This window comes from Vulpes vulpes, chromosome 10, assembly GCF_048418805.1.
Source record: "Vulpes vulpes isolate BD-2025 chromosome 10, VulVul3, whole genome shotgun sequence".
Taxonomy (NCBI): Eukaryota; Metazoa; Chordata; class Mammalia; order Carnivora; family Canidae; genus Vulpes; species Vulpes vulpes.
In genome coordinates, this window is record NC_132789.1 from 57,375,258 (window position 1) to 57,519,436 (window position 144,179).

The 144,179-nt window shown below is 40.4% G+C and overlaps 3 protein-coding genes and 1 pseudogene across 3 annotated transcripts; 2 read left to right on the top strand and 2 right to left on the bottom strand.

Moving 5' to 3' along the window:
• The first annotated feature begins 6,122 nt into the window (after positions 1-6,122).
• Positions 6,123-94,301, top strand: ZDHHC17 (zDHHC palmitoyltransferase 17). The gene is made up of 17 exons (XM_025992153.2): positions 6,123-6,301; positions 31,965-32,068; positions 41,530-41,652; positions 49,799-49,876; positions 50,495-50,639; positions 55,739-55,803; positions 56,436-56,598; positions 63,567-63,692; positions 71,798-71,940; positions 73,654-73,754; positions 80,913-81,037; positions 82,109-82,171; positions 84,788-84,881; positions 85,779-85,862; positions 87,564-87,721; positions 88,432-88,526; positions 91,413-94,301. The coding sequence occupies exons 1-17, from the start codon at positions 6,209-6,211 to the stop codon at positions 91,549-91,551; spliced, it is 1,899 nt and encodes a 632-aa protein (XP_025847938.1). The 5' UTR covers positions 6,123-6,208; the 3' UTR covers positions 91,552-94,301.
• Positions 31,155-31,231, bottom strand: LOC112915075 (U4 spliceosomal RNA; annotated as a pseudogene).
• Positions 94,302-99,346: 5,045 nt separating the features above from the next.
• CSRP2 (cysteine and glycine rich protein 2) lies at positions 99,347-113,632 on the bottom strand. The gene is made up of 6 exons (XM_072724433.1): positions 113,498-113,632; positions 104,581-104,693; positions 103,926-104,094; positions 100,780-100,909; positions 100,233-100,326; positions 99,347-99,654 (listed from the first exon to the last, which is right to left on the bottom strand). Exons 2-6 carry the CDS (start codon positions 104,690-104,692, stop codon positions 99,578-99,580), a joined length of 582 nt encoding a protein of 193 aa, XP_072580534.1. The 5' UTR covers position 104,693; positions 113,498-113,632; the 3' UTR covers positions 99,347-99,577.
• A 6,379-nt stretch (positions 113,633-120,011) lies between these two features.
• LOC112915062 (cohesin subunit SA-3-like) lies at positions 120,012-126,017 on the top strand. The gene is given in 7 exon segments (XM_025992352.2): positions 120,012-120,144; positions 120,461-120,565; positions 120,746-120,849; positions 123,728-123,839; positions 124,810-125,417; positions 125,420-125,481; positions 125,483-126,017. Coding segments are annotated over 7 exon segments (1,533 nt in total). The 3' UTR covers positions 125,892-126,017.
• Positions 126,018-144,179: the final 18,162 nt, after the last annotated feature.

Sequence of the window (144,179 nt, forward strand, 5' to 3'; positions counted from 1 at the left end):
GGAAGAAATACTCTAACCTATTTCTTAATGCCACTGCCTCCCATCAGCCAAACCCAAGCGGCAGCCAGTTTGGCCAGATAGCACAGGACATGCAGTCCTCAGTGATCAATTTGCTAGAGCATATTTTCTGCTCATTTGCAGAAAAGAGCAAATCATGGATTTGCAGGTGGGGGGGGGGGGCTGCTAGGGAGAAGGGTAAGGCAGATTAACCAGCATGCTCTAGTTCATGTTCTATTTTAAACCAAAAAAAAAAACAAAAAAAAAAACCCTATCAGAATCCTAACAAAGTTGGTATAAATGCATCTTTTCCCTACTATGAGAAATTATGTAGAATTTTATTCATATAAAGGCTCATATATGCTTTCTTTTTTCATTTATTATTCATTCATGTAACATAATTAGGAAATAACTGCTTTGAGAAAGCAATATGTCAAGCATTATGTATAGGGTTGGTATTCTTGTCCTTATGGAGATTGTCATTTACAAATCACTCATAGGGATTAATTTAATATCATGTAAATAATATAATAATATAATAAAAATGCCCAAATTTTCATTTATGTAAAAGGGAGCACTACTTCTAAAAAAATGGAGATTTTACATTTTAAATGCTCCTAGATTTGAGCAGCCTTTTTTGGATCTTATACCCATTTGAAAATCTGTTGAAAGCTATAGATTCTCTCTCCAGGAAAAAAAAAAAAAACATGCATATGCATAAAGGCTTTCATTGATCACTGTCCTAGTCTCAAGCTTATTCACTTGAGCCTTCCTTAGATACTCTTCCTATCTCCCCACTGGCAGGTGCTCATAGTATCTTTTTGGACTAGAGGAACTCAGAAACACTGCAGAGCGTAGAGGGTCAAAAGACAAAAGAGTAAAACTTAGTGGCCCTGCCTGGCATGGCCATACCTTGTTATTCCCCAGTTGTAGTAAAATGATGGAGTCCTGGTGCTTAACAAGAAAAATTTGCTTCCATCTACAGAATAGGTGTTGCCAGGGCTCTGATCCGTGAGGCTCCTGGGCACTCAACATGCCTTCACAGGGGAATCTTTTCTTCTAGGAGTACACTCCCTCCCTCCAACTCCCCATTTCCTGTCCGCAGGATACTTTCTTAGACAAGTTCAGATCCAGCACTCCATCCTCTTGCTACCTGCGCAATCCTTTCTCCTTGTTCCCCCTTCAATATATACATTGTTATTTCAAATCCTCATTATTTTTCAACACAAAGTTCCATTGTCTTTCACACTGATGGTCCTTAAAGGCTGATCCTAGGTTATCAGTACTGATTCCATTCTCTTTAGAGATGTGACCACCTGCTCTTAAACATTCCCTAGAAAGGCAGAATTTGCATACCACACTTCCCCCTCCTCCACCAAAAATAACGACAGGGTCACCTGCGTGGGTTCCTAGGTTAAGAGTCTGACTTTTGATCTCAGCTCAGGTCTTGACCTCAGGGTTGTGAGTTCAAGCCCCATGTTTGGCTCCATGGTGGACATGGGGCCTACTTAACAAAAACAAACAAACAGAACCCCCAAATTCGGTTATACATTCCTTTTAAGTTAGTAAAACTTAAGAAACAAAACTTTAAATCAAGTTGGATGTTTAATCAAGTTGGGATGTTTTGATCTTTCTGCATTTTTTTTTTAAGATTTTATTTATTTATTCATGAGAGACACTGAAAGAGAGAGGCAGAGACTTAGGCAGAGGGAGAAGCAGGCTCCATACAGGGAGCCCAATGTGGGACTCGATCCCAGGACTCCAGGATCATGCCTCGAGAGAAGGCAGATAGATGCTCAACCGTTGAGCCACCCAGGTGTCCTGATCTTCCTGTATTTTTGTAAGCATAGAACTCTGCAAATGATTTCAGGGGTTTTGGGCTTTACATACTGTATTATCTATCGTATAATATATATCTTTTTAAAAAAGATTTTATTGATTAATTCATGAGAGACAGAGAGAGAGAGAGGCAGAGACACAGGCAGAGGGAGAAGCAGGCTCCATGCAGGGAGCCCAACATGGGACTCGATCCCAGGTCTCCAGGATCACACCCTGGACTGAAGGCAGGTGTTAAACCGCTAAGCCACCCGGGCTACCCCATAATATAATATCTTATCCCAAAATCAGCAGCTCAGAAAAATACACACTTAATATTTTACACAATTTTAGTGGTTGAGGAATCCAGGTGCAGTTTAGGGGGGTGGTTCTGGGCCAGGGTCTCCCATGAGCTTGCAGTCAAGATGTCAGCTGGGGCGGCAATCATCTGAAGGCTTGATCTGGGCTAGACTGTCTGCTACTGAGGTGGCTCAGTCATGTGCCTGCCATGTCCAGGAGGCTGCTGGCTGTTGGCAGGAAGTTAGACTTCCTTGCCTTGTGGACCTCTCTCCATGGGGGCTGCATGAGTGTTTTCATGACACAGCAGCTGGATCCTCCAGAGTCGGTAATTCAAGAGAGAATATGAATCCACAATGCTTTTTATGAGCCAGCTTCTAAAGTCACACACAATTTTTCGGCAACATCTTATTGGTTATGCATATTAGCCATATTCAGTGTGGGAGGGCACTACCCAAAAGTGTAAATACTGGGAGAATTGTTGGCTTATCAGTTGACTATCACACATGTCAAATTCCATATATTTCCTTTAATTCTCCAGCTTAATTTTATTTATATCAGTGATTCCTACAGAGTGCAAAAATATGGTTCTCATTTCACTTAAAATAAGATTATAGAGTACTACTATGTGTGCTTGCTTTTCTGTGTTAAAATGGCAATACCTTGGGCAGCCTGGGTGGCTCAGTGATTTAGTGTCCACCTTCGGCCCAGGGCGTGATCCTGGAGTCCTGGGATCGAGTCCCACGTCGGGCTCCCTGAATGGAGCCTGCTTCTCCCTCTGCCTGTGTCTCTGCCTCTGTGTGTCTCTCATGAATAAACTAATAAAATCCTGAAAAAAAAAGGGCAATATCTTGCCCTATCCCAGTTTTGAGTAGGTGACATCTAATTTGGTTCTAGAGTCCACAATTCTAATGAGATACAGAAATTTATGAAATGACTTCTAGGAAAATCTTGGATTTTCAATGGATCTCATTAGAATCCAAAGGGCTATAACTACTGAACAGCATTTAGCTAAATCAAATAATCTGTATGGTATCTTAAAAATGATCTCTTTGTTGTGGTCACTAAATCTAGCATTTCACAGAAGAAGTGTTTAATAAAGTATTAAATGGACCAAGTAATAATTCACCTAAGATAATTACAACAGAACCAAGAACAGTAGATGGGGAAGAGTTAGGAGGCTTTTAGACATGGTTCTGCTACGACCTAGTTTGGTGACTTTAAGCAGGTTTCTTAAGTCCTCCAATTACCATTTTCCTATCTGTGAAATGTTGGAGTTTGACTAGAATTGGATGACCTCTAATAGTATCTTTAGCTCCAGTAGTCTCTGAAGTTACATATGAAGCCACTTCTATACAATAATTGCCCATTCCTCTCTGCTTTTAGATCCATTTCACAATTCTCCTCTGACAAGGTCCATGTTCTCTATTTTATTCTCTTTCAGCAACTATTCTGCATTCCTCCATAATTCTGTGCCATTCTTTTGCCAGTTTATCCATTGACATGTCTACTTTCTTGGCTGTCCTTCACAGTACCCTGAGTATATCGTCTCAAATCTGCATGTAGATAAGGACTTTGTAATTACCAAGATGGACTTATTATATCTACAGGGTTCATTTGGGTCCATATTGAACCTCACCCAAACCTCAACTTCAACATATTTTCCCTAAGAATGTCTGTTCTTACTCCTTCTTTCTTTCTTTCTTTCTTTCTTTCTTTCTTTCTTAATTTAATAAGTATTGTTTTCAGTCATACAGCAGTGAGCAAGGCAGATATGGAGTCCAGTTGAGTTGTTTTAACTTTTCACTCACTTTTAGTGTTTTGTCCATGTTGTAGAATTCCCGGAAGTCACAAATAAAAGTGTCTCTGGCAGCCAGGCAATGATGATGAGTGATGTAGGCCTATGAGCCCAGTAGAGACCAAGCAAGGAAGCCCAGATCTCTTGTGTTTTCCAGCTAAACTAGGAGTCTAGATTTTATATATATATTTATTTTTTTAAAAAGACTTTTATTTATTTATTCATGAGAGACAGAGAGAGAGAGAGAGAGAGAGAGGCAGAGACACAGGCAAAGGGAGAAGCAGGCTCCATGCAGGGATCCTGACCTGGGACTTGATCCCAGGTCTCCACAATCACGCCCTGGGCTGAAGGCAGCTCTAAACCACTGAGCCACCTGGACTACCCTAGAAATCTAGATTTTAAAGTGAAATCTCCTGATTTATTGAATTTTGGTATCTACTTCAAAAATATTTGGAAAACTACCATGTAGGCCAAATGAAACATTTTGGTGGCTGAATTTGACCACTGAGCCTTCCATTTAGGGACCCCTGTGAGCCTAGGCTACCTGGTAAGGCTAACATCCTCATTTTTTGTAAGCTCATACGCCCCAATGTTCCTAACACATGGGCACCTGCAAAACATTTTTGCCTGCTATTTATGCCTTGTGTCTCCGTCACCCCCCAACAACTCAGTATCTTCTTTACCCCATCTCCCAACTGTTGCTTTTCTTTACTCCCATTGTCTCTTTCCAGTAAATGTATGACATAAGGGTAAGGAGGAGCAAGATGAAAATTGAATTGTTGAAGTGAAAATTCTACTTTAGGGCAGCCCAGGTGGCTCAGCTGTTTCACTCAGCCTCCAGCCCAGGGCGTGACCCCGGGGGGTCCTGGGATGGAGTGCTGCCTCTGGCTCCCTGCATGGAGACTGCTTTTCCCTCTGCCTCTCTGTATGTCTCTCATGGATAAATAAATAAAATCCTTTTTTTTTTTTTTTAAAGAAAATTCTATGTTAAAATGCATCTAAAAGCAGTTTGGAGCTCCAAAGGGAGAGAACCCTAATTCTGTGTAGTTCTGCAGGCTGGGTGAAAGAGTCAAACCCAAATCCTTGGTTTGGGGTGGGACCAAAATGATGCAAATGAGCTCAGACTGAGAGGAGACCCGAGAACAGCGCTGCCGGGAGGACGAAGGCTGGTAAGCCAGCTGCAAAGTCAGCAGAGGACCTTGCTCTTCCCACCGGCCCGTGCAGCAGCTGTGAAGAGCTGTGCCCGCCTCTCCCTCTTATTAATGATGCCTCGACCGTAGCTATGCAGCATTTCCAGGAGCTAATGTCAGCTATTTAGCTATTTTCATGCATTTCTAGGATCACCCCGTGAATGAACAGCCGACTCCTCTTGAGTGCCTCCAATGCCCGGTCGCTCCCCGCTTTTCCGGGCCCCGCTTCCCAGGGAGCGTCGGATGCAGCGCTGCGCCCCGCCGTCTGCAGACCCTGCAGCTCCCCTTGGCGGAAGCCTCAGCCTGAGGGCAGGCCCCTGACCCTCGCGTCCCCTGGGCCCTCCCTCCCGACCTTACCCCGCGGCTGCTCCTGGCTGATGCGCTTGCTCGGGAGGCAGGCTGCTGTCGGGATCTCTAACGCATCGTCCTGGCGGTCTCTGCTGCATCCTCCTCTGAGCAGCTTAGGGCTACAATTTTTAATAATAGAAAAAAAAAAAAAAGCAGAGGCATGTGTTGTAGGGCTGTTGTTTCAGCACATTTGTAGGAGCCACTCCCCCCTCCCCATCCTACAGCCCTAATATGCACTTAAAGACGCCCTAGGTCCTTTTATCCGGTTCGAATTTCAGCGAATTCCGTTTTAACGACGTAGGTTCTCAGCCCCCGGGTTACATTAACATGCAGCAGGTGGGGGGGGGGGGAGGCGTGGGCCTCGAGGGTGTACGTTTTTGATGTAATTACTGCTAATTGAAGACCAACGAGGTCCGGCCGGGCCGTCTCCGGGGCCCCAGGCCTCACCCGTTGCTCCGGGCGCCCCCGAGGGTGCATCGCGGAGGCCGTCCCGGCGGGGGAGGCAGGGCCGCACCGGCGACGACCCGCAGGCCTCCCAGCCCCCAGCCGCGCCGCTGCAGCCGCGGGGTCTCGGGGCCGCGCCGCGCACGCGCACAGCCTCCTCCCCTGCTCCCCCCCGCCCCGCCCCGCGCGCACGCGCACAGGGACCCCCGCCCCCGAGGGAGGCGGGGGGGCGCAGGGGGGTGCGCGGGGGCCGCGGCTCGCCCTCGCGCGTGCCCTCGCCGCGCCCGAGCCCCGCCGGGGGGAACCGCTTTCTCCCGGCATGCAGCGGGCGCAGGGATTTAACACCAAGATGGCGGACGGCCCGGACGAGTACGACGCCGAGGCGGGCTGCGTGCCCCTGCTGCACCCGGAGGTGAGGGGCCGCCCGGCGCCGCCCCAGCCCCGGGCCGCGGGCGCCGGTCCCCCCGGGACGCGCGGAGGGCTGCGGCGGGGCCCGGGGCCGTGCGGGGGCTGCGGGGCGCGGGCAGGCGGGCAGGCCCGAGCGCGGCCGCCGCTGCGAGCGGATAACGGGGCGGCGGCGGCGGCGGCGGGGCGGCCCGGGGCGCGGGGGGCAGCGCTGCTCGGCGCCGTGCGGGCCGCGGGGCGCTTCCGGGGCGGGCGTCCGTGCTGGACGCGGCTGCGGGCACAGGTCGCAACTTTCGGGGGGAAGGCGGGCGCTCGCGGCGGGCGGGGCTGGGGGGGCTCCCGCTGCGGGCTCGGGCCCCCGGGGTCTGGCGGCGGGGGGGGGGGGCACGGCCCGGGGCCCGCCGGCCTGGCTGCAGCTGCGGGCTCCGGGCCTCCGGGGCAGCTCGGCCGCCGGGTCGGGGTCTGGGGGCAGGGGGTGCACGGTCCCGGGCCCGCCGGCGTGGCTCTCGCTGCAGGCTCGGGGCCTCCGGTGCTGCTCGGCCGCCCGGGTCGGGGTCGGGGCGGGTCCGTGCGCTGGAGGGGGTTGGTGCACGGCCCCGGCCCTGCTGGCCTGCAGCCGCTGCAGGCTCGAGGCCTCCGGTGCAGCTCGGCCGCCCGGGTCGGGGTCGGGGCCGTGCACGGCTTGGCCTGGCCCCCGCTGCGGGCTCGGGGCCCTCGGGGCAGCTCGGAGGGAGCTCCGGGCTCCGGCGGTCTCTGCGGGGTGAAGGCGGGACCACGGCCCCCAGGGTGCGGTGGCGGTGACAGACGTGCACGACTGCCTGGCTCCCCCGGAGCGGGATGGTTCTGCTGACCTCGGGGTTGGGGCTTCCAGCCTGCGTCGCCCAGTGAAGCGTGGACACACACACACACACACACACACACACACACTCTCAGAGTGCCGCGTATTAACACCCGATCACCGTCTTATTCATCACTTTGATTTACTAGAAGCAGATGGGACAGTTCTTTAGGAAGATGCTTGAGCCGCTCTCAACCAGAAAAGGCTCCTCCGGATTTCTGAGAAACAGAGCTGTACAGTAAGCCTAAATGTCTTTGCGATCAAGGTAGTGACATTTTTATTTATTTTTTGTTAAGGATTTTATTTATTTATTCATGAGAGACACACACACAGAGGCAGAGACACAGGCAGAGAGAGAAGTAGGCTCCTGCAGGGAGCCCGACGTGAGACTCGATCCCAGGTCTCCAGGATCACGCCCTGGGCCAAAGGCAGATGCCAAACTGCCAAGCTGCCACCCAGGGATCCCCAGTAGTAACATCTTTAGAGCTGCCATAGGACAAGCCCTTTCTTTTAGTTCACACTTAGGCCTTAAAAATACACCACGGCAGAAAGTTCTCAGATGATGACTCGAAAATGTTGTCAAGGAATAGGTCTGTTCATGTTTTTCCGGTGAAAGTCTTAAATACTGAGATGTTGGTTTTATGTATTCTGACATAGTGTTCTTTCAGTGAACCGTTGGTGTGTGGCGTGGTACATTGTTTGGCACTTTAGGAGTAATTGTAACTGATAACAGATCCCTAGAGCTGTTGCTTGTAGTAATGAAGTGGCCTGTAGGCTTGGAATGGAGAGCCCAGTCTTCAGGTTGCCACTTAAAAGAACGTTATGAGAACATCGGCTTCTCCTTCAGCACACTGCAAGTAGAAGTTGATATAAGATGAGATCTGCCATTCTTTTTCATCTGGCAAACACAAGGCCTAACTACTTTAGATGTTTTGAGTCTTAGCGCTGTGGTTTCCAGTGTTGCATGCACACCTGGTGCAGACCTGGTAAAGTTCTGCTTCCTTGCAGTATGTTCTTGGGCAGACTCCTCTGAGTTCTAGCTTCATCATTTGTAATTATGGTATGAAGTGATAATAACTAATAGGCTATTGTGAGGATTGTGATAATGTATTCTTTTGTTGTTGTTGTTGTTAAAAAAAAGCAGCTTTTGGGCTCAGAAAGAAACCCGTTCTCTGCCTTGGTGGGCAAATAAAATAAGAGTTTTAACTCCTTTAGGAGACTTGGGTTCCAGTTCTGTTATTTGTAGTAATTAATTAGCCAAAGGACTTGAGACAAGTACTTAATCTCTCTCTCTCTCTCTCTCTCTCTCTCTTTTAAAGATTTGTTATTTGTTCATGAGAGACACAGGCAGAGGGAGAAGCAGGCTACCTGCAGGGAGCCCAGTATGGGACTCCATCCCAGAAGCTCCATCCCAGGACCCTGGGGTCACACCCTGGGCTCAAGGCAGATGCTTAATCACTGAGCCCCCCAGGCGTCCAGTACTTAATCTCTTAAAGCCTGAATTTGTTAATCAGAAATGCAGATGTGGCCTAGTTCACTTGGTTATAAGGGATCAGGCGAGACTTTATGTTGAGGATTAAGAACTGACACATTGTAGGTGTTCACTTAGTGTTATTTCTTTTTCCTCTACCAGGAGGGAGATGTTACACATGTGTTTGGGTTTTGGCAAATGGTTTAGAGACTTGTGTGGGTTTTAATTTATGGAATGGAATATTGTAGGAGCAAATTTTATTTTACTTCAGATTTAACACTGTGTTAAAATAGTTAAAACAAAAATAGTTTTTCACTTAATATTTGTTGAACGGATGAATTATTTGTAGGATAAAGAAATTAGCCATTCCTTAAATCTTAGTATGCATACTGCTCACTATTAAAACCTTTCTCGGGATTATGTAATTAGCTGAACAGGGAAACCTTTTTTTAATTTTTTATTTTATTTTAGAGGTATTTACTGTGAGAAAACCTTACTTTTTAATTAACCAAACGATCCATTAATTTAGTGAGTCTTTTAAACATTTGTTTATTTTGTTTGGGTCAGGTACTGTGCTGGGCTCTTGGCACTTTGGGATTTTCGTGTTTAATTCAACGAGAAGCAGAATAGGATGTGGTTGAAAGCCACTGGTAACAAAATCTGGGTTCTGCACTTGCTGCTATTATGGTAAATTTACATTTGTAAAACTGGGTTGATACTTCTTATAGTGCTTATTGTGAATATTAAGTAAAAAAATAATGTTTATAAATGTTTATCAGTGTTTGTAGAGCAGCCATCCCAGACCACAGCAGGTGGGCTACCAACAACTGACCTTCTGAAAGCCCTAGCATGTAGTGAATACTGGTGCTATTACTTTGCTTTCTGATGAAATAGGTGATTATTCATTTTATTATAATGGAAGAAATTAGGGCTATTTGGAGAAAGTTGAACTGATTATCCTGGGATTAGGGTGCTAATCCTAGCTCTGTGACTTTAAGCTCTTGGACATTTAACTACTCTTAGTTTCTTTGCTTTTAAGATAGAGGCTAGGGGTGCTTGAGTGGCTGAGGTCATTAAGCGTCGGACTCTTGATCTCAGCTCAGGTCGTGATCTCAGAGTCGTGAGTCTGAGAACTGCGTTGGGCTCCGTACTGGGTGTGGAGCCTACTTAAAAAAACAAAACAATACAAAAAAAACAAAAACAGAACATAAAGAGGCTAGACTAGATCTCTTAAGATTTCTTTAAACTCTACTGTTGTAATTATATGTTGTGATTTTTCAGAATCAGTAGGTTTGAGCATCTATCTTCTACATGCATAGCACTGTCCTAAGTTATATGGATGAAAATAAAATAAGTAGGATATTTTCTGCTTTCCAGAAGTTAATGATCTATTTGGGAATGTATACACATGTGAAACACTTAACAGAAACCAAATAAATGCTGAATTGATTAGTGTAGCCTATAAGCAGTGTCAGATTTCTGTCACCTAGAATGGTTAGAAGAATGACTTCAACAGAGAAAGACCATATGTTGGTCTACAATCCCGTTGACTTGGTATCACTGCTCTTACGTTTCATCCGCTGGTGTATCCTCAGTAAGCCGTCCTAGCTCTTTCATAGAATGAGGCCACAATACCTCCTTTTGCCAGAGTATTATAGGGGCTCTGTGTTTCAGCAAGACCTGACTCAGCTTTGAACTGGATTGCCTAGATTATCTAGGGCTTTCATCTCTTGTTTGCTTCCTTTTTTTCTCAATTTCAAAACTTCTGTTACTGCCTTTTCTTTAGTTTCTCTGTTTTTTTAAAATGACAACATTTTTTTGCTTCAAATTAATATCTATCTGGGATGCCTGGGTGGCTCAGTGGTTAAGCATCTGCCTTTGGCTCAGGACTTGTTCCTGGAGTTCCGGGATCGAGTTCCGCCTCGGGCTCCTGAATGGAGCCTGCTTATGTCCCTGCCTCTCTCTGTGTCTCTCATGAATAAATGAATAAAATCTTTTTTAAAAATTAATATATATCTCATTTTTCCCTTTGTTTAAAATGTTAAGCCAAAGTATTACTACATTTCTCTTGCCTTCCGATTTTCTAAAATTCCTTTTTTGAAGTTTTTCTTTAGTGAAAATGATTTTGCCTTTTTCCATTGGTATTTTTTTGACCTATTACATAGAGATAGACATATGTACACATAACTAAAACATTTGCTTTCAGAAAGTAGATAGAAAATTCCTTTGAAAATTGTTTTTCTTCTTTTGATAGGTTATGGACATATTCTTTCCCTTTAAAGCGTATCTTTCTGGCAGGCTTTAGAATCTGATACCTTTTTTTTATTTAGGGAGAAAGCTATATGTCATGTTGTTGTAATTTAGATTTAAAAATACTGTAACCACTGAATCAATAGATACAAAATGAAAATGCAACTAATTGTTGACCTCATGGATTGTGGCAAAGCCAAAGTTGAAAACTACTGACCTATACCCCCCCAAATTGTATTTGGTTGTGAGATACCATTTTACAGTTTTGACTTCTTTGTTTTATTTTGCTTGTTTTTATTTAGTTTGAGAGTCATCCCAAAAGTATTTATTAAGAATGGATAGTGGAGTGGATAGATACAAGAAGATACAGATTAAAAGTATGAGTAGTGGTGTTTGGCTGCTTGAGCTTAAATCCTTAATGTTGCCACTTACTAGGTATGTGACCCTAGGCAAGTTATTGAACTGTGTCCTATTTTTCCAGACTAAAATGGGAATACAATAACACCCCTGTCTCATGAAGTTGTTGTCAAGGTTAAGACAACATACATATATAAAATTCTGAGTCTGGTGCTTAGTAACACAATACATGTTAGTATTAATGTTGCGGTATGAAGTTAGTAACTCTCAAGCAGTAGTAGTAAACATATATTAGATATGGAGGCAACTAAGCAGCTAAGATAAATGAAACTGGGGATTGAGGAGAGGATGGGCAGAGGAGTCTGTCATAAGCTTTTTAAATACTATTACATTTTCTTAAAAATGTGTGCCTTGATATGAGGAGCATTTATTGAACATCTAAGTTATGATGCTGATGCTTTGATAGGCCACAAAGTAATGGGGAATATAAAATAAGGCATTGCAGAATAACAAAAGATTAACTGTAGGCCTTCAGATCCCTCACAATAGACAAAAGTGAGTGTGTTAAAATTTTGTTAAAAATTAAAAACCCATGGCAAAACCCATCTTCCAGAGGGTATCCTAAGGTTATGTTAGTGTAGTTAGGATTAGTAAAGGCATCTTGATACAGTGTGCTTTTTAATAGAACCTCTTAAAACCACATAATCCCAATACCATTTCAATATCAGGATTATGTGAAATGCTCTTTCTCAGCATCATCTAACTGTAGCATGATTTTGTAATTAGATTCTATTACAGATAGATATTTTAAAAATAAAATATCAAATACTTTAAACTTTGGAGTTTGAAAAATTGATTCAAGGCAATATTTAAAAAATATGCAAATAAAATTCTCATTCAGTAATAATTTTCCAGTGGTAGGATAATATTTTTCTATTAAAAAAATCTTTAAAATAGAGCTATATAGGCAGCTAATTTAAAAGTATTGTGAAACTTCAGTTTTCTGTAAAGGAGATATCACAAAGAACTTAATTTCATGAGTTATAAAGGTATAATATTATTTGCTTTTGTTTTAATTGTTGATGAAAATTTGTCATATGATTATTGCATTTTCTAGGGTTAGTAGATAAAATATGAATCTTTCTTTGATAAACCACAATATTACAATGCCCTGAGCTAGTCTTTCTGATTGTCAGTGATTATTATTGAAGAGATGGAGATGAAGGGGCTAAGTGTACCTGGAGTATGGTGGGTTTAGTCTCTCTCTCTCTCTCTTTTTTTTTTTTTTTTTTTTTTTGCAGATATGTTAAATAGCTTATATTTTGAAAAATCAGTTCTTTAATACTAGGAAAAGTCAAGTAAAAAATAGTAACTACTGATTGAGATGTTACTGAACTATGCCCTTGTCAATTTTTTTTTTTAAAGATTTTATTTATTAGGGAGTACATGCATGAGATGGGAGAGGGGCAGACTCACAGCTTGACAAGGAGTCCAATGGGGGTGGGGAGGCAGCTCTTATCTCAGGACCCTAAGGTCATGACCTGAGCCAAAGGCAGACTCTTAACCAACTGAGCCACCCAGGTGCCCCTACCCTTGTCAATTTTTAAAAATAACTTTCTGTATTATTAGCATTTGTTAATTTATGAAGGATTTAATGAAGATGAGCAAAACTATCGCTATTTTCATGAAAAATTAAGAAAAAAAACTCTTCTGTGAGCTGAAGAGAGAAGTTGCTTGTTGTTTTAGAATCCTTGAGTTGCAAACCCTTTTAAAACTTACTTGGGGGCAGCCCAGGTGGTTCAGCAGTTTAGCATTGCCTTTGGCCCAGGGTGTGATCCTGGAGACCCTGGATCGAGTCCCACGTTGGGCTCCCTGCATGGAGCATGCTCCTCTCTCTCTCTCTCTCTCTCTCTCTCATTAATAAATAAATCTTTAAAAAAAAAAAAAACTTGGGCAAAAAAGGGAAGTTACTAATTACATAACCCTAATTTAGGATGGCAGGGATGCATTTAAACTCAAGGATACCTGACTTGAGCTGAGAATGTCACCAAGATTGTTTTCTGTCTATCCTCATCTCTGTGTGTCAGCTCTATTTCCTTCTAATGGGGAGCTGCTGCTTTCTTCTCTGTAGTGGGGACATGGATGCTGACTCCCCTCCCCCGTCCCCCCCTATATCTCAACTTTCACTAACCATTTTTTTTTAAAACGATAATTGGTAGTATTGATGAAACATGTGCACACAAGAGATAAAATCAGAAAGGCAACTGAAAATCCACATAAAGAGTATTTAGAGCCACAAATCCCCTCCTTAGCTCAGCTCAGGAGAAGCCTGCCATGTCTTTTCTGACCCCAGCAGAAGCCTGGATTTTGATGCTCTCACTAACCATTAGAGAGGGACTGCATGTCTTCCTTTATTCCACACTGGAAAGTGGCATTGCATTTTCCTGTTTTAGGTTATATTTCCACATGACCATGAAATAGGGCCTGTAATTTGCTAAGATCTCTTGGTTGGATTTGGGGAAGAACAGTTTGCTTAAAGAAGGAATGCTGGCAGGCAAAATTATTTGTCTTCTGTATTCTTAATGGAAAGAACTGTTTATTTGCTTTGTTTCCAATCTAGTTTTTTATATGCTTTAAGAGATGTTGTAATTACATTGAACTCATTCTTAATGCCAAATATTCTAATTGACTTACTGAATAGCATTCTGTATTAATGATCTAGACCAGGAATTGGGAAGCTTTCCGTAAGGGCCAGGTAGTAAATATTTTCAAGTTTGCGGGCCATATAATCTCTTTAGCAACTGCTCAACTCTCTGGTGGTCATAGGAGAGCAGCCAAAGGCAATATGGAAATGATTGGATGTGCTGTGTTCCAATAAGGCTTCGTATATAAAATCAGGTGGTGTGCCAGATTTGACCTATAGGCTATACTTGCCGGCCCCTTATTGGGACAATACATTGAAACTCCAGGAAATTTATATTAAAATATATGTTTCAGTGCCTTGAATTCATTAATCACTTGTGTTCAGTAACTATCAGAACTGGATTCATGTGGGAGATGGGTTGGGTGAACTGAGAGAGAGAGAGAGAGAGAGAGAGAGAGAGAGAGAGAGAGTGTGTGTGTGTGTGTGTGTGTGTATCAGAATCTTATGGAGACTTTTGATAGAATACACCTATTTCCATCCACACCTCTCAAAGCCTCTAATTTAGTATGTGGATTTGTGCTATGTATATTTTGAAAAAGTCCCAGGGATGATTCTTATACCTCTCTAATACTGGTACATACTTGATAGATGGGAAAAATTTTACTACAGGAGGAAGAGGGAACCTAATTTGACATTTAATGTATGAGGCATTGTACCATATGCTTTTCATGTTTTCTCTTCAGTTTGATAGCAGTGGTAATTGCTAACATTGATCAAATTATAACTATGAGCTAGTCACTGTCCTGAACAGTTTTGCATATATATTCATTCATTTAATTCTCACACTTTTTTTTAATACCTATATTACAAGTGAGGAAATGGAGACATAGAATAAGTAACTTGCTGGTAGTGCCCTAATTGAATTTGAATCCAGTTACTCCTTTTTATAGTGCAGCACAGTGTGAAAGTGATACAGTCATAGATTTCATTGGATATTATTTACCAGGCACTGGTTAGCTGTGATTGCAAATGCCCTCATTTGCTTTTAGAAAAAAAAACTTTTAATAGGCTTTGTTTTTTAAGACCAGTTTTGAGTTCACAGCAAAACTGAGCAGAAAGTGTAGAGCTTTCCCATATACTCTCTGCCCCCATACCAGCACCAGCCTCCCCTGCATCAGAGTCACATTTGTCATGAATGTACCCTGACACTTCATTATCACCCAAAGTCCATATGTTACACTAGGCTTCACTTTTGGTATGTATTCGTCAGGTTTTGACAAACATATAATGATACATATCTATTGTTACAGTAATATACAGAATGGTTTCACTGCCCGAAAAAATCCTCTGTGCTCTACCTATATTCATCCCTCCCTCTCTCCCTCCTAATTCTGGCAACCACTGAATTTTTTTTTTATGCTGTTTCCATAGTTTTGCCTTTACCATAATGTCATGTCACGTAATTTGAATCATACAGTCTGTAGCCTTTTCAGGTTAGCTTCTTTAGTAATACGCATTTAAGCTTTCTCTGTATTTTTTCATGACTGGACAGCTCATTTCTTTTTTTAATGCTAAATAGTGTTCCATTGTGTGGCTGTACCATAGTTGAGATACTCTTTCACCTACTGAAGGACATTTTGGTGATTTCAGTGTTGCACTCATTTTACATTTTTACGGTTTTGCAAAGGAGGTGTTACTGAGCTGTTTGCAGATTAGGAAGCAGAGTCAAAGGGTGAAGTACTTTATTCAGGTTCACGTCATTAGCAGTTGGCAGAGTGTGTATTCGAACCTAAACTCTTGACTCCAAACCCATAATCCTCATATATATTCTGCTATATAGTTTAATAGATCAAAACACAAATTATTTTTGATTATGTAATTGAAAAACTGTCAGAATTACCAGCAGCTTTTGTTAAAGGTGTTAGAGGAAGACTCAATTTTGGTAGTTGCTCTAAGTCCACTTCTTTGAGTAGCTATTTGACTTGAAATCCAAAACCTAGATTTTCTTAAAAATACTTTTCTTCAGAATGTTTCTTCAATTTATTCTGTTTTGTCTTTCTCCTGCTTAGTCTGAACCTGTAAGAAAATATGTTTTCATTCATAAAATCCCTTGAGAGGAAATGAAACAACCCTAGGTGTGGATTAGGGTGGAGGGGCTCGGTGGGGGGTCGGAGAGAAATACTCTTAGTATTAAATCTGTGGCAATAGCTGATAAGACAAATGTTACTGGCTTGAGTCTAGACACTTGGGGTTTAAGCCTTTTTGAAGAGTCCCTCTTTCATTTGTATTACCATGCTTCACTGTAATCCTAAGTATTCACTGCTCTGCATTCGTAATTCTGCAGCTACGATCATGAATGAACTGTAGATCTTTCTAATGGATTTTTGCTTTCTGGTTGAACACCCATTATGAGTATCCAAGATATTCCAGCTGTTTAAGAAGTTAATTGAGTTGATTTCATAAGTTTCCATTGTTTAAACTTGTTTTTTCCTTATATGTCTTCTTTCCTGTGGATAATTGAATGTACTCAAATCCTAAGAAAGGCCACACCTGGGGGGAAAAACTGACAAACTGGAATCTAGAACTGTAGCATAGCAGAACAAGTAAGAACTTAAACTTTCTGAACTATGATCCCAACATCCGATTTGTTCTATATTGTTGAATAGTGTATATGAATTTTCAAGGTATCAGAAATTTAAATTCCAGTATGGGTTTTATGACTTTTAAAAATAGTGACACATGATTATTGTCAAAAATTTAAGAAGTACAGAAGGTATATAGTAGAAGGTAAAAGTACGTAACCAATGCATTTTTTATGAATACACTTTGGATGAAGTCCCATTGTAGCATATAATTATCTTTCCCATTCTTTGTAATGTCTAGACCTGCCTTGTTTAACGTGATAACCACCACCAATGACATGTGGCAATTTAAATGTAAATTAATTTAAATGAATATAATATTCAGCTTTTCAGTCACACTAGTCAGGTTTCAAGTGTTGATTAGCAATGTGTGCCTAGTGACTGTTTGAGACAGCAGAGAAATGTAGAATATATCTGTAATTGCAGAAAGTTCTATTGGACAACACTGGTCTGGATGGTTTTTAGAAAAATGTATATGCCTTTTAAAAATATTTTCTATTGCATAATTCTTTAAGGCATATTTTATTTATGATAAATTGTGTGAATTTAAAATGTTTAAGCTGATAATTTTTCTTTAAGTTAAACTTTTTGAGATAGTTTAGATTCACATGCAGTTGTAAGAAAAAGTGCAGAGAGATCTTGTGTACCCTTTACCCAGGTTCCCCCAGTGGTAACACCTTGCAAGATTATAGTGTAGTATCACAACCAGGAGATTGATATTGACTCAGTGAAGATACAGAACATTTCATCACCACAAAGATCCTTCATAGTGCCCTTGTGTGCCATGGTAATCTGTTAATTCATTTTGGGGCACCTGCGTGCCTCAGTCAGTTAACCATCTGCCTTTGGCTCCGGTTATCATCCTAGGGTCCTGGGATTGCCCCCCATGTCGGGCTCTCTCCTCAGCTGGGAGCCTGTTTCTCCATCTCCCTCTGCGTGCTGCTCCACTTGCTTGTGCCCTCTCTCTGTCAAATAAAATTTTTAGAAAATCCATTATCCATTTCTATAGTTTTACAATTTTAAGAATATTATTTAAATGGAATCGTAGTGGTATGTAACCTTATGGGACTGGCTTTTTTCAATCAGCATAATTCTCTGGAGATTCATCTGGTTGTAGCAGTCAGTCATTAGTTCCCTTTTATTACTGAGTAGTAAGTATATGGATATACTACAGTTTAACCATTTACCTGTCAAAGGAGATCTAGGTTTTTTCCAGTTTTTGGCTATTATAAATGAAGCTGCTTTAACTGTTTGTGTATAGGTCTTTGTGTAAAAAATAAATTTTCATGGGGCACCTGGTTGGTGCAGTTGGTTAAGTGTCTGACCCTTGATTTCAGCTTAGATTGTAATCTCAGAATCCTGAGATTGAGCTCCACATTGGACTGTCCACCCAGTGTTTGGAAGCCTGTTTAAGATTTTCTCCCTCTCCCTTTGCCCCTCCTCCCCGTGCACATGCTCTCTCTCTTTATCAATCAATCGATAAATAAATAAAGCTTAAAAAAAAGTTTTCATTTCTCTGGGATAAATGCCCAGGAGTACAATTACTGGGTTATATGGTAGTTGTATGTTAGTGTTCTCAAGAAACTGTCAGGCTGTTTTCCACAGTGGCTGTATATTTTACATTTCAGTCTGCAGTGTATGAGTAATCAGATCTCTGCATCCTCACAGCATTCAATATTGACATTTTCTGATTTTAGCCCATTTTAATAGGTATATGATGATAAGTCATTGTGGTATTAATTTGCATTTCCCTAATAGCCGATGATGCTTTGTTTTCATGTGTTTGCCATCTTTATATTCTCTTTGGTGAAATGTCTCTTCGTATTAGTTTGCTAGGGCATAGAAATACCACCCATGGTGGCTTAAATAATGAAAATTTATTTTTTCATTGTTCTGGAGGGTGGAAGTCCAAGGTATTGGCAGGTTTGGTTTCTTCTGAGGTCTTTAGCTTGTAGATGGCTGCACTTTTGCTGTGTCCTCGCATGGTTTTTTTCCTCTGTACTCAACAGTGCCCCTAGTGCCTGTGTCCAGATATCCTGTTCCTTTAAGGACACCAGTCAGATTGGATGGAGGCCCACCTTGGTGACCTCATTTAAACTTAATTCCCCTTTTATGGGGGTTAGCTACAAATACAGTAACATTCTAAGGTACTGGCATCTTGGCTTCAGCAAATGGATTTTGGGGCGGACACAGTTCAGCCCATAACAATGCCTTTTGCCACTTTTTTTTCCAATTGATTCTTTATTTTATTGTTGATTTTTAAAATATGTCCTAGACACTAGTTCTTTGTCTTGGTTTGCAAATATTTTTTCCCAGTGTATACAGTCTTATCAGCCTCAGTAGGGTCTTTCTTATGGCATAAGTTTACATTTTGCTGAGGTCCAGTTTCTAAGTTTTTACTTTTATGGGCTGTATTTTCTTGTGTCAAGTCTCAGATTCCCCTTCCTTAGCCATAGATGTCAAATATTTCCTTTTTCTTTTTTACAGTTTATAGTTTCACAGGTAACACTGAAGTTCAGGATCAGTTATTTTTTGCATAAAGTGTGAGAATTAGGTTGAAGTTTTTTTTGTGTTTTGGGGTTTTTTTGGCCTTTAAATGTCCAGTTGCTTCAATACCATTTGCTGAAAAGCTTATCTTTCCTCCCTTGAATTGGCTTTTACATTGTTGTCAGAGATCAGTTGAACATATTTGTGTGTGTGTGTGTTTCCGGGTTCTGGGTTCTCTGTCATTGATCTATGTATCTGTCCCTCAACCAGTACTATACCAGCTTGATTACTGTCGCTGTATGATAGGTCTTGAAGTTAAGTAACTGCTTTCTTTATTAGTTTCTCTCAAAATTATTTTAGCAATTTTATTTGCCTTCCCATATGACTTTTAAAAATGACCTTGTCTATATCTACAAAAACTCTTGCTAGGATTTTTTTTTTTTTTTTTTTGCTAGGATTTTGATAGGAATTGCATTAAACTTATGTATCAATATGGGGAGAATTGACATCTTTATCATGTTAAGTGTTCCAATCCATGAATGTGGTATATCTGTCCGTTTGTTTAGAACTTCTTTAGTTTCTGTCATTAGTGTTTTGTGATTTTCAGCATAAAATTATGTGTTTGGTTACACTAATTTTTATACTCTCAGGCTGACTTAACAGCATCTCTCCAGCAGTTCTCATAGTCCTATCTATGTCATCAGTTTTTAGCCTTATCAGAGTATATATACTAGCAATCATTTCTCCCATCCTTAAAAAAAAAAAAAAATTCCCAAACCAAACCATATTTTCATTTGGTCCCACTTACCTCTGACTTCTCTATTTCTTTGCTCCTCTTTATAGCACAACTCCTTAGAAGAGTTGCTTATATTTGCTGTTCCCAGTTCTTTTCCTTCCCATCTTTTCTTTAATCAGCTGGGCATATGCCACACCTTGTCAAAGTAAAGCAGCATCTATATTGCTGAATCCAGTGGTCAGCATGTACTCTTTATCTTTCTTGACTTTTCATCGGCATTGATATAGTTGATTTCTCCTGGATACATTTTCTTTGCTTCATGGAATCAAAACAAAGTGTAGTTTGGTATCCATCAGATTTCCTCAAAATTAAGTCTGGTAAATCTAGGTATAGTGAAAGGAAAACTCAAACATTGCTAGTGCGAGTTTAAATGGGTACTACCACCTTAGAAAGCAATTTAATGATAGTAAAGTTGAGTATACTCAAAGTCTTTTTATCCAGAAGTTCTATTACTAGGTGCTTTCCCTAGAGAAACTTTTACAGGTGAGACCTGTGTAAAATTGCTCATTGTAGTAGGTTTATAGTAGCAAAAATTCTCATAGGGAATTGTATGTGATCATTCATAAAGCAGTATCTAGCAATTGCATTGAACTACATGTATCAGCACAGAAAAGTCTCAGAAACATAATGTTGGGTGAAAGATACCAGATATGAAAGAATAAATACTTTATGATATATTTGTGTATATGCTATTAAGTGGGACTTTCTGTGTCATCTAAGGATTTTTCCTAGAGCTCAAAGCTGAGGACAGTAGCTGACAAAGGATCCCTGCAGTGTAAACAGAGAGGCGGAACTTGCTATGATTTGTCCTGGAACTCTATTACCTACAGCTTATACAAAATAAAGATTTTAATGAGGAGAAGGGCTCTTTGAAGGGTTACTAATCCAAAAAAGGAATCCAAAAAAGGATAGTGTTTATATCATCCTCTATGTGGATTGCAAACAATTTCTCTGAAAAATTGAGGAACTTTCAGGAGGGGAATGTGTCTGTGACTGGATGCCTGCTGGGATGCTGTCTTAGTGTGGAGTGTTAGAGAATTCATGGAAAAGTGTGATTTGGCTCCCCTGCAGTTACTGACGGGGCTGCTGCTGCTTTCCTTGGGAAGCATAAAGGTAAGGGATATATGAAATAGTCTTGCAGTGGGAGAGCTAGAAGAGAGGGCTTCCTCTGTGTGTGTAGTGACGTTAAGAGTCTTTCCTTTGGACCAGGTGAGCACTTCAGATGCTGGTTAGGCCAGAGCCGTCATGAAAGAAACTTAACCAAAAGATAGTTGCCTGCTTGGCATAAGCAATCCCAGGTTATACCAGTAACATAACAGCTAGGGAGGAGTTTTTAGACGTGTGCTGAAGAATGCCTGCCTCTCCTAGAGCAGAAGATGTTAGAGAGGAGATTCTGTCAAAGAAAACCAGAGCTGGACAATAGTTAAAGTGGTAAAAATTCATTTCATTCAGGAACTATTGCAACAGGGGGGAAAGAAGCCCCTCAGAATAGAACTGGGCTCAGTTCTGAATATAGCAAGGACAATTGGGAATATGGCCAATAAGAATGAGGGTTCAGTGGATGGAAATACTAACAGAAGACATCAAGGGTAGGGGGATTCTTGCTGAACTGACTTAAGAGGACTGTTGCTGAAAGCAGGCCAGGGGATCAGATATCAAGGTGGGAGTTTCCCTCAAAGCTGATTTAGCAGCTTACAGACAGCATCAGCGTATATGAATTTGCCCCTTTACTTCTCCCTTTCTCTCTTTATCCCTGTCCTGTGGTAGGCAGAATGATGGGCCCCTCAAAGATGTCAAGTCTTAATCCCTGGAACCTATGTTGTTACCTCAATAAGGGAAAAGAGTCTTTGCAGGGATAGTTAAATTGAGTGTTGAGATGGGGACGTTATCTTGGCTATTCAGGTGGATTCTAATTGTAGTCACATGTCTCCTTATAAAAAGGGAGGCAGAGGGGGACCCCTGGTTGGGTGGCTCAGCAGTTGAGCATCTTCCTTCAGCTCAGGGCGTGATTCCGGAGTTCTGGGATTGAGTCCCTCATCGGGCTTCCTGCATGGAGCCTGCTTCTCCCTCTGCCTCTGCCTCTCTTTCTCTCTCTCTCTCTCTCTCTCTCTCTCTCTCATATGAATAAATAAATTAAATCTTTAAAACAAAAAGGGAGGCAGAGGGAGATTTGAACACATGTGCACAGAAGGCTATGAAGTAGACTGGAGAGATCTGGAGATGTGGGTCTGGAATATTGGAATAATGTTGCCACAAACCAAGGAATACTGGAAGCTTCCAGAGCTGGAAGAGGCAAAGAACGGCTTCTCCCCTAGTACCTCCTGAGGGAGTGTTGCCCTGTTGATACCTTCTGATACTGATACTTGATTTTGGATCTCTGACCTCCGGAACTGTAAGATAATATATTTGGTTGTTTTAAGCTAATAAGTTTGTGGTAACTTGTTATCGCTGCAATGGGAAACTAACACACCATCACATAGTATTGTAATTATTTGTTTGCATAACCTTGGGAACACAGAACACTGGATCATTAACTCTGCCCGAGGGAAACAAAGAAGGCTATAGTGACATTTGAATTGTGAATCAAAGGATTTGTAAAAAGTGTGCCAGATCTGAGATGGGTGTGCCTTCTAAGTAGAATAGCTAACATGACCAAAAGGACCCTGAGGTTTTTTGATAATCATGGCTTCTTGAAATGGCTGTTATACATAAACATTTAGGATGCTTAGAAGGAAATGGTAGAAAAAGTAAGTTGGAGCCAGTTCATGCAATTTTGCATGATTACTGAAATGTTATTGCTTTACCTTCTTTTACATGATTATAAGGATTTTAAGCAGGGAAGTGATTGGAATAGCAAGATGGACAGACAGACCATTTGAGAAGATGTTGTAGAGGCAAAGCAAAAAAGAGGTGATGGATTTATTTTGAGTAAAGTAGTTAAGACTTGTTAGCTAATTGCACCTGAAATTTTGGGGGCTTGAATGAGATTTAGTGTGGACGTTTTGTCCACACTGTGAACATCAGAATTGTTTATCTCATCTGTAATTTCCTTGTTTAAAATTCCCTGTTTGTCTATTGCCGACTGAACTAGATGTCTAAGTCTTTGTTTATTTGAACTCAACTGCAGATGGGATTTATGCATTTCTTTTAGGATTTTCAGTGTTTCTTTGCCATCATATTTGCAATTTGGTGATTGAATTTAAAACCTAGTGTACACATGCACTTAACACATGCATTTAAAAAACAAACAAAACTTCTAGTGCTTGAAGGATACTTCCTCATATTTGCCACAGGTGGGACATTTTGTGTCTGCCCCAGCTTTCTGGGGCCAAGTGGGAAATGTGGCCATCACTTGAGCTTGGGCTCCTGGTTAAGAAGGGTTAGTTGTGTGTGTGAAGGGCAGGAAGCAGAGAAGTGGAGAGAGGCTTCCATAAGAGTTACAGGCCAACTAGGAGATAATATTAAAAGAATGCTAGTCAGAATCCTATAGTTGTAGGATAAAATTAATCTCAAGTGGACATATTTTATTGTGAAAGGGTATGGTGGTCACCTGGGCATTATATCCAAATACAATGTTACTCATTCTCTGGAGGAATGTATTTGAATACTATTTAACAACTTTATGTATAATGGAGAAACAATAAAAGGCATTGCCTTTTTAAAGTGGAAAAAAAAGTAAGGAAATAAGGATTTACTGTCATTATTTTTTCCTAATATTGCATTTGATGTGTTTGCCAATGCTATATGCCACAGAAGTGAAAGACCTCATTTACTTGCAGGAGTAAATGTTTGGAGTGCTTGTTTATATTCTTGGACTATTCAAAGAAATCCTAAAAAAAACGGATTAATATTTTCAACCATGTGTCCAGATACGAGATAAAGTTGAACATTAGCAGTACTCTTATGTACCAGTTATTACATTAAAGATCTTGAGATGGAGAGGTTATCCTGGATATCCAGCTCCAAAATATAGTGGTTTATGTACATCTTCATTGCAAAGCCTTTACCAAAATAACTTTCAGAGTTGTATTAGTCAGATTAAGCTGGGTTTTGCTACACTAGCCATGCTGAAGTCTTAGTGGCTTACATGTTAGTGTGCAGTACACATGCATTGTAAGTTGGATAGTGGCTCCTTTGGGACCTGGACTGATTATCTGCTCTCTGGAATATTGCCATTTTCCATGGTGGTGGGAAAGAGAATGAGGAATTGCATACTGGCTCCTAAAATCTGTTCTCTGAAAGCAACATGTCTCTTTTATTTATATCTCATAGTTAAAAAAAGAAAAAGTCAATCACTTGGACTCAATTTAACTTTCAAGGGTCCATGGTGTACTTAATGGGTAGCACCAATGATTACAGTAATATTTAAATATAAAAATCAAGACCAAAAAGTCCAAGAAAAAGATTGTATGTGATGATAGAAAGTATAATCCTTGAAATATATTGAAAACATAAGTAACAACCCCAAAAATATAACAAGTGTTTAGATCAGTATGAAAAAGCTTAATATATAATCTCAATATGTGAAAATCTGATTCAAATATATTAAACAAACAGATTTCAGGCTTCAAATAGAATAAAATAGCCAGAGGATAAGAACAGGCAAGTCTCAAAAGATGACATAGAATATAGTAAAGCATATGAAAAGTTAAAATATCAAAGGTTTTTTTTTTTTAAGATTTGGTTTATTTCAGAGAGCAAAGGAGAGCAGGTACCTTAACGGGGTGCGGGTGAAAGGGTGGGGAGAGGGGTGAGGGGCAGAAGGACAGGGAGACACAGGCTCCCCACTGAGCAAGGATCCCGATGCAGGACTTGATCCCAGGATCTCGAGATCATGACGTGAGCCAAAGTCAGATGCTTAACCAGCTGAGCCACCCAGGCACTCCTAAAATACAGAGTATTGTTTACTTTATTTAAATTAGGGGAAGAATTCAATAAAAATAAGAATAGTGCTAGTGAATTTATGGAGAAATGGGTTAATCATATGATACTGGTGGGATTATAAATATAATCCTTTTACAAAACAATTTACATATTGTATCATGCATCATAAAAATATTCATTCTCTTTAGGAATTTCACTTTAGGAAGTTTACTCCAGTTAAAAAGAAGAAATACTAAATGAGTTAATGGTAGTATTTTTAATAGTGGGGGAAACCCATCCATTTATTGTGTAATTTTCTTTAAGGGCATGAAATACTATGCCAGGCTCTGTTTGTGCTCAGCGCTGAGAGTACACAAATGATTGAAGATAGCCTTCTTGACTTGTCATAGTTTCTAGTTCGATGGTGAAGAGATGGTGAAGATGGTGAAGAGAAGGAGAAGACAAGGAATGGAATGCCTAGAAAATAACATCTGAGTTTAGTTAGGAAATATAAGCTTAACCTAAATGTGCAGTGGTTGGGAAATGTTTCAGCATTTTTTAAAAAAGATTTATTTATTTATTTATTTATGAGAGACAGAGATTGAGGGAGAGAGAGAGCGCACCCGGCAGAGACGCAGGCAGAGGGAGAAGCAGGCTCCATGCAGGGAGCCCGACGTGGGACTCGATCCCGGGTCTCCAGGATCATGCCCTGGGCTGAAGGCGGCGCTAAGCCGCTGAGCCACCCGGGCTGCCCAGCATTTTTTTTTTTAAGGTTTTATTTGTTCATGAGACACAGAGAGAGACAGACAGAGACACAGGCAGAGGGGGAAGCAGGCTCCATGTGGGGAGCCTGATGTGGGACTCAATCCCAGGACCCAGGGGTCACGCAGATGCTCAACCGCTGAGCCACCCAGGCATTGCTCAGCATGTTTTAATATATCAACTTAATTATTTTGCAGTGGTTCAAAGCATGTCTTACAAAAACTACCTGTAATGGCATGAAGAAATGTAAAACGGAAGATTCTAAAATATGAGTACTATGATTACAGACTGTGTGAAAATATTTGGACAAATGAAGATTGTTATAACAGTTTTGAAGGAAATTTTAAAAATTAGGTAAATTAGAAAACACCACTTTCTCCTAAAAACACATAACTCCAGTCTAATAATGAAAAACAAATCAAATATATCCTAGTTGAGGGACATTCTGCAAAATACCTGAGTAACTCTCCTCAAAACTGTCAAAAACTTAAAAGCAAGGGGAAGTCTGAGAAATTGTTAAAAGAGTCCAGAGGAGCTTAGGGAGCCATGAGAACTTTAATGTGATAGATGGAATCCTGGAACAGAAAAAAGATATTATGTAAAAACTAAGGAAATCTGAATAAAGTATAGACTTCAGTTAATAATAATGTATCAATATTCATTAATTGCAACAAATGCAGTACTAATGTTAGATGTTAATGGTAGAGGAAACTGGGTGTGCAGTATGTGAGTACTCTGCATTGTTTTTTGTAAATCTTATACTATCCTAAATAAAAATCCTAAAAATTTTATTTTTGAGGAGATGGCGGGGGTGGGGGATGTACATAGAGGCATTTGTTCATCACCTTCTGTGGAAAGAAAAAAAGTATGCCAAATTAATGTATATTGTTAAAAATATTTGTATAGATGTAGATTAATTCTAGAAGGAAATGAAGTGAAAACCAGCTTTTAAAGAAGCTACAAGGTGGTGGTAAAGTTTGTTGGAAGCAAGCAAGATTAATTTGAGTTTGGATGGAGGCAGTGGTGGTACTACCACAGTATGGAGAGAACTTGTGAGTCAAGTCGGACTCTTATTAGAAGCAATAATCATGTAGTGTTCGGCAGGGATCCAGGACCACAGCAGAGTATGTTGCTTACTGAAAAAGTTGATTTGAAATCTTTACATTTTATAATCAAATCACTTTTGTCTAATCTTCCCTTGAAGAGAGCATCAAAAAAAGTTAGAGTTCTGTTGAATTGAGTGTAGTGCCATCTGCTGGCACTGTTAACTAAATACATTTTAAAATCATGATCTTGTAATGGCTACTGCTTTTCCTTATGCATTGTTCCCTTGGTTATATTTGTTGTATGCTTATACATTCTTTTTGTTGTTTAATTGATATTCCTTTTTAAAAAATCCTATGGTATGCCTAGAATTTAATTCATCACTACTTCCGGTTTTAAGAAGATCTCACATTTGGCTTGTCAGTTTTAGCTGGGACTTAAAATAAGTCATGTACGCATAGACCTTTTTTCCTTTCTTCTTGTCAGTAAACCTTTGTGGTGCTCTAATTTTATCTCATACATTTAATGAAATTAAATTTGAGTGACTCAAAGTATGTAATTAAGTACATTTAGCTTCTTGATTCAGACTCTGTCCTATTAGAATGATACCTGACAGCATACATTTTACACAGGGCAGATCATAAGCATGTAGTTGAATCCTGGCTTGCTAAATCAGTGTGTATGTGGGCTGAGCACCAAAGATAGGCAGGAAACATGTGCCTTGTAGGTAACATGTATGTCCCCTAGAATGTTGATTTCTCCCTCTTTGCTGGGGGAGGATTGGAAATGCGTTTACTTAATTAATTTGGAATTATGGTGTCTTTTTCATCTCTTTTGCATGTGCACATGGCTCTCTCTCTTTCTCTCTGGCAATTATGTTTTGCCCTCTTTGAATTATCTTCATAGTTTTTGCCCATTTTGTCAAATGTGTTATTCATGCTTTTCTCAGAGCTTTGTTTTGTTTTGTGTGCACTAGGGCTGTTATTGCCAGTATTCTTATATTTAAGCCTTTGGTCTGGCTGGAAGTTCTCTGAAATGAAGAGTGAGGTGAGAATAGGTAGGCTGGAGTCTGGTCCTGCCAGGAGGTAGTCACATCTCAGGGATGCCTGGGAAATTGACCTGCAATTTACCTTGTCCTGTAGTAAACATTGAAGAAAGTCCTAAATTAGCTTTTTGAACAAGTTACTTAGACTTGGTATATGGCCAGAATTTCTGGAACAGTCAGGAAGGGTGCACACTTCTAAGAACAGGAAGATGCATCCTTCTCTCACCAGGAGAACCCCATCCTTCTCTCTCATAGGCATCTGTATGTTCTTAGGCGGAGTGTGGGCTGACCTGGGAAGCCTCCATTAGTTTGCCCTGAATTCTGTTGTGTGTGGCCCTGTTTACTTTCAGGCGCATTTCAGTATTACCTACCATTAAGGAAACTATATCCTTGGCTAAATTTTGTTGGCATCTTTCTATCAAGCATATCAGTATGTTGGAGATTGCTAATTTTTTTTTTATCAAATGGCTAGCATTTGTTCATTTATACCATATATTGAATAATATATCTTTCCCTCCTGATTCTTTTTTTTTTTTTTTAATTTATTTATTCATGAGAGACAAAGAGGTAGAGACAGAGGGAAAAGCAGGATCTCTGCAGGGAGCCCTATGAGGGGCTTGATCCCAGGACCCCAGATGGCGACCTGAGCCAAAGGCAGATGCTTAACCACTGAGCCACCCAGGTGCCCCCCCCCCCCCCCCGATTCTAATTCTCATTCTTCAAGCTCTCTTCCATTGCCCTGTTTTTTACTGCATCATTCCTATTTTTGCTTTTGTTTCCTTCCTAATGTAGTCTGTGGTAGGGCAAATCTCTTCCCTTACTCTTTTTTCCTGAATATTCTTAATTTACTCTTTGCACATCTATTCTTTCAAATATACTCTACTATCAAATTAATTTTTAGAGAACCTTTTCTGCTAGAGCACCTATAAGACATCTGTATTTAGTTGTTAATAAACATAAGCTCTGGGCCGTAGAGGATTCTTTGGTTAGTGCTGCTTCCCTCTTTTTTAAAATAAAAAATGAATGTAAACTAAAGATTTAATAGGTCTAGCATTCTAAAAAAGTTAACTAGATTGCACACAGACACCTGGTAACTAGTTGATTGGTTATATTCCACCCAGGCATTTGAATAAACATGTTTATGACATCTACCATCTTGATGTACAAGCCAGTGTTTGCGTCCACCTGCCGTCCACCTGCCGTGTGACTGCAGCAGCCTGCAGCTGCTCGGGATCCCAGCTCTTCTCATTCTCGTCTGTTACTTCAGCATTAGAGTTTGGAGGTGTCTTCTTCCTTCCTTCAGTTCTCTTCAACTGTGGAGCTGTAAAAACCTTTGGTTGTTGGGACGCCTGGGTGGCTCAGTCCATTGCAAGCATCTGACTCTTGATCTCAGTTCAGGTCTTGATCTCAAGGTTAGGAGATGAAGCCCTGCCTTGGACTCCATGTTGAGGGTAGAGCCTACTTTAAAAACAAAACAAAAACTTTGGCTGTTAACTAGCTGCTTTAAGGAGCTTCCTATGGCTGCCATTTCTTTAGTATAGAAAATCGTTTTATGTTAATCTTAGAAGGCATCTTGGAGGATTTGTAATCTAGTAGTTTTTTGAACCTTTTAAAACAGCTGCATCTTGCCCCCCCCCACCAAAGGAATCTTATATAAAACCTCAGTATCTAAAGACAGGGTAAGTAACAAAGGGCTTTGTTTAAGAAGTGAATGAATTGAGAGTGGAGCTTAAGCCTTGGAGCTCTTGACACCCTGTTGTTGGTCCTTGAGGCACTTCAGAGGATCTGTGTCCTTATCTTATTCATCCTTCTCTTTTTACAGATGAAGGACCTGAATCCTATAGTAGTGAATTGCCTCACTGGGTATAGCCTAGATAAGAAAGTGGCAGACTTTGAATTCAGGAGCCTCTCAGTCAAGGACTTTTTCTGTTACACCAAGCTGCTTCTAATGGATTTACCACATTCTTAAAAGTTACAGTGGTCTACATATGTATTTTTAAAGTAATACTAATTTTTTGGCAAGTATCAATTAAATTGCTTCTTGGTCCCCATTTAAATAAAATTATACAATTTAAAAGTATAATTAAATATGTGTTGAAAATGTATCTGATATGTAATAGCAAATTTGTAATTAAAAATTGTACGTTTATTGAAGATACACTTATTGACATGAACACAGTATATTTTTTGTTTTTTGAAATTAAAAAATTATAATTGTTTATTCCTAGGCCTAGTGATTAGTAGTGATTATCTTGATAGTGTTGTCGTTTGTCACAGTGATGAGGTACTAGTTCTATAGTTCAGTTTCCAGGCTAAAAGCGAGAAAAATAATTTGAAATCCATATTAAAAAACTTGTTTTTTTTGGAAATGAAACAGGTTGGAGATTCGCTTTAACATCATTACTTCTGCCTTTTAGTGGGAATAACTTCACCTCTCTGGAATTACTGTAGGGATATTTTTAAGTTATCTTTTAAAAATCAAGTTTCTTTTACTAAAAAGTAAAAACAAAAACCTTGTAGATGGATAAAACAGATTTAATATAAAAATGTAACTGGAAGGAAAAAGTGATTTCTAGAACATTTTGCAGTTTCTGTGGAGAAACTAAGAGTATGATTTAATCATTTTGTATAATAAATGAAGTTTCTGGGGATAAAAATGGATTAAAGTCCCTGGAAGCATTAGGATGGTAAGCCTTAAAAAGAGATTTATTTTTTATTTTGTGAATATTACTTTTGCCTGTAAAGGTAAATAAGAATAGCAATTTGCCTTAACAGATTTTCATATTGAAATAGGTTTTAAAGTTATTACTTTTTAGATCTTATATTCTCTCTATTTAGGTTTTAATTTCTTATTGCGAGGTTCTTGCTTCCAGTATTTGACTTAGGTTTCTTACCTACTTTGTCCTTCCACTCTGGATTGTAAAGTTCTTGAGGGCAAGTGACTGTCCGGACCACAGTGGAGCCTGGTGCAAAAGGAAAAATCAGCAATACTGTTGCTGTCTATATTTAAAAGGTTGATGTTTGGGATTTTTTTTTCTTGCATTGGCTTTGATTTTTAAAACATAATCTATTAAAATATGTATTTTAAAATTCCTGTATATATGTTAACATATATTAGTTTCAGGTATACAATATAGTGATTCAGCAACTCTATACATTACTCACTGGTCATCGTGATAAGTGTACTTTTTAATCCCTTTATCTATTTCACCCATTGCTTCCTCCAGCCATCTGTTTTTCTCTATAGGTAACAGTCTGTTTTTTTGGTTTGTCTCTTTTTCTTTGTTTCTTAAATTATACATATGAGTGAAATCATATGATACTTGTCTTTCTCTGACTTATTTTGCTTAGTAATATACCGTATATCCATCCATGTTGCTTCAAATGGCAAGATTTCATTCTTTTTTATGACTGATATTCCATACCACGTCTTCTTTACCCATTCATCTATCGATGGACACTTGGGCACTTTTTATCTAATTACTGAATTTTTTGGCAACCTCTTAAACTTAATGTTGGTTTTATCATATCCTGACTTGAGGATGCAGTACACCATATTGTGCTTTATGGATAGCAGGCCAAACATGTTCAGTTTTCTGTTGTCATATAAAAGATAATTGTATCTTAGTGCTGTGTTATATTGAGGAAGCTATGCATAACAAATTTTGTATTTTCAGTTAGCAGTAATCGCGCCTTGGATAAACCTCATTGGCTACGATACTGCCCCTGCGCAAAGCTCAAATTTTGTATTTTAAGTAGAAAATTATGTATAGCATACAAGCTTTGAATGGTTGTTATATTCTGTAAAACTGCTTAAAATTAAGAGTGTTGACCTATTTAGAAGTATTTAAGCAGACTTCTATTTTATTAGAACTGACCCATTGTTCCTTACTCACTTAATGGTAGATGTTTAACAAGCCCTCAGCATAAAGGAGTTTAAGGAAAGATAGTATCCAAAAATAATAGAAGAATAATTTCCATTGGTTTGTTTCTTTACCACTTTAGAGTTTATTTGGCATGTGATGAAGTTTTAAAGTAAAGTGTTAGGTGTTAGAGTGTTGAATGGCTGTGTTGTATACCTGAAACTAGTGTAATGTTTGTTGCATGTCACCTGTACTCAAATTTTAAAATAAAAAAGAGTGTTAGAGGCAGCGGTTATGCTGGAATAAAAAAAAAAATTGGTCTGAGAGAATGAGAATTGATTTGATGAAGTAAGAGTTCTATGGAGCTAAAGAGGAGTTTCATTTGCAAATTTATCACTAACTTCTAGGTTCACAGCTTTCTGTTTTAAGAGTATGCGCAAGGGGTAGATCTATTAAACATGCTTTTTCTCTGCATCTTTAGAATAAGAAAACTAATCATTTCAATAGTGAACATTTTTCAAACAGTGCAAAAGTGGTAGTAAAATATTGAAATGTTTTCTGTACCTTTCTTCTTAACTTTTGCCTTTGTGTGATTTACTCTTTAACAGGAAATCAAACCCCAAAGCCATTATAACCATGGATATGGTGAACCTCTTGGACGGAAAACTCATATTGATGATTACAGCACATGGGACATAGTCAAAGCAACACAGTAAGTTTTACGTTGTAGTTGTTATCTTCTTGGACATAGTATTTCTTGTGAAATATGACACATGTATTTATTTATCTTTATTGATAATTCTCTATTTGATACATTGTTCTCATACATGCTCCTTGTATAAATTTAACATAGCTGATATAAAGTCTTTGTCTAGTCAGTCCAATGTCTGGGCCTCCTCAGGGACCGTTTCTGTTAATTGTTCCCCCATCCTGAATGAGTTACACTTTCTTGTTCCTTTGCATGTCTTATAATTTTTTTGTTGAAAACTGGACTTTTCAGATTCTATGGGGTGATAGTTTTTGTTTGTTTTAAGATTTTATTTATTAGAGGGGGAGAGAGAGCGCTGAAGGGGAGGGATTGGGAGAAGCAGGCCCCCCACTGAGCAGGGATCCCAATGTGGGGCTCGATCCCAGGACATGAGATCATGACCTGAGCCAAAAGCAGATGCTTAACCAACTGAGCCACCCAGAAGCCCCTGAGGTGATAGTTCTTATATTAGATTCTCTTGGGGTTTGTTGTTATTTGTATCATTTTTAAACTAATTCTGTAAAGTCTGTGTCTTTGTCATATATGGCCACTGAGGTCTCTGCTCAGTTAGTTAGTGGTCAGTAAATGATTGGACAGAAACTTCTTAAATGCCTAGAACCAGTAAGCTTGATCTTTGTTGAGGAGCTCTGTGTGTGTGTGTGTGTGTGGACACTTAGCACTCTGCCCCGCAGCTTACTAGAGCTTTGCTTTTTGCTTGCCCAGAACCTCAAGGTCAGTCAGACTAAGAGCTTAGGGCCTTCCGAGGTCTTTGTTGAACACGTGCACACCACCCTATGCTGGTGAAGGGCCTTCTAGATCCCCAGGGATCTGTCGGAGCTTTTCAGGCCCCATGGATATCTTTTCCTCAGCTTCCGGTTTTAAGCTTTTGATTTGTCTCCTGTTTGACTCAACTGTCATTTATTCTCTCAAGCAGCTGTGGTATTAAAATATTTCACAAATAGGCCCCCAGGGAGAAGCTTTTCGTAAGTTTAGGTGAGGTTCCATAGATAAGCCTTTCGAGTGGAGTCTTGTTGGGAACCACCAGGCAGGTCAAATAATGATTTCTCTTTTGGACTGAGGCTTTGAGAGAACTCTCTCCCTGTTCTGCTCACTCCAGGTACTGGTGTAACCGAACCATTGTTGAGTTCACTCCTTGGTGGGACACAGGTACCCCGGTGGAGTTGTCCTACAAAGTAAATGTTATTTGCAGCAAGTGAGGAGGTCATAGGGAATAACTTGCATAGCTGTGACTCCCTGAGCAAGGGTGGATGGATTCCTTTTATTTAGGGTTAAGATGAATATTTTAAAAAGGGATTTTTGCCATCACATGTAGAGGCGGGCATGGGTTTGCACAGTCGCCTTAAGAAAAAGGAAACATGCCTGTACATACATTGTATGTTATGTAGATGAGACCTGTGCTTCTCCTTGGGCAGAGATTTTAGTGTTATAATGAGTCAAGGTAATTGTCAGTCATTCTAGCGGTTATTCCATGGTCCGTCTGTACAGGTGCACTTTGGGGCTTGGAATCAAACTGGTATGGATGGCCTGGGCTAGCTGGAGGTCTTGTGAGGGCCGTTGCTATCCCTTGAGGGGTGCTTTTTTGGCTTCCATTTGCGGGAGTTAAGAGATAGCTGGAAAGAAGAGCTTAAGGAAGAAATGTGGGACAGAGGTCAGTGAGTGGGCAGTAGGAGGTTAATTAGGTCTTGGGGTCTAGCTGGTGATGCTAGTACCAGGAATACAAACATTTTTTCAAGGCTGCTGGGGAGCAGAGAGGCTAGGATTGAAATGTTAAAGAACCACAAAGTTCTCTGTTCTTAATGAAGCTCATTGTTCTTTTTGACTGAATGCTCCTTGGATTGCTGATAGCCTTTTATTAATTTCCAGAGTTCTGAAGAACTTGACTATTGACACTTAATGCCAGTTTTTTCATTACTTTGGTGCAGAGACAAACTTTCAAAGTTTCTTAGTTCACTGATGTCACTGTACTTTCCTGAATGTTATATAGTTGAAAATCAAAGCACATCTTGAATGTTATATAGTCGAAAATCAGAGCACATCGTGCCGCCCGTTTTTAGCAAATTCTGCTGTTACGTTCATCTTTCCTTTTGAAACTGCTCCTTTTGATATCTCCTTTCTCTCATTTTTGATTTATCTGTTTCACCCATATGCATCATTCCCATCAGCAAATAGACTCCAGTATCTATCATATTAAGAAAAAAACAACCACTTTATCCTTCACATACTCTTGTAACTGTTCTGTTTCTTGAAAAATGTCTATGCTGTCTGTAATTTCTACCTTTGAAAACACTTATTGTGAAACATCTCAATTCTATGGTAAGGTATAGAGAAGAACATAACTGTCAGATTAAGCAGATGCTACTAACATTTTGCTGTAATTGCTACAGGTTGCTCAGTGTGCTACTACTCTCTTCCTTCTCCCCAAGGAAACCTTTCTTGAAACTGCTGTGAATCATTCTCATTCCTGTACATTTATTTCGACAAACATCTATAAATAAAATATGCCATTGTAATATATACCTAAAATTTATATAAATTGTGTTCTACTCTGCATATACTTTACAGCTTGTTTATTATTTTTTAATAAAAAAACATAGCTTTTGTGATTTATTAGTGTTGGTAAATAAGGGCCTAATTGTTCAACTGCTTTGAATTCTTCTTCTTTTTTTAAAAAATATTTTATTTATTTATTCATGAGACACATGGAGAGAGAGGCAGGGACACAGGCAGAGGAGAAGCAGGCACCCTGCAGGGAGCCCAGTGCGGCACTTGACTCGAACCCCGGAATCATGCCCTGAGCTGAAGGCAGATGCTCAACCACTGAGCTACCTCAGGTGTCCCTGCTCTGTATTATTCTCATTCCTTGCTGAGGGACACTTAAAATTGTTTCTGTAGTACTTTTTTAATTGCAAACATTGCATCAATGAATGTCCTTTTTCCTGTGTATACAAGTACTTCTAGGGTAGACAACTCAAGTGGAATTTCTGGCTTCTACATTATGTTCCCTCATCTTTACCAACTATTGCCAAATTGATTTCCAGAGTGACTGTGCCAGTTTGTACTTGCACCTGCATGAAATGAATTCTTTGATTACTTCTTGCTAAATCCTAGTTTTGTCACACTAACAATTGTCAGGGTTTTTTGTTTGTTTGTTTTTGGTTTCTTTCCCCAAGATTTTATTTATTTATTCATGAGAGACACAGAGAGAGAGAGAGGCAGAAACAGGCTGAGGGAGAAGCAGGCTCCGTGCGGGCAGCCCGATGTGGGACTCCATCCCCAGACCCGGGATCCAGGATCACGCCCTGAGCAAATGCAGACGCTCAACCGCTGAACTACCCAGGGGCCCCCAACAACTGTCAGTTTAAGAGTTGTGAAATGTTTTTTTGTTTTGATTGTCTTTCTCTGATTACAAATGGTATTGAATATATTTCCTGTGTTTATTAGCCATTTAAGTTTTTTTCCTGTGCAAACTGCCATTTTAAATCCTCTACTTATTTTGGGTTCTTTTGTCTTTTTGTGATTGATTTGTAAAAGTTTTTTATGTATTTCGGTGGAGTCCAAAAGAAGTGAATGGTATCTATGTCCCCTTGGTGCCCTCCGGAGTCCTGTCTTGCTACTCTCCTCCACCCCTTTGCACCCCTCAGTCATGCAGCTCACCATTCAGTACTCCTTTCCAGGGTGTCAAAACTCGTATTTTTTTTCCTGCAACAGTGTGATAGGAACTTGTCCTCTGGAAACCTGGACTTGCACAGAGGTTCTCTCATCTGTGGGTTGTTGTCTAAGATACCATCATCCAGGGTTTCCAGACCCCTGTCAAGAAGGACTGGAGCCAGTTTATGGGCCACTGCAAGATCCGTGGTTGGATCTGTCTGTATATCTGTTACCCAACACATGGGTGGGTGAGACTTCTCAGCTCCCTTCAAGTGTGGTACTGGATCCGACAACTCCCACAGAGGCACTTTTGTCCATGACTAGATCCCAAATTACTGTTGTTGGAAGGGGGACAGAACGATGTATGTCTTATTCTACTTTGATGCTGACATCACTCTGGTCCATTTCTCTGTACTCTTTTTCATTTGTTTCCACATTGTACCACATTGTTTTAATCGTTTCTTGGTCTACACAGTTGTCTTGGCTATTTTTAGCCTTTTACTCTCACAAATGAATTTTAGGCTCTACTTGAGAAGTTCATAAGATACTCATTTGTGATTTTAATTAGAATTTCATTGAATTTGTAGACCAATCTGGGGGAAATTGATGTATATATTTCTTTAGGTCTTTAATGTCTTTCATAAATCTTATTTAACTTTTTTTTTTAAATTTTTATTTATTTGTGATAGTCACAGAGAGAGAGAGAGAGAGAGAGAGAGAGAGAGAGGGGCAGAGACACAGGCAGAGGGAGAAGCAGGCTCCATGCACCGGGAGCCCGACGTGGGATTTGATCCCGGGTCTCCAGGATCGCGCCCTGGGCCAAAGGCAGGCACTAAACCGCTGCGCCACCCAGGGATCCCCCATAAATCTTATTTATAGTGAGAGTAGTATAATTAAATATGCTTCTCATTATTATTTTAGATGGTTTAGCATTTCATATTATAATGATGTAGAAATCTGATCCTAAATTTATTTTACTTGGATACTTTGTTATAATGATCTTTTTTTTTTTTTTTTTTTTTTTTTTTTTTTGCTGGAAAAAAGATAACCTCAGAAATATACGTAATTCCCTTAAGGAAGAATTACAGCATATACTGTATTTACTAAGTCATAGTAATTAGTTTTTCAGTATTACTCACTAGGCAAATATTTTACTGAACTTTACCTTGTAAATATACATGTTTTTCTTAATTTTTATTTTTAAAAATTTTTATTTACATTCAGTTAATTAACACATAATGTATTTATTATTGGTTATGATTCATCAGCCTTATGTAACACCCAGTGCTCATTATATCACATGCCCTCCTTAATGTTCATCATCCAGTTACCCCATCCTCTCCTCCCTTCCCCTTTAGTGACCCTCAGTTTGTTTCCTATGATTAAGAGTCTCTTATGGTTTGTCTCACTCTCTGATTTTGTCTTATTTTATTTTTTCCTCTCTTCTCCTATGATGCTTTGTTTTGTTTTTTAATTTCCACATGTGAGTGAAATCCTGTAATTGTCTTTCTGTGATTGATTTATTTTGCTTAGCATAATATCCTCTAGTTCCATCCACATCTTTGCAAATGGCAAGATTTCATTTTTTTTTGATGGGTAAGTAGTATTCCCTTGTACCACATCTTTATCCATTCATCTGTCCATGGACATCTGGGCTCCTTCCATAGTTTGGCTATTGTGGGCATTGCTGCTATGAATATTGGGATGCAAGGGTCCCTTTGGATCAATACATTTGTATCTTGAAGGTAAATACCCAGTAGTGCAATTGCTGGGTTATAGGATAGCTCTGTTTTCAACTTTTTGAAGAACCTTAACACTGTTGTTCAGAGTGGCTGCATCAGCTTGCATTCCTACCCACAGTGTAAGAGGGTTCCCCTTTCTCCACATCTTTGCCAACAGATGTGTTGGCGAAGATGTGTTGTTTCCTGACTTGTTCATTTTAGCCATTCTGACTGGTGTGAGGTGGTATCTCATTGTGGTTTTGATTTGTATTTCCCTATGCCGAGTGATGCTGAGCTTTTTCTCATGTGTCTTTTGGCCATTTGTATTTCTTCTTTGAAGAAATATCCATGTCTTCTGCCCACTTCTTTTTTTTTTTTTTTCTTAATAGTGTGTTTATTCATCAGAGACACAGAGACACAGGCAGACACAAAGGCAGAGGGAGAAGCAGGCTCCCTGTGGGGAGCCCGATGAGGGACTCAATCCCAGTACCCCAGGATCACGGGATCACAACCTAGGCCCAAGTCAGACACTCAAGCACTGAGCCCTCCAGATGTCCCTGCCATTGTTGAGTTTGATAAGTTCTTTATAGATTTTGGATACCAGCCTTTTATCTATGTCATTTGCAAACATCTCCCATTGTGTAGGTTGTCTTTTGGTTTTGTTGACTGTTTTTCCTTTGCTGTGCAAAAGCTTTTTATCTTGATGAAGTCCCAGTAGTTAATTTTTGCCTTTGTTTCCCTTGCTAAATATCCATTTTTAAATCACAGTTCTTACAAACTATTCAAGTTTTGGCATTTTCATAATTAAAATAAATGGGTTTGCACTTGTTAACAAAATTATTTCAGAATATTTTAGTGCATCCACATGAGGTTTTTATAGGTGATATATTTAGGTCTTTCAGAATCTGTATATATAATGATGCAAATATTTCCAAACATACAATTTTTAAAAAATATTCTCTTTACAGCAAGTTTTTTTCTGAAGTAGAAGTAGTTACTTTCTGTGTTTAAAATACTGCTTTTGCCTTGAAGGGGAACAGACTGTCTTTACCCATTTTAAGAATGGATTGGGCGCCTGGGTGGCTCAGTCAGTTAAGCATCTGCCTTTGGCTCAGGTCATGATCCCAGGATCCTGGGATTGAACCCCCACATCAGGCAGGCTCCACACTCAGTGGTGAGTCTCCTTCTACCTCTACCCGACTCGTGCTCGTGTGCTCTCTCTCTGTCAAATCAATAAATAAAATCTTAAAAAAAAAGGAGTATATGATTGATAGCATACTGTGCATTCATTTACCAGCCCCTGCCCCTGCAAAAGCTAGTAACTTCGAAATACTTTTCTTTTTTGTTAAAGGGAAAATGCAGTTCATTTCTTTGCATGGTTAAAAAGATTTTTGGGGCACCTGACTGGCTTAGAGAAGTGTGTGACTCTTAATCTTGGGGGTGAGTTGAAGCCCCATGTTGGGTGTAGAGATTACCTACATATATACATTAATTTAAAAAAATGATTTTTGTTGTCACTTATCACTTATTTAAAGTATGAGGTAGATTCTGCTTTTTAATGTGTGTCTAGTTCACTTAACTAGGCACAGGTAGGCAGATTTCTGAAAAAGAGCAAAGAACTTAAGGTACCACTGTCATCTCCTGTGGATTGTGGAATTCTTGCTCTTCCCAGGTTGATTACCTTGTCCATGTGTGTGTGCATGTGTACACACGTAGTACAGAGCCAGTGAGGGCAGCAGTGTGAAGGCTGTGTTAAATATTAGTGAAGCTTGATTTACTTTTTTTTTTTTTTTAAGATTTTACTCATTTATTTATTTATGAGACACACACACACACACACACACACACACACAGAGGCAGAGACACAGGCTGAGGGAGAAGCAGGCTCCATGCAGGGAGCCCGACGAGGGGACTCGATCCCCGGTCTCCAGGATCATACCTGGACTGAAGGTGGCGCTAAACTGCTGGGCCACCCCAGCTGCCCTGAAGCTTGATTTATTAACTACCCCATGAATATAGGTAGATGTTTTAATATTTGCTTCGAATGTCCCATTATGTCCCCCAGCCTCACCCTGTGGTGTGCCTTCTCCATCTTGGAGACCACTCTGGGAAATTACAAATATACTCAAAGCTCATTTAAATTTGCTTTTGTGTCTCATATTTCCAAGGACCTAATATTTTGTTTAGAATAAAATGGATGGTTTTTGAAGCTCCATGATGGATTCTTGGTGGTTTATTGTACTCTTCTCTTTTTCCTTCCTTCCTTCCTTCCTTCCTTCCTTCCTTCCTTCCTTCCTTCCTTCCTTCCTTCCTTCCTCTCTCTCTCTCTCTCTCTCTCTCTCTCTCTTCTTTCTTTCTTTCTTTCTTTCTTTCTTTCTTTCTTTCTTTCTTTCTTTCTTTCTTTCTGACTTTATTTATTTATTCATGAGAGACACAGAGAAAGAGGCAGAGACACAGGCAGAGGGAGAAGCAGGCTCCATGCAGGGAGCTCGATGTGGGACTCAGTCCTGGGACCCCAGGATCACGCCCTGAGCCTAAGGCAGACACTTAACCGCTGAGCCACCCAGGCGTCCCTGTACTGTTCTTTCCATTTTTGCTTATGCTTGAAATTTTCCATAATAAAAAGTTTAAGAACTTTATATTGCCACACAGTGATCGAAAGCTGAAGGAGGGAGGAAAGGATCAGGCTTGCCACAAATGCCATTCTTCTTTATCAGATAATCTTTCCTAGAACTCTCCCAGTATACTTTCTCTTTTCTCTCATTGGCTTAAATGCATAGGACTCTTCTTCCACCAGTCCTGCTTCCCATCTCCACACATTCTTCTTTATTTGTTCTCAGGAATATCAAAGCTAAATTTGTAATCAAAGAATACTGAGGTTGGGAAGCATCCTTTCTTCTTTTTGTTCTTATAAATCATTGATAAGCACTTTGTTAGTTTTTTTGTGATTTAATATTTTTTAACATAATTGCATTTTTTATAAAAATCTTTAAATGTTTTGTGGAATAAATGGTGATATTAGTAAAAACAAGCAATCATTAGACATTTTATTTCTGGTATCCTTTTCTCTTCCAACTGATGAGATATTGCATACTTGTAGATGAGACATTTAAAACTAAAAGTTTTACTAATGGGATTATTAGTAAGAGCTGTTGGAATATTGATTAAAAAAATTTTTTATGTATTTATTTGAGATTGAGCAAGGGGGAGATATAGCATGAGCCGGGGAAGGTGCAGAGAGAGAGGGGCTTGATCCCAGTACCAGGATCATGACCAGAGCCAAAGGCAGACGCTTAACTGACTAAACTACCCAGGTGCCCTGGAATGTTGATATATTTTTTTTATGGTAAAAAAAATTTATATTTAGATTCATAGCCAGCTGGACTCAGTTTAGATGATCCCAATTTTGTTGGCAACATCCAAAGCATCATAGTCAGGAGCCAGTCGAACATATGCTTTCTTCTCTCCATCAGGCCTGATCAAGGTGTTGACCTTGGCCACATCAATGTCCTAGAGCTTCTTCACAGCCTGCTTGATCTGGTGCTTATTGGCCTTGACATCCACAATGAACACAAGTGTGTTGTTGTCTTCTATTTTCTTCATGGCTGACTCAGTAGTTAAAGGGAACTTGATGGCGTGCGTAGTGATCAAGCTTGTTTCTCCTGGTGGCGCTCTTTCGAAGATATTTGGGCTGCCTTCGGAGACGCAGGGTCTTGGGTCGTCAGAATGTAGGTGACATGCGGATCTTCTTTTTTTTGTGACTGTGCACGCCTTTCAGCACCGCTTTCTCAGCTTTCAAAGCCTTTGCTTTGGCTTCGGCTTTCGGAGGGGCAGGGGCTTCCTTCTTCGCCTTCGGTGCCATCTTCGTGAAAGGAGCGGAATGTTGATATTTTTAAAGTAACATTTTACCTTGAGAAGTCCATTTTAATTTCCAGGTATCAAAATGGAGCATTATTTTCTTGTAGACATGTTACTTTGGGGGTTAAATTTTTTGTCAAATAGTAGTAACAATCTCATATTTTCTTTCTTTTTAAGATACGGAATATACGAACGCTGCCGAGAATTGGTGGAAGCGGGTTATGATGTACGGCAACCAGACAAAGAAAATGTTACACTCCTCCATTGGGCTGCCATCAATAACAGAATAGATTTAGTCAAGTATGTGTTTTCTGGATTTTAAAGTAATTATTTATTATAAAATTATTATAAATAATTATGAAAATTAACAATTTCTAAAATTCATTGCTTTTAAAATGTAGATTTTATGTACTTTTTTCCTGAAAATTATTTTTTAACATATATTGATGCTCATTTGTACAAGGTGATGTGCTGAATGCTTTTCCATGTATTTTTCTTTTAATCTTAGTTCTTAAAATAACCCTATGTGAACACAATAATTACTGTTCTCCTGATGTGAAATTTGAAGCATAAATAGATGAAATATGTTACCAATGACATGCAGCTAATAAAAGTTGGAGTCAGGGTTTCAATAATGTAACTTGCAGCTCACATTCTAAATGTAAATTCTATAGGGAAAAGCTAGAGAAAAGAGGGATTACAAAGATAATAGGTAATAATCTGTTTTAAATATTCATGCATACTGTATACTGCATACTTAGTATGCATAGTATGAATGCATACTAAGTATAAATGATTTTTATTATTGCTAATCTGCTTGCTTAGTATTAATAAGAGGTAGTTAGATAAGCAAGAGTCAGGGTGATAAGATGTCTTAGTAAATCTAGTTTAATATTCTCTGACAGTTTGGACATAAATTCTTTAGATGAAGACATGAATCTGAAATAAACTAGTTGCAGACATGCAGTTAAGTACAGCATACAGAATCCAGGGACAACTAGGATATTAATGCTAGGTAAAAGAATTCGCCCCTTTGAATACTAAATAAATTACTAAGCACTGAACTCTGAATCATTTCTTCCAGAGAGCATATCTCCATTTTATTTGTTCCTTTTTTATTCTTGTATGTCTAACCTTCCTCCTTCTGCCTTCAATATGGGTCTACTGATATCTTAATTCATTCTTTTTTTCTTTCTTTTTTTTTTTTTGTCGTAAAATGTTTTTATTTCATCTTCATTTGTGAAAAGATTTTCACATGGTATAGAAATCTAAATTGGCAGTTTTGTTCATTTTATTTTTGTGTTTTACTCATTGAAAATATGATTCGTCTATTTTCTGGCTTCTGTTACTATTGAAAAATCATTCTAGATATTGTGCTTTGGAAGGCTTTTTTTTTTTCCCCTTCCTTCTGCTTTTAAGATTTTTCTCTGTTTCTGGTTTTCTGTAGTTTCATGATGATGTAACCAGGTGGGGATTTCTATTTATTTACTCTGAGATTGCAAGGAATTCTCAATTCTTTGGATTGATGTTTTCATCACTTCTGAAAAAAATCTCAGTTATTATTTCTTAAAATATTGCTTCTACCCCACTCTTGTTTTGCTCTCCTTCTGGAACTCCCAATTAAACGTCTGTTTGACCTTTTTGTTGTATACTTTGTGCCCTATATGTACTACTATCCTTTGGTGTGCTTCATTCTGAGAAACCTCTAACTTACATTCCAGTTCATTTATTCTCTATGTATAATCTGTTAAATCTATTCATTGTGTTCCTAATTTTATTTTTGAGTTCTAGAATTTTTATCATTTGTTTTTTACAAACCTGTATTACTTAAATCATCTGTGGCTGAAATTTTCAGTCTTGTCTTGTATACTTGAACATAGTGAATATAGTTATTTTATAGTTGTATCTGAGAAGATAGCCTGTATCTGTTAATGTTGTTCCTTTGTGTGCCTGATTATCTTTAAATATGTACTAGACATTGTGCTTGAAAATTATTTGTTGAATAATTGGAGGCCTAAGATGAAATTTCCATTTGTTTTTGCTGTACCCACCTTAAATTTAATTTCAAGGCTTTATATTTTGTGGATCATTCAGGTGGCTGAAGACCAAGCTAGGGCCAGTTTACTTATGGTCGATAATTACTGCTACAGTGTAACTGTTTTGGGTCCCAACCCTTGTTTTGCTTTTGTCTGCTTAGCTTGCTTCTTGGTCAACTCTCCCTTGTCTGCAAATTATCTCTAGGGCAGATGGTGCCCAAGCAGTTTTCTAACTTCTCCAGATTTTAACGTTCTCCTGAATCTGGGCCTGGTTAATGCTGGTTAATCTTCTTAGGTTTTACTTTTTAGGAAATGTTTCTTAGATTTCATTGAACTTTCTAAGTTTTCTTTAATGGGAGGGTTGATTCAAATTATTATTTTTCTTTTTTGATTCAAATTATTTAGCCTTCTAAACCTGTTTGTTTTTCAGTTAATGTTATTTTAATCAAAATAATGTGTAAACAATTTAAAAACTCAAATAGTACTTAAAGGCTTCAATGGGAAATGGCAATCCCTCCCTACCCACTCAGTCCTGTAGCCGAAATAACTATTTTTAGCACTTGAGCTGTTTCTTTTGGTATATACTCTTTATTTCATATACTTATGTTGCTACATTTATCTAGAAAAAAATGACAGCACTTCTGCTTTTTCATATATATTCATATATATATATCTTTAAGATTTCTCATTAACAATGCAAGTAAGAGCTGCATTTTTAAATAGCTATATAATCAGTTATATGGGTTTAATTTATTTAATGGTTTTCCTGTAGATGAGTGTTTAGATTGATGTTGATGTTTTTATCATTAACAACCAGTGCTGTAATTGATATCTTAGTCACATATCATTTTGCTAATGTTCATACATATCTGTAAAATTCATAGGAGTAGAAAAGTTAGATAAATTTTGAATTTTAATAAAATCGCCAACTTCTGTGTTGTTAATTCTTATCAGTTACTATATTTTGACTTTCTATTTTGAGATAACTAGATGTCCTAAATCTCCTCACCATTAATAATTCTTCCAGCGCCTACTATAGTTTTAGTTAAATCACCATGCAGAGTTTAGGTTGTTGTATGTAAATTCTCAGTGCTAAGCCCAGAAGTGTTCCATGATTATCTGTTCTTTCCTTGTGGAATTTTGATTTTTGTCTGAAGTAATAGTTAACTTCATGTTTAAAATTTTCTCTATGTTGTAACTAATTCTTCCCTTTTAGAAGTGTAAAACTCTTCTGTATGGAAACAGAATCACCTAATATATCCATTCCATTTTTGGAGGTGAGGAATGGAGGAAATCATTCCTGGAATTCTCCACTTTTCAGCTCCAACCCAAATTGTTTGCTCTTTAGCGCTAACATGCAACCATTATAGGGAGACTTTCCTTTGCTGTTATTCTGGGAAATCATTTTGCTCCAGTGTTGGTCTAAGTTTCCTGGGTCTCAGGTTTTTGTGTCTATGGGGTTGCTATCTGGTTTTAGTAGAGCACAATTTCTGATAGCTTTCTGAGAGAACACTTGGGAGGTCAAAGTTCTGAAGTTACTGTCATTTCTGCCCTTATACATTATTGGTTGCTTGGCTGACCATGAATTTAAAGATTAAAAATAGTTTTCTCAGAATTTTGAAGCATTACCTTATTATTTCCTTAATTCATATATTACAGTTGGGAGTCTCTTGGTTAAAAAACCACACATTTGGGCAGCTCGGGTGGCTCAGTGGTTTAGCGCCGCCTTCAATCCAGGGCATGATCCTGGAGTCCCGGGATCAGGTCCCATGTTGGGCTCCCTGCATGGAGCCTGCTTCTCCCTCTGCCTGTGTCTGTGCCTCTCTCTCTCTCTCTGCATCTCTCGTGAATAAATAAATAAATCTTAAAAAAAACACATTTGTGTTTAAAAATAAATAAAGTCTGAAGTGAGAAATAGAGACAAAAAGACTTGCTGCTGCCTACCTTACAAATGTTCCAAGCCACGTGTGGACTAGTGAGGTTATAGAATAAAGTCAGTAATTGTAGCATAGGTTAATAATCGGTGTCTGTGTGCATTATATTTTCAGGTAGATAAACTTAATTTTTCACAGTGCATAATCTACCAAATTAGTTTCCTTTTTTTGTTTTTTAAAGATTTTATTTATTTATTCATAGACACAGAGGGAGAGAGGCAGAGACACAGGGAGAGGGAGAAGCAGGCTCCCTGCAGGGAGCCCGATGTGGGACTCGATCCCGGGTCTCCAGTATCACACCCCAGGCTGCAGGCAGCGCCAAACCGCTGCGCCACCAGGGCTGCCCCCCAAGTTATTTTCCTAAAACAAGGTAAAGGCAGTTTTCGATAACAACTGGTATTCATAGCCTCAGGATTATTTTGTTCTACTGCATTTGGAATTACACCTCCACTTAAAAGCTACAGTATATCCATAGCACAGCAAATAGCATGAACATCATTTTTGCATAGGGCTCCCATACTCCTAGGTCCTGGGGGAGTGGCTTGAGGTCATCCAGTTGAGTTGGATTTAGCACACATAGTAGGAACTCAGTGCTTTTATAGTAAGAGCAAGCTTGCTCTTTGTTCCACAGGAGACATTACCTCATCTCTCAAGGCTGCTTGATACAAACACAGCTCGGAGAAATGACCTATGTAAAAGTAGTCAGGACCTTGCATTCTATTCATATACCTGTAAGACATATGGGAATGTGAGAGACCCATGGGGACGTGTCTCTTCTAACAGTTATGTTCCATCAGGGTATATTAAGGGTACTTACTGCAAACAGAGTAGTTGTGTCACTTTCATGATGATAAGGTGTAAGTATAATGTGGGAAGGCAGAGATGTTCACCTCAGCCTGGATTGTTTGTATTTCTGATGTTTTCAAGTGAAAGTCTTTAAACTATTTTTCAACTTTTCCCCTAATGTAATAAAATAGAAAAGATTAGCTCAAGCTCTTGTCTTCAGTAGTCTTTTGTTACCTTGAGATTCTTTGTTAAAAGTAACTAATAATACTTGATTTCATTTTGATTTCAAGTCAGACCTTTATTAAGGAACATGGGGCTTTGTTAAAAAAATATTGAGTTTAAAATTTTCTGAAAACACATTGTATGTGTGGCTTATTCTTCTTCCCTGGGAACATTTTTTTTTTTCTTTATGTGAAAAGTTCACATTATTGTGAAAGTTCACATTATTGTGTACTGATATGGCTTGCTTTATTTATTTACTGACTTACTTTAAATCCAGTTTGTGGCCATTAAGTTGTCACTTTTAATCAGGAAACTTGCCTTTTTGGATTAGGGAGGTGTTCTTGCATGTGCCCTCAAGAGTGCCTTGCTTTCATTTTCTCTGTTTGGTTTTTCCCCTCAGGAACTCAGATACTAACACCAACCAGATCTTTCTCTTACCATTATCCCAAGTACTTTTTTTTCTTTTGGTTAAGATTAAATTAAATTAATTAATTATTCATTTTAAAGAGAGAGCATGAGCAAGAGGAGGGACAGAGGCAGAGAGAGAATCTCAAGCAGACTCTGTGCTGTGTGGCACCCCACATGGGCTCTATCTCACAACCCTTGAGATCATGATCTGAGCTGAAATCTGAAATCAGGAGTGGGATGCTCAGCCAACTGAGCCACCCAGGCTCTCCATATCCCAAGTAATTTTTATCTCCTAATATAGCTATTGTGCTTTGGGGGAGAGTTTCTTTATTTATCTTTTAGTGCTTCCTTTGAATTTCTAATTTTATCTTTTACATTTTCAATTTCAAGCATTTTTTTTCTTGATCTCTGTACCCCCCCCCCCTTAAAAAATATTTAGTTCTTCATATCTTGAGTATATTCTCTTAGATTTTGGAGGATATTAATTGTAATTTTCGTTTTGTTTCTTAAATTTTTCTTCTCTATATATTACCTATTTATTTTAGACTTCTGTTTATCTCCTTCTGTACTTGAAACTTTCCTCAATTATCTGGTCATATTTAGGAGAGATATATCAAAGCTGATTGGAAGTTGTAGAACTTACATCACAACAGGATCCTCCCAGATGTCTGTTTCTAGTTTTTCTCTGGAGTTGTTCAGTGTTTCTTAGAGAAGAATCTTCTACTCTCTTTGTGAGAAGGAGCTGAGTATCTTGAGTATATGCCTGCTGACTTGAGCAAGGTTATGATTGTTGTTTATAGTGTAAACTTTCATTGAATTATTGTTTTTTCAGTATAGTGTCTCATATGGTTCTCTGATTTAATTCCATGAGTCTTAAATTTCTCTAGTAAAGGTGTACTGAATATACCTTTGAGAAAGTGCTGAATGGTTGAGTGTTAAAATCAATGTGAGCCTGAGGCTGGAGCCAGAAATCCTCATTCATACAATGAAGATTAGGGATGTAAGAATGATTCTAAACTTTATTTTTTTATTTTTAAAAAGATTTTATTTACTTTTTCGTGAGAGGCAGAGAGAGAGGCAGAGACTGGAGAAGCAGGCTCCATGCAAGGAGCCTGATATGGGACTCGATCCCGGGACTCCAGGATCACACCCTGAGCTGAAGACAAGACGCTTAACTGCTGAGCCACCCAGGTGTCCCAATTCTTTAAAAGAAGAATTTGAGTTAATATTACAATAATTTTAAAATTCTGAGTAGTCACATTTTAAGTTTGAACATAACAGTGCACAAAGAAATACTTACCTAGTACCATCAGCTTCCTGATTGTTTCAGTGTCGCTAAAATGCCTGTGATGTTAAATATTGAACTTTCAGTGAAAATATAAGTTACCAAACAACTGTTTTTTTTCAACTTTTATTAGCTTTTAGTCAGTATTTTTGTTTATAGTCTACTTTCTTCATTACATTCTACAGAGGTAACAGTGACCTTTAATTTCTTAGTCTTACCCATTTCGCTTCTCATTGGTATCCCCCTCTGGAGACATAGGAGTTTTAGCTATTTACGTTTCATCTTTCAAATGGTTTTTGATATCTCTTGTTCATTGATGATCCCACCTCAAAACCTAGGGATCATTAATTAGTACCTGTGAACATTCCTTGATAATCTCGTAGTAAGCAGGGGGGCTTGAGTTTAAAAATAAGAATCACACGACCATCTCAGAATTATGTAGTTTTGAGCTAGGGTCTTAGCAGCTTTAAAGAATAACATGTTATAAAAAGTTAGTACTTCTCTTCTAGTAGTTTGCAATGAAAAGGCGATAGTTCTTATTTAGTATGCAGAAAAAAAGTTCTCCTGTCCTTATGAAAAAAAAAAAGTTGCACTGTAGAACCAGTCTGGAAATCATTTTTTTTTGCCATAACCCTAGCAAAGATTTGAAATGTGAATAAAAATAACTTTCAGGAACAAATATATTGACTATAGAGAAGGTAATAAGATTGCCTTTAAAAATATCCCAGTTCTTATCAAAGCTGTTTGGCTGAGCTATACTTCTCTTTGGGCTCAAAAAACCATTTTCAACTATTATATAATGTCTACCAAATACCTTAGGAAAGAATTTAGGAATAGTTAAGTGTTTGTGTTCAGTCTAATGTCTCTGATATTTTGGACGGAAATATTTTAGTCTGGAAATATTTTGTTAGGTTACTTTAAACTGTTTTACATGATAGAGTGGAATCTGGCACTTCATTACATAATGCTTTAAAAACGCCAATTTAACCAATACATAAAGCGATAAAATTCTGAATCAAGCATGTAAGTATGAGTATATTAAATGTTTAAAACTGTACATTAAAAGTGAATGCATTAGTGATCTAAAGCAGTAATCACTTAGACCAGTTTAAGAATCTCAGTAATATACGGCATAAAGCATTTGACATCAAAGGCTTGAAATCATTTATAGTCAAGATTCATTACATTGATCCATCCAAAGTAAACATTATGATAGGCAGCTAGGTCTTGTTCATTTCAGAGGATATCAATATTTTATAATGTTAATATAGTAAGCAAGAAGGTTGTTCATTCTTTTTAAAGCAACACAGCTTTAAAGGTATAATTTAAGTCATTGTAAGGAACCTCTGTGTTGTAACTTATAAAATTCTTGCATGTATATTGTTTGATTTAATCTACAGTAATTTTGTGAGTAAAGCTCAGCTTCTACCCATGGTAGACTAAGTGGCCTATTCTACACCTTTTCTCTCTATTGCTGCTCTCTGATCCAAGTCCTGTGGTTCTCTGACTGCCACCTTTTTTGTATGATTGTTATTTGACACTGCTCTTCTTTTTTGTAACTAAAAAAAATTACTTTCCTTTCTTCTAGAACAGAAGAGTGATGTGTTTGATAAAAAATTCTACTGAATATATTTTTTAAATATCACAAAAGAGTGTTTATCATCAAGGGCATAAATTAGTATGAGGTCTACAATGGAAACATTTTTATGTTTTTTACATAATTTCTTAAAATTGAAATGAAAGTTGTCTAAATTATTTAAAATTTTGTCTTATAGATACTATATTTCGAAAGGTGCTATTGTGGATCAACTTGGAGGAGACCTAAATTCCACTCCATTGCACTGGGCCACAAGGTTTAAATTTGCTTCTGGATTTTTTTTTTTCCTTTGGTTCCTTTATGAGTCTATAACTAAACAACTTTTCTTTTTTTTATGATATGCTAAAATGAATGGGATAACCTATGCTAATAGTTAATATCAACAGTGTACTAATATATTGCTGTACACTGTTATACCTGCATTGGCAGCAAAGTTTATTGTCCCAAAGTGTCTTTAGGGAATTCTCTATGCTGATATTAATCCAGTTAGATTACAACTGAGTTAAACTTTGGATTTGTAAATGTAATAATTATGCAGCCTCTATATATTTACAATTAAATAAATTGCCCAGGTCATGGGACAATTAAGATTATAATTGAATAGAACTAGTAGCATATAGTAACTATTTTATGTTACATATTTAAATAAGTTATAAATACCTAAAAAATTTAAATGACTGTTATTTCAGTTGAGACTTAAAGACCATAAAATTATCCTAATTATCCCATATGTCTTGACATATACATATTTTAAGAAACTTTAATAAAAATTGTGTAATCTTTTCCACCATTGCCCTATTTAAAAATGATCTTTCCAGGAGATCCTGTTTGAAATAACTTTATATATTTAAGTGTTTATTCTTTTATGTTTTAGACAAGGCCATCTATCTATGGTTGTGCAACTAATGAAATATGGTGCAGATCCTTCATTAATTGATGGAGAAGGATGTAGCTGTATTCATCTGGCTGCTCAGTTTGGACATACCTCAATTGTTGCTTATCTCATAGCAAAAGGACAGGTAAAAAAATGACAATGGTGTGGCTTTTAATCAGATGTTCTTCATGGTTTAAATGCCTGATATCATTGGTGTTACAACTGTAACAACCTGGTGATATTTAAATAGTACTTTCTGATAGATGGAAGAGAATAAATAAATAATATACTTAGTTTGATATTGAGGTATTAGAGTTAAGTTAAAAATAAGAAAGATAATAAAAAACCAGATAGTGATCCATTAAATTTCATATTTTATTTTTGAGAATGATAGAGATGAATCTGAGAAAGTAAGAAAATTCAGGTATCTATTTTTTCCCTTAATTACATCTTTTGAGTATATACTCTGAATTCATTTAAACTTTTTTGAACATTTTACTGGTTATTTTTTCTATTAAGTACTTCTCATAGTAGGGAATAAATTGTTGAGGATCAGTTTCTGCTGCATTAAATAATGGTACTTCTCCATTATTACATATCCGAAAACATATCATGATTACATGTCCTCCTACATATCAGAAAACTTCTCATGATTTAAATGACTCTTCTGATTTTCAAGAGTGTGTACTGACTATAACCACATTAAACAGAAACCAGTTTATATATACCATCTTTTTGTGATAAATATATTTTGTTGAAATTAAGATCACTCCATTTTTCTTTCATGTGATTTCTCTGGTTATACTTAAACATTAGTTTTATAGCTAAGAATCTCATAAGAGTAAGACGAATGATTTTAATTCATTGCTTTTAACATTTATTTTAAATTTTATGCAGATTTGGAATTCGAATAGTGTTTATTTTATGGATTCTTTAAGATATTTGTTGTTGGCAGTGCCACACAATGACATTTGTGTGTTGTGAATTAGATTGTAAGGAAAGTTTCATTGACTGGCTTATTGTTAGAAGGGGGGTTTATTATCTAATATGTGTTAACAGAGTACCCCCAAAATCTAATGGCTTTAGAACAGTGCCAACCATTTATTACCTTGGGTTGACTGGGCTTGGCGAGATGGTAGCCATTGTGTTAATCCCTGGGGATTACAGTCACTGGGGGCTTGACTGGAATGGAGGATGGCTCACTCACCTACTTTGTGCCTTAATAGGAATAGCTAAAAAGCTGGGTTCGGTTGGAGTGCTGAGATAGTGAAGATAGTGATTCCTTCTCCATGGTACCCATTGACATAGTCTTTCTAGCAGGGAACTAGACTTTTTTTTTTTCTCAAAGATTTTATTTATTTATTCATGAGAGAAACACAGAGAAACAGAGACAGGCAGAGGGAGAAGCAGGCTCCATGCAGAGAGCCTGATGTGAGACTCGATCCCAGGTCTCCAGTATCACACCCTGAGCCAAAGTCAGACACTCAACCGCTGAGCCACTCAGGTGTCCTGGGAACTAGACTTATGTGGTGGGAGCTACCGAAAGAATAAAAGCAGAAGCTGTCTGCCTTTTTAAAGTCTTATGTCTTAAACTGGCACAGCAACATTTTTGTTCTATCAGTTAAAGCAAGTAACAGGGCCAGTCTCTGTTGATTGTGTGGACAACGGGTATGAACCAGCAGGTGAAGTTTGTTGGGCCATCTTTGGGTACCATCTGCCACAGATTACTTTTGTTTTCCCAAATTTCTTCTAGATTGGGGTTTGGAGTAGTGGATGGTGCTGTAACACATGATAGTGTTAGTGGCTTTTTATTTTGCAGGTATACATTTATATGTGTTCACTTTTTATTTTGGTTTTTAACTGGGTAAGAAAAGTGGTATACAGTTTTTGAGTCTTTGTTAGCTTATTGATGTTGGGGTCTGGATGTTTCAGTATTCTTTTTAACTTCGGCACAGGATGTTGGCTATAAAATTCTTAAGGGACAGGAATTTCTACCTGTCACATTACCTTTTGTATGATAATATATGCATGATGATAATAAATGTTGGACAATTTTCTTTTTCATGAGTAAGTTTTTATTTTTGTTTCTTTCGCTACAAAAGTAGCATGCTTTTTATAAAATATTCAAAGGTAAGAGAAAGAGTATGACTTAGAAAATGAAACTCCACCTTCTTCCCTTAGCCCTCCCCACACTGAGATTACTTTCTTTAGCAGCTTAGTATTTATTTTTTCCATGTATACACTAATTATAAAAGGAAATTCCTCTAGTGTTCATGACACCATACTCTAAATGAGGTGCAAAGTCTTTCCCTGCAGAAGGACTACGGAACCATGTGTGGTCTAGTCCGAGATACCTCTCAGGCCCTTCTTTTGTCATCTTCCTACTTACTCTGCTTTGATACACCAGTCTTCCTGTTGTTCCTTGAAAAGCTCTAATATGCTCTTGTCTTCCAGCCTTTGTGCTTGATCTTATCTTCTGCTTGGTAAATACGTTCCTTAGACAAACAGTTCTCTTATTTCAATCAGATGTTTGCTCAAATTTTATTAGTTCTGATTAGTTCCCAATTATAAGTAATAATAAATTTAGTAAATTTTTTTCTCTTTCCTGTCTTTAACTGACTTTATAATATTGTTTTTCTTAGTGTTAACTTTGTTCTGGTAGGTATAACTACATTTCTTTTAGTTGATTTTCAGCTTTAAGTAATATCCTTTGATTCATAGCTATTACAGGTACTTCTACTTTCTTTTCAGCCTTTTTCCATTTTCTCCATTTTTGGTTAATTGTATCAGTTTTACATTCCTTAGGACATATAACATTTCCATTTAGTTTGTCATTCTGTTCTTCACATTTGTTTCTTTTTAGTTATACTGTTAAAATATATTTAGTGCTCACTACCAATTCTTTTGGATGATTTTCAGGAGAAAAGGGAAAATGCTAAGTTATGGAGCCCTGTTGATCATGGAATCCCCATAAGCTTTTGATCTGGGCTTGTTAATTCTTCCTTATAGAGAATACCCATACGTCCAGGCTGAACTTGGAAAAGAAGTACCAAGTTTTAAACCCCGACCCAAAGAAAGAAAAGGTTGAATTTCATTTTTCTTTTAGTATTCTAGAGATGTGGCATTATTTTACATTTTTAATTTTACTTGATATTTTTTAATACTATCACTTTTTAAAAAGGATATGAAAAGACAACTAAGAAGGAAGAAGAAACTAAAACAAGAATTTACATGTTTGTTTTAATTGGACATCAAATTTAGTTGAGCTCTCTTAAAATTAAGAAAGTGAAAGAAGTAAAATTAAGTTACAGTAGTTGGCTCATTCAAGAAACAAGGAAACTTGTCATTTCTGAGAGGATTTTCTTAAAGATTTTTATTGAAAAAAATCAATATGTATATTGGAAATATTGAGAGAGGTTGCATAAGATGTTCCCAACCATTGTTAATGTATATCCATAAATGGATTTGTAATGGATAGGTGTAACATTTGGATTTCAGCATTCATGATGAGGAACTAAAACTAATGATGTCCAAGGATGTGTGTTCTAGTTTGTCTGATGTATTGGTTCTCAGCATTTTTTATGCTTCATTACACTTGGATAATGTTCATATTTGAGACATACTCCCATCAGAGTATGGCTCACAGAGAACTGCATAGAGGTATAGAGTGTTTTGCAGTGTACTCACTATAACTCTCTCCTCTCGCACTGACTGGCATGTTAGATAACACAACTTGGATCTGCTGCCTTTATATAATCCAGGAATGGACGATGCAGAAGAAAAGATTAAGAAACTGCTTATCTATTAAGCGTTTGTTATGTTCTAGGGTATGGGCTAGGTGCTTTACACACATTATTCCATATAATCATCACAGGGATCTTACAAAGCCATTATTTATATTGGCATTTTTAGATGAAGAAGCTGAAGCACAGAGAATTAAAGTCATTTTGCCAGTTTTATAACTATTAAGTGGTGCAGCTAAGAATTAAAAACCATGTCTTTCTTATTCTAAAGCCTGTACTTTCCCCAAACAAGTAGATAGATAAATGTCTTTTTACTTAACAGATGGTTGTTGATAATTTACTCTGCTGGGCACTGAGAAGACAAAGATGAAGTTAATATAATTTTAATCCTCAAAGAACTCCCGTTCCTGTTCTAGTTAATGAGACAGATGCCTCAGGCATATATAGTCCAGATTGGAGTTAGGAGAGAGAATTTTAAGGAAGTGAAATATACAGAACCCTTGATGCATCAAGATGTCTTGAAAGATTTAGTTAACTAGGGAAGAGTTTTGGTTGAATAGGTGGTAGTTTTAATTGTAATTTGTTAAAAAGCTAAGCAAAAGGTTGGGGAAGTATCATAGGAAGGCAAAAAGTTGGGTGGGAGAAGGAAAATAATCATGGTTTACTATGCATTTTTTGCTGGGTATAGTATTCATGTACATTTATAATATAAATATCAAATATTTATAGCACCAAAAATACAATAGCTCTCTTGAAAGAATAAACAGGTGTATATTTGTGATGGGGCAGGAAGAGAAAAGAGGGAAATTCTCATTTCACATACTGAAGAGTCTCAGCAGATAATGCCTAAAACTGAAAAATCAAAAAGTAGCAATTCAGTCATCTTATTTTAAGATTTGGAGGACTAAAAGAGATGAAAATAGTGGGGAATAAAACAGAATTGCTTTATCACCACACACTTTGCAGAATTATTTGACTGTAAAAATGTACATGTGTAACAATAAAATAAAAAGCAAAAACTTTTTTAAGTTTATTGAAAAGAGAAGTCTTTTTATTCCTCGTCTTGAAATGCCTAGAAATAAACAAGGTTTTATTATTCCTCTTTCATGAAATGGTATAAATCTGTTTTTCACAGACTTCATTTAACTTATCCTCTGTGAATGAAAGATGAAGAATAGATCAAGATTTCTAAATGTAAAACATTGAAAGGGTGATTAAAGCATCTGAAAAAGGATATCTATAAATATGTTACTTAAATACATATTTAATGTATAGTCCACTAAATATATCCCACTAATGAAAATATTTAGTGACAAATGATAGTTTATTTTAAAGTTAGAAAAGAAAAAGAAAATTAGAAAAGAAAAATTTTCAGAAATCAACCTTAATTGAGTAATGTTACATTGGCTTCTCCTATGATATGTAAATAGATTTTTCCGAGTAAATTTGGTAGGAACTTAAAAGTCAGACAGTAAAAATTTCTTTCTTTTTATTCTATCAGGATGTAGATATGATGGATCAGAATGGAATGACACCTTTAATGTGGGCAGCTTACAGAACACATAGGTATGTAACCATTATAAAATATTTAAGATCATTTTCAACATATTAAAATGTAAAATAAGTGATGAGAAAAAGCAGTTAATGTTCTATTTATTAATATTGAAAATTCTTATGAGTACATTGTATATAATAAATTACCTTTTTAAATGTTTGAGTCTCTGGGCTTACCTTGACCTTGGTAATGGTAGTATCTTTATTCTTTTAGCAGTTTTTAAGAATGAAAGATGTTACCTTATTTTTAAAAACTATTTTTTTCGTGTTATTTGTATATTGACAAGTTTACTATATTAGTAAGTTACCTGAAAACATTTTTGGAATAATCCAGATTTAAATTTAAAAATGTGATTGTTTAATTATATGGCTATTAATGACCTTACTCCCTAATCAAACTTAGAAAATGTCAGGACCAAGTATGCCCTCTCTTGGAACAGTATTATTTTATATGGGTGTTGCATATCCTTAATACATCATATTAGAATGTCCCCTCGTTACCGATTATAAGGTTGAGTATAGGTTAGAATAGTAGTGTTCCAAGATGGAATGCAAATGCAGCCACGATCAGTTTAGTGTCTGTAATGATTTCTATAATTGAAATTAGGGTTGTTGTTGTTGTTTTTTTTTTTTTTCCTTTTCAGTGTGGATCCAACTAGATTGCTTTTAACATTCAATGTTTCAGTTAACCTTGGTGACAAGTATCACAAAAACACTGCTCTGCATTGGGCAGTACTAGCAGGGAATACCACAGTCATTAGTCTTCTTCTGGAAGCTGGAGCTAATGTTGATGCCCAGAATATCAAGGTAAAAACATGCTATATTGATTATGCTATGTGAAATGTTAAGATCTTAACTCTGCAGTAAAAGATAGGCTTTTTCATAGAGTGTCAAAGAGGGAAGAACCCTCTTATTTAAGCTCAACTCTTTGCTTCCATGCAAGAATTTGTTTGGAAAGACTGGATTATTTGCTTTTGTCTTTTAATATTGAAGTAATTTTCATATTTGATGGTCATTTCATTGGTGAATTCTTACTGACTTTTGAAAATTAAGTTATATAATATGTATTTTCATAGCTGAAGGAAATAGTTTTCTGGTTTCTTTAAGAAAATCAGTACAGAGATTCACAAATTTGTAGTTAAACCACATTGTGCATAATAACTTCTAGTAATTCTTTGACTTGTTATTGTCTTATTTTAAAGGTCAAGATCTTTAAATTTGATAGGTACCTTGATGATGTTTATAGGAGAACCCACTTCCCCCAGATGTTGGACTAATCCAGGAAAAGTATACAGAGTTATCCAAGAACAAAGCACAGTTAACATTCACACTGAACATTTAGAAATTTGTAGATATTTTATGAGTACTTGAAAGAAAATTCTGTTACTAGTCTTAAATTTTTACTTAACCATTCTAATTTTTAAAGCCTGAGGATCTGCCACGACTTTCAGCAACCCTTTCTGTGAAATGACTTTAAGTTTTTAAACATCATCTTTCAGTAATGTGAATTCATAAGTAACGTTATGCCCTTTGACAAATGTTCTTTAATTTTGACTATAAATCATAGTATTTTCTGAGTCATGTTTCTTAAATTTCTAGGGGATATGTGCTAATTAAATCTGAAAGAGATTTGAGCCACATAATCTGAAATGGCAATCAAAAAGAAGGTTATCTCCTGCTGGATCAGGGCATCTATTTATGTTCCAATGAATAGTTCTTTCTGTATTTGATTACTCTGAGGTTGAACTACTAAAATAATACAGCTTAGACTAACTATATGGAGCCTAATTTACTTGAAATTTTAATGAATTGTTAAAAATGAGTTTCATTAAAAATGTTTAGTTAAAAGTAAATATCAAATATCTTGTTGGAAACTATAAGAAGTTGAGAAAACCATATATTTTCTTTCTTTTTAAAATTTCAAGTCATTTTGTCTCTATGCAAAGTGAACAGAGTGACCTAATATCTACCAGTAAAAATTGAAAAGAGGAAAGTTGGTATACCATAGTGCCTGGCACATGGTGGGCACTCTAAATATTTGTTGAGAGACTGAATGAAGATTTATGTAGTCATGAGCGTAACCTGGAAGCTAGTTTTCATGACTGCTAGTATACCTGTCTGCCACTTCTGTAATTCTAGAGAAAAAAGTTTGCTTTTCCAAATGTTTTTAAATAGGAAGCTCAGAAAAGTTCATAACACTGTGACTAGTAAATTAGGCCGACTTCAGGCCTAGAGGATAAGAAGGAAGGAGTTTGATTAAGGCTGACCAATATCCGCATAAGAAAAAATTAGTGAGTTTACCTTTATGTTTTATATCTGAATTGCTTTAGAGCATTATTTTTCTTCTCTTTGGTACCAGACACCCATTCCTAAAATGATCATGCCCCAGGAATATATTTCAAAATATTTATTTTAGTGTTAATATTAGTGAAAAGGTAGAACCAATTTCACCATGGCAAATATTGAGTCTTTGTAGACTCTGCCAAGAGTCACATCAGTGTATTGAAATAACAGTAATGCTAAAAATTGTGACAACATGACTATACAGTTCTGGAATTTGAAGCTAGTAGTGTGTATTTTTAGCCCATTTAAAAATATTTTTTCTGTCCATATAGAATTTAGGTAACTTCACCCAAATCATGATCTTTAAGTATTTGAAGTGTGGTTTGTAAATTTAATGTCTTTCAGATAAATAGTGAACCCCCTTGCACTTCACCTTAACCATTGTCTAAACTTTTATTAGACTTAGAATAAGGAATAATCTATAATGAATTTCAACAGGAAGGTAATGGTAAGAGAGATATTTGAAATGATTTATATGGTTTGTACCGTATATTTTTAATATTTTGTAGGTTCAGGTACATGATCTATTTGGTACCAAGATAGAATATGCTTAAATGTAGCTCGCTGGGTTGTTTTCTTTCTTTCTTTCTTTCTTTCTTTCTTTCTTTCTTTCTTTCTTTCTTTCTTTCTTCCTTTCTTTCTTTCTTGCTTTATTACTTTCTTCCTTTCTTTCTGAGAGAGCACTCAAGAACAGGGGGGCGGGTCAGAGGGAGAGGGACAAGCAGACTCCCCAGTGAGCAGGGAGCCTGATATGGGGCTCAATCCCAGGACCCTGGAATCATGACCTGAGCCGCAGGCAGACACTTAACTGACACCCAGGCACCCTCGAATGTAGCTTTCTTAACTAGTGCACTTCATATGAGTACCTTCGAGTCCACAGTGTCATAATTTTTGTGCATGTAAAACTTTTTTTTTTTATTCTGAGAGACAGCATGAGTGAGCATGTGTGGAGGGGACAAAAGGAGAGGTAGAAAGAGAATCTCAAGGAGACTCCTCCCATGAGCCTGAGATCATGACCTGAGCCAAAATCATGAGTCATATGCTGAGCTGACTAAACCACCCAGGTGTCCCCTAAAAGAAGTTATTTTAAATGTAATTCCCTGGTAGCTTCTGAAGTGACAACACCATCATCATTTTATTTTTCTTAATTGAGGTATAGTTGGCATGCAACATTATGCTAATTTCAGGTACACAGCATAATGATTGGAACATAGAGTGGGGTGACCACTGCAGCAGATCCAGTCAGTATCTGTCGCCATTACATAGTCACAAAATGTCCTTTTTCCTTGTAATGGAAACTCTTAAGATTTACCTTTTAGCAACTTTCAGATATACAGTAGATACAGCCGCCATTCTGTACATTACATCCTCAGGACTTATTTTAAAACTAGAAGTTTGTACCTTTCAACTCCCTTTACCATTTCACCCCTGCTTCTGGCAACCACCAGTCTGTTCCTCTGAGCTTGGTTTTGTTTATTTTTGTTTTATAGATTCCACAAACAAGTGAGATCAAATTATATTTATCTTCCTCTGACTTATTTGAAGTGACATTATTTTTAAAGAAAATAAAGTCTAAGTAGTTGGTTCAGTTGCTCAGGGAACATTTATACTTTCAGAGTAAAAATAATCTTGCTGTCTACATTGGTGGAAAAGTAGAATTTTGTTTTCAAATGTACTTTTTCTGGAACTTAAAAGATGAAATAAGTATCAGCTGTTTTTTTCTAGTGGAATCTGGCATTCCTAATATGCTGCACTGTAGTCACCACCTTCTAGTGGAAACTGTTTATTCATTTAGCAAATATTAGTGCTGGGGAGTCCAGGTGTTTTAGACAGATGAAGTCCATATTCTCTGAGTTTACATTGTATTAGGAAATAGTTAATTAAAATACACACATGAGACACACAGGCAAATATGGTACAGTGATGAGGGCTATGAGTGACTTGTGAATACCTCTGAGGAGATAGCATTTGCTTTGAGACTTGTCCGATGAAGAAGGGATCAGTTATACAAAGACACGTGGGAAAAAACTTTGCATGTAGAGGAGCTTGCAAGTTGCAAGTCCCAAGGCCAGGAGTAAGCTTGCCATATTAGAGGTGCAGAGAATGACAGCCTGGACTGAGTGCAGTGAGCAAAGGAGTGAAGTCACTGAGAGAGGCAGGTGCCAGATCATGCAAGGCCATGATAAGTAACTTTAATTATGTTCTCAGTCATGAGAAACAGTTGGAAGGATTTGTGTAGCCTGGCTTTATACTTTGTGTTTTAAATATTCTTTTAAAAATATTTAAAACTTTGGTTGCTGATGGAGAATGCATTGAAGAATTAAGAAAATGGAGAGGATGAGTGGATCTCATTTAGGCCGTTGTAATCAGGCAGGTAAAGTTAGTTTAACCTACTATTATAGGAATAGAGATGGAGAGAAGTGAATGGATTTGGAAATGGTATTTCAGAGTAGATTAGATATGAGGGTGAAAGGAAATATTGACGGCTGAATAAGTAAGTGTAATACATATTGAGGTTGTGAAGATGAAGGAAGAGGACTTGCTTGGTGAGGGTAAAAGGAATTGGTTCTATTTTAATCATATATAATTTGAGATGTAGTGGCTTTTAGTTATGTGGAATGGCAAGCTAATTAAGTAAACTTAAATTGGTGTGAATTTTAAAAGGGAAAAATTTATTAAAAATAACCTAGGTTCTTTGTCCAGGAATTTGAGAAATAAAGTTGATTTATGCCTGTTTATTTTTCCATTTTTCTTTTTAAGTCTTAAAGAGAGTCTAGTTGATCATGAATTACAACAAAAAATATGTAGTCTGAAAATCTGGATATGGCTGTAATAGGAGTAAAAGTTGCATTCTTCAAAGAATATAAAAATTATACTTTGTGTTATACAACTATTTTGTTGATCCTAATCTAAAATAGCTACTTTCTAAATAAGATTAAACTTAAGTTTCTTAGATATTATATCTTTATATTAGATATTTGCCCTTGTAAATTAGTTATTTGAATAAGGATTTCGATTCTTTTAATATGTAAATAATGATTTTTTTTCAAGATAAAGTAACTTTAAAATGACTGTTTTGATCCTTAGAAGAACAAGATTAACCATATAACTTAGATTAGAAATTCTTAATCTGGGACCTACCAGTGGATTTTGGTTAGGGGGTGAGCCCATACATTGTTACAAAGAAATGACTTGTATCAGTACTTTTCGGGGAGATTGTTAATGGCTTTCATCAAATATGACTCAAAAGAATTTAAGAACCATGGCCCCAGAAAATAGTTACATGGAATAAATCCAAATCTTATGAAGCGATAACAGTAAGGGAAGGAAAAGTGATTTGGGATACTAAGAATTAAAAAAAAAAAAATGACCTATGTATGTAGTAATCCCTTCTTATGGTAGCATCTCATTTGTGAATTTTTAAAAAATAATATTGTTCACTCTCCCACATGTTTTGGTTATACAGATAAATGTAGATGAATTGAGTTTTGGGAGAACAATTAATCTCCGAGTGCTGCCCAAGCATGTATAGTTTATTCTTTCTAAAATTATCAAACAACATAATTTTTAGTTTGTGCAGGCTATAAAATTACTGAACTTTGTTAATAGATTGAAAGACTCTTACATGGTTTCTTGAAGTGAGGTAAGAACTTTTATCTAAAAAAAATTTTCCTTACCTCTTAAGTACCTGACCTAGATGGTCTCCAGGAAGGAATTTTCCTTAGTTTTCATAATGAAATTCAATCTCTGGCAAAAAGTTATCTTTCACCCTCCACCTTCCATTATGTTTATCTCACCAAAACTTTTGAAAAGTTTCTTATTACCAGTTACATAATCTATAAATACTCCATGATTCTTGTTGTTATTGGTCTTGTTTTATCGTTTACTGTTTTGGCTGACAACATGGAGTAATCAAATAGAGACTTGATCAGAACCTGGGCTTTAGTATCATTCTTTAAGTTAATTGCTTGTTTATTTTACTGACTGAATGAAAGAACTATACAAAAGCAGTCAGAAGACTAGAGGAGTAGTTGGAAGATTTCTTAAAGCTCCCTCCATCTTTTTATCTAGGCAATCCTTAGGTGTCACATGGCCCTCTAGTGGAAGGGATGCTCAGCTGGACCGAGGCAACAGCAGGATATTCTCTGGGAATTGTTACCCAAGGGATTGCTTTTATTCAGGTAATCTTTATAGTTTGGATTAATTAGCTGGTTCTTACAACTTAGGTGATAGAAGTTTTGAATAGGTAAGGAGATATTTTACAGTAAATATCCCTATTTGTGGAAGACTCACCTAGATTAGCCCATTCCTTATTAAATACTATTGACCTTTTATTAAAGGATTGGTTGGGCTTTTTTGTTGTTAATTGTTGTGTTGTTATAGTTGTTACTATTGGTGGTAGTGCCGTGTTTATTTTGTTGTTTGCTTTTTATTTTTTAGTATTTTTTAAAAAATCAAGTGTACTTTATACTTGATAATAATCATCCCTCATAAGTAAGGCACTCTAAGGTTTATTTTTTGTTTTTATCCAGTTTTTCAAAGTAATATTTAAATATTTCCCCTTTTTAAAGTAGTTTTGAATATTCATCTATACATTCTTAAAATTTTGGCACACAAAATTTTTCATTTTACTTTTCTATTTAAAAAAGTAGATAAATAGTGGAGACTATTAAATAGAATAGAAATGTAGGTGTTTGACTAATGAGAAAAAGGATTTTTAAATTAATAAAGGCACAAAGAAGTATGGATCTAGAATTAGGGGCGCTTATGTCTCGTTTCTTTCCTTCCTTAAAATACTTTATTTTATTCACTTATACTCTTTGGCATTCTTCTTCATGAGATTAAAGGGAGAGCTGTAGGTCCATAACCCGAGTCACTATTTTTTTGTTGCTGTTCTCATTCTCTTTGGAAATTTCTGGATGGGTGAATGAATTTAAGATGACCAGAATGCCAGTACAACAGTAGGAATAGAAGTTGACTTCTCTTTTTCTTCCCTATTTTCTTCAGACCTTTGTCATTACTGAGATTAAACTGAGAGGTTTCTGGCAATTTGGTATTATAGTAAGATATTTTGTAGTGATAAGTACTACTAATAAAACCCTTAAAGAATATGAAATAACTGATAAACTGAATGATAGCCTCTGATCCAGCAGGTGCTAAAATACCTACTTTTTGGTTTACTTTTATATGTCAAAACATAAGCAAAAATAGAATCTATAGAATAAGATGAGTAAATATATTTACTGATTGTACCTTGAATGGGAAGCATAATACAAAATTAGATGCTTTTAGCATTTGACTTTGCCCAATGTCAAAATAATGTTAATGAACTAATTGTTCAATTTGTTTTTATGGGAGTACTTTAAAAGTTGGCAACTAAATTATTTTACTTTTTCTTTTATTTTTAACATGAATTTTTTTCTGCTTATTAGGGCGAATCAGCACTTGACTTGGCAAAGCAGAGAAAAAACGTGTGGATGATCAACCATTTGCAAGAGGCGAGACAAGCAAAAGGCTATGACAATCCATCTTTCCTTAGAAAGCTGAAAGCTGATAAGGTAAATTCATGACTGAAGACTTATGTAATCTTTTAAGTAAGATTCATAGGCATACTTTCTTAACTGAGCATTTTTAGCTTTTAATTTTGCCATTGGCCACTATAATTTTTAAAATATTATATTATCCAAGACAAAATGAAGTCAGATAGCAGTTTCTCAGGGCTCTGCCTACTTGGTAATTTGATAATTAAGAAGAAATGTATGTAATTGTTTATATCTCCATAGGCTAACATAAATTTTAGTTCATTGATTCAGCTTTCCTTTGTTAGTGAGAGATTATAAGTCCTTACTGTTTAAGTGCACTTATTAATATAATAAATCATGAAAAATCGTAGTTCTAATATGTATCTTTTTAAACTGCTCACAACTCTGACTATTTGATTCAAGCTTCCCATTCTTTTGTAGTATGTTGTAACTTTTTTTAGAGTGAGAGAAACTTAGATTCTTCACTTTTCTATAGAAAGACTGTATGACGGTTCAATTGCCTAATTGTAACACTATGATTTTAAAATTAAGAATATTTCCTCCAAAGAGGGGGTCTATATTCCTTAAAAATTTCCTTCCTTTAAAAAGGAAAAGTCAACTGGCAGTTTCTTCATAATACTTAAATAATTGACGAGGTATTTTTGGCTAATTTGTCAATAATCACAAGTTGAATAGTATTATGCCTTGACTACCATTTTATTCAGTCTGTTCTAGTTGTAATAAAGATGCTTTATTTAAGGTTAATGATCTATGTGTTATCAGGACAAAATGACAAGTTTTGGACAAAGGGAAACGTCAAAACATGCCTCATTTATTTATAGTTCAGACTTCCTTAATGCGTTGAAACCATTGGTCATTACTTAGACATGAGAAAGGTTAGATTTATAGTTTATAAACTTACCTGTGGGGTGCCTGGGTGACTCAGTTGGTTAAGCGTCTGCCTTTGGCTCAATTCATGATCCTGGGACCTGGGGATCAAGCCCTGAGTTGGCTCCCTGCTCAGCAGGGAGTCTGTTTTTCCCTCTCTCTCTGCCCCTCCACCCCAATTGTACTATCTCTATCATTGTACTCTCTCTCTCTTAGGTAAAGAAATAAAATCTTAAAAAAAAAAAAAAAATTGACTATTTTAAAAAAGAACCTTGGCTATTCTCAACCCATAATTGAGAATAATGAACAGTTTTTGCATGTCATGTGAACTCTTTCGTTTTACTATTAGATATAACATAGAAAGTGATTTATTTTAATTTTCTCTAATAGAGCTCTGTCCTCTAGGGTTTACAGCAGTTTTTCTCAACACAGTGAACAAAGCCTGATGTCTCCTAATAACTAAGCTTGTAATAAAAGTGTCTTGTACTTTGAACAGTCCCATAGTATTTATGCTTTCATTTTGTTTAGTGTAAATACTCTAAAGAATTTTTTAAAAATACATTGTCAGATAAAAATGACTTTGTAAATTCCAGATGTTTAATAATATAGTTACTTATTTTTTATTCTTCTTATTTTTAATTTTATAGTTAATAGGGCTATATGCACATTTATGTGTTTAGATATGATTTCTTTTTAAAAAGAGAGCTTCACAGTTGCCTAGGTGGTACATTCAGTTGAGCATCCAACTTTTTGCTTTCAGCTTGAGTCATGATCTTAGGGTCTTAGGATGGAGCTCCATGTGAGGCTCTGCACTTTGTGCAGAGTCGGCTTGGGATCCTCTCTCCCTCTTTGCTCTTCCTACTTGTTCTCTTTCTTTCTCTCTCTCAAATCTTTAAAAAAAAGTAATAAATAAATAAAAGAACTTCATTAAAGAGTTTAGCATAATTTTATTAACATTTGTATATTATTGTGATCAGTTCAGAAGTCAAGTGTTCTGTATTATTTTTGGTTTTGCATTAGTATTTTAAAATATATTACATTTTTAAAAAGATTACTATATAAAAATATATGATGTTTGGGGGCTTTGTAAAATTAAGTATTTGTAATTATATAGACTATTCTCTTTTCATCTCATTAGAAATATTTAAATCATAAGCATGATTTGATTTGCTAATCTGTGAAGTATCTTCTTTATTTAAAACTAAACAAACTGACACCTAGGATTCAGTAGTATTTTACTAAAAATAAGTCATCCCAAAGGGGAAAAATATTTTTGGACAGTGCTAGTAGATAGATGTGGAGGGAATCTTAATTTTAGAAAACAGTATTAAAAGCTCGTAGATTTTTAAGGTTAGAAGATTTTAGACACGAGTGAGGGGCAAAGGGAGAGGGAGAAAGAGAATGCCTCCTAAACAAATGTTTAATAATAAGTTAGGAGGAAATCTCTAAATTAGTATTTTTCAACACTTAAAAACCCACGATCCCTTTTGTTAACAGTGGAAATCTCACATATTGTCCTCTTTAACACTGTTTATTATGTGAAAATGAATCTGGGAAGATGGAGTAGATATGCGCTTCCTATTCTTCCCCACTAAGTACAACTGAAAAAGCTGGATGTTATTACTGTAATGTAAGAAGATTCTAGGGATGGAAAGAAGGAGGCAGAGTGGCTAGGGAGCTCAGGATCTGAAGAATGACATGGTGGCGAGTTCCTGTGTTTCCTTTTTTTTTGTTGCATATATCCCAAAAGTGGAGGTGACAAAGCCAACAACTTAGAATCACAAATGGATATGGACAAAAAGGGCTCCAACAAAATCTTGCTTTCTGGCCAAAGAACCACAGAAGAGGCAGCTTAGCAAGATAGAAGCTTTTAGAAAATAACTTTCTACCACAGCCAGATATTTGGCTGATATGCTACAGCCAAAAACTGTGGCTCCACCCTGAATCACATGAACAAAAGCCTAGACTTTTACCCTTACCAGGCTGTAATGTACCCGAACTTCTTTCCTGGGGTGGTGTCAGAGAAGACTAAATAGGGATTTGGGACTTTCATCCCCTCTGGCTGTTAATGAGGTCCCATCCCTGCTGTATCAGGGAAGACCACATAGGAAGCAATAATGAGGCACTCCTAACCCTCCTGGCCAGGGGAGGTATCAGTAGAGGTATAGTGGGGAGCTGGAAGCTCTACCTTTGCCCAACAGTAATGAGGAGCCCCCTCCTCAGGCGTCATTGGAGTCCAGTTTGAGATCTGAATCTCCATCTCACCTGACAATAACATGCTTCACTCCCCTCATTCTGCTAAGCTACATCAGAGGAATCTATCTAAAAAAAAAAAAACAGAAAATCACTCATACCAGATACTAAGAAGGTCCAAAACTGATGAAATGCAAATCAAATAGATGCCAACAACATGATGACAGAGATATTAGAATTACCTGACAAAAGATTTTAGAGGAGTCATTATAAAAAGGCTTCAGTGAGTAGTTACAAACATGCTTGAAACAAATGAAAAGTAGCCTCAGCAAAGAAATAGAAATCTAGAAATAGAATATACAGAAGGACCAAGTGGAAATTTTAAAACTGAAAATTATAATAAACTTTGCAAAATTCAGTGTATGGGCTCAAAAGCAGAATAGAGGGGGCAGGGGAAAGAATCAGTGACCTTGAAGATAGAACAATAAAAATTAGACATTATAACAGCATATCTAACAGTGATATGATTAGAATCCCAGAAAAAGAAGAGAAGGAAGTTAGAGCTAAAAAAGTACCCAAAAGATACAGTGGCCCATAAAATCCCCAAAGTTGACAAAAGACCAACCTATAGATTAAGAAGTGGAACATACCCCAAACAGAATAAACTCAAAGAAATTCTGCCTGAACACACCGAGTCAAACTTCTGGAAACCAAAGGCCAAAAAATAAAATTCTTGAAATCCCCTTGCTGGTAAGGGTGAAATAGATCAAATAACAATGGATTTCTCACCAGAAACCATAGAAGCCAGAAGAAATTGGCACATTTTCCAAGTGCTGAGAGGAGAGAACTGTCAACCCAAAATCTAGTATCCAGTAAAAATATCTTTCAGGAATGAAGGAGAAATCAACACATTCTCAGATAAAGGAAAATTAAGAAAATTTATTGCCAGCAGACCTACCCTAGAAGAATGGCTAAGAAATGTTCTCTAAACAGAAAGATAAAAGGAAAAATCTTGGAACATAAGATCATGTAAGCAAAATTAGGAATAAGTACAGTAGACTTCTCATCTCATGCTTGACAGTTGGAGCAAAAATTCTAATATTATTTGATGTATCTCTAAATGTAGGTATATATGTGAGACAATTTATAATCTAAACAGGGAAGGGTAGAGGGACATAAAGGGGTAAGGTTTCCACAATTCACTTGAACTAGTAAAATGATGACACCAGTACATTGTGATAAGTTATGTTTATATAATATTTGAGTAACCACTAAAAAAACTATGTGGAGGGATAAACTGGAAAATACTATAAATGAATCAAAATATAATTCTAAAAAGCTTTCCAGTAACCCACAAGCAGCAGGAAAAAGAAAATAGAGAAACAAAAACATAGAGAAGTAGTAGAAAGCAAAAAATATAATTATGAGAAATGCAAATTAAAACCATGACTTACTATCATACGCCTATCAGAATAACTGAAAAAGTTGCAGCACCACCAAACGCTGGTAAGGATACAGAGAAATTACTCCTGATTACTGATTATTCATACATTACTCGTGGGAATACAGCACCCTGGAGAACAGTTGGACAGGCTTTAAAAAAACTTAACATGCAGTTACCATACAACCTGGGCTGCACTCCTGGGCATTTATCCCAGAGAAATGAAAACTTATATTTACACAAAATCCCATACATGAATGTTTATAGCAGCTCTATTCATAATAGCCCCAAACCAGAAACAACTCTACAGTCCTTCAGTAGGTGAAGGTTAAGCAGACTATAGCGCACTCATCCCATAGGATGTTCCTTAATAATAAAAAGAAATGAACTAATGATACAAACAGTAACCTGGGTGCATCTCTAGGGAATTATGTTGAATTAGAAAGCCAATCCCTTAGGTTATATACTATATAACATAAAATTCTTGAAATGACAAAATTACAGTAATGTAGAGCAGATTAGTGGTTGCCAGAGGTTCATATGCAGGTGAAGGTAGCTGGTAGGAGGGAAGTTGCTCTAAAAGGACCACGTGGGGAATCCTTGTAGTGATGGAAATATTCTGCATCTTAACTGTATCAGTGTCAACATCCTCATTAGGATATTGTACTACTGTTTCTCTAGATGTTAGCCTTTGGGGAAACCTGGGTAAAGGGTCCTTGGGATCTGTCTGTATTATTTATTACAACTGCATGTGAACCAATAATTGTTTCATAATCAAAAGTTTAATTAAAAATAGTTTACTGAATTATAGAATCTAGGTGGTGAATACAGCTAGTATTCACTAAAAATTCTTACAGACTTACTATATATTTGAAAATTTCTATAATAAAATTCAGGAGAAAATAGATTTTTTTCATATCTACAGAAGCAGCACATCACCATTACATCTTTTTAAAACATCTTTATGGCATCATAAATACATATGTTAAATAATATTCTGAAAAAAAAAAAAAGAAAAACTCCAGAATCCCACACACATAGGTATTTATCCAAGTGAAATGACTTCGGTTCATACAAAAACCTGTATGCAAATGTTTATAATGGCTTTATTCAGCCTTCAAATTTGGAAATAACCCTAATCCCTTAGCTGCAGATGAAAAAAACTGTGATACTATAATAGAATACTAGTTAGCTTTCAAAGGAACAAACTGCTGATATAACATGGGTGAATGTCAGATGCGTTGTCTCAGGGAAAGAAGCCAGGCTTAAAGGACTGTGTCAGTATGATTCCATTTATAAGACATTCCTGCAAAAAACATAGGGGTAGAGATTAGTGTTTGTCCGGGGCTGGGACTGGGAGCACAGGGTATTTCAGGACTTGATATAACTGTTCTGTGTCTTGATTTTCACATAACGATGTATGTTAACAAAACTCAGAGAACTATACCCAAAAGAGGGTGAATTTTACTATTTGTAAATTGTATCTTTATTTTATTTTATTTTTTTAAAATTATTTATTTATTTATGATAGTCACAGAGAGAGGGAGAGAGAGAGAGGCAGAGACATAGGCAGAGGGAGAAGCAGACTCCATGCACCGGGAGCCCGACGTGGGATTCGATCCTGGGTCTCCAGGATCGCGCCCTGGGCCAAAGGCAGGCGTTAAACCGCTGCGCCACCCAGGGATCCCTGTATCTTTATTTTTAATGAAAAAATTATGGCTGTTGCTGAGGGAGAACAAGTATCTTAACTAAAAACAAGGCAAATTACAGATAATTTTAGAAAATAGTTTTTCAGAGCACCTGGGTGGCTCAGTTGGTTCAGCATCTACCTTCAGCTCAGGTCATGATCCTGGGGTCCTGGGATGAAGCCCTGTATGGGGATCTCCGCTCAGAGGGGAGGGAGTGTGCTTTTCCCTTTGCCCTTCCCCCTGCTCATGCTCTCACGTACTCTCTCTCAAATAAATAAATTAAAATCTTAAAAAAAAGAATACTTTTCCAATCAAGGCAAATTACAAATAATTTTAGAAAATAGTTTTCCAGTGATACATCTGCCTTCGCTCCCATCAGTACCCACCCCTTATATGCTCTGTCCTCCCAGTTATAAATTTTCTCTAATGTCTTGATATAAAATTCATGCATATTAGAGATGAAAATACAAATGAGGGGGATCCCTGGGTAGCTCAGCGGTTTAGCGTCTGCCTTCAGCCCAGGGCATGATCCTGGAGTCCCAGGATTGAGTCCCGCATCGGGCTCCCTGCATAGAGCCTGCTTGTCCCTCTGCCTGTGTCTGCCCCTCTCTCTCTCTCTCTCTCTCTCTCTCTCTCTCATGAATAAAATCTTTAAAAAAGAAAATACAAATCAGAAGGGTTAGTTATTTTACAACAGCATAAAATTAAACTCTGAAGTTATATTTAATTATTTTTCAAGCCAAAATTACACATCATTCAAAATGAATTACAGTAATTGGGAAAGGCATGGCCATTTATATGAAAAATATTTATTTCAGTGGAAGCTAGCAGTATAAAAAGGGGCACTAAAAAAGTGTAATATCTTAGCCTTCAGAAAGGTAGTCAGTGAGGAAAGTAATATTTGTACTCTGAGCTTTGTTAGGTCACAGCTGGAAGATCATACGTTGTTCTATCACTTAAGGTAACTCCAGAGACTTGATAACTGCCTATCAGTTTGTGAGGGGCTGCTATGTGGAGGAGGTAATTAATAGACTTGCTTTGTGTTGTTATGAAGGTAAAATTGTGGTAGGTGTTCTAAGGAAGTAGATAGGTTTTGTATTTAGAAGTAGGGACTTTGTGGGGATCCCTGGGTGACTCAGAGGTTTAGCGCCTGCCTTTGGCCCAGGGCGTGATCCTGGAGTCCCGGGATTGAGTTCCACATCGGGCGCCCGGCATGGAGCCTGCTTATCCCTCTGCCTGTATCTCTGCCTCTCTCTCTCTTTTTCTCTCTCTCTCATAAGTCAATCAATCAATCAATCTTAAAGAAAAAAAAAAAAGTAGGGACTTTGTAACAACTAGATCAGTACAAAAATGAAATGGAACTACCTCCAGAATGTTAGACACTGTGCTTTGAAATATGTTCAGGGGCACATAATCGTCATTCCATGGACTCTGGGACTCTATAGATTGTTTTATTTTCCGTCTCATTTAAGATTTTAGTATACTGTTTACATGTATCATTCAAAGTGTCTTTCTTCAGGCTAAGCCTGTCTTTCTTTATCTGATGTAGCTCTTAGAACTTAAAAATTATACTGGTTCTTCACTCTCTAGTTATCAGTGGCCTTTTTAATTGCGTGGTATCGTCATGAACAGTTTTCTAGTGTATCCACGTGTTGGCAGTTGGCACTGCTGTCTTCTGCATCTGAATATCTAGACCCACTCCTATAACTTATATTCTCTTTTCCCACAATTTTACCTGAGTACTTTTAAATTGCCTATTAAAGCCTATCTAAAAGACTGAGACTAGCACCTTGAATAGTACCTGTGCGTAGTAGGCATATTTGAATGAATGAATTTCACCTTCTGTTGCATGTTTTCACAAAGATAACAATGGTTCACATTCAGATTACCTGAAACATGCAAACTTTCTGACATTGTTTTTTTCTGTACAGGAGTTTCGGCAGAAAGTAATGCTAGGAACTCCATTCCTAGTTATTTGGCTGGTTGGGTTTATAGCAGACCTAAATATTGATTCTTGGCTCATTAAAGGGCTAATGTATGGTGGTGTTTGGGCTACAGTACAATTTCTTTCAAAGTAAGTATGTTGTTTTTAACTGTATTTTTAACTGTTCACGAAAGGATATAATTGGGAACCTGCTATGTAAAATTAATGTTTTGTGTGTTTAGAACATTGCCTTTATGTAATATGTTTCATCTTTATTTAATGTTAAAGAATTTTGGCAGACTTTTATCTGGAATCTTTTAAGTTTTTTAAAGTTAAAATTATTTTTTTCTTTTTCAATTTTATTTTTTAAATTTAAATTAAATTAGCCAACATATAGTACATCATTATTTTCAGATGAAGAATTCAGTAATTCATCAGTTGCATGTAACACCCAGGCCTCATCACATCACGTGCCCTCCTTAATGCCCATCACACCCAGTCACCCATCCCCCACCCCCCACCCCCCAGCAATCCCAAATCAATCAGAGAAAGACCATTACATATGGTTTCACTCGTGAAATATAAGAAACAGTACAGAAAATCATAGGGGAAGGGAGGGAAAACTGAATAGGAAGTCATCAGAGAGGGAGACAAGCTGTAAGAGACTCTTAACTATAGGAAACAAACTGAAATGTTGAAATTCTAAAGGTACTTTGGGTGACAAAGTCTAACATAATTTTTAAGGCTAAAATACAGTTTTAAACATTTCAGTAGAAGTAGACGAGTCGTTGAACTCTGACTGTAATGCACATATGGCCTATTTTTAGGTAATTAGAATTCTTGAGCTTACTTTTCCATAGGAATTATATTTTCTTTGGTCACTGATTTTAGCAGTTAAGGTAGAGTCTGAGCATATGAAGTAAGGCTTAGCCTTTGTATTTTCTCCTCTCTCATTTTTCTTTAAAACATTGTGATCTTTCCCTGTCTTCCTATCCTTAGATCCCTTTCCTTTAAGTTGCCCATTCAGTAAACCTAGGCAGTTGTCTTTGATCAAATCTGAAACTTCCCACCTCATCTCCATTTCTTTAGTACTTTGTTTTCACCTGAATTTCAAAGAAAAAAAAAAAAGTTCTGAAAATAATTCACATAGAGATGAGAATGACTGGTAATACACTAATGTGTTAACTGTCAGGAAGAAGCTTAATTCTAGGTAATTTAATCTCACTTTAGTGTTCCTAGGAGCTCCAAGGGATCCTATAAATAGGAATACTTCCTAATTAGCCTACATGGATAGTTGATCCTGCTTATGTTTAAAAAAATTCATTAATACTTATTTTTCCCCCTGTTTAAAATTCTGTACATAATAACCTTCAATTCTATTACACTGCCAGTTCATTCTATTTGAAAAAGCTGTACTAAAAGCTTAACCAGGAGTCTGTAAGTAAGGAGAAATAATGAAGCATGGAGAAAAACTTGAGGATTGCTTTGTATTAGTTTATCAAAATTATAATGCATCTTTGGTGACTAATATGCTGAATGATAAGAGTTACTAAATATACTAAATTATTGATTTAAGAGGATAGGAGTAGACTGAAATTCTGAGGTTGAAAAGTTCACAGAATAGAATATAATTCCATTTCTTGTCAAATTAGGAACTTCAAAATCTTGCTGACTGATTCAGCTGTGCACTCATTTATTATTGATTACCGTGAAAAATGGTCTTGGTATTTAAGGAGCCTCTGTTTCTGAATTTTGGTTAAGCCAAAGTTTACTATGTAGAATGTGTATAATTTTCATTTAAAAAATCATTCATTTTTGCAACAAAGTATAGAGCTCAAATTTTATAAAATTTGTATTTTGCAGATCCTTTTTTGATCATTCAATGCATAGTGCATTGCCCCTTGGAATATATTTGGCAACCAAATTCTGGATGTATGTAACGTGGTTCTTCTGGTTTTGGAATGATATCCTTTGGTTATAAAGGTCGTATCTAAAGCAACTTTTGTTACCTAAATGAATGTTTCATAGTAATTTAACATTAGGACTGAACGACTCATGATTTGCTGCGGTAAAACAGTATTTCTAGAAAAATAATAAATGTGAACCAATATAAATATTGTTTTAAAAAGTTTCATATTTAATAGATTGCTTTTGAAAGCTGCTTTTAATGACTACATCAATAATGAGTAGCTATTATTTATTGTTAAAGGGCATTTTCTTAAATGCTTTGTACACCTTTAATATACATTCTGTATGTTAATATTTTTATCTCCACATTTTGTAGATGAGAAAATTTAGACTTAAATAGGTTAAGACACACACTTGTCTGATTCAAAAACATCTATTTAAAACCTTTTTACTAAACTGTGATTTTCATGGCTTAGTATCAAACTGTTTCTCTAAATATTTTCTTAATATCACAACTTTTTATTTTGTTGTGGTAGGTAACAGTTAATTTTTTCTTTTGTATCAGGAAAAGCATGCAGTGCTGTGTCTTCAAATATTGCTGATTATTTCAGTGTAGTATACTTTAAAAAAGTAATCTTATTTGAAATTGTAAGTATGTATATGTGCATATGTGTGTATCAAAGAAATAAGGCCAATGTCAACTTTTGATATTTTTATATAGAAAAGATTAAATCATTAAGACAATCTGTTTTATTAAAATAAAGGCACATGTTTCACAAATATTTGTTAGTAAATCATTTTTCAAAATATTACAATACAAAGCTGTAAGATAGGTTTTAAATAGAATACAATTTTTGTTGACTTAGGACTGTTCTGAACAATTTTAATTAATACCTAGTTTCACTTCACAGTCTTGCATGTTTTAACGTTGTGTTCTTTTTGTAGTGTTTTAAACAAAAACGAAGTATAGAAAAACAAATGCTTATTTTGAGACAAAGGCACAGAACTGTGGCTACACTTGTCATTCTTACATTTTTATAGCATTATGCTTTTAGAAAGTATAGTGCTTTTTAAATATTTCCTTAGCCTAAGTATCTTTTGAAATATTTCCATGTAGTACTTTTTGCTACCTCATTCTGCCTTGTACTAAACTTTGACATAAAAATTGTTTCTCAAGGATTTATTGAACATTAGGATTGTTTTCATGGAACATTTAGCCTAGGTAAAACAAATCTGCTTATTTTCGTTACCTCATCTATTTTAAATTTATAAGGAGCACTGACCTCTGAAATGACGTTAGTATTCCAGACATATTTTCTAATTTTGTTTCCTAAATTGGACAGTAAACTATATCATGAAAAAACTCAGATTCACATCTCAAAATAATTTTAGACTGTTGCTGTTCTATTAATCTGATGTACATATAAGTGGAGAAAAGCAGGAAAATTAGTAAATCACAAATAATGAAAACTTCATGCCAGAGAATTTTATTCATTCTGACTTGAACTTTTTCTTTCTTTTCCTTCCTTTTTTGGAGATAGAATAAAATAGCTATGCAAGCTTCCAAATATAGGGAGTTGAGAATGTTAGAGGTAGATTTTGAAAGGAAGGTCAGCACAATCAAGTCAATTTAACTTGCCCTATATAAGTCGCATGTATTAGTTTAATTTTTCAAATAAAAATTATGGTATGAGAATACCAAGTTTTTATACTTAACCTATCTGTAAAGGAGGGATGATCATAGAATTTTTGAGAAGATGAGTTTAATAAATTTAATAAAGTGTAGGACACACCTGACATGTAAAAAATGTTAAATAAGTGTGTATTATTACCTTATGCATGACTTTTTGGATCATCGTGTTCACATGGGCTTTAAGTGTGCATTAACGGTTTCTTTTATATGAATGTTTGTGTATATGCTGCTCATGGAATGTGGAATGAAATCACAAATAACTTTAAATTGTGATTATAAAAAGAAAAACTTAACACTTCTCTGTGTTTAAAAGAACCATATCTCTATGCCCTATGTGATTTTAGAGCCATATTTTGTTTTTCAGTATTAAACTTCGCAGCCAGAGATAGGAGCTCTAGAAACTTATAGGAAGGGAACAAAAAGAGCGCAGAATAATTTATGATGGAAGCACAAGATGTTAGAGGTTCATAAGGTTCATGATATAAGATAATTAAGATAATGGAGTTAAAAATGGTAGCTGTTGTCAGAAACTACCTCTGTTGTTGACCTCAGCCTCTTTGCTGTTGTTTCTACCACTTTCCTCATGCAACTCTTGACTGCATATGTAATTAAAGCTGATTAGACTAGTGAAGAATAGTCAGTTTTCATTATTTGTGCTAATTATGCTCTATAAAGTTGCTGCAAACACTGAATTAGCAAATACTAAACCTGTTGCTCCTAGGGGAAAAAGAAAATGTAAGCCTCTAGTCAACATTTTTTGTCAGCCAATCAGTACATAACCTTGGTTTTATGTGTTTCTGTATAAATACCAAATATAATATTTGTCATTGGTTAACATTAAACTAACCGCCAGCAGCATTATAACCCATGCTTGAACAAAGCATATCTAACTCCTATCACGTAAGGCACACCAGTGCTCGCTTCGGCAGCACATATACTATCAAGTAAGGCACACCATAGCTCACTCACATTTAGGAACATTTGATACACTTCAGCATTATAGTGGGAGGCCATTTTAAACAGCAAAATCACCAACGAAAAGCACAAATAGGTAAACAGTAGGACATAGAATCAACCATAAAAAGATACTTGTTTATCGTATAAGAGCTGGAACAAGTAGCCAGACTATTGCCTTGTTGGATTCAGCTGTCATTGTGTACATAGGGTGACTCATATTTTTTGCTACTTTGCACATATCCATGAATGACTGTAAAAACACTGTGAGTATTGATTTTGGGGTTACAAATTTTAGCAAGTTGGCATGAAGGTCAACTGTAAAATAAACTTTATTCTAGTATCTTATATATGATACCTAACTTGAGTGTTTCTGTGGTGATTATGAATTTTGTATCGATATAAACTATTCTAACAAAGAAGTTCTTATTCTGTTCTACTGTTCATTAAATAATTATCATCTCTATGTGCCTTACATTTTATTCAGTGCTTTTTGGTTTGTAGTTCTTTCAGATATATTGTTTGTCTTGGTTCTCAGAGCAATTTTTTGAGATTAGAAAAACAAACCACACAAATCCTAATACTGTTTTCTAACTGATAGAGACACTGAGACTCAGAGAAATCGTATGTCTTGCCCAAAGTCCCATAGATAGGTAATTATCAGGAGTCTTGGGTAGGACTCAGCTTTTTGACCTGATAACAGTGTATCTTCAGATGTCTTATCGTACACTCTGAACATAATTTTAAGTATTTAAACTTTCCTGGAAAGTAGCATGTAGAAAGACTTTAAAAATACCCTTCATAAGTCATCAAATGTAAATCAAAAATTTATTTACAAAGCTGTTTACCAGAGTACTAATTATAATCGAGAAAAAAATGAAAATAACCTAAGTATCCATCCTGAAGGGGGAATAGTTATCAGTTAGCTATGTGTAATAGGGGATAAAATAGCCATTAAAATGCTTTTCTAAGACTTGATGTGGGCATATGCTTAAGACCTAATAAGTGAAAAAATATTGATGATAAGCTATTAGAAATTTTATGTCTAAAAATAAATTAGTTTTCAGTCAGGTTTTAAGTTAAATTAAGCTTAAACTAAAGATGGATATAAAAAACTTCTGGAACCTGGGATGATTGCATATATAAAAATGAAAACATTACTAAATTATCATTATCACCATCCTCTCCTATACATTTGCCTCTTATGTATTTTTTTCCTGTAGTTTACTATTAGGACTTCTTCAGTTTTTTTGTGTATCTTTTCTAATTTCCTTATAATATTCTCTAAGCTTTTTAATACCTGTCTTTCAGTATCCACTTTCTGTGAATTCTGACAATATTGCTATAAATATCATTGTATATCATTTTTGTGTGTGTGTGCAGATGGAAGTGTTTCTGAAGTCGTTAAATATAATCTAATTTATTAATTCATGTGTATTTGACTACTGTGTCTATCTATTTGTCTACTGTGTCTATCTTCCTTTTTGCTTATTAGGGAACTCATTGCTTCAGTATACCCTTTCCTCAGTCACAGCATCAACCTTGATATTTATCAGTTTTCCCGTACTCTATTCAGTTTATTGATCTCTCTGCTTGTGCCAGTACAGTTTTATTACTATAGCTTTCTCCTTCCTTCCTTCCTTCCTTCCTTCCTTCCTTCCTTCCTTCCTTCCTTCCTTCCTTCCACTTCATAACTTCATAACTTCCTCCCTCCCTCTCTTTCTTCTAGTACAGTTAACATACAGTGTTATATCAGGTTTAGGTGTACAATATGATTCAGTAATTCTATACATTATACAGTGCTCATCATGATAAGTGTCCTCTTGATCCCCTTCTCCTATTTTACCCATCCGTTCCTCCCCAACCTCCCCACTAAAGCTTTATTCTTAAATCTTGATATCTGGTAGGCCAAGTTTTGCAATTTTTTGTTTCTCAGGAATACTTTAACTTTTTTTGGCCCTTTGTGCTTCTGTTTAAGTTTTTTAGAATCAGCTTTTCAAGTTCCATGAAAAGCCCAATGCAATATTGATTGAAATTCTATTTAAGTTGTAGAAGAATTTAAAGAAAAGTGAATTATTTTGATGTTTAGATATTTGCCCCTGCAAAGTAACATTAGATTGGTTAGCTTAAACAAGGAAATTGATTTTCTCACAGTTCTGGATAAGGATGCCAGCATGATTATGTTCAGGTGGGGATTCTTTTCCTGGCTTACAGGTAGCCAGCTCCGCCCTGTGTCCCACATAGCAGGGGAGAGAGATTTCTTTCTTCTTCTGAAATCTTATACAGCCACAGTCCTGTTGGATTAGGGTCCCACCCTTCTGAACCTCAATTGATCTTAATTACCTCCTAGAGACCCTATTTGAATTGTTACAGTACAAGTTAGGGCTTCATATGAATTTTGGGGGATTGGGTGGGGTAGGACATTAATTCAATCCATAACAGAGAGCCAGGTGGGACTGATGAGAATTCTGACTTTGTCTTCTCATCCACATTTTCCATACTACTTATACAAGTGGAGGTGGGATTAAGTACTATGGCAGGCAGCTTGCCTCACCAGAGTTGTCTTCCTTTCTTGATCTCCAGTTGAACTTTATGGTATAGTGTGGCTTGTCCCCTTCCTGAAGTTGTTGCTGGTATTTTACAGAGTTGATTCATTTGGTATACTGTTCTTTATTTTGTTGGGTATTATGGTAAGTTAGAGCTACAGTTCACAGCAGGCATCAGAATACATCCAAGCAGATTAAAGAGTTAAATGTAAAAAAAAGGTTCCATAAACATTTAAATGAATACATTGATGACACATACTTCTTTTTTTACCTAATTGGAGGACTGTTTAAACATAAAAGCAGAAATACAAATTAAGACAATAAAATAAGGCTTCTTTTGCTTCTAAAATTGGTAATTCTTTGCTTAAAGCTGATGGAAATGTAGTAATCATGCAGTATGTGTTGTTAGTGGGATTTTAAATTGGTGTATCTTTCTGGAAATCATCTGACAGTATAAAAATATACATCAAGCCTTAAGTATGTTCATACCCAAAGATACTGTTCCCATAATACCTAACGACCCAGCATCTTTTGCTGAGTGCGTTGGAGAGGCAGACTAGCACAGATAAAAAGAGCCTGGATTTTAATACCTGCTTCACCTTAATTTACTCGGCAATTTTGGATTATTTCGTTAACCTCTGTCTTAGGTTTGTCATCTGTAACACCGGGATAGAGTTCTTGTGCAGATTAAGTGGCATGTAGTTGATACAGGTGTTACTTGTTTTACTAATGTTCATAAAAACACTATGATCTCAGTTGTTAAAGATGTAGATTACAAAAAATAAAAGGAATTGTTGCTGGGTTGTGGAAGTACTGTTTTTGGCTGTATGCTTTTTAATGTTTTCTGATTTTATCAGAAAAAAAAAAAGTTGTTTTAAACCTTTACGACAAAAAAAATAAATAAATAAATAAACCTTTACGACAAACAACCATGCCATTTGTGGAGAGTTTGTACATTTTTTTCTGTAACTTTACAAAGTTAAATGGTGTGACCTGTTACTAAAGCTAACTTCGAACTACCGTTTGAAGATATCTAATCTCTTTGCCTTTAAAGACCAAGCAAATAAATTCTGTAAATTCATCTGATACTTGATTCTTGAATATCCTATCCCTTTTAAATCTGTAGTCCTCTCTTGAGTTGCTGCTTAGCCCTCTTGCAGATTTAATCCAGGCTTTAAGAATCTGAGTTATTTACATACACACCTTTTGAAACTGTTACAGTGTATAAAGGTCTGGCTCCTGAAAAATACCAGGTTCAGTATTCTTTGCCTGTACATTTACCCAGCTTTAATCTCAAGAGTTTTAGCTGTTGATGCTTGTACCTACATAAAATCTTGAAAATGATATTTGAGTATTTCAGATATTTTGTGCCTCAGAAATGTGTTGCTGTAGCAATATTATTTTTCTTAGTGTTATTTAAAGTAGTTTTTGATTCCTCATTTATATTTATAAAGCCTAGTACATTTCTTATATTTTCACTAGGTAGAAAAATGTGAACATAGGAACTCTGTTTTAAGCAAGTTTATAAATACTTTTCTAAAATTAAGGTCAATTTGAATGTGTTCAAAAAAAAGGCAATGGAGAGAACTTAAAAGCAGTCTTTTAAATACATGGGTATGGTATCCTAAGTGGTAGATATATAAAGACTTTAATGCATATAAAGGAATATGTTAATAACTTTGAACATGAGAAATCCCTTCAGTTTTTATCAGAAGACATATGATCATTTAAAAATAACGTGTTCATTGAATTTTTAATGCATTACTGACTTTTCTTAAGTGTCAGATAAGTGTACCCAAATGATTTAAAGTTTGTAAATAAATCACATTTTTTTATATTCAGTTATGAACATAATTTAAAAGTATATTGATTTTGATATAATAAATCAGCTTGTATTTTTAATGGGTAGGGGTGTGTGTGTGTGTGTGTGTGTGTGTGTGGTAAAATTTTAAAGATTGTAAATTTACCTATAAGAGTAACTCATTTATCATTGCTTCTTTAGATTCCTTAACTTCAGGCACATCTCAACTTTTTATTTATCCATCTTCCATTCCTTGCCAATAGTGTTGCGCTTTTCTACAATTTTGGAAAATCTTGGAAATCAGATCCAGGGATTATTAAAGCTACAGAAGAACAAAAGAAAAAGGTAGCCAGATAGAATCTAACTAGTCACATGTGTTTAATTGCCAAATTATCAATATTTATACCAGATATTAGAGTACAAAGAAAGAAACAATCTTTTAGAACATTAAAGGAATTTCAAACCAAACTGAGGTTATGCATAGTTGTTGCTCACCCTTGGTACTCCCAAATGCCTGTCCTTGCATTTTCATGACATTTTAAAGTTTCATGTATTTCCCCTTTATAAGAATTGTAATTGCTTTGAGGGATGAGTACAGCATTTCAAACATCTCTGAAAACCCTCAGCAAATAATACAAATTCAGTAAATGTTTATCAAATGTGTAATTAGAAGGTCAATAAACTGGTTGATAGTTCAGATATTATGTTTCCATTACATGTATATATTTATGTGTATGTTCAATAAAAATATATGTGTATGTATATAAAAAATCCTGGGCACCCCCAGGTGTACTAGCCCAGGTACTTTAGCAAACCAAATGTACAATTCAAAGGTGTCACAAAAGTAGAGAATTAGATTAGACTGGAGGCAGTTGAACTACGTTCAGAGCTATTTTATCCAATCTCTGAAAAAAAAAAAATCCTAATGAATTATTTCTGTCCACAACAGTCTAAAACACTAGCAAGTTCTTAGGGTCTGATCCTCCCTTTTCTGGCCCTGTAGAGATTGCTGCCCTTATGCTTATAATATTCTTCAGACTTCAATACTAATTGTTTTGCTGGGTTTTCTTAGTCATAATATGGTTCTGAAGATAAAGTTTTTTATTAAACTTGAGTTTATTTTCATATCTTAGTGATCAAAACTTACACAACCAATTCTTAGGATAGGTAATGTAGTCTTATTGTCAGAGGAATAGTCCCTTAAGTTTAGAGTTGGGTTTTTATATACTCAAGAAATAAAATTCCTATATTCATATTATAATGAAATAGCAGAAGTAAATGAATAAAAGATTTTATTACTTTGAGCTGAAAATATTAGTTAATTAAAAATGAACATTTTTATTGATTCATATTGATGGCACTATAGTTGGTGAACATTGTTAGTTTTGAATAAAATATATTTTTTTAAATTTACAGACAATAGTTGAACTTGCAGAGACAGGAAGTCTGGACCTCAGTATATTCTGCAGTACCTGTTTGGTAGTATTTTTTTCTTTATTCTTCCTTCTCTCCTCCTCCCATAGCAGTGGCATAGCATAGAGGGGTGGGGAACAGGAGAACAGCTTCTTATGCTGAGCACATTTCATGCCCCCCCCCCCCCAATGTGCTTGCTCCCCTGATGGTAGACCTTGACTATACTTCTGATTCAATGTGTATGAATTCTTAATCTCTTCTTCTTAATGTAACTCAACAAAGAAAAATCTAAGTAATAAAGTGTTAAAAAATCAAAGGTTTATTATAATTCCCTAATAATTGTTTTCCTAGATATGTTAAGAAAAAATTTATTCTTATATTTAAAGGTCACGGGGGGAAATTCTGTTAGATAACTTTAAGACAGCATGGCCTCTAAAATGGTTCAGTTTGAGTAGTTATCTCTTTGTATTAGAGGATTCAAGCAACTTTGAGCACTATTTTATCATTGATATTAAAAGTTGTCATCTTCAACCAGGTCATAAAGAAAGATATATATGAAATTAAATAACATTTACTTATGGAATCAGGTATAGTAATACATTGTTTATGTTGTTACTATACATACTGCATTTCTGTAGAATAATACTATTTTGTGTTTTCATTATTTTCTGCTAATTTTTATAATCAGTTTTTGAGAAAAATATATAGACTGCCACAGTGGCTCAACCATATTTTCCTACATGGAAACAGAAATAATCCTTAAATCATACCTGAAACTGAATGTCCTTTTATACCTTTAAGTTGCACACTGCCACTGAATTAATGTCTTAAAATGTAAATAACAAGAATTGACTTCATTTGGGATTTGGGAATATGTCTTTGAAATGGAGCTCTAACTCTCCAGATTCTTTAAGGTATTCCACCTAACATTCCTTGACCAGTTAGGATTTTGAATATTCAAAATGTATACTGCTTTACTTTTGGTAGCAACTTTAGAGTGCTGACTAGATTCTTTTGTATTGTCAAGCATTCTTTAAAAAGGTTTCTGTTTCTATGCTTTGCAGTGGTTAATTTACAGGCTTGGCACTTTACTGTTAAGAACATTTTTATATTCTCTGGTTCTCTGGACATAAAGCCAAGTATGCACAAAGCCAAGTATGCATTGCTGATATGTTTGCCATATGACAAACAAATTCTTTTGTAGAGTCACTCAGTGTGGTTTCATTGTTAAATAAATACCTGATGGCAAGAACAAGACTAGTTTTATCATAGCATAAATGTTTTATTATATATTATGTTATTCTAAGCCATGTCCTTGTAGATAGATAATTCAGTGATGTAAAGAAAAGAGCATATCCTATTATAAAATAATTCAAACTGACAGAGGTATTTGACATTATATGGGTATCCTTCACTTTGATAAATAGACAAGAACCTAAGAAGATGTGTAAATCAAAATTTCCGAAAAGTGAATTACTCTAAGTGAACCGAGGAGCCTACCATGTTCAGGAGCCTTGTGTCAGTCTTTGTTTAGAATTCATTGACAAGTATTACCCAAAGGAGAAGTGTAGCTGAGGGTTACAGCTGAAGTAGTTGAAGTGGGGGTATAATTTGTTTAATGCATCCTTCTTTCTCCTAAATATATTGGTGAAGAATAAGTGAGCCTTTTGTTTATAGGATCCACAGATCATTTTAGTACACCTAAGAACTGCATAGTCAACCTATGCTTTTTCTTAGTGCCTCAAAATGGTATATAACCTTATGCAAATTGGTGGAGAAAAGGCAGTGCTTTTATTGAAACACTAATGAAGGATATTATAAATTTCGTTTCTGGCATGGGTTAATAACTAGTTCTTGTCATGTATCCAACATTAAGATTAGCAGCCCTCCAAAGATCACTAATGAGGTCTTTATGCACTTGGCTGATTCAGAGTAATAGAGGGTGAAACGTTTCACAACACCTAAAACAGTAAGACATCATAAACATGAATTCCTTATTGCCTGTCAGCTGCTGAATAATGTATTTTATGTTTTTGCAAGTAATAGGAGCTACCTAAACTTGCTAATAAGCATGGTGTACTTTCTTAGGTGGCTCATGAAGTTCAGCAGGGGAGATGCTATACCTTAATCGGAGATCTCAAGAGCCACTGAAAGAGAAAGATGTGTACACTTACTGATTTTTGCTAGATTTGTTAACTTTGGGAAGACATTAATGATTTTGAATTTTAAAAGCTGCTTTTATTCACTTCTAATTTGGCCTTCCTCTCTCACTAAGGAACAATTTCATTTTATTAAACAAGAGCCATATCATGACCATTAACCACAATAACTTTTCATTTAAAAGCCTGGAGAGTGATGTTTTTATTATTCAGAAACTCGAGGGATGTGAATTAAATATAGTACCATTCATCGCAACAACAAAATGGTTTTTGATTCTTAATTATTTTTGTCAAGTGATGGTTCTACTACATTCTTAGTTTATATTCCACAGTAGCCTTATCCCTTTTATCTTTGTTGCAGTTGAAATCTCATTAAACAAAACAGTAGTGGTTTTTATTTTATTTTATGCCTTTGGAAATATAATCTTGTTTCCTTCATAATTGTATTTTGAGAAAAGAAATGTTCAGCTTTCCTTTCTTCCATGTAATTCCTTTCATAACCTTTTAAAATGCTTATTAACAGATACGGAAACCAGTGAGGTCCAAACATTGTGGTGTGTGCAACCGCTGCATAGCAAAATTTGATCATCATTGCCCATGGGTGGGTAACTGTGTAGGTAAGTTTTATTAATAACATCTAAGTGCATTGTTCATTTAAGTTATTCTAGGTAACTAATGAAGTACAGTATTAAAGTAGATGATAGAAACTTCATTCCTACACCCTACTGTAGCCCTCTTCTCCCCAATCCTCATGCCTCCCCCCCCCCATTAATCTTCTAGTTGACAAAGAGCAACTCACTTGTGAGAAAGAGGGGAAAAGTTATAAAATCAGCATCTAGAAAAGATTGATATTTCTCTATCAATTCTTTTTGGTGCCTACTCTTTACTATTTCTTTTATTGGGTTTAACAGTGAAATCAATAAGGAGGCAGATAGTATTGCTTTTTAGTTAAACTGGAGAAAGTTAAGGCAATAAAAATATTTGGATGGATGTTATGTACAGAAGCAGAGAAGAATGACAGATAAAAACTCTATATATACCTCAGTGTTGAAGAATGGTGTGGTCTCTCTCAGGAGGTCAACTTAGTGGTTTGAGAGATGGCCCTAGGTTTTTATGAGGTAACAACAGGAAAGCATTGCAAAGATTGCATGACTGATGGGGAGAAGCCTTTAAAAAGTTGGATTGTAAAGTTTATAAAAATAAAGATAAAATAGTTTATGTTAAACCTCACAAAGCAAACAGGTGTTAAAACTCAGAATTTGTTCATTGGGATTTGACTTCAGAATGAATATCATTGTGGTCATCACATCTTTGTAATTAAAAGAATTCTTATTTTAAGACTTTTAATAAAACATTTATTTTCCTGAAGAACATTTTATAAAATAAATAATGTTTCTGATTATTGTCCAAATTGTATCATACCTTTCATGACGTTCTTTTACCCCATCCTGAAAGGGTGTATTTCCGGTTGTTTTTTTCTTACCTGAAAAAATTACTTCTGTGTTGTTCTCTAGGTGCAGGCAACCATAGATACTTTATGGGCTACCTATTCTTCTTGCTTTTTATGATCTGCTGGATGATTTATGGTTGTATTTCTTGTGAGTACAATTAACTTTTTATTTTCTTAAAACAAATGTATACTTTTACCTACCATATTAGCAAAATAGGGTAACAAGTCTTTTAACTAAAAATTATGGTTTGGGGCATTTTACTACAATAAAACAAAAGATTAGATATAGAACTATAAACAGGGGGGCCTGTCATTTAAGCAATTGCCTTTGGCTCGGGTCATGACCCCAGGATTGAGACCCAGAGTCATGAGTCACAAGTCACCAGTCAGGCTTCCTGCTCAGCTGGGAGTCTGCTTCTTCTTCTCCCTCTGCCACTCCCCCTGCTTCTCACTCTCTGTCAAATAAACAAAGTCTTAAAAGAACTATAAACATATTCAATATATAATATAAGCAACAGAATTATCAGTTAGCTATGTTTTAATATGCGTGTCCTTTGAAAAACATGTTGGTTTAATAGACTTTGAAAAGCTTCTGGGTGAAATATAACATTTTTCGCATCACGTGCTTGCATTAGTAGCTTACAGATTTTGTGACCGTGCCAGTTGCTCTTTCATACCAAACAGTTGGGAAAATACAGTTAACTTTGCACAGAACTTGAAATATTTCAGAGTAAGTTGTAATTATTGCCTATTAGAGAATATTAAAAGGTGTTAGAAGATACTTTTTATTTTTTTAATTTTTTTTTAATTTTTAATGTTTAGAAGATACTTTTTTAAAAAAATTTTTTTTAATTTATTTATGATAGTCACACAGAGAGAGAGAGAGAGAGGCAGAGACATAGGCAGAGGGAGAAGCAGGCTCCATGCACCGGGAGCCTGACGTGGGATTTGCTCCTGGGTCTCCAGGATCGCGCCCTGGGCCAAAGGCAGGCGCTAAACCGCTGAGCCTAGAAGGGATCCCTAGAAGATACTTTTTAAAGAATAAATTGTCATTCACTTGATCATATGGGCATAGGGGCAATGATGGGTTTTTATTGCATTGAGAACATGATTTGAAAAGAGTTTAAATGAAGATACTAGTTATTATGCTTCAGGGCTTAGCATAATATGTGTTAGATCCTGGCTTAAAATAAGATGTGGAAGGATGATTTCCTACTCCCCGTTTTCACAGATATTAAGAATAATGTCTCTTACTGCCCTAATGAAAAAGGCTACTTCCTCAAATAGGATTAATAGAAAGATTTGGTCAAAGATCTTGACCTAATTTCTGGCCCAACACACCTCAGGGAGAACATGGTCCTGCTAACAGTAGTAGTACTCACAACAGTAGTTTTTTATGGCAGCATCTCTAAAAGAAGAGATTTTTGTTTTTGGAAAAAGCCCTCCCTCACCAAGGTGATCTTGTGTTATATGACACCCCCCCAGAAAAATCACTTACATACATATCATCTTACATTTGTATAAAGGCAGTATTAACTATTGTATGTATGCGATGCCAATCAAATAAAAACTGTGTTCTTAAAGTACAGTAGGGTTTTTTTTTTATTTTGATTGGCTGGTGCTTTTTCCATTTCTGTCTTTGCTGTGTTTTTCCACCAGTTATACACTAATTAATATACTAATTTTTCACTAATTATGGGGCTATTTAGAGTATAAAAATTTGCATTCAAAGTCATCGGCTAAATCTAGACTTTTGGATCATGGTTTCCAAGCAGTGCCTACCACAGATGCCTTTGTGAGGTGGTTGGATGATTATTGAGTAAATGTGAACCTTCTGACCTCATTTTAGACTGGGGACTCCACTGTGAGACCACTTACAGCAAGGATGGATTTTGGACATATATCACTCAAATTGCTACATGTTCACCTTGGATGTTTTGGATGTTTCTGAACAGTGTTTTTCATTTCATGTGGGTGGCTGTATTACTCATGTGTCAGATGTACCAGGTATGTACGTGATTGGTTCTTCAGTGCACTAAAAACAGCGCTTTGTTCCTTGTTAAAAGACAATAATGAAGTCTCTTTCTTAATCACTTCTACTTTCCAAGGATTAAAATTTTCAATTCACTTTTCTTACTCTTCCTTTATTCTTTCTTTACTTTTCCTTTACTCTTTCTTTCTTTTCCTCTCCTTTCTACCTCCCACTTTCCTTCCCCCTCTCCTTCTTATATTATGAACTTTGTTCTTACATTATGATTTTTCACTACTACTTTTGACAGAACTTACTCCTGTTGTTCCTGATTCAGATAGAGCCATTTGGATATAGGTGTGAGCTTAGATCGATGATGCCATTAGTTTTGTGTTTATTGGGAATGTTTTATTATCTACAAATATCAGTATTTTTCAAAAGCCTTTTTTTAATTAAGGATTTTTTTAAAAGCTCAAATTTTTAAGGGGCTGATGGAAAAGTGGTCCATGTGAATAGTGTCCATCTCTCCCCGTGTACAATGCCGGATAACCTGTTTTTTAAACATTTTTCCTATTTAACTGGCTGCTTCGCACAGGAGTCAAAGTGATAATCGTGTAAACTAGTTTGATGATCTCCTCATGGGAAAAGCAAAAACAAATGTCATCATTTTTCTCTCCATCCTATTCCTCTTGAAAATTAACTTATTTTACATCAGAGAATTAATGATTTGCTTTCTCTTACATCTTAGATATCATGTTTAGGTATTACTACAAATGAAAGAATGAATGCCAGAAGATACAAGCACTTTAAAGTCACAACAACATCTATTGAAAGCCCATTCAAGTACGTACATGTTTATAAATTTATTATTTTCTTTTGGCATATAAGTTAGAAAATATCTAGTGAATATATCAAAGAGAAGTATTTCTTTGGGTATGTCAATTGGATATGAAACATTTCTTTTGCTTAGCAATATGTAAAAGAGCTCATAAATCCTACTGCATTCTAGGGTTTCTTCCAGACATAGCAGTGGTTAGTTTACCATAACTTAAAAATTATCACATTAACTGTATATAAATTTGTGGCATTCTTTTTTCTTCATTGCACAATCCAAACGCTATTGATTTACTAACAGTAATATAATGATAATGTATAATGATAAATATGTATCATTATACAGTAACATTCAGCTTTAACCTTGCAGTAAGTTTTTACAAATCTTCATTGACAAATGTATCCAGAGAATTGAAATACGATTTAAAAAATACAATAATTGAAAAAATAAATAAATAAATAAATAAATACAAAATACAATAATTGAAATTCATATTTAGGGAAACTTCTTGGTGCAAATTATTTTATTTGTCCTGTGCATGACACAAAAATATCCATATGCATAGTTTTATTTTTCCTTTTTCTAATTGAGGTATAATTGACATATAACATTATATTAATTTCAGATGTACAACATAATGATTCAGTATTTGTGTATATTACAAAATGACCAGCACAATAAGCCTGGTTAACATTTGTCACCAAACACAGACACAGAATTTTTTTTCTTGTGATGAGAACTTTTAAGATGTGTCTTGGCAACTTTCAAGTATACAACAACTTGAAAGTATACAACTTTCAATAATACAAGAGTATTATTAGCCATAGTCATTATATTCCCATGACTTACCAATTTCATAGCCCTAAGTTTGTACTTTTTGACTTCCTTCACCCATTTTGCCCACACTCCACCCTCTTCCTCTGCCAACCACCAGTCTGTTCTGTGAGCTTGGTTTTGTTTATTTGTTTAGATTCCATATATAAGTGAAACTACATGGTTTTTGTCTTTATCTTTCTAATTTATTTCACCTACAATAATGCCCTCGGAGTCCATTCCTGTTGTCACAAATGTCAAGATTCCTTTTTTATGGCTGAATAATATTCTCTGTGTATGTATGTGTGTGCCATATATGTGTGTACGCACATACATACGCACACACACACCACATTTCTTTATTCATTCATCCACTGATGGGCACTTAGGTGGTTTCCATGTCTTGGCTACTGTAAATAATGCTGCAGTGAACTTAAGGGTGCATGTATCTTTTGGAGTTAGTGTGGGTTTTTCTGTTTGTTTCTTGTTCTTTTATTTTTAGAGGGTTTTTTTTGGGGGGGGGGGGGTAGATAAGTACCCAGAATTGGAATTGCTGGATCATATAGTAGGTAGCATGATCTTTAATTTTTTTCGAGGACTTCATACTGTGTTGCTAGTGGCTGCATCAGTTTACCCTCCCACGAGTAGTGCACAAGGGTTCCCTTTTCTCCACATCCTCACCAACACCTGTTATTTCTTGTCTTTTTGATGAGAGCCATTTTAACAGGTGTGAGCTACTATCTCAGTGTGAGTTTGGTTTGCATTTCCTTGAAGATTAGTAATATTGAGCATCATTTCATGTATCTGTTGGCCATCTATAGATCTTTGGGAAAATGTCTCTTTAGATCTTTTGCCCATTTTCTGATTTTTTTTCTTTTGAGTTGTAGGACTTCTTTTTGCTCTCGAATTTTATGAGTTCTTTCTTTATATATTTTGGATATTAATGCCGTATCAGATATATGATCTGCACAAATTCTTTCCCAATCAGTAGTTGTCTTTTCATTTTGTTGGTTTCTTTTGCAATACAGAATCTTTCTATTTTGATATAGTGTCACTTGTTTATTTTGTATTTGTTGCCTTTGCTTTTGGTGTCATATTAAAAATTTCACCACCAAGACCTACGTCAAGGAGCTTTACCGCATGTTTTCTTCTAGCAGCTCTGTGGTTTCAAATCTTGCACTGAAGTCTTTAACCCATTTTGAATTAATTTTTGTGTATAGTGTAAAATAGTGGTCCTCCGATTTCATTTTTTTGCCCTTGGCTGCCCAGTTTTCCCATCACCATTTATCAAGGAGATTGTCTTCTGTGTGTGTGTGTGTGTGTGTGTGTGTGTGTGTGTGTGTGTGTAAAATCTTCTATTTAGTTTGATGCTAAGAAGTAGTTTCCTAATTATATGAAATACTTAAAACTTTTAAATTTTACTCAAGCTACTTGCCTACTACCTTCAAGCTTTTGTAATGCTATTAATTATTGCATGCTTCTGGAAAGCATACACACCTTTAAATAAAAGCAAAAATAAAGGAGTCAGTTGAGTAGTTTTGAGAATTCTCCCATAGGCATGATTGTTATATAAAATGTAAAACTGTGACTGTTTTTCCAGAGGTGTTCTTGAAGTCCTAAAATTCCCTGAACTTATCCTTGACGTTTCTTTTCTTAAATTGTAACTTTTAGATACATTGCCAGCTTCCGAATGCTATTTGTAATTATTTCGTCTTTACATTCTCAATTTTGGATGTAGTTTGTCTCCTTGCCAAAGAGCCACCCATCAAGGAAAGGTTTTATCAAAAGTTACATATGACACAGGAATGAAAGAGATGCAGATTTGAATAACTTTAAAATATCATTGCATAACCCATTAAACTAGCAAAAGAGAGAAGAAAAATTAGTGTTGGGAGAGCCGTGAAGAAACACGAATGCATATATATTTTGTAAAGTTATAAACAGGTTCTATCTGGCAAGTACCCTGAGTTTTTAAGTTTAGAAAAAAAATATATTTAACACCAAAATTATATTAAACTCGTGTATTAAATTATTATACTAATAGACTTTTTCTTTTCTTTTTGTTGCGGGGGGTGTTATAGCCATGGATGTGTGAGGAATATTATAGACTTCTTTGAATTTCGATGCTGTGGCCTCTTTCGTCCTGTTATCGTGGACTGGACCAGGCAGTATACAATAGAATATGACCAAATATCAGGATCTGGGTACCAGCTCGTGTAGCAACATCTTTATCCTATGAAGCATATTGCTGAGTGGTGCCTGAAAATTGTGTCTGTCCGTGTCTCTCTCACACTCGAATCCACACTTTTTGAACAATAGCATGCTATCTGTAGGGCTAACAGTGAATTTTACAGTCTTTTTTTCAACACTTTTATTAACAAAAGTAAACATGGACAGAGCACACTGCCACTTCTGGGAAGAATAAAGATCATAAAAGGAATTTTAATGGTTCTTAATGTGGGAATTCACAACATACTCAACTTTTTGCTTTTGTTCTCATAACATTTTTCACGAAGAAAGAGTGAACTTATTCTGTTGACAGACATGGTATACTGATCAGAAATGTTCGATTCTAGCTAAAACTAAATTTACGGTATATGGCTAAATTTTATGATGCAATCTACTATGACTATTGGATTTAATTCCGGAGAGTTGTCTCAAATTGATTCAGGCTAGTATTATGTACATTTTAGAATGTACATGTAAATACTGTGATAAAAATCATGTGGTTTTATTAGGGATCTACTGTAATATGTCTTCAAGGGCACAAGAAAATAATGTTCACAAAAATATGTGCTAACAATATTTTATCACCATCAGCTGTTGCAATGCTGATATATTTCTAGTTCAGTGAAATAATTTGTAGTAACCTTGCTCTGAGGTTTTATGGTCTGATAATAAAGCACTTGCATGAGTATAGTAAGTCATGTTATTTTGTTCAAACTTAAAAAGCCCTACTAAGTGCATGATACACCTCATAGAATGTTATACTAGCACATACTATCCAGTAAAGCATAAATTAGAATTTAATTTGATGTGCACAAACAGTCCAATTTTTAAGAGTTGAGGTAATTTCAAGGCAGAACAAATAAGTTAATGCAAAATTCTCAGTAATAGAGATAAATGGATATACTTCTAGAATTCTGAGCTGCAAAATAAATTGTAGACAAAATAATGGAGTTTAGCTAAAGATGGAGCATGATCTCTGTACATATAGCACATGTGAATAAAAGAAAAGCTAATGGTATATTCTGGTTTTTAAAAAATGACCTATCTGAAAGAATTTAATCCTCAAGATTATTTCAATTTTCCCAATATTGAATGTTTTGAAATTTGTTAATGCTGTCTGAAACAATTTCAGAAAGATTTTCTTACTGTTAAATGTGATGCACTGATCAGTTTTTGTTGCAGCATTTCCATACTCTCACGGTGAACTGTTAGTCACTGCTTCCATAAATATTGTTTACAGAGTGAGACTTGGGTTAGTCCTCTTAAGTGCTGTAGCAAACTGTGGTTCGAGCAACCTGTGGGAAACCTGTGAGAGGGAATGGGCTTGGGGGAGGGTGGGAAAAGAGTGGTCGGACTGCTGACAGATCCTAGACCAGTGTAAAGATTGTGTATCTGTATATAAATAATTTATCAAATAGTTTTCTCTTTGTGTCTATATGTGTTAGTGTATTTAAAGCTGCTCATTTCATTTTATCCAACCAAAAAGAAAAGGGAGATAACTAATGAGCTTCTAGTGATGTTCAATATTGCTGTTAATAGGCATTTATACCCTGCAAGTTCACTGCATGTCTGATGCTTGGTAAAATTAGTATTCTCTGTAAAAAGCAGATCACAGGTATTAAAGCAATCTAGTGGTATACCCGCCCCTTGCCTTAGTAAGAGGAGCAGTGAAACTGTATATAGTTGATGTTCAGTATTTCCAAGTACATTTTTATATAGTAGTTTCTTTGACCATAAGTCACACATCGAAAAGATTACCTTTAGTGTATTTGAGTGTTTTAATATTAGAAAATTGGCATACGTACTTTATTTTTGAAAAGGGAAAAGATGGGTGTGGGGTGGCAATAGGATTGTGCCATTTTGTCATAGAATGTAAAAAATTGGTTAACTTTACAAATGTCTCTGCTAGTTTTGACTACTAATTGGGGGAAATTTTAGATAATTTTTAAATTCAAAGTTATTTATAAAAGGCTAGAATTTGTTTTAATTTTTTGTATTTTGAGCCACTTCACATGAAGACTCAGTTGCAATTTTTATTGAATACATTTTTATTAACAGTCGAATACAATGGTGGGATTCTCAGAGTTTGGATAAGAGTGTTGTTACCATGTTCTTTCTTTGTGGTACAATATTCTTTTCAGTGCAAAAGAGATGTCTTTCAGTTAAATACTTTAGATCTATAAGTACATGGAAAATATTAGCAATGTTAATGCTTTAGTACTAACCATCTCACAGTACCGGTGAAATCTGTAACTTAGAGATGGTCAGATGGTCAGGAGCCAACTATGCAGCAGTGTACCGTACCGTCTGTTTACTTATTTTGTAAGTCCTGTGTGTGGAACCAGCTTAACCCAGTTCTAAAGTTGTATATGAAGGTGACCCTTTTGGGAATAGTTCATAGCAGCTTAATTGGATACTTTTAGCAAATAGGAACTTATTTCTCAACCCCGTACATGAATTACTTCTCTGGAGGTTTTTTTCCCCTTCATATTTTTTGTTGTTCCCAGGAATTCATTTGAAATGTTAATAGGCATAAAACAGCATCGTTATACTTAAGCTATGGGTATTTTTATTTTATATTTTCTTTATTTATAACTGTGCCAAGTATTATTTTGCTACTTACCGTGTTACTCTGTGGAAAGAAAAACCTGTAAAGTGTTTAATAAATTAGTTCTCCTTACATAAATTAAATCTGTCAAAATTTTGTAAAATATTAATCAGAATAAATATTGACTCTTAAATGTGTGCTTGCCTGTTATTTCGCTCAGTTCACGTCAAGAAACTGAGGACACCCTGGGAGTGGTACCTGTGATACGGAAAGATTATTTGTGTATTTATATCTGGGTCAACTAGGAATCAAGTAGCAGGACTAGAAATTAGCAAAAGTAGAAGGTGGTGATAGTATTCCTTAAAGAAATCCAATACCGTGTGTATGTAATTAGTATTTTTTTATAAAGATTTTATTTATTTATTCATAGAGACACACAGAGAGAGAGAGAGGCAGAGACATAGGCAGAGGGAGAAGCAGGCTCCATGCAGAGTCTCGGACGTGGGACTCGATCCAGGGTCTCCAGGATCATGCCCTGGGCTGCAGGCAGCGCTAAACTGCTGCACCACTGGGGCTGCCCTGTAATTAGTATTTTTTAAATAAAAGGAATAAATTTTTCTTTAAGAATTGTGCATTCCATAGAGTATTAGGATGCTCAGGGACTGTATGAATCTCCAAATTTTATTTTATTTTATTCCTTCTTAAAATATTTTACTTCTTTATTCATGAGACACACACAGAGAGAGGCAGAGACACAGGCAGAGGGAGATGCAGGCTCCAGGCAGGGAGCCCGACGTGGGACCGATTCTGAGACTGCTGGAATCACGCCCTGGGTCGAAGGCATACGCTCAACCGCTGAGCCACCCAGGCGTCCCTAAATCTCCAGATTTTAAATCTAAGTGCTGTCTAGAGACACCAGGGTAAAATTTTGGAAAAGGAAACCTACCAAACATTGATCTCAGTTACTTGAAAAGCTGTGCAGGACAACTTTATTGGGGAATTTAGAAAGCAAAAATTTGCTTCCTGTTCACAGGATTGTTTATGGTTTAATTGAGAACCCAGTCATAGTAAATATTTTCAGATTGGACTAATACTCATTTCACGATTATCTTATGATACTTGAAATGATCCCTCCAGAGCTTTATAGAGCTCAGGTAACAGTATTTTGAACAAATGTAAAAATGAAGCAAATTCTACAGCAGGCCATCTATGATAAGGATATCTGGTTCTAAGTTTTAGAGATAACTGGAAACCAGTGATACATATCAGGACAGGAAGTCTTAAGCTTCTTGTCAAAAAGTAAATCTTCAGTTCCACAAAGTTGTTGGTATAGAGTTATTAAATATCTTTATGTGATGTATAAAATAAGTCTGTAAATCCAAGTGGAATATTCAAAACGTTCCTTGATCTAGGTCGGCTAAGTCACAAACTCCAGGAAACTAGTAGATGTGCCTTTTAAAAACTTTTTGCCTTTGCAGTATGAATTTTTTGCTCAGAATATCTATCATCAGACATTTATTTGGTGAAAAAATACATTTTAATAGACAGCCATGTTCCTAGTACTCAGAAGGAGGGACTGTTCCCATTCAGAGCATCCAGAAAGCCTCATTGCTGTTGGTGCAGCTTGGTTCTGTAGGTTTACAGTTTTCATCAGATTTGGAAATTTCTCAGTCATTAAATATTTGCTTTCCCTCCCCCCACCCCTGGCTTTTCAGGAAACCCCAGTTACACATATATTAGGCCACTTGGGATTGTCCTACAGCTCACTGATCAACTCATCTTTTTTTTTTTTTTTTTTAATTTTATTTATTTGTGAGAGATAGAGAGAGAGGCAGAGACACATGCAGAGGGAGAAGCAGGCTCCATGCGGGGAGCCCGACGTGGGACTCAGTCCCGGGACTCCAGGATCACGCCCTGGTCTGAAGTTGGCGCTAAACCGCTGAGCCACTGGGCTGCCCATGACTAGTAATTTTTGATTGGATGCCAGACACTGAACTGGGTGCTAGGTATTTCTGTATTCCTACAAAAAGTGCAGAGCTTTGTTCTGAGACACACTTATTTAGAAGCGCCAGGCCTTTCAGGATTTATTACTACGCAAGACTTGATAGGCAGGACCCTGGTGGTGGTCAGTTTGATTTAGTTAGTCCCCATTGCTGGGGCAAGACCTGTGTGCTCCGTCTGAAACACGTCCTTGTGTTTCCCATCTCACTGGTGGGAATGAACCGGCTCTATTCTCAGCTCCACATGAGCACCAGACGTTGGTCTAGGTCTTGCAGTTAGTTTGCTCTCTGGTCTTGGGTGTTACCTCACATGCATGCACGATTCAGCACTCTGCTGAAAACTTGCGGAGTGGGGTTGGGTCATAGTCTGCGTGTATGTGGAGTTTCCTGTGCAGCTTTCTCTGGTCCCTTGAACTCGAGTTGCCGGGGTCCCTCCGGGCTCAGCTCAGTCTCCACTCAGTGCCTTCCAGCCCCACCAGTGTTCTCTCTTTGTACCAGCTACAGCCCAGAAACTCCCTAAAGAAGTAAGCTTTGTTAATCCTGGAACTGATCTCATTTTGCCCGTAGCTGTCTGTTGTTGCCTGTTGTCCAGTGTCTCCAAACCATATTTTTTTTCCATGTAACTTGTGGTTTTGGTTGTTTCAAGTGAGAGGGTAAATCTGGCCCTGTTGTTTTCACTTTGCTTTAAGTAGAAGTCTGAGTTAATACATTTCTTTAATTTCTAATATGGAAAATGTTGATAGATGTAATTGGTCATAAGCAAAAGCTCCTTGGGGTCCCTTAATAATTTAAGAATGTAAAGGCATCCTGAGATTTAAAAAAATTTGAGGACCAGTGATCCAGACCAACATTGCCCAGCGCTTAAGGTGTTAGTGGTTCCATGGCCAACTAATTTGGTGTAAGGCTCTGAAGTTAGAAAGCAAGCAAACAGGCTTCTCAACTACAGGCTCTCCAGGTCTTCAACATGCTAGTGTGTGTTCATATATTTATATATGCATATTTATACCTCGATACAGGTTGACAGCAGTACTTCCATACAGCATTTTAATATCACATTTGGATTACTTTGGGGGCTGCCCTATTGACCTAACATCCAGATATTGAAGGTGATTCATCCCAGAGCAGTCTACCCAAAGCCAAGTTCTCTATTCTCCTCCGGGAGTCACTGGTAACTAATTTTACAATTCTGTAGTAGCTGTTTTGTCATGGCTCCCAATTTAATTTTTGTTACGAGTGGCTGTCTCAATTGTTTATTGGGTAGAAATCTCAAATTACTACGCACCTGGCATTTAGAGTGTTTTCCTCTCTGATATCTAGGAGTATCTCCAATTTCAGAAATTTAATAGGTATGGGAAATGTGGGTTGTGTGTGTGGGTTGTGTGTGGGGGACAGTTTAATAGATACATTTTGGTTATCTATAGCTGCCTAATCAACCACTCAAAGATTTAGTGGCCTAAAAATGGTATTTTTGTTCATAAGTCTCTAGTTTGGTCAGGACTTGACAGGAATAGCTTATTCTGTTCCACTTGGTGTCAGCTGGGGTGGTTCAAAAACAAGATCAGAATAATCTGAAGGCTTGCTTACTCATGCCGGTTGATGATACTGGCTGATGGGCGAAATCTCAGCCAAGGCTATGGCTGTAGCATCTCACTGTAGCCCCTTCGTGTGTTGGGCTTCCTCAGAACATGGTGGCTGAGTTCCAAGAGTTAGCATCTGAAGCGAAAGCCACAGGCAAAAGCCGTACTGTCTTTACTGATCTTGTCTCATCCATTGTATTGTGCTGGTTAAAAACTAGTCACTAGGGTTGGCCTTTATTCAGAGGGAGGGGGGAATCAGTCTCCAGGTTTTGATGGGAATGTCCAAGAATCCATGGGCAGGTTTTAAACTACCACATAGAGAATTAGAAGCTACTCCGTAAGCCTTCTTTAATCTGGCCTAACTCCATTTATTGCTGGTTAACCCCCCCAGGCTAACACAAAGGCCTTCTCCTCTGCCACAGTGGAACTTGGCTTCTAAGACATCGATGAGGTGCTCACGGCTATGATGCATGAATTCTTTCCCCCTAGTACTTCCTCACAATGGACGTCTTCCCACGGAGTTCCTGCTTATGTTTTTGATGGCCTGCCCAGCACAGCCCCTGTAACTTGCCATAATAAGCAATAGCAGATGTTAAGATAGGCTTTGGATTAAAATATGCTATTGGTCATGTCAGTTCAGTTTCACCAATACACATTGAGAGACCCATTTCCTGAAATGGGACCCTACCCCTGAAAAAAAAAGGTTGGATTAGTCTTTGATAACTCAGTCTTTGGGGACATAATGAAAGTATTCTCTGTACGGCCTAAAGTTCCTTTTTTTTTTTTAAGATTTTATTTATTCCTGAAAGAGAGAGGAAGGCAGAGACGTTAAGCAGAGGGAGAAGCAGGCTCCAGGCAGGGAGCCTGACGTGGGACTCGATCCTGAGGCCGAGGATCACGCCCTGAGACAGGGGCAGGTGCTCAATCGCTGAGCCACCCAGGCGTCCCTAATGTTCCTTTTCTCCTGAGCCAGCTAACTGTGCCAGGACAACACAACATTCTCTGCAGCATATGCAGGATTGAGATGTTAGAGTGAAGCACTTTAGTTACCAGGATCTAGTAAGTGACCATCTCTCAGATCAGAGTGGAGTCTAAAAAAAAATAAGTCCTACCCAGCCTCAGATTCTAAAGTTGTCCGTAGGTGGCTGTTGGTAATAATCTGTAGATTTAGGTGAATCAAAAAATTGTTTCAGTGTTTGGACAGCGTGCCCACCAACCTGGGTCACTGTGCCTTTCTGGGGAGCTTGTTAGAGGGGCCTCTGTGGCCCTGCTTCTAGAGAGTCTGCTTCTGTAGGGTCTAGGAGGCCGCCTTTAAATACCTCTAGGTGCTTCTAATACAGGTGGTCTCGGAGCCACGCTTTAGAGGCGGAACCACCAGCTGGAGTGGGGAGGGAGGAAGGGCGGGCAGCCAGAAGAGGCCCTGAATGCCGACTCTGAAGGGCTAGAACCCGTTGCCTGGCAACCCTCACTCTCGAGGCCTACTTGTCAGGTTAAATAATCTCTTCCACCAGCTGGAGTGTAGACATTAGCCTAGTAAGTCGCCTGTGTAATGAGGTGGACCCTCCTGAACCACTAAAATGCAGGTAGGGACTCAGGTGACTTTCTACAACCTGAAATCCCAGCTCCTTCTCCAAAAGGCTGACTGAGAGACACTCACCAAATCAAGCTGAAGTTTTATTTAACATGTAAAAGAAACAATTCTTGGGAATGCTGACGAATAAAGCAAACGGATACAGTGCTCTCCTCCTGCAAGTCAGCCAGCCTGTCCGCATAGGGGACAACAGACGGTACTCAAGTGCTGGCACGATTTCACAGTAGTTAAGTGTTGGGTCATCTGTGCCTAGGTGATGTAGCGATTCTCCGTGTGTGATCTCGGTTCTGGGTTTACACCTTCACTGGGCGTGAACAAGGGCTCCTGCTCCTTGGCCATAGCCAAATCCCTTGGGCCCAAAGTTCTTTGCATAGCATCCTACAAAAGAAAGGGGAGAGACAGTGGGAGACCATTAAGTTTTGCTAGCATTGCTTAAGACCCACAAAACGACACAAAACCTTGTAAGTCTAAAAAAAAAGTTTGCCGCGACCCAGAGTTCAACTTATTTAAGATCTAGAACGAAGCGATGTATTAAAGATCTCAGAGCCGCAAAGGTAAGTCCAAACATTTTGATTCCCCAGTATTCGGCTCATGGTCCTACTTGAGTTACAAGCATAAAAAATCGGGCCAGGCAAGTTACAGATTTGTCTGTTACCTTCAGAGCTTCATATGCTCTGCTGAAAACAGGTGAAAAAAGACTCCATACTGAGGGTTTTTTGTCTGATCTTCTGGGGAGTTGGACCAGAACATGGCTTTATTGCATCCTCTCAAACTGTTCTGTGGGTCTGTGCTACCTGCAAGCACCTCAAGATCCTCTATTTTCAAATAGTGGCAGTCTCACCTTTCCCCACTGCCAGAGCTGGGGTCTTTTTTGTCTTTAAATGCTGGTGACATTTCCTTGACCCATGACCAGTGTGGGATACTCAGATGGGCGTAAACACATAAATTAATTTTACCTTTACAATAGATTTCACCTTCTTTCTCAGTCAAAGTTGTTGATTCGAGACTCTTCCCACACTTGGCACACCGGAAACAGTTTTTGTGCCAGGGCTGGAAGAGACCATTGAGGCAGTCTGAGGGCCTGGGCTCCTGGGGCACGGCCCACCCGGCTCAGGAGCAGTGAGCCCCTCCCCCGCCCCCACCCCTGCCCCAGCACCTGCACACAGGCACCTGCACGCTTGCTCGCGGGCAGGAGGGCCAGGTGCTGGCTGCACGGGCCCGGCCCGAGGCACCCCTGGCAAGGGCTGCTCCCCGCTCCGAGGTGGGGGCCGTACGGAGAAAGCACCTGGGCTTCCTGACACTTGGCATCACCCGGCAGGTCTGGGGTTCGGGGCGCCCCGTCTGAAAACAGGTTTCTTTCAAGCAGAGAGGAGGTTTGCCGAGTGAGGGCACTGCTTCAAGACGTCAACGACTCGGGTGGGAAATCTAAGACCCGAATCCAAGGGGCTTGTTTAGTCCTGGAAGGGAGCCGGGGTGGGGGGGCAGGGGGGCCCAGCACCCTACCTTCCCGGCTCCGATGATCTTCTCAGCTGCGTACACGGCGTCCCCGCAGCGGGAGCACTTCTCAGCGCCTCCGAATTTCTGAGCAAACTTAGAAGTGTTGGGGTTCGTCGTGGGCCTGTGAGGCGGTGCACTGGGGGGGGGGGGACACAGCAGGGCTGAGCGGCGGTGACCTGGTGCCAGGCGTCCCACCCCACCGGCCAGCAGTCGCTGCTACCGAGGCTCCTTGTGGTAGGTCAGTGACAGGCAGGGACCACAGTGGGGGTCCCCGAGGTAGGAGGTGCGACTCCAGCGCTCCATCGGAGGAAAAGCTTGCACCGAGGTCCATCTCTGCCCGGTGCAGCACGAGGTCCATCTCTGCTCCGTGCTGTTCGGGTCCCTTCTCTCCAAGGGGGGAAACCCGGTTTTCCCCGCTTTCTTTCGTGAGCTCCCCCTTCACTACACAGGGGTGTCTACTCCACAGCGTGAGGGCTCGGACACGGGAAGGTCAGAGGACAGCAGCACGTGGCACAGGTGTCCCGTTTCTCCCGTTGGAAAAACAGGTTTTTTTTTTTTCCCTGATTATAGTTTGTCACATACGTTTTTAAAATAAAATGTTCATTTATAAATGCTGCCTTTTCATAAAACAACGTATTCCAACGCTCCACCTGTGCCTTCATCCGTTCACCTTCGCTGGGTCATGCACCCCGCGTGAGGCCTTCCGTGTGTGGCATTTATGGAACCGTGTTCGCCGGGCTCACTGGAAGCCTCATTCTGCGCAGCAGATACCAGCGCGGTACCGGCCCGTGTATCAAGGTTCCCAGTCGCCCCTAATGTATGCATTTTTAAAAAAATTCTACAACCTATTGTATATACTTCCCCCCCTTTAAAAAAAAATATTTTATTACTTATTCGTGAGATAGAGAGGCAGAGACCCAGGCAGAGGGAGAAGCAGGCTCCCTGCGGGGAGCCCAATGGGGGACTCGATCCTGGAACTCCAGGGTTACACCCTGGGCTGAAGGCAGACGCCCAACCGCTGAGCCCCCCGGGCGTCCCTACTTCCCTTCAAGAGTGATCTTTAGAAGGTGTTCACCGGGATACTCATTTGGATTAGGAGTCTCCCAAGAAAAATTTCCAACACATCTTGTTAATAAGAACTTAGTGGAGATCATCTCCCGCCTCCGAGCAAATGACCTGGGAGGCTGCGGATGACTAACCCCACGGCTCTTATGTGACGTAACTCGCTGGCGAGCCAGGGAATCTGGATGGCCAGGAGTCTGAGCTGAAAAGGGCAGTCCTGCCTCGGAACATCCCTGCCCACCCAAGGCTGCTGCCTCCCCAGGGGATCCCGTGACGATCTACGGTCCCCATGTGCCATCGGCACCACAGCCCTAAGTGTGCTCCAGGCCAAGGTGCTCCCAGACTCGTCACGAGGAGTGGCTTCTGGAAAAGGAATCCTCCACATCTGGTCCTCGTATGTGGCCAGGCCAAGCCGGGGAGGCGGCAAGGGCACAGGTGGCCGGGCCAGCACAGGGGGCTCGCCAGTTACTGGAGAAGGTGGAGAAGCGGGCGGAGGGCCCACTGGTCTGCAACTTTAAGACCATGACTTTTGGGATTACGGATGAATTTGGTTTCACTGGGGGGAAGGTGTCTAGGTAGATGTGTTTTGAAAGACTTGAAATAAAATCTCGGAATACAAGAATGGATCTGAACAAGCTGGCCAGGAGAGCAGAACAAGAACAATGGACTTTTAACAAAGACCATGGTAAGCCGGGCTCCCACAGGCGATGGCACGCAGCACGGGGTCAGCCCCGTACAGGTGCACGACGGGGCACCGGGGCTCAGGAAGTCTGAGTGTGGAAAAGACCTGAAGAATGGACAGGTGGGCCCCCATGCAGGGGAAAGAGCACAGGTGTGGGCACCAGTGGACACGGGGTCAGATCCTGGCTGTGTCACTTCCCTGTGACCTGAGCCTCAGCGTCCTGTCTGTAGAATACAGACGACAGTATCTACAGAGGTGCTGTATGGATTATGTGTAATGAACATAACCGTTCCGCAGGGAACAGGCGCTAAGGATTATTTCAGGCAAACCCATGATGCACCGTGTTTGAGATGGTCAGCTTTGGGGTTACACCAGGTTCCTTTCCAGCCTCTACAGTTAAGCAGCAACGTGACTGTAGACAAATCACATAATTTTCATTGTTTGAATTTGTTAAGACGGGAAAGCCTATGCTGTCAGGTTGCGAGGATTATACGAGGTAACGTGTTGACATTGCACGGCGGCCAGCTCACAGAGCGTGATTAATGGTCTTGTCCAACAAAAGGTTGTCTTGTTGGAATATTACACCAGTTTTGGCTTCTTTGATATAAAATGTTTGTGAAAAACGTGAAGTTCAAAAGAGTGAGTCATTGGGCCAAAAATAGGAATTAAGAGGGAATTGCAAATGAAGAAATTATGTAGCCTGAACATGAAATACAAAGTGAAAGTTAGCAGAATTAGCATCTTGCTATTTAGGTACTGGAACCTTTTAAAATTTAACACTGGGCAGCCGGGGTGCCTCAGTGGTTTAGTGCTGCCTTCAGCCCAGGGCCTGATCCTGGAGACCCTGGATTGAGTCCCACGTCGGGCTCCCTGCATGGAGCCTGCTTCTCCCTCTGCCTGGGTCTCTGCCTCTCTCTCTTTCTCTGTGTCTCTCATGAATAAATAAATAAAATCTTTTAAAAAAAATTAGTACTAGTCTCTCATTCAAAAGCAGGAAATAATTCCAATTTTTAAGTAAGAGTTTTTAGGTTAAAGTCCTTGCTTGGTGAAGTAGCCTGAGGTGGAAGGAGTGGTGAGTGGCCAGGACTTTTCACTGACTGCTTCCCTGCAGGTGACTGGGTGTCCCATGACTCAGACCCCGCCTTTCTGTCTCATCTGATGCCTGCCCCCTGGTCTGGGGTAAATGTAAGCCACGTGCTTCTGAGAACAGGGCTCCTTGATACACCGGGAACTGCTGTCACTGGAATAATCAAGGATTTTTTTTAGGTCCCAGCCTGTCCTTTTCAAGCTTACAGAACAGTCTCTTGTTGATACTAGAAAACTGGCACAACTGGGCTGACTGGGGCCGGCCCTGGGCGGTGCCCCGTCCCCCGTCCCCCGTCCCCCCGTCCCCGGGGCAGGCGCCCACCTCTCGGGCTTGATGCCCAGCCTCTCGCCGCGGTCGGTGCTCAGCGTGCCCGCGCCCTGCCCGTAGCCGTAGCCCTTGGGCCCGTACTTCTTCCCGTAGCATGACCGGCAGTAGATCTCCTCGTCGTGAATCGCCACCGTCGTGCTGTCCAGGTTCTTCCTGCAAACCACTGCGGGGAAGAGGTCAGGGAGGTCAGGCCTTCAGGGGCGCCGCGCGGCCCTTCTCCTGGGGATGCCGAGGCCGGACGCTGCCCCCTGGTGACCCGAGGCCGAGGGGGGGAGGGGGGGCCGGGTGCACGGGGAGGCGGGGGGGGGGGGGGGGGGGGGCCGGGTGCACGGGGAGGCGGGGGTGGGGAGAGGGGGGCCGGGTGCACGGGGAGGCGGGGGTGGGGAGAGGGGGGCCGGGTGCACGGGGAGGCGGGGGTGGGGAGAGGGGGGCCGGGTGCACGGGGAGGCGGGGGTGGGGAGAGGGGGGCCGGGTGCACGGGGAGGCGGGGGTGGGGAGAGGGGGGCCGGGTGCACGGGGAGGAGGGGAGGGAGGAGGGGGCCGGGTGCACGGGGAGGCGGGGGGGGGGGGGGGGGGGGGGGGCCGGGTGCACGGGGCCGTCACGCGGTGCGGGGGGGGGGGGGGGGGGGGAGGGGGGGCGCGGACTCACTGCACAGGAAGCAGCAGCGATGGAAGCTCCTGCCGTCACACTGCACCTCCTCTGCGTGGTACACGGTCCCCCCGCAGGCCGCGCACCGGTTTCCACCTCCCCACACGGGCATCCTGCGGGAGAAGGGCTCCTCAGGGAGAAGGCCCCCCCCCACCCCCCCGCCCGGGGCGCCTTGCGGAAGGGGCCGAGCCCGCAGCGCATCCCCCCTCCAGGACCCCCCCCCCCCCCCCCCCCCCGCCCTCCGGCCCATCCTCCAGCCCATCCCCCTCACCCCCGTCCCACCCCCCTCCGCCCGTCCCGACACCCAAGGACCCGGGACCGGGGCCCCAGGAGCCCTGAAGGCCAAGGCGGGGCCTCCGGGAAAGCCGATGCCCGGAACCCCCTCCCCCTTCTGGTCCCACATCCCCCCAGATTCCTCCAGGGAAGCGATGTCCCTTTCTAGGCCCACGGGCTTTAGAAAAGTATTTACTAACATGTGGTTTCCTAGGATGGTCCACCAGGCCTCCTCAGTTCCTGATGAAATTCAGCTGAGAATTTACAGACTTTATCATCTTTTAAAGATTTGATTATTTCACTCCTGAGAGAGGCAGAGACACAGGCCGAGGGAGGCGCAGGCCCCACGCAGGGAGCTTGACGCGGGACCCGATCCCGGGATCCCGGGACCCCGGGGTCACGCCCTGAACCAAAGGCAGAGGCTCAAGCACTGAGCCCCCAGGCGTCCCATAAAACCTTAATAATTTTACGTCCCAACAATCAAGAGCATGATCAGGGGACCCATCCTGTTGAACAGCATAGAATCAGAGAATCAACCTGTACTTGGAAATTAAAACCAGGGGAAAAAAAAAAAACCAAAAAAACGGTCCTTTACCAGAAAGTTTGAGAAACACTGGTGCAGATGGCATGGACCCCACCCTCAACTCCAGGGCCGGGTACTCAGTCATGGCAATGAGGCCGCTGCTTCCTCCGCCCTCTCCCCAGTGCCCTCACCCCAGTGATTGCTGGGAGAATGGGCACACGACCCCGAGGCAGGTCAGTGAAGTTAAAGACCCGGCTTTGGCTTAGGACGGTGTGGCTGCAGGGGCAGATCCGCTGGCTGCTGTCTGACCATCGTAAGAAGAGCCTAAGACCGAAGCCAGCACAGAAGAAAAGGGACAGACGAGGTTCTGACAACTTGCAGCTGTGTCTCGCCCCACCCCAGACACTACGGGAGCCACTGAGTTGCCTTCTGAGCCTCCTTCCGTCTTCCGACGGGGCCCAGGTAATTCCAAGCATCTGCAAAAGTCACAGCCTCCCGCGAAGGCCTCCTGGGAGATGGGCAGCAGCGCCGGACCAGGCCTGCAGGCTCTGCCCTAGGAGCGGCATACACCTCTGACCCCCTTCCCTGGACACAGGTCGCCGCTGTTAGCGTCCGCAGGGAAATCTGAGCCTCACTGTGCGCCCTCGGCCACAAAGCCTGGCTCCAGCGGCCTGCGCTGGCTTGAGCCTGCACTGAGATTAGGGATACGGGCTTTACCCCACGGCTCCAGAGTTACCAGAGTTCTGGAATGCTCGGAGATGCCACAGACATCTGCCAGAAGGACCTCGTGATTCCAGGGGAAACCTAAAACCAAATTCAGGCTTGTAGGTAACGAATGGCCTTGCGATTATTTAAAACTGGATCCCACGGATCAACAGCCCAGCTGGCTTTTAAAATACCTGGTTATTGTCAAGGCGTTTCTCAGGAAGTGTACTGTTCGACGTCAATGTGTATTTTCTATGTTCACACCTGTTTATCTCGGTGCCATCCCCAATAAGGAACCAGATCTCCATCAAGGCTAATGCCCTCTTGGGTTATCTCCGAATAGCATTTGAAAATATAGTTTTCGAAAACTCATCACTTTATGTTATTCTCCACTAAAGAGCAGTCTGGACTTTTAAACAGGCAAGATCTCTCCTTTATGTAATTCACGGTTACTTGAGTTCACTTCTTGTAAGTCAGGTCCGATTTGTACCGCGCATGCCACCCCAGCCAAGTGAGTCACTTTTCAGGAAATACCCATCAAAGGGCCGCACCATTCAGCCTACTCTGTTAACAGCTTCTTCCCCTCGAGGGCGGGGACCACATCTCTGTCTACCCCATTCCACCTACCAGAGTCCTTGGCACATATCAAAGTGACTTCTGTGGTTTTAAGGAATTCTCCCTTTTGCAATCGTCCGTACAATTCCCAATTCCATCTTATGCTTATCAAGACGGAGGCAGCACTGGTCTACTTCTCCTTGTCACATTTTTGAATTCTAAGTAAAAAAATTCTAAGTAAAAAATTTGGATTCTAAGTAAAATTCCCAAGTCCTTAACTCTCTAAAAGCTCCACCGGGGTTCAGGGCTTTCCTGAGGATTTCTAAATAACCCTCCCCATGGTCCAAGCCGATGGTATAACAGAAGAGCCTCCTTGCAAAGCTTCGGCCGGGCGTGTGTGGTTCCTTATGTTGGATACCGGGGGGCTGGGTGTTCCCTACAGTATGTCTGGAATATTTTTGAACGGAAAGAAAGGAGGGGAAGAAGGGAGGGAGGAAGGCTGGCTTGGACGGATGTGGCTTAGCAGTGTGAAAATGGTTGTGCGACTTTGGCCTTCGTTTTCTCATCCGTAAAATAGGGACGGGTAGCTCGCTACCCAGCAGATGCTGTGAAGGTAAAGGGAGGTAAGCGAATGTCCTGGCCCCGTTGCTGTCCCTCCTGCCCTCAGTCTTCCAGCCGGCAAACCCGCTGCAGAAGAGCACGGCTCCCAGTGACAAACAGGCTGGAGAAAAGACTCAGCTGACTGGTCGCGCCGTGGATCTTCCCGGGGGGCTGATAAAACACACTGCAACCGTCCTGAGGGTTCCCTTTGCAGCGACTCAGAAATGAAGTTCAAATTTACACTCTTAGGGTGACGCTGATGGACGTCTCCTGACTTTGGATGATCTTCCATGTGTCACTCCTGGCCCTGCTGTGCAGACAACGACTGTGAAGCTTTGTGGCTCCTATGAGCCTCGGGCCGCACCTCTGCACGATGGCCGCCCCGCGTCCCAGCAGTGGATTTGCACTGAGTGCCCCAGGCCGCGTGTGCCCCAGGCCTGTGCATTCGTTTGCAGAACGGTGACAGGAGGCCTGGAATCCCACCTGACACACGTCTCGCACAAGAGGCCAAACACAGGCTTCTCGGTTTCTCAGTCTGTTGGGAGTTTTTCAAGGTCTGAGGGAATTCTAATGCCAAGTGTTAGATTAAAAAGCTTGCTTTACATCTGAACCCCCTGATGCAATTTCTTTTTGCTGCTTCTCCCCAGGCAAAGACACCACCCAAAATTTCATGAGACTCACCCCTAGGAGAAAATGACCGTCATCCACATCTGAGTCACCTCGTGCTAAAGTTACCTCATTCCCTAGATAAGCAACGGGAGCCACAGAATGACCACACAGGTCATTCCCACGCCACCTGTTCTGCATTTACCGTCTTATTTTAGATTCTAAGTGTCTTGAATCTGTGAATCCAGAGTCTACACGTCACCACTTAAGAGTTTAAATTATTCGCTCCGATACCAGAGGCTTGGAGTGAATCGGGTCTATGAACCCAGATCCTAAATACTTCCAGAAGCTTTGACGTTTTCTTGCTACACACGGGGTTTGGTTATGACACTAGAATCGGGCTAGAATCCAGTCTCCTGAAAGGGACATCCATCATAAACTGGCTTCATCCTGAGGCCCATCCGGCGGGGTCACTAAAGATCATGTAAATGAGTAGCCTGGTCCTGAATTACAGTGATTTTTTTTGCAGGATCAGAGAGTTGTAGTTTGGTCGGAGATGAAGCTTTCCTCCGAGCCCATTCTAAAAATGTTTCGGTCTGCTCCCCAGGCCATCTGGTTAGCCCGCCTCCCTTCTCTAGGGGATACGCCGACCAGGAGGGGCTTCAGGGCTCAGGGCTCAGGGCTCAGCCCCCGTCCCGGCGGCCCCTTCTGCCGGAGCCAAATCTCCAAGGCCGCACAGCCTCAGGCCGCAGCCAGAGCATGGATTTGGGAGTCGACACAGCGTCATTTCCTTCGTCTGCGAGGTGAGGATAACGTGTCTTCCTTACAGTTATCAAGAGGGTGAGATGGAAAAAATGCTTGTAGGAGGCACCCCATGTACAGGGACAGGCTCCACAGGAAGGCACCCCACGTCCCTCCCATCAGGGCAACTGGCTCTCTGCTCCCTGGAACTTCCCTCCTGTTCACAAGTGGGGGGGCAGCTCCTGCCCCCCGCGCCACGCTCTCCTGCGTGGAGGTTCCATGCGCGTGTGCTAAGCCAGCGTCTACTGAGCCAGGCTGGGGACGGGCCCGCGTCGGGGACTTCTGCTCTGGCCGCAGAACGATGCACGGGGATATGGGGACAGCGACCTGGGACGCAGAGGGGGCAGGAAGGGACCCGTCCTGGACGCACCCTCCGCTTCCCCGGGCGATGGGTGATGCTGGGCTCCAGGGGCTGCGGCTCAAGGGTCTGGGTCCTGTCGAGGCTCTGCAGACAGGGGTGCCCGGGGCTCAGCGGCGGGGCTGTGCCCCAGGGTCCCGGGATCAGTCCCCTCTTGGTGTCTCTCGTGAATAAATACCATCTGAAGCCCCCCAGATGCCGCATGCAGAGGCCTGCAGTCTGGGGGTTCAGTGGGGAAGCAGGTGCCTAAGACCCCTGGTATGCAGGTGGGGCACGTAGACGGCGCTGAGGCCACGCGGGAGGCCACCTGCGGGGGTCCCCGGCCTCGTGGCCCCAGACACCCTATGTGATGAAGGGTTGAGACCACGTCGCCGCCCGAGACTCTCGCCCCAAGTTGCCTCAAGACCCGTGGGCAGGAAGGCCCACCCGCGTCCCCTCCCGCCCGGCTCACCCCCAACCTGCTGCTTTCCCCAAAAAGCTCCCGACGTTCCCCTCCACCGCCTCAGCCTGTCCTCACTGCAGAGGACCCCTCTTCTCATCAGTTCTGTGCTCCCCTGAGCCTCCCACCAATGACTTAGCTCTGCAGCAGGGGCTCCAGCAAATTCCTTGACCTGGATGCCACTTGCCAGACCACGTATTGCAAGCACAATGCAACTGGGCTGTCAGTTTGGTCACCCCGGCCCCCAGCACCTGCCACTGCGAGATACTTGATTATTCAGTTTACTGTTTGTGTGATTTTTTTTACTAGTTCTGAGCTTAAACGATATATGGAAAGCATTTAGAAAAGTGCTTGCCACGTGGTAGGTAATAATGATTACAAATACTTACATACAACCTACTATATGTGTCACCTGTATTAAGTAGTTTACTCATACTGCCTTATTTAACTCTCCTACTGAGCAAGGTAGACATGATCATTATACCCGTTTTATGGGTGGAAAAGCTCAGGTATAGAGACCTCAAATGGCTCGTAACTGAAACCAAAACAAAATTACCAGTTCAACTTAAAAAATCAACACCAATAAAATTCAAATCAGCTATAGGGTTTGTTTCACTGATTTTTGCTAAAAGTAAACCACTGTTGGCAACACAGAGATAGTACTGACTTCCGTGGCTCTGGCATAGGCTTTTTATTTTTTTAATTTTTTAATTTTTTAAAAAATATTTTATTTTATTTATTCATGAGAGACACAGAGAGAGAAAGAGGGAAGCAGAGACACAGACAGAGGGAGAAGCAGGCCCCACGCAGGGAGCCCGATATGGGACTGGATCCCGGGACTCCAGGATCACGCCCTGGGCCAAAGGCAGACACTCAACCACTGAGCCACCCAGGTGTCCCCACAGGTGCTTTTTAAATTGGGCATTCTTGTACTACATGAGGATTCGATTCTCTCTGGATTTCTCTCTTTCTGAAGTACTGTGACGCCACCATGAACCCTCTTTCCTATAGTGAACCAGGAAGCTATTTGACCCTAATGGGGTACATGGCATTTGTCCTTTTTTATTAGTGAAGAACAATTAGTAGTACTAATTGGCACAACCAGATAGTAAACAAAACAGCAAGGAACCTGATATCCTCTTCGAGTGATTCACAGCATAGTTCTATTGGTTCTTCCCCTTGACTGACACCAAAACTTAAAATTCTTGACAATCAGAACTTGTGCCAGGCTCCTCCGCCACCTAGTCTGAGAAAACTCCCAGTTGGGTGCTTGAACGGGGACCACAGATTCCTTAAAATACTGGGGACTCGTGAACTTGGTACCATGTACTTTATTTTACGCACTTAAAAACCTTTTGAGGGCACCTGGGTGACTCAGTGGTTGAGCATCTGCCTCGGGCTCAGGGCATGAACCGGAGGTCCTGGGATCGAGTCCCGCGTCGGGATCCCCGCGGGGAGCCTGCTTCTCCCTCTGCTTGTGTCTCTGCCTCTCTGTCTCTCATGAATAAATAAAATCTTAAATAAAATTTCTTTTAAAAAAAAAAGGCTCAGAGGTTTCACCGGACTGCCAGAAGCATCCACCAGACAAAAACAGTTGAGTATCACCATTCTGGGTTACCAGGGCCCCACGGGAGGCTAGAGACTCCCCACCCATAGAGCCCCAGGGATGCCATGCAAATACCAGCCCAGGAAATGATTGGTCATGCCTTGAGGAAACCTGTGAATATCTGCAAAGGGAAGAAACCTCCCCCAGGCAAGGCCCAGTAGCTACTGCTCAGCTGGCTCTCGCTGGTGGCCATCTCCCCATCCGTGCAGCAAAGTTCATAATAGCGTCTAATGACAAGAAATCTCTCCCTGGCTGAGCTGGGCTCTGTTCACAGATCAAGATCAACAAGCCTCTGACAACCCCGCTGTACATGCCAATACATCCATTTTATAAGATGAAGTAGCCAAGGCTAGAGAGTAAAAGTAACTTGCCCAAGGTCATCAAACCAGTGGGTGCTGGAGCTGGCACAAGACTTGGGGACTGGGCAGTCCTGCCCTTTTCACCAAGCCAAGACTCCTCTCCTCAAGGGGAGGCCCATTTGATTTGATTTACCTCATTCTTGACAGGAAAGAAAAATTAGAGGCTCCCATCTCCATGGTCAGTTGGTGGCAATATTGAGGCTAGAGCTAGGCTTCTAAAGCTCCTCATTTATTGCCATCTCGTCTATTCTATGCTGACATTCTTGCTATTTTAGTGTATAATACAATTTTCCCCAAATCCAAGTTATTTTGCAAGTTCATCAGACCTCCAGTGAGTATTGCCTTCATCACAGTATTTAGCATATCAATATTTCTATCAATCAATATTTGAATACATTTTGGAGGAATCCATTAAAAATTTATGATAGAAACCTTAGATGAAATCTGCTAATGTTATCTCCTGCCTGAGTTCAATTAAATATCCATCCCCTACAATTGCAATCTTACTCCTTCCTTTCTTCATTCAATTAACCAATACTGGCTCTGGTCCAGCTGTGCTCAAGGCACCCGGGCAAGTACCCTGAGTCTCAAAGACTGATGAGATGCAGACCCTGCCTCTTGTAACCTCTCCCTAAAAGAGCAAAGAAAACTAGAATCCAGAGTAGAAAGAACACAGAAATATTGATCAAGTACCAGCAGCGGTCGGCTGGAGAGAACAACGGCCGAGGACAGTGAGGGTGGACCGGGGTGCACTTCATAAGATCAGTGATGGTTTGGAATGCAGTTTTGAAATTCTGTGATTGCTTTGTAAACCCATCGGCCATCTCGGTCCTGAGAAATCTGAGTCAAATTATAGCCAAATGTGTGGTTGTCCTATTTGAATTCTTGGCATTTCCTAAGTAGAGCTTTCAAACAGGTTAATTAGAAAAGGACTAAGGAGACCCCTTTTACTGCCTGAGTTAAAAAATTACTACCCCAAACTACAAGATTGTCTCTACTGAAAGCACAAAAAAAGTGAAAATGTGCTTAGTCTGCAGACTGCAAATAAAACAGGTTAAACGTTTTGGGTAACTATTGAAACAAATGCCCTTACAGAAACGTCGGGGTGGGGCAGGGGGTTGGGGGGAAGGGCCGGAGGCAGGGCTGGGGGCAAGGGGTCTGGGTGGGGGGGCAGGGGGGTGGGGGACCGGCTGGGGCAGGGGAAGGGCCTGGGGACAGGCCCGGGGCAGGGGGGGCGGGGGAAGGGCCAGGGGTACGGATGGGGCAGGGGGGCCAGGGGAAGGGCCTGGGGATGGGCTCGGGCAGGGGAGCAGGGGAAGGGCCAGGGGGGCCAGGGGAAGGGCCTGGGGACGAGCTGGGGTAGGGGGGGCAGGGGAAGGGCCAGGGGTAGGGACTGGGGCAGGGAGGCCAGGGCAAGGGCCTGGGGACAGGCCCAGGGCAGGGGAAGGGCCAGGGGTAGGGACGGGGCAGGGGGGCCAGGGGAAGGGCCTGGGGACAGGCCTGGGGCAGGGGAAGGGCCAGGGGTGCAAGGGAAGGGCCAGGGGTAGGGGAGCAGGGGAAGGGCCAGGGGTAAGGACCGGGGCAGGGAAAGGGCCTGGGGACAGCCCAGGGCAGAGGGAGGGCCAGGGGTAGGGGCTGGGGCAGGGGTGCAGGGGAAGGGCCTGGGGACAGCCCGGGGCAGGGGGAGGGCCTGGGGATAGCCCGGGGCAGGGGGGTCGGGGGCCGGGGACGGGGGGGTTGGGGGGGGCAGGCGACGCGCCCCCGCGGGGACACCCCTCCCCCAGGGGCTGCCGACGTGGAGCCGGCGGACGCGGGCGGCGCGGCTCGGGACCTGTTGCGGCGTCTGGGGCCGCGCGCCCGCGCTCGGGGTTTGCACCTGAGCCGCAGCGAGCCGAGACAAAGCCGGGGCGCGGGCCGCGGTCGGGCGGCCGAGGTCCCGCGCCGGGTGTCCGGGGGCCGCAGGGGAGGCTCGCGGCTCGGCCCCGGAGCCCCCGCCCCGCTCCCCCGAGTCCCGGGCAGCCCCCGCGGCGGCGGAGACCCCGGGCCGGGGGCGGGAGGCCGGGAGGGGGGTTCCCCCGCCGCCACTACTCACTCGAGTCGGGCGCAGACCGCGCAGGCCAGCGGCGCTCGCGGGACCGGGGGCACAGGGCGCGGGCAGGCCGGGGCCGCGCGGGGAGCGCCGCAGCCTTTATAGACTCCCGGGGCGTGGCCTGCGCGCCGCCCCTCCCATCTGAGGGCGTGGCCTCCGTGTCGCCCCGCCCACTCGGGGGCGTGGTCTGCGCGCCCGCCCCGCCCCGCGCGTCCCGGACCCCTCGGAGGGCTGGGGCGCCCCGCGGGGGCTGCTCTCGGCTCGGCCGCGGCCTGGGCCCGGGGACAAAGCGCCGAGTCCCGCCTCTTCCTGCGGTTTCCCGCCGGCCTGGCGTCCGCGCCCGCCCCGCCCCCTCCCCTGGGACCCGGCGGCGGGAGAGGAGGCGTCCTCGTCCCCCCAGGCACTCGGGGCCCCCCGCCCCCCCACGGGATCTCCGCGGCGCACGCGAGCCTCTGCTCCCCTTGCCGGCTTCCGCGGATCCAAACCTTCCCGCTCCCAAAGAGCAGCGGGTCTCATCGACACGAAATAGATGACGTCACGAAAACGTGACGAATGAAAACGTCATTCCCACTCCCACGAGTGCTGAGTCGGGGGCGGGGGGGCGGGGGGGAAACCCAAACCCAGCCGGAGCCCAGGGTACCCAGGAGTCCGGATCTCATCCCTGAGCTGCAGGATGATTTATTGTTTTATTTTATTTTATTTTTTTATTTTTTTTTGAGATTTATTTATTTATTCACGAGAGACACAGACTGAGAGAGAGAGGCAGAGACACAGGCAGAGGGAGAAGCAGGCTCCGTGCAGGGAGCCCGACGTGGGACTCGATCCTGGATCCTGGGACCAGGACCTGAGCCACCCAGGTGCCCCGGATTTATTGTTTTAGGTGAAAACACAAGTAGACCACGTCCGGTTCCCGTTCTAGGCCTCCTGGTGACCCCGGGGCCAGACGCCACGATCCCTGAGAAGTGGTCTATGGCAGGATGGGGAGCTCAGAAGAGGCTGTCCCCGGACCCACCCCTCCAGGCGCAGAGCCAAGGGCCTTCCCCCGGGGACACTCGGCCTCTGGGGGGCTGGGTCGTCCTGTGTTGCGGGGGCCTGCTGTGCGCATTGTAGGGTGCCCCCAGCATCAGGCGCCAATATCACCCTTCCCTCCTTCGTAAGGGTCAAAACCAAGATGTGGCTTTGCCAAGTGCCCTCGTGGGGAGAGGGCAGAGGGCACCTGCTAAGGCCGCTGCCCCCCCTACACCTGCAGGAAGGCTTGCAGAGCCGGCTCCGGCTGCTCGGCTGGGCCCAACCCAGGGTAAACCCATTAGGACAGCAGCCTACAGTGTCTGTCCCCCCCCCCCTCCCCCCCCCCCCCCCCCCCCCCCGTGCTGTGCAAAGGTGCAAAGACACAGGGTGCTGACTGACACTGACGTCGCCTGATGTTGGGGCAGGAACCTGGAAGTACTGCAAAAGCTCATCTGCTCTGAACTTTCCTACATCCACATTTTCAGGATTTCAGCTAATGTAAAAGTGACATGAGGCCTGGGGCTGACATGTCCATATTCACTCTCGTTCCGTTGCTTACAGTACTTTTTTTTTTTTTTTTCCATAGGTTTCTGGAGTGTTTCTACTGAGTGAGACTGTGAACTTTGCCGCTGCACTGGTTTTCAGCAAACCATTGCCCCTTTTCTCCTACCCTTGGTTTCCTCTTGATGCCTCCCAGACCTGACCTGTTTGCTTTCTGATAGGCTTATGTCATCCCTACACCTCACAGGCTCATTCTACCATTTGAAGTTGGGCTTACTTCTAACCTGAAAGTATTTCTGCTCTCTGATCCTACATATGTACTTGTCTCCGTGCACTTTACAGTGCGTCTGGGGATAATGTCCAACATCTGAATTTGAATGAATCGGTATTTGTATTTACTCATCAACATTTTGAAAAGTATTTTATTTCCCTTTAAACATTTCTTGAAGCTGTTGACTCTTTTCCTTGTAAATATTAAGAAATTATTTCAGATCATTAGGGAGAATGGTGCAGAAAGGAAGAGCATGGGCTTTGGAATCAAACACATGTGGTTTCAACATTCAGCTCTGCAACCTAGTAGCTCTGGGAGCTTGGCCCAATACTTGACTTCTTCGCACCTTTTTTTTTTTTTTTTTTAATCTGTGGAATGATGATACTACACGATTCCTAGGATTGTTAGGAAGACTAAATCAGATTATGTATGTAAAATGCCCAGCAGAGCACCTGGCTCATGGTAAATTCTCAATAAATGATGGTAGTTATGTTAAGCAAGGCTATCTTGAAGTCCTTTTCTGCCTTGAGAAAGAAACAGAAACTGTGTTTTGCTGAGCGTTCATCTTATATTGTCTGCTGAAAGGTTTGGTAGTAAGACGGTATTTAAGTGTTTGCCAAGATAATTAAGAGCCTTCTGGTAGAAAGCAAATTGTGTGCCTGGGAAAGAGCTAGTGAGAGAAGAATAAGCCCTTCTGAATTCCATATAGGCCTAGTCTGTTTGACCCCTTCAATCTTACAAGAAGCAAAATTGAAGGTTAAATATGTCCAACGGGATGTTTCTCTCCCCGCCCCAGAAATGCACATTATACTTGTAAAAGCTCCTTCGTTCTCTGGAACCCATTAAACAATTTCAAAAGAAAAGTTCTTTGTCGAGGTCACTGTCCTAAGGCAAGTTGAACCAAGGTTGCCTTTCTTCATGACCTTGTGCTCAAGTTCAGATTTTTCAAATATTTTTATTATTTTTATTTCATGCTACTTTTTCTTAACAAAACTCTGAGCCAGATGAGTGTGAACATAAACATAGGGCCTCTTTGTTTTATTTAAGGCAAGGATTCTTTCCCAGAAGCCAGAGAGGCTATGGTGAAGAGGAATTTTTTGGTATATGTGAAATAAAGGAAAATATAAATTCTCACTTTGCTAATCTGCATGTTTAATAATAATAATAATAATAAAAAGAAGCAGCTGTTCCATCTTGTTTCTTAGCCAAGATTTAGCAGCAGTGGTAGGAATTAAAAATTCCTCATACTCAACCCAAATAGTCTGCGATGCATTTTCTGGCAGAGAAAAGAATCACATAAATTACATACGCTTAAATCTTGAAAGGTAGATTAGAATATCTTATTCTTGATATGTGTCATTGTTGCTTTTTTTTTGAAACTTATCTGAAACTCCCATTTTGTTGTAACTTGCATCACTTCTTACCCTTCTTTCTCCAAAGAATACTATTTCCAGGGCGCCTGGGTGGTTCATCAGTTAAGCATCCAACTCTTGATTTCCGTGCAGGTCATCTTAGGGCTTGAGATCCAATCCTGTGTCAAGAGTCAAGAGTCAAGATTCTCTCTCTTTCTCTCTCCTTCTGCTCTTCCTCCTTTCCCCCCTCACACATGCACAGCATTCTTCTCTCTCTCTCTCTCTCTCCAAAAAAAATTACTATTTCCTTCAGTGTTATGACTTCTGTTACAGGATTGTTGATTTTTGTCTCCTCTTTGAGCTTTTCCAGCTCTGCTTATACTTTCTCGTCGCAGCAGAGGTCTCCTAGCTCGATGAGGATGACAAGTCTGGTTGGCTTCATCCTCCAAGACACTGCTCGTCCGCCCTCTCTCAACAGTGTGAGCGCCCTGCTGCTCCTCTTTCCCTTCTCTCCCTTGGGTTGGGTGGGTAACCTCCCTGTCTTCCTTTGCACCCCCAACCACGGCCTACATACGCTCGGCCTACCTCCTCGGACAGGCTGCCTTTTCTCTCTTGTCCCCAATGTCAGAGGAAGAGGTGGTGGTTCTCCAACCCCTTGCGACGAAAGTCTACTCTGAAGGTACCTTTGGTTCAGTTTTTCAGCATTCTCCATTACATTTTCTTGCTCTTCAATCTCTCCGTCTCGACAGCTTTCCTATTGCAAAACTGCTGTGTACCCCGTATCTTAAAAAGCTGGCAAGACTTCACCGCCTTTTGTAATAGGTAATCGAGGTGGCCCCCCAGCATCTCTTCCTTTTTCCCAGCAGCCTAGGCCTTTGTGTGGTTTTGGGGATGGAGTACTGAAGCCAGTCAAGGCCTTCCGGCCCTGGTTTGGGTGGGGTGGGGGTCGTGTGACCTAAACCTATCCTCTCAGAGTGAATCTCTGAATGCTGGGGGATGCGGACACAGAAACATGCTTACGTGTTCTGGAAGGTTCTGTGTGCCTACATGAGGCTCACAGTTGCTACAGTCGTTTTTGCTGGTAGGAAGCCTCCCTGAGGATGATTCGACACAGAGAGGACGGAGAAGTGGAGCTGGAGCTCTCAACAAAGCACTTAGGAAGTTTGTCTGCCGGCAGGGTCTTTTCATTTCGGGAGCAAATGAATTCCCATTGTTGTTTATTCCATTTTGAGATAGACTCTCTGCTGCTTGCAATCAGGACTTCCAACTGATTGTGGTGGTTTAAAACCATGTCCACAAATTCTTTGATCATCGGGTGGAATTTCATTCCCCTCCCCTGGAGCAAGTGCTGGAGTTAGTGACTTGCTTCTAGAAAACAGAGCACAGTGTAGGATTCTAAGTAGACTTCTTTCTCTCTCATCCCTCTCACCCCCTTCTATTTCTGTCTCTGTCTCCCTCTCACCACTTGCTCTGGGGAAGCCAGCTGCCATGTCAGGAGGACGCTCAAGGGCCTTGAGGGGGCCACAGGATGAAGAACAGCCAACAGCTCGGAGAACTGGAGCCCTCTGCCAGCAAAACCACGAGTGAGCTCGCAAGGAGTTTCTACAGTCTTGTTAAGCCCGGAAAAGCCCGGCTGATGCTTTGCACCCTCGTGGGAGACTCTGAGCCTCTCCCCGTGGTCATCAGAGAGTCCCAACCGCTGGATCAGTTACCGTTTTTCAATCTTTACCCTCTCTGACCTCTTGGTTGCAGGACAACATTGAGTAAGTATAGGATTGTGTGCGCATGTACAGAATGGAATCTTCTAAGGTCACATTTCTGAAGTTTCCCATAAATGTTAACTTCTGTCTTAAGACGTTGTTCTGATGAGAATCAATTCTTAAAGTCACAATCACGAGGAAACGTATTGCTTCTCTCCCAAAATTTCACTGTGAGGAACAGAGTACACTAGAGGATGTACGAAATATTTTTTTAATTATCTCATTTGTGATAAGAAACACCAGCCACTTTCAGGAAAGTAAAATATAAATATTCCAGTTTTTTTTAAATATTCCAATTTTTAACAGAGTTTTGTTTTGTTTTGTGTTTTGCTACAGATTACATACAAATAAATGTGTATTTATCCACCAAATTTCAAGGAAAACTTTTAGAATTTGTAATAGGGCTTATCGAAGAATTTTGATTCTTTCCTCCGTTCAGAAAAAGTCTTAAGTAAATTAGTCTAATTTGGGATTTAAAAATTAGCATTTGAGTCTATAGTTTATTTCAGATGTAGTTAAACTAGACGTCCATATGTATTTTGGTCCCTGACCAAAGCTCCAGAGAAAAATCTCATAAAAATTTCCACTTAAAACACCATTCATGTACTTACATGTATGTATACATATATATGTACATACATGTGTATATCCATATATTACATACATATATATGATGCTTTTGGGGAAAGTGATGTAAAGAACATTAACAGTGTTTTGGAAACAATGCACAATTGCTGTAATTGGTAGGCACTTGATTATTTATGGCATTTGCCTGCCAGGATTTTTGTGTAATGGTCCCGTATGGGAATGAAAGTCATTTGTAAAATGAAACTTCCCTTGTAAAAGAAAATTTTAAAAACTGTCATGTTTCTGCATCTCTCACCTCGTAAGAAAAGTGTTGAGCTATAGGCAAAAGGTTAATACCTTTAAAAAAAAAAGCTCCTATAAATTCTGTATTTATATGTTTATAAGGAAAGCTGACTTAGATTTTACTTTAAACATTATTGGCCTACCCCATTCCATAAAGGATTATTGGAATACCCAATTCCCATTCCTAATTCTTAAATAATGCCATGTGTTAAAAGACTCAAGTTTTTAATTTATTTGTCCCTGCGTTCACTTCAACAGAAGACTTGATGTGCTGAAGCAGAGCCGAACCCACCGGCCTGTCAAGGGCTGGGTATGAGCTCACCTCTGTGTTTTCATGGACTTGCGAAACTATCGAGTCCTCTGTGGCAAGGCAGTGGGCTACCCTGGAGCGATTTTCGACTCCTGTCCAAAATCAGCTGTGAAATCTTAAATGGGGAAGAGCCAAAGTGCACACACCATTGGCGGCTCTTCAAGCCGACAGCATGGGGAGCAACCCCAATAACAATAACCCTTTGCTGCAAATCCCTTGTGTGTCAAACATTTCTTCTGGTCCAAACAACAGCCTTTTTAAGGTCGGTATCTTTCTTTCCATTCTTCAGATGAGTAAAGTGAGCCTCGTGGAAAATGAGTAACCTGTCCCCCAGCCACGTAGTAAGTGGCAGAGCTTGGCCTCGGGTCCGGGCTGGACCAAGCCTCACACTTTCAGCTACCATATAGGGCCTTTAACCAAGAAGAGCAGGAAAGTACTTCGGCCCATGGTGCTAGGGACCAAGAGCTCTGGGGGCACACGTCTTCTCCAGGCACAGCAAGGGGGAACCCTGCAGAGGGCAGGCGAGCTCCAGGCCCTGTGTGGCTGGGGTCAGGCCATGACACAAGGTGGCACCGCGGGTGAGCCGGTTGCGGGGACCCAGGGTGCGGGCGGCCGTGGGGTAGGAGCCGGGTGGACCCCGAGGAAGCCTAGGCACCGAGAAGGCCTCTCCCCTCTCCTGGAGCTCAGGCCTCCAGATGGGGGGGGCCCTTAGCTCCGAAACAACACGCTTGGATTGGGGCACAACTGAGTTTGACCCATGACCTTTCTGGGGCGCAAGGGTGGCCTAGATGCCCTACGCGGTGTGCAAACGAGGCTCAGGGCCTTCCCTCCACCTTCATCCACCTGAGGAAACCGGTGAGTTCTTTAACCTTTTCAAGCTTAATTTCCTTCTAGGTCTAGCCCCAATCACCCGGACCTTTGGCCCTAACCCCTGTGGCTCTACTAGCTGCAACGATGTATTACCACCCTGTGTTATTTTGGCAGGACAGGTGTTCGCAGGTAGTTAGGTACCCGATAGTTGCAGGTAACAGCTCCTGAGCGGAGCCGCGCAGCACCCAGGGCAGCAGAGCGGGCTTCCAAGCGCCCCCCACGCCCTGCGGGTCCAGGGACACCCCTCTGTGCCCGGGCCGCCCCTCAAGGTCTGCTGTGCCACAGTCTGAGGGGGGCCTTCCGGCTCAGCCCCCGAGGACATGCCGTCCCAGACCGTGGGTGTCACCTCACTTGCCTTCCTGACACCTGCTCGGGGCATGGGTCCCCCCTCGGGGCCTGCTGAAAATCCATGGGTAATCAGACCTTCGCCAGGGGATCCACTGAGATGTTAGCAGTGTTTGCTTTGATCAGAAGTGTAACTGCCTTGGGCCCAGGCCGTGACCCCGGGGGCCCGGGATCAAGTCCCCCATCCGGGCCCCGCAGGGAGCCTGCTTCTCCCTCTGCCTGGGCTCTGCCTCTCTCTCTCTCTGGGTGTCTCAGGAACAAATAAAATCTTAACAAAAGAAAAAAAGTGTAACTATTCATTTCTCTATCTCCGCTTTCTCTACCATGAATATTACTTGCATTACGTTTTGCAAGAATGATGCTTCCCGCCTACGTTCCTGTGACTCTGCAGGCATAAGGTGCGGCCGCCTCTCGGTGTCTTCTGGCTGCCTGCTCCCGAGACACACGCCCCAGACTACACCTTGGAGATCCTGTCAGAGAGCGTGTTGGATTTTTCTTCCTGACAGCATGTATCTCATTGCCTATTATTTTTTTAAATTTATTTTTCAAAAGATTTTATTTGTTTATTTGAGATAGAGAGTGCACACGGGCGAGAAGCAGGGGCAGGGGGTGGCAGCAGCGGGGCAGGGAGAGGCGGGCCCCCCGGGCGGCGAGCCTGATGCGGGGCTCCACCCCAGGTCCCCGGGACCTTGACTTGAGCCCGAGGCAGATGCCTAACCGACTGAGCCACCCCAGCCTCCACGCTGCCCATTGTAAAACGGTGCTAACTTCTCTCTTACAATGTGAGATCTGCGGGATTATGCAGTTCTGTTTTGTTTTTTTAATTTAAAAAAAAATTTTTTATTGGAGTTCAATTTGCCAACATATAGCATAACACGCAGTGCTCATCCCACCAAGTGCCCCCCTCAGTGCCCATCACCCAGTCACCCCCACCCCCCACTCACCTCCCCTTCCACCACCCCTTGTTCGTTTCCCAGAGTTAGGAATCTCTCATGGTCTGTCTCCCTTTCTGATATTTCCCACTCATTTTCTCTCCTTTCCCCTTTATTCCCTTTCACTAATTTTTATATTCCCTAAATGAATGAGACCATATAATGTTTTTCTTTTTCTGATTGACTTAGTTCACTCAGCATAATACCCTCCATCCAGGTCCATCCACGTCGAAACACATGGTGGCTATTTGTCGTTTCTAATGGCTGAGGAACATCCCACTGTATACACAGACCACAGCTTCTCTATCCATCATCTGTTGATGGACACCGAGGCTCCTTCCACAGTGTGGCTATTGTGGACATTGCTGCTAGAAACATCGGGGTGCAGGTGTCCCCACGTTTCATTGCATCTGTATCTTTGGGGTAAATCTCCAACAGTGCAACTGCTGGGTCGTAGGGCAGGTCTATTTTTAACTCTTTGAGGAACCTTCACACAGTTTTCCAGAGTGGCTGCACCAGTTCACATTCCCACCAACAGTGTAAGAGGGTTCCCTTTTCTCTGCATCCTCTCCAACATTTGTGGTTTCCTGCCTTGTTCATTTTCCCCATTCTCACTGGTGTGAGGTGGTATCTCATTGTGGTTTTGATTTGTATTTCCCTGATGGCCAGCGATGCAGAGCATTTTCTCATGTGCCTGTTGGCCATGTCTAGGTCTTCCTCGGTGAGATTTCTGCAGTTTTGTTAACAAAGATCAACCTGAATTGTAGGTCCTTTCGACGAAGATCACACAGCTGTGCACACGGCAGCGGTGGAACAGGAGGGATGAACCTGGGAAGGGAGGTGAGGGGTGGATAGGCCACGTGGGCTTTGAACGCCACGTTAAGAAATAGGGACTTGGTTCAAATCTTATCTCCTAAAAAAAAAAACAAACAACCCCCCCCCCCACACACACACACAACTCTTATCTCCTCCAGAAAATACTAAAATATATTTCATCTATTGCTTAAAAATTCATTTTGAACTTGGAACCGCTTATGAGGTTTCTAAATCAGTAATTGGGATTCATAAAAATTCACTTAAATAATTTGCTTTATGTAGTGCCACAGAAAATGCTGTGCTCTTTAGGTGTTAGATGGCTACAGTGCCTTTCTTGTAAAAATCCTGAGTTTGATTAATGTCATTACTTAATCTAGTGTTTTTAAAGCACCTGCTATACGCAAGGTATTTTTGCTAGGCTTTGGGGGAAACAGCATGTAAAGAAAATTTCTCTTCTCCAAAGGCTTTATGGTTTAGTTACAAGAGTCTAGACATTCATAAAACCCTGCAACAAAGAGCATAATGTGAGACATATTACAGCAGGGGAACACGGGAGCCCGGAGGGAGTGGCCCTGATACAAGGAGGTGAGGACAGACTTTTCTTTTGAAGGTGTTGGGGAGGAAGGTGGGCGGGGAAGTGGGGCATCATCAATGTGTTATCCAGCCAGTCTCCTCTGGGAAATGGGAGCTTAGTCCCCCGGGGACACCAGGAAATGATATGGACAGGACCCCACAGTCATTCCACTCAAGTCGCACAGGAGATGAGGTGCTTTTTCACCAGTGTTATGGACTGGATGTTGTGTTCTCCAAAATTCCCATGTTGAAATCTTAATCCCTTATGTGCTGGTATTGGGACATGGGGCCCCGGGAGGTAATTAGGTTTTGATGAGGTCATGACAGGATTAGTGTCCTTATAGGAAGAAGACGCCAGAATGCTTGCTGTCTCTGTCCCCATGTCCTGTGAGGACACAGCAAGAGTCAACGGACTCCAACCAGGAAGAGAGCCTCACTGGGAACCAAAGCAGCTGGCCTCTTGATTCTGGACTTCCCAGCCTCCCAAACCATGAGCAATAAATCTCTGGGCTTCGGACGCCTAGTCCAGGCTATTCTCTCACGGGGAGCTGAGCACATTAAAAGGACCAACTGCTTTCCATCAGTCTTGGAACAGGGGGCTCTCTGGAAGGGGTTCTTTCTTTAGCGCTTCTGGCCCACCGAGCATGGGCAGGGCAGCCGGCTCCAGGTTTGGAGGAGGTTCTCAGCCAAAGACATGCAGCTTTTAGCAGTTGGAAGTCCATCTGCGAACCCTGCAGGTAAAGCTGGAGGTGTCTGGGTGAGAATTAGCAGCATCTTCTAGGAGGTGAATCCTAGAAGGGACGTGAAAGTCTTCATACTTCGGGCAGGATGAAGTGTTTCAACTGAGCCTTAAAGAGGTAGGATGTCAACAGACAGGCAGGGACAAGCCATGCCAAACACATGGGAAAGCTGGAGCCTAAACCAGGAGAAGGCAAAGTTGGGGATACTTCTTTTTTTTTTTTTTTAGCACTCCAGGGAATTTATTCCAGAGAAATGAAAATTAAAAAAAAAAAAAAAAAGCATTTACACAGCCATTACACATATGAAGGCACCTCTGCAGAGATAATAAAGATTTCTCAAATGTCTTCAATGTTGATTTTTAAAAGATTTGAGAGAGCATGCAGTGAGAGGGGCAGAGGGTAAGGGAGACTCTGAAGCAGACTCCCCCTGCCGCCGGGGTCGAGCCCCACCTGAGGTTCCACACCACAACCTCGAGATCCTGAAATGAGCCAAAATCAAGAGTAGATGTTTAGCTGACTGAACCACCCATGAGCCCCTCAAATGTTCTTAAGTGCAAAATCCATGCTGTGAACCCTTGTGGGTGGGAGGACAGCTGGGGCACCCAGTCTACCTAGAAGGGTAGGAGGCCTGGAGGGCCTGAAGGTGGGAACTAAGGATGTGGGAGGGTGCCTGCAACCCCTTCCCATCCGGCGTGAGACAGGACTTCCCCGTGCACCCTTGGCCTTCAGGGTGCTGGGCTAAGTGCTGACTGGACCCCCACCTACAGTGATGACACAGGACCCCATTGTGGGCGGAACCCTGGCACCCCAGGGTTCCACTGCTGCCTGGTGCTACTCTGCATTCCCAGGCAGTGGGAGGCACTCGTGCTCTGGATCTGGCTCACAGCACCCGAACTATCTCACTCTCCCCAGTACCCCAGTGTATAAACTGTAGGTGCTCACACAGCGACAGGTCACAGGTGAGTAGAGTTTCTCCCTGCACACCTCGGGTCACTGTGGCACCTCCTGGCTGGGTTCTGCAAGCTGTTGCTTTATGGGGTGCTAGACATGGATGCAGCCTCAGATGTTTTCAAACACTACAGCAAGTTTTACAAGGACTATGGCGACCTCATCAAGGAAACGTTAACTAGAGCAAGGCAGATTGACCGGAGTCATTGCTCCCAGATCCTGCTGCTGAGCCTCAAGCAGTTGTATACAGAACTGCTACAGGAACAGGGGCCCCAGGGCCTGAATGAGCTTCCAGCCTTTGGTGAGATGAAGGATCTGGCCCGAAGGTTTGCTTTGAGCTTTGGACCCCAGCAGCTGCAGAACTGTGACCTTGTGGTCACACTCCACAAGGAAGGCATCAAGTTCTCCTTGTCTGAACCGCCTCCACCTGGCTCCGCCAGTCAGCCCCCAAACCTGGCCTTCCTGGAACTCCTTTCAGAGTTTTCCCCCCGACTCTTCCATCAGGACAAGCAGCTGCTACTGTCCTACCTGGAAAAGTGTTTGCAGCATATCTCCCAGTCACCTGCTTGTCCCTGGGGTCCAGTCACCACCTACTGCCACTCCCTCAGCCCTGTGGAGAACACAGCCCTGTGGAGACCAGTCCTCAGGGCTGCCCCCGCTACAAGAAAAGGCGTACTGAAGGTCCCTCCAGGCGGCAGAGAGGATGTCTCTTCGCCTCAGGAAGAAAGCCTGCAGCTGAACAGCATCCCACCCACACCCACCCTCACCTCTACAGCCATCAAGAGGAGGCAGCCCCTGAGGGGGTTGGAAGAGGTGGAGAAAGAAGGCCGCTCAGAACCAGAGCTGACCCAGGGCCAACCTCTGTCAGGCAACCAGAGGTCAAGGTTCTCAAGTCCACAGCATTTACAGACTCTCCTCAACCCTTCAGGTCCTGGTTTGGGCAACCAGCTGACCCGACTCAGCCTCATGGAAGAGGATGAAGAAGAGTTGGAAATTCACGAGTTAAGTGAGGAATGGCAAGAAACAGACAAGCACACTTCCCCCAGTGAGCACGGGCTGGACCTTTTAGATTCTACAGAGCTAAACCTTGAGGATTTCTGACAGGACTCCATGCCCCTCCCCGTTTCCACTCCCCACCTCAATGGGGAAAAGGCAAACAGGAGAACAGAGAAGAAGGAACCATTACTTCCAGGCCCCATCCTGGTCTTTGAAGGGAAGGAGAGTGGGCTGTGCCTTTCTAACCTAATGTTTCTCCTATGATGTTGGGATAGAGAAGCCTTAGGCCCCCTGTCCTTCCTCATACTCCTGGCTATGTCCCTGTGTGGAGAATGCCTTTTTCCTGCTGTGTCTGGAGGAGGTGGCAGCTTTACCTCAGTACTAGAGTGGCACTGCCTCCCTGTACTGAATAGAAAGAACCCAGTAGTTTCCTGTATTTTTGGAACAGCTTTCCCAGCTTCTTTTGTACCCTAGTGATTAGCTCAATAAACATGCTTCAGGCAAAAAAAAAAAAAAAAAATCAAGTAACTTCGTTACTTTAGGTAACGAATACGATTTCTGTAATTCTATTTTATTTGTTTTCCTCCTTGACAATACTTAATCCTTGGGTTTTCTGTCTAAAAAATTGCTCGTACCTTAATTTAAAAATTAAGTTAAGCACTAAGAAGTGCTAACCATCATCTGGGCTTTCAGTGAGTGAGAATCACAGATCACCACCACAAATATAATAACAATAATGAAAAATAGTTTGAAATATTGCAAAATCATCAAAATGTGGCATAGAGACACGAAGAGAGCAAATGCTGCAGGAAACATGGTGCTGATACGGCTGCTGAAAGCAGGGTTGCCACAGAACCTCAACTTGTAAAAGCCACGAGCACTACAAAGTGTGATAAACGAGGTATGCCTGTATCTAGATTGTTTTCAAACTTTATTCTAAGGAATATTCATTTAATCAAGAAGTATGTATCCTGTACAACATGAAGATGAGCAAGACAGATCAAACGCAGTTTAGTAGGAGATGCTGCGGAAGGTCAGTCTCAACAGTTGACCAGGCCTCCGCCCCTGGGAGAACAGGTGATGCTGCGAGCCCCTGGCGGGCAGGGCACTGCCTTCTTTATAGTCAAACCCCCTGTAAGCGTCAGATGGCCTGGCCCGTAGGAGATCCTGGGTGACACTGGCCAAGTCACAGGAGACTGTGCCTAAGCCGGGTGTGAATGGCATAAGAGGAGAAGGTGAGTTGAGGTTTTGTAGGAGTATCATGGTGATGAGCAGCACTTTTTTCCTCTACAGCTTTCTGCATATCTTGAGACATGAGGCTTATTACCCAGATATTTTCTTCTGTGGTATCTTTAGCTTAAGGTGAAATATATTTCATTTCCATGGAATGTGGTCGGCTAAGACCACCCTTCCCTTCTTGCATCATAATATACCAAGAGAAGCTTCTCTTTAAATTCTAGAAACAAATTTTATTTACTGTATAAGTGTCTTCACCTCGGGTAGCTTCACCGAAACACCCGCCCAGGCCTCTGGCTTTCTCTTGAATTGCATTTCTGTCAGCAATTAACATGTGTAATGTTTTATCTTGCTAAGTTTTGCGTCTCATTAAAACAGTTCATGAATCACTTTTTATGGTTTCCATGTAGGCTGCAGAATGAGCTCATTTGCATATAGATCCATGTCCCTGCCAAATTTAGGAGACCACCTTTGGAATGTATCTCTTTTCTTGCTAAGACCCCCCCTTTCTAATATCACCTCCATCTCCACCTCCTTTTCCTTTTAATAATTTCTTTCCATCACCAAACCACCAGCAGGCATTTCCCTCAGGGCCACTTTCACAAGGCCAACAGATTTTTATGACTGTAAAAGCTGCTGTGTGAAGAGCAGCAGACTAGGAAGCCATGCTAGGAGTGTGTTGTGGGCAGTGGGCTGAGCTCATTTGTTAGCCGGGGCACCCACTCCCCAGGCTCCGACCAGCTCCATCAGAATCCCAGGCTGTTTCGGCGGTGGAATGTCTCCTGACAACCGGCTGGCTCTGAAAATGGTAGGCCTGCTAATGCCAAGGGTCTGCTCCAGTATTTCTGAAACTGGCTTCCAAGGAACATTAGAGAGTTTTGCCAAATAAAACGGTTTTGTGGTCAAATAAGTTTGGGAAACCTTTCATATTCTTTCTCTTGGAAAACTTATAAAATATATTAGCATATTACAGGTTCCTAACCCTATTTAACCATAAAGACCTTTCACAAAGAACCTATGAACAACTCACAGGTTACTGATGTTCTAAGGAATATTATTTGGGAAGGATTGATCCATATCATTTCTATGGAGTTTATTTCCTGGATTTATCAGATAAGAGGAAATGAACAGCTTTTCTTTAGTTCTTGATATATATGTCCCCAAATACCTTCAAATAATATATTTACTTATGCTTGTTTTTCTCTGACAAGCTTTGCCTTGATTATCAATATGGTTCACACTGTGTTACTGATTCATCGATGAAGATCACCTGATATGTTCTTAGTTGAATTCGTTTAACACAGTAGTTCTCAAAGTGTGGTCCTAGACCAGAAGCTGCAACATCATCTGAGAACTTGTTAAAAATACTGCTTTTCAGGTCCCACACCTACTTACTTAGAAACTCTGGGGGAGGTCTAGGAATCTGTGTTTTAGTGAGCCTTCCAATTGATTCTGACGCACAGTGAAGTTTGAGAACTATCAGTTTAACACAGTTTAAGACATTTGCTTTCAGCTCAGAAGGGGCAACAGGAACTAAATTTATCTTCCTATCTGAAACAACTGAAAAACTGGACAAAATATACATGAAAATATACATGAATCAATGGTTCTCAGATGTGGGACATCAGGCAGCTCAGGATAGTCGTCCTTGAGAAATGGAAAACAAATGAAATAACCCCTACCACTGCTCCAGCTTAGGACCTAAAGAGAGTTTCTAGGTTGAAGTCACAGAAAGAAGATCCAGAGAACTGCAGAGGGTTCCCCTCAAGTCCTATGCTGATTGCTGATTAGAGCTTGAGCATGCGGAAGCCACCTAAGGGAAAGATCTGCCCACATGGAGCAGAGAAAACAATCCCAACAGTTCACAGAGGACTGGGGTAGGTCGTGCTCCCACCATCCAGAGGAAGAACCTTCTAATTCACCGAGCGCTGGTAGTACCCAGAGGGCAAAGTTGTCTCTCGAGTAAGGCTGCTCTGGTCCTGAGTAATAAAATGTAAAAGTCTTGAAAAGATCCAACTACTTCCAAATAACATAACTATGTCCCAGAACAACATTCTAGAATATTGATAGCAGAACTTAACAAGGACTGGCATCTAAAACAATCCATAATAAAGAGAAAAAAAAAAATAGAAACAGGTCCCGGGGCAATGGGGTGGCTCAGCTGGTTAAGTGTCCAACTCTTGATTTCAACTCAGGTCATGATCTCAGGGTTGTGAGATCGAGCCTCCTGGCAGTTCCGCACTAGGGATGGAAGCTGCTTAAGATTCTCTCTCTCCCTAACCCCTCACTCTAAAGAAAAAAAAGGAGAAGAAGAAGAAGAAAACGAAGAAGAAGAAGAAGCAGTAGTAGAAGAAGAAGAAGAAGAAGATCTAGAAGTGACAGGCAGTAAAATCAGTAAATAAGGACATGAAAACAGTTATAACTGTATGCCATAGGTTCATATGATAAGGTAGAGAAATGCTTGAGCCTGTAGAGACATGGAAAACAGTAAAAAGGCCCAAACTGAACTTTGAGAAATTAAATATGCACTAAGATGAAAACTGCAATGTATTAGACTCAACAGAATAAAAAATTATATAAAGACAGCAATGGAAATGATCCAAAATGAAACTCGGGAAAAAAAAGAGATTGAAAAACAAAATGAGTAGAGCATGAGCGAACCGTGGGTCAATGTCACATGACTTGATACACGTGCTTAGAGTTCCTGAAGGAGGGGGACAGTGAGGATATTTGAAAAATAATGACCATTTTCCAAATTTCATGAAGATCATAAATCTACAAATCCAAGAAATTCAGTAGAGTCTAAGAACAAGAAATTTGAAAACAATACCAAGGCATATCATAATCAAATTGCTTAAAACCAGGATAATGATATGAGAAGCTGTTGGGGGAAAATGCCACAGAATATGTGGAGGAGGTTTGGGGGCAGTGGACACAAGGATCAGAATGACAGCAGATGTCTTGTGGGAAACCATGTGAGCCACAGGACGGTGGGGCAATATCGCAAAATGCCTTTTGAAAATGAAGGTTAAATAAAGTTTCTTTCAGGCATACACAAGCTAAAAGAATTCATCACACCAACAGACTGAACCAACATCAATTTTTAAAAGCAGTCCTTCTGGCAGAAGGAAAATGATATTAGAAAGAAATCTAGAGGTACTGAAGGATAGGGAACACTGGAAATAGAACACAGATAACCAAATATAAAACCACCCACCCACTACTTGGCCTTTTTAAAAAAAATCTGCTTAAGGGAAGCCTGGGTGGCTCAGCGGTTGAGCATCTGTCTGCAGCCCAGGGTGTGATCCTGGGGTACTGGGATCGAGTCCTGTTTCGGGCTCCCTACATGGAGCCTGCGTCTCCCTCTGCCTGTGTCTCTGCCTCTCTCTCTGTGTCTCTCATGAATAAATAAATACAATCTTTAAAAAAAAAAAATCTGCTTTAAAGATCAATGTTTAACAGAAAAAAATGCAACATACACAATGCACTGTAGGGTTTATAATGTAGAAATCAAATGTCAGATGTATGACAATAATAGCACAATGACCTGGAGGTAGGAAAATGGAGTGTGCTATTGTGAGGTTTTCATACTCTATGTGAAGTGGTATATTATCCCTGGAAGTTGACTGTAATAGATTAAAGATGTACACTATAAACCCTAAAGCAGCCACTAAAACAAAATATAGTTACAGCTAATGAGCCACCCAAGGAAATAAAATGCAATTACAAAAATATTCAACCCAAAAGAGAGCAAAAAGATATTAAAAAGAGAGAACAAATAACAGATGGGGCAAAGAAAAAACAAACTGCAAGATGATGGATTTAAAACCAACCATATCAGTAAATACTTGGACATGTAAACAAGATTTTTTTTTTTTTTTTTTTTGCCTATAGTCTTAGGCAAATAAATAAGCTTTATCTCCTATCGGCATTAGGTTTCTCTCAAAAAGTCGTGCAGTGAAAGATTAGAAAGTTGAACTAATCGTGGTTGTAACAGCAAAATGATCTTGGCAGTGAATCCTATTTGAGCTTCGGCACAGAGAGGCGTCCAACAGGTTCAGCCAAGAGACACGAGCTGAAGGCACTTGGCATTTCTTGCTTCTCGGAGATTTAGGTAACTCAGGTTGCTGGAGGGTAACAGCCCAGGCGTGGAGGCTCCGAAGGGATTTCTTGCTCACGGGGCTGGGGCTTAGGAATGCTATTCAAGGACTTTTGTTCCCCAGGAACCTCTCAGGCCTTCTGAGCCAACCCTGTGGTTGGGCGCTGGAGTCTGCTCCCTGCTCTGATGGCACCTGCTGCTCTTCGGGCCAGGGGCTGCCTCCTTCCCAGCACTTCTTCATGCTCCAGATCCACTCACTCATTCATTCCTGTTCACCCTTTAGATCTTTATTTTTATATATTTTTTAAGATTTTATTTATTTATTCATGAGACACAGAGAGAGAGAGAGAGAGAGAGAGGCAGAGGCACAGGCAGAGGGAGAAGCAGGCTCCATGCACCGGGAGCCCGATGTGGGATTCGATCCCGGGTCTCCAGGATCGCGCCCTGGGCCAAAGGCAGGCGCCGAACCGCTGCGCCACCCAGGGATCCCCACCCTTTAGATCTTAATTCAAAAGCGCTCCACTGCTCGCCTAACCCCCGTCCCAGATTCTTACCACATTTGAAATCACAGACAGCGGGGTAGGATTATTGGGATGGTAGAGAGGGAAGAAAAAATAACATCTGTATTTTTCACCCCCTCGGATTAAAACAGTCCAATCTCTGGTTGCCACTCAGTGCCTCCCAGCCCTGCTCCTCGACCCTTTAAGGAAGTTCCTGAACTTTATTGTGCAGGTGGGTGGTAATCAGTGGAGGGAACACTTGAAAAACAGGTAAGCCTAGAGGAGCCGGGATGGAGAAGAGAGGAAGCAGAGGTCATGTAGAAGTGGACTTGGGCAAAGGGAGCAGGCACAGGAAATAAGGGAGGACAGCAGGGAGGTGGAGGGGGTGGGAGGACTTTGGTGAGCACTGGCTGGCAGCCAGGCTCAGGGATGACATGGGACAGGTGGGATACTGGGAGGGACAGGAGAAGGACACCAGCATATCAACGTGTGTGTCTGTGGCCGGGAGTTGAATCCCTTTGACCATCACTGAGAGGCACTGTTAAGGATAGAAATTGCTGTTAGTGGAACTTGGGTCGCAGAGGGTGGGCCACACGGGCAGCCCCAGTGGGCAGTGCCTTGTGTGTCTGGCTGCCACTGTCTGTGCCCCTCCGTTTGGCAAGGCAACCCCTGCATCTTCTGAGCACCGACTCTCTTCCCTGCTTTCAGCCCACAGGCTCCTCCAGGTGAGCGTGGGATGCAGGCCTGCCCATCAGGGCAGCACGAGCCCTGGCCAGGACGGGTGCAGGCAGCACGGGTAGTCCTCTCTGAGCCGGTGACAGTCCCACCCAGGATGTCTGCCTGCTGAAGAGAAACAGTTCTGTTACTACTGGATTTGAACACAGGAATGGAACTGAAATATAGGTGAACTGGCTGAAGGAAGGAGACGTGCGGCCTAGAAAACACCTGGAGCCCCTGCAGCAGCCCCTGCCTCAACTAACCCTCAGCTTTTTAACTACCTGAACCAATAAACACCAAACACCTTCTTTTTTATTTTTTCTATTATTTTTTTATCGCACTGTGAGTTGGCATTTTGGCCACTTGGAACTGAAAAAGTTCTAAATTATACAGCATTCAACACCTATGGGCGCTACATTGGATCGGGCCTGTCTCTGTGACCACTCTCCTGAGGGGCGGGGTGGGGGCCTCTTTGGTGCTCTGCTGTGTGCCTACCACCTTGTGTACCGTCTGCAATTTTGTTGGGTAAATGCGTGCATATTTGGGATTGGTTGTTGTCTGTCTCCCAGCTAGATGTAAGCTCTCTGAAGGCTAATATCTCTCTATATATGAAAATCTATCTCAGATGCTCAAGCACAGAGCCACCCAGGTCTCCTATTTCTAGATTATTTTAAGTTGTCACTTATCAATGACCAAGAAGTGAATATCTGGGAAAGGCCCTAAAAAGTCCACAAGTGATTCCAATCCCCCCTCACTGGAGTCATGCAAGCACTGAATCCATTCCACGACCAGAAAGAAAAGTTTCCATCATTTCCTCTCCCTGTTTAAGTATTATATATGATTCAACAAAGAAAACAATTTTCTGGAAAAGACTTGGATGGTGCGAGTTCCCTGAACCATCTTTAGTAGTGGGGAAAAAAGGTTGAGATTCCAGGAAAATGTGGTTTTACCCGGGCCATCTTTCTTGTCGGGACGAGGCTGGTGAGCAGGCTTCGGAAATGAGGGGACGCATTCCTTTTCTCCAGCAAGAGCAGACCAAAGCCAGACCAAGCCTCAGAAACAAAGAATAAACAGAAAGCAAAACAGCACTTTCCTTGGCTAAACTCTGATCCTCTTCTCGCATCTGTTCCTTCTCCTCCGCCCTCTGTAGGTGAAATGACCCATTAAGTTCATGCAGAGGAATCTCCGATTTCTTAGGTTGATTTTATCAATTAATTAATACATGATGTTGTTGGAAATTGTGGGCGTTGACTCACATTATAATGAGCTCTAGAGAATACAAAAAATGTCAAAACAGTGACTTTTGTTGTAATGAAGTCATGGTTAGAAAACAAGTCTGAAGGGGCAGCGGGGTGGCTCAGTCCGTTAGGCATCTGCCTTCAGCTCAGGTCATGATCCCAGGGTGCTGGGATCAGGTCCCAGTCAGGCTCTCTGCTCAGCAGAGAGGCTGCTTCTCCCTCTCCCTCTGCTGCTCCACCTGCTTGTGCTCGCTCGCTCTCTGTCACACAGATAAAATCTAAAAAAATAAAAGAAAACAGGTCTAAAAGAAGCAATTAACATTCACTGTGTGGTGAGTTAACATGAAACACTGAGCTCAGAGAGGGGGAAACGTTTACTTCTTTATGTTAAGTCTGGAGCAAGGATTTGAGAATTTATACAACGTGGGAAGAAGTGAGTGCTTCTTTGACATCAGGACGAAAGAAATGTGTGCCTTTCAGCCACCATCCAGCTTGACTCTCCCCTCTACAGGAAACAATTATGAAACTATAAGGTAACTTTTTTTTAGAGAGAGACATGAAAAAGTATTTGCTGTACAATAGGAAGAGTGTGCTGTGATCAGAGCAATAGCCCGCTGATGTTGCATGTGTTCTGCTGTGAATATTTATACGTCCACGCTGTGGACTCTTGACAATGCTATTTATTAGAAGAGGATTCCACTTGTGCTATTACAGTGATAAAGTGTCAACCATTTAAATAGTACTCATCCCCTGAATATGCATATTCTAATGTAGATCCTTAATAGCTAGGACACCAGAGTCCCGAGCATTTGTTTGTACCAGATACGTCACAGGTGCTCATCAAGTGTTGAAATAAAATGATAAAATGTTGATTTGTTTCAGCAAGCATGTATTTTAAAGTTTCTCTAAATTCTCATCTGGAATTTTTGCCAAGAGTAACCTGATGTGAATTAATGTGGTTAGACCTTCCCAGTGATGAACATAGAGATCCTGCAGATGTCTGGAGCTCGTTTAATAGCCTTCTGAATCTGACACTTAAGCTCCTTTAACTTACATTATCATTATAATAGCTTTGGGTGCCAAAAGTACTTAGTAGTTCTTCCCATGCTTCATACATAGGAAAGATTGTTTCTCTGTGGGTCACACCTTCAAAGCAAGTTTTGCAAATTAAAGAGGAAAAACATCTGATCAAGTGTTTTGTTTTTAATCACCAACTATTGCTTTCAAATGTGAATCCATGAGATAAACATGGAGGAATTAGGATAGTTTGTTACTCAATGATCAGTTCTTACTAAAACGAGTCTTTGAGATATGTTTTTTTAGTGAGTCTGGATAATGCTAGAACGTTCTTCTTAAGCTTACAGTGGCTCAGGACGTTTGCTGGCCCTGATTTTAAGCATACAGATTAAAGGTGTGAGGAGGTTGAGGTATGCGGCTGATTATGTTTTCCAAAGACGGTCACCACAATACACCAACTCCTACCACGTGATGTTGATACTAGTCCTACTAAGATGTGGCCTCTCTTTCCTCCCCTTGAATCTGATGAGCTTGTGACTGTGGTAGAAATGGCCCTATGTGGTTTCCGAAGCTTAGGCATAAACAGCAAGACAGCTCCTACCTTGCACTTTTGGGTCACTTGACCTTGAAACCCAACCACCATGTGTGAAGAAGCCCAGACCACGGACTGAGGCTGTGGGTGGGTGTTTGACCACAACTTTGGCTGACATTCCTGCCAATGGCCAAAATCCATGGACTATATGAATAAAGAAACCTTCAAGATGGGGTGCCTGGGTGGGCTCAGTCATTAAAGCAGGGAGCTCAGCGGGGAGTCTGCTTCTCCCTCTCCCTTCATTATTACTCTCACTCACTCTCTTTCCCTCAAATAAATAAATGAATAAAACCCTAAAAAAAAAAAAAAACCTTCAAGATAACTTCAGTACCAAAAACTGTCAGACTGCATGAGAAAAAATACTCCAAGAGAGAATTACCCCCCTGAGCCAAGGAAACCTTCAGACTTGTGTCAATAACAATAAAACGTTGCTGTTTTAAGGGACTAAGCTCTAGGGGTACACATTGTGCAACAACAGATAAGTAGAACAAGATAAAATGAGGTTCTCTTCAATTCCGTCAGTGGTCTTTGGAGGAATAAGAATTCACAGCATTCCCTCCACCTGGGAAGTTTCGTGATGACATAGCATCAGACTACGGACAGAGAAGTCAAACTGGTCTCCCAATCGTGTAGCGATCTGTGATCATCTTATCTCTGAGTGCAGTCAAGCCTATTGGGAAAACTACAGAAGCCTGACAAAATTAGAGGGGTATTTTTTTTAATAACTAGCAAATAGAAAAAACCAACTACAAACAATATGAAAAATAGAGTATCATTTTCGTTTGTTTTGTTTTGTTTTTTAGGTTTTTTTTTCTTGGTACGAGTTCATTGAGGGCATAGACTTTCTCTGATTGTTTTTCCTCATACTTTACCCTCAAAGCCTGGAATCGTGCCTAGCAGGGAGGCTCACTAAAAATGCATTGAATGAATGAATGAATATGAACACATTGGAGAGAGTGGGCACCAAAATTTATTTCTGGGACGTAGAATTATGGATGATTTTCTTCTTGTTTTCCCTAGACTCTCTACCATAATCATGGATTACTCACAGATTCTGTGAAGGTTTGAATTAATTAGTTGGCTTATTTTACGGTCTTCTTGTAATCTATTTAACTCAGCTGGATTCATTTGTCTGCAAATTTAAAAACATGGGGCCATCACCTTATGCCAAGAAAGACCCTGAGAGCAAGTGTCTTGCCCCCAAATTTAGGATGGAAAAGAGATTTCAGTCTACGTGCCAGCTCTGATGGACGATGGCGGAGGGACCCCCTGGAGAAGGATCCCCAGGTAATGATGACACCTCATCCCTTAGCAGTGTCTGCTGTGGATCAGGTTAGAGGAGGGGGTGTCATGGCCTGCGGACGGCCGACTTGGCCAATGTCTATCTTCATCTGTCTTGTGTCGAGCGCTACTGGTTTAAACTCACCATGGGGTGGGTTTAAGATGTGATCATTGAATAACCCCGGAAGATGTCCACATTCTCATCCCTGGATTTGGGGTAACAGTGTTGACTGAGCTGAGAAGTAAAATGATCACAGATGGCAACATAATTGGGTGGTCTGGTTAGATTTCTCTTTCCATAAGTTGTTGCTTTGTGAATACATGATGTCCCCGGGGCAAAGGGAATCAGGGGCCGTCAGAGCAAATTACCAGCCAGCTGACCTTAAGATGGGAGGGACCCTGGTTTACCCAGGTGGGCCCAGTGAATCAGAGGGTCTTTAAAAGTGGAGGAAGGAGGTGGGAGAGCGATAGTTGGTCTGAGAACCAGAGAGCTGGTCGTCGGAAGGACTCTGGTCCAGTTGGTGATTTTGAAGGTGGGGAAGGGTGCCGGGAGGAAGGTGGACTCTAGAAGCTGGAAGAGGCACGGTGAAGGTTGTCGCCTTGGGCCCCAGGGAGCCATGGGCCCTGCCAGCACCTTGCTCCCAGCCCCGTGCATCCACGTTGTTCTTCTAACCACAGGGAGGAAAATGAACATTCCCTCCACTTCTCTGAGTTCATGGCTGAGCCCCCTTGTACTCAAAGACACGTGAACGAGAGAGGCAGAACCCAGAAGCTTGTTACCAGGAATACCTCAAGGACACAGGGAGACGCCCAGGGAAGATGAACAACTCGAAGACGTAGCTTTGATTTGGGGCTAACTACCACCTGAACAGGGAGAGGAAGGGCAAACGTATACCCCTTAGGGGACAGTAAGTGATTTTTGCGAGAGACAAGTGGGCCCCCAGAAGAAGAGCTGGAAGGTATGATGGTTGTGACAAAGTCTGTCTGGGTGTGGGGGTGACCCCCGTCTCCTCTGCAGCGAGGAGTGGAGGAGTCCGTCTTCCCTGGTTAATAAAACCCCAGGGAAGGGGATTCCTAACAATCGCGTTCCTTTCGGAGGGAGGAAGGGGAGATGGGGGGAGCTCAGAGAAAGCCCCTCCCTACATCTGCTCTTCTTCAAATGCTCACAGCTCAAAATGACCAGTATGCCAAACCGGCTCGTTTTGGGGATGCATACTCCTTTATCTTTCATAACCTGCAGAACTATAAGGTAATAAATTTGTGTTAAGTTAATGGTAATTTGTTACAGCTGCAATGGAAAAGTAATACAATATGGGTTATCCTACCTCTAAAGAGGAAACTGCTATTCCACAGCTCCCTCCCTGAATGCTGACCCATTGGTTTTTGTTTTTTGTTTTGTTTTTTTTTTTTTGGATCTCACTTTAGAATTCATGGCCAGTTTCTTCTAACATTTTGAGGCTCCAGTCTCTCTCAACCATGTTCTATTGTGCGAGAAGCAAGCAGGTCTTCTCATGGCTGATAAATGGTCTAATTTCCCTTTATCTCAAATAATTTTTCTATCCAGCAAGACCACATTCATCGGACAATTACAGAACAAAAACATTTGAAGTTGGATTGCAATAAGGAAGGGAGAGATTAATATTAGAATTCTTGATTATGTCTTTGGGGGAAAACTATAATCACTGAATATTGGATTTAACAAAGTCACCGCTTATTGGGGTGCCTGGTTGGCTCACCTGTAGAGCACGTGACTCTTGCTCTCAGGGTCATGAGTTTGAACCACATAATGGGGTAGAGATTACTTAAAAATGAAATCTTAAGAAAGTTACCACTTATTGAGAAGTAATTGTTTCATATATAGCTTCATACACATTATCTTGTTTAATCTTTAGACCAACTTTCAAAAGGAGGGATTTTTGTTTCTATCTTATCAATGAGGATATCAAGGCTCAGTCCAGGCATTAACTGGTTCAAGTTCAAGTAGAACTGTGTAGAGGTTCCCTTGATGGGTCCGATCACCTCTTCCTTCTTTTTTTTGTTTTTTTTTTTTTTAACATCTTCCTTTGTGATAAGATTTTCCCTGTGGCCTCCTCTTCTCTCAAAGCCTTCGTTTAAGGACAGTGTACACATTTGGAGGAGTTACATGCAGATCTCCCTCCAGCTATGGGGACAAGCAGGTGATTTGCTTTACTCTCAAGAACTATCACCAGCTTTAAGAAGCAATAGCTCTAAGATTTAATTATAGCTGAAGTAATGTCTACAGCAGTGCTTTTAAAATGTGACACCATTTTAGAAGCACCTGGGGAGCTTTTAAATATCCCAATGTCCAGGCCACACTGCACATCAATGAAATCCTAAACTCTTGGAATGGATTAAGACCTCAGTAAACTTTTAAAGCTTCTAAGGAATTTCCAAGTTTAGGAGCTCTTGATCCCCAAGCCAGAACTCCTTTGTGGTTGCTCTGTCCCTGGCATTAACTGGTTTATGGTATGTAACAGTCGGTTCCGTGAGCACACAATTTTTTAAGTGAGTATTTTGAGGGATCACCATAACTGTAGTTCCTCAAAGTTAGAAGCTTGATGAGATTCAGGTTGTCTTAAACCACAGATTTATTTTAACAAGTTTTGGATTTCTGAGGATATATATATTTTTTAAGGTTGTATTTATTTATTGGAGACCAAGAGAGTGCACAAGACGGGGGAAGGGGTGGGGGAGAGAAGAAGCAGAAGCAGACTACCCGCTGAGCAGGGAGCCTGATGTGGGGCTCGATCCCAGGACCCAGAGACCATGACCTGAGCTGAAGGCAAATGCTTAACTAACTGAGCCACCAGGTGCCCCAATTTCTGAGTGTGTTGATGAAATTTCCTTTTTTCTTAACTTGTATATTTCTTCTATTCACAATTCTTCTAAAGCCTTCATTCTCTCTAACTTCTCTACTTATATCACCATACATGTTTAGAGACTATCTTTCGAGCCTTTTACTACTGAGGTGGTCCTACTGTATTGACTTAAGACAAAAACTCAGAAGCAGGAAAACCTTTTAAAACGTAATATAAATAAAGGAAATCCAAACAAAGACACTACCAGTGTCTTGTGATGTGGGGTAGAAAACTCCTGTCCCAATGGGGCCAGGCAGGAAATCTAAACAAATGAAATCAGCTGGTGTTTTTGAAGCGAATGGGAGGGGGAGAGAGGGAGGGAAACAGGGAATATAGAGTGTCCACTGTTGCCACATCTTTTTTTTTTTTTTTTAAAGAGAAGTCAAAATCAGGTCTTTTAAGTGTGTATAGACTTCTTAATGTCTGCTCAAACAATTTAAAAATACTGTGTCATTCAAACAAAACCTGCATGTGCTTGGGACTCAGCCACATTGGCCTCCAATGTTTCACGTACAGATGAGGGTGGATTTATTAGGGGCAAGTGTCCTCCAGTGAGTCTCCTTGGGATCCAGCCTTGATTAGAATGATAGCAGATGGCGCAACCTTGATTTTTTTTTTTTTTTTTAATTTAGGGGGTAAAATCACTGGCCATTGATTGGACATTACTCATGATGAGTCATTATTGGACATTGGTTGTAAGAATGATCACAAGATTGAACAGTTCTGTAGTTAACAGCATTGCCTGGAATACTGTTCTTTGTATGCTCTGCACAGCTAGTATGTATTATTTAATAGCATCTATCAGTACAGAATTAAGACTAGTCCATGGCTATGGAAGAGATCATGGAACGGTGTTAAGAGTAATTTTTGAGGTAGAAAAAAAGCATTGAAGGATGGGGTGTAGGGTGTGGAAGGAGAGGAGAACTCAGAAAAACTGCATTCGTATTTCTTTGAGGGGAAAACTGGTGGAATTAAGAGGTTTTGATGAAGATGAGAATTTTAGAAATCCATTTTTATAAATACTCTCATCTCTTGCTCTTTTTCTGGTCATTATCAAACTCAAAGCAGGGATTGCTTTTTTCTTTGCTGCTTATTCGCAAAGCATGTATAGATCAAATTCACTGTTTGACCTTCTTCCCCTATCCTTTTAGCTTTCATTTCCTTTGTGCTGGATGCTTTGAATTACATACAGTAATAGAGACTGGCTACAGTTGACTAGTTCTGAGGACTGTTAAGATAAGTCACCTGCAATCCACAGAGGCTGAAGCATAAAGAATCTCTTAATTTGCCTAACCTCTGACTTGCAAATATGCATTTTCTTGATAAACTTGCTATTATCCTTCCAGCTCCATCCTCTGTTCAGTTTCCTGACGTTTGTTAATGGAAAACTCTTAATTCCCTACAATAAAATTCACAATCAAAAGACCAATTTATGTTAGCGCCTTTTGTTATAAGCCTAGCAGCAGCTACCAAAGGTGAAAAGGAAGGGGTGGTGGTAATTCTGTATTTTTTTTTTTTAAACATCATAGAATTTGATAGCTGGCAGGCTTTACAACCTACCTGGTCATGCCCTTGTTTTCACAATGTGGGTTAGTGACTTGAACAATCACACGGCTGGCCAGTGGAGGCACTAGACCCTATGCCACATGTTTTGACTTTGACCTCATTATAAAGCACTCACAATTTTCAAAACATTCCCATATTTGGTCCTTTTAATGGCATCATGAAATAGGCAAGGTAGGAATTATCATCCCATTTTACAAATGATTTAATCAGGTCTCCAAAGTATAGAAATATATTCAAGGTCAAATGACTTGAAGCCAGAGAGCTCCATCATATTCAGGACCTTTTGGAGGTTGAAATTGCCTAAGCTAGTTGCGTTTCTTGAAATACCCACTATCTTTAAAAATCCTCAAAAAAGATCATGTTTATTTTAAAGGTTTACATTTAACAAATCATTTCTTCTAACATAACCCCTCACTTCCAAAGATGACTCTAAGTATAAGCTCACATGGGGGTGACTGGGTAATGGGCACTTGGCGGGATAAGCACTGGGTATTATGCTAAATGTTGGCAAACTGAACTCCAATAAATTTTTTTTTTAAATAAGTATAAGCTCACATGGAGATAAAATCTAAAGCTACATTTCAGACTTTAGTGAGGGCCAGGCCAACTTGTCCTTTTGGATGATCTCCAACCCTGGTGGAGGAAGGAAAGGACGAGTCAGAGAGAGGTAGGGAGACCATAGCACCTGCCCTGAATAAAACACTCAAACTTTGAGTTTCTTAGGCAACCCCATAATTTCTCTGTAGAAAGGGCATCAATTCCTGGAATCTCTAGCTTCAAGCTGCATTTGCACAGTACTTTAAGAACATTTATCAAAGAATGAAGACAGGAGTAGAGGTAAAAACTGGTAGATCGTATTCATTGTAGATGGAGGGGCTCAGGTGGGAAAGTTGGCCAAACTATCCTCACCTTTCTGACCTGTTTTTTATTTTTTTTAAAGATTTTATTTATTCATGAGAGACACAGAGAGAGGCAGAGACACAGGCAGGGGGAGAAGCAGGCTCCCTGCAGGGAGCCGGATGTGGGTCTCGATCCCGGGACTCCAGGCTCACACCCTGGGCCAAAGGCAGATGCTCAACCCTGAGCCACCCAGGCGTCCCATGTTTTTGATTCTGTAGAGATGGGCCATCAGCAGACTTCCTTCACAGAGAAGTGAATAAAACCTCAATCTAAACTCTCCTCCCTCTCTTTTTGCTTCATTTCAAGCAAGAGTGTTCTATTTTATTATTGTGGCTTTAAATAAAGAATTCTTTAGATCCCCTCCGGCTCACCACCTCTGGCTCTTTCCAGACGAACTTCAAGAACCAAGTACCACAGTGAAAACTGAAATAGAACTGTGAAAAATCTGTCTCACTGTAAAGCTACTCCAGTTTTGAAGACCTTTTCACATTGGGTCCTTTTAAAGCACCACTCGACAGGCAGGATAGAAATTATTACCCTATTTTACAAATGATTAAACTGAATCTTGGAAGGGATAGAAGTACATATAAGGTTATATAACTGTGACCCAAAAACAGTTTCCACAGTTCCATTTTAATTCTATAGGTTCTCTAGAAGGACACTTTGCTAAGGGCTTAGAACTTGGGGAAAGCTCATGCCTGATTTTAAAATCCAGGATATTTTAATCTTGTTTATCACAGTATACCCAAAAACTTCAAGAGTTTTGGGTGTTTGTGTTTTAGTGTTTATGAAATCATGCAGCTATTTTTAAACCATTCAGTATTTTGGACTCTAATCCAGATTTCATTCACTCCTGCTGTTTCCCAGAGGTCAGCTCCTTCTATGCTGTTAGCTGTTTATCATGACCATGATCTGTTTAGCGGGGATTTGAGGGGGACAAGTTGGAATTCTTGGTGTTTTTGCTATTGAGCATTTGATAGATGGGTTTTGGGGGAAACTTCCCCAGATAGTACTTTTGACTGATGAACACTCCGTGGAAATTAGTCTTCCTAACATCATGGGAAACTGTTCCTGTTTGACATGAAACAGCTCTTCAAAGTGCTGGGATGTATAATTTAAGGCTCTACTACTTTTTATTTTTGCAAGGAACTTTCACATATGTGGTCTCTATAAAGTCTGAGTGGGAAGACTATGTGCCATCCTTTCAGTTTTCACAGTAGGAAAAAGAAAGGCTAAATTGGCCGTGTTGTGTAGATAATTAGGGGCAGACCAAGAACCCTAACTCCCAGCTTGCTTTTTGACCATGCTTTCTACATGTTGACATAACAAGGGAGCAAAGACTGTGGCCAACCAGCTGGCATTTTAATATTTGAGGAAAATAACAGTTTGTATCCTGTCTCTCTCTGCCAGCCACCAGTTCTTTACTATCTTTGGCCACATTAAAGAATCCTTGGATCCTAGATCATAGGAGCCCCTTTTTGATGGGAGATAGTGGCTGCTCTTTTGTCAACATCCTCATTATATGTAATATGTATTTTGTCACTTGGCTTGTATTCACTGTAGCTCTCTGGTGGGCCATTTCATTTAATTTTTTTTTAAAGTTTTAGCCTTTAACCCTAGTCTTGCCAATATAACAAGGTTTTTATAGGGAGGGACTGACCAACTTTTCCGGGTGCATTCTTGACTTCAACTACCCATTTTATTTTTTAAAAAGATTTATTAGAGTGCCTGCATGAATGGTGGGGGGTGCAGGCTGGAGGCAGAGGGAAAGAGTCTTTTTTTTTTTTTTTTTAAAGATTTTATTTGTTAATTCATGAGAGATACCAAGAGAGAGGCAGAGAGAGAGAGAAGCAGGTTCCTCGAGGGGAGCCCGATGTGTGACTTGATCCTGGGATTCCAGGACCAGATCCTGAGCCCAAGGCAGGTGCTCAACCCCCCCAGCCACCCAGGTGTCCCCAGAGGGAAAGAATCTTAAGCAGACTCCCCACCAAGGGGGAGCCCAACACAGGGCTTCTCATAACCCTGAGATCATGACGGGAGTGGAAACCCAGAGTCAGAGGCTCAACTGACTGAGCCACCCAGGAGACCCCTGGTTTACTTTTTTCCTCAAGGTGATCTTGAGTTTGACTTCACAAGATGTGTATTAAAAGATTTTCCCCTCTCTTATCAGTTAGTTATCTTCTCCTGCTGGAGAGAGATCCAGGACCACTGCCGGATGCTGGTTTCTTCTTACCTGTCATACTTTACATTTTATTCCAAGTGAAAGGATCTCCTTTTGTTTCAAATTAATGTCCAGATTCAAATGACAATAAGACCAGCTACATGATGTGTAGGGTCTAGTGCCAAGTGAAAATGTGGGTCCTCCTTT

Excerpts from the sequence above, each read along its gene's own strand:
- ZDHHC17 (XM_025992153.2), top strand. The coding sequence starts at position 6,209 with ATGCAGCGGGCGCAGGGATTTAACACCAAGATGGCGGACGGCCCGGAC. Across the intron at positions 50,640-55,738 it reads ATCTCATAGCAAAAGGACAG|GATGTAGATATGATGGATCA; the intron begins GTAAAAAAATGA and ends TTATTCTATCAG. Across the intron at positions 82,172-84,787 it reads TATTCTGCAGTACCTGTTTG|ATACGGAAACCAGTGAGGTC; the intron begins GTAGTATTTTTT and ends GCTTATTAACAG.
- CSRP2 (XM_072724433.1), bottom strand. The coding sequence starts at position 104,692 with ATGCCCGTGTGGGGAGGTGGAAACCGGTGCGCGGCCTGCGGGGGGACC. Across the intron at positions 100,327-100,779 it reads AGATCATCGGAGCCGGGAAG|CCCTGGCACAAAAACTGTTT; the intron begins GTAGGGTGCTGG and ends GGTCTCTTCCAG. Across the intron at positions 99,655-100,232 it reads AGGTGAAATCTATTGTAAAG|GATGCTATGCAAAGAACTTT; the intron begins GTAAAATTAATT and ends TTTCTTTTGTAG.